A 144,179-nucleotide genomic window follows, 5' to 3' on the forward strand; every position below is an offset into this window, starting at 1 on the left:
TCTAAAAAAGCCAAGGATAGAAATAATAGTAAAACGTTATCAAAAAAGTGAAAATAAATTTTATTTTATTTCTAGACTATCGATTTTAACGAATTTGGCATTTTCAAACTAATCCGCACTCTATGGAAGATAATCTTACGTAAAAAAGTGTGTGTTTTTATAGAAACATGTCAGGTTAAACTTTCTAGTACTTGACTTATCTAGGTAAATAATACGTTTGCTTGTATCATTGAAATGTTTTCTTCTTTATCTTTCTATAAATCCTGGGAATCTGTCTATTGCGCAGCCTGTTCCTCTTGGGATGTCGACTGCCAGCTATCTCTCCTTTTCGGGGGTCTGCTCGGGGGTCTACGTCACGTAATTAATATGTGTTGCCGCATATTAATTTTCCCTAATATATTAAAATGATAACATTGCTGAATCGTCGGTCTGGTTTTTTGTTGGTCTTTCATTTTTCAACAAACTACCTTACTATTGAGGATTACTTACCGTAGTTTTTTTTTAATAATTACTCACTTTAAAAGGTTTCATTTAGTCAATTTTGTATAATTTATTCAGACATCGTTTTTTTTCAGCTTACGGATGATACATAAAATACGACAGATACTTTGCCTAAATGAAGACTCTTCATTATCATCACTAAAAATATTTAAACAGTATAGGTATCCTTGAATCCTTGAAGGGTGAAAAATCCGATGAAAATAATGCTGAAAAAAATAATGCTACATTGTTAGCAACCAAATGATAAAATTATTATGTATCTAAAATTTAAATATCGTTTTAAGCCTTCTCCCCTAAAAAAAATTATGTTAACTTATTCCGAAAAACCATAAACTACCCTATGTCTAATTGTAGAAATATATTATTAGATTAAAACCAATATTTTTAGCTTTTCCACTTTTATTTTTATTTGACCAGAGACCGGTCATCAGACTGGTCTGTTCAGACCAGTCTGATGATGTCGGTAATGACGAAATCCGGTCGCTGGTCAAATAAAAATAAAAGTGGAAAAGCTAAAAATATTGGTTTTAATCTAATAATATATTAAAATGCAATTCCATCACAAAGTGTCAGTGGATAATATAAATCTAATTGTAGAAAGCTTTATACGTACTTCACAAAATTTCAACTGATGTACCATCAGCCAAAATTCTACATTTATCCAATTTACAATAAACATAAGAAGTGAATCTTTGCACTGCGTATCTTTCAAAAAAGAATTCAATATAGATGATCAATAATGGTCATAATGGTGAACGTTACATAATTTTATAAATACATCACTTAGCAGGTCAAACATCAGGTCGTAAGCCCTGAAATGCACAGACTTTCATCTTCTTTCGTATAAAAATGATACATACTTTATATTTTGAACTTTCTCGAGGTAGATATTATTGAAATACTCACAAGAACATCCAATCATAAGTTTCTACTTCATGTATAAATGTCAGCTTTCAGGGTAATTCAAACTTCTGTATTATTTTTATTATGTATGTATAAAGAAAAAGTTATTAAGTATTTACAACATTTTGAGTGTGCCCAAATGCTTGTTCACAAAATCTGGATTATCTCCAATCCAACAGGAGTTATTTTCAAAAAATAATAGTTGTTGAGTAAAATAACGTTTCATTTTATAATTTCTCTCTGCTTGGCTTTATTGGCTTTATTTTCATCCGCCTTTGTAGTGTAATGGTCAGCACGCTCTGCTACCGTTCTGTAGGTCCCGGGTTCGATTCCCCAGGGGGGCTTAATAAATATAAGTGATTTTTTCACTCTAATATTTATTCTATATTACACTGGACTGGTACCTGAAGTGGAGGGCTGATCACCTTTCCTTCATGCGTAAACGATCAAGATAACACTGCGTTTAAATGACGCAGTGCCCTATGCACCATTGGGGTGCGGATAAGGGTTTTATTATTATTATTATTAAGTATAATAACGTTTCATTTTATAATTTCTCTCTGCTTGGCTTTATTGGCAAAAGTGATTTAGTTTATTTTTCTTCCATCTCTGGTTGTATTTTACCCAACACTGTTAGAACAACGGTTGCAACGCAGTAATACAACAAACAATTGATTGTATTACTGCGGAACATAATAAATTTTAGTGGATATAAGAAAATTTGGCAATGAGTAAAATTGGCAACGAAGCAACTGTTCCATTTATACATGGTAGTTTTATTTCTTTGTTCTATTTCATAAGATTGCTTTTATGTCCGTCAGATAAAAAAAAATAGTCTACAGAATCCATTTAATTGAAAAGATCTTTATCTTAAGTTTCAATTCAATTTTAATATATTTTCGTTGTATATTTGTTTTCTTTAATGAATTAAAAAAAACTTAATTTACCCTTTTTATGAGCTTTGTAACATCCACTGTTTTTCGGTCACATTCTTTCAGAATTGTTTTTTTTTGTGAGTTTTACACTTAGATACATCCACACTTAAAAATATATTCTAACTTTGTACCCATATCTTGATTCCAATAGTTGTGATTAGAATTTTTTTTGTCTTGTAAGGATTCACATAAATATTTTTATATGAAAGTATAATAAGTAAACAATATTTAGAAAATATAAAATACAAACCTGTTTGTTATTTTTAGTGTGTTTTATTCAAATATTGTTTTTTTTTAATAACAAAAAACATAAGTAACTTAAGTATTCTGAAATACAAAGTGTGTTTTTGATGTAAATAATAAGTTCACTGTATTCACAAGAAATTTACAGAAGCACAATAATTTTAATATTTATCTGATGTAAATAGTATTATCAATTGTTATATATTATCTGAATATTCAATATCAACAACAAAAATATATAAATAACTCCTAAGTGGACCAATATCCAGAATTTATAAAGAAAGATTCGAGCACACTAAAAATATCGTCGTAGAACTTCAATATTTGTTTAAAAGTAATTAATTTGGGTCTACGGGTGTTAAATAAAAATATTTTCTCTTTTAAGGGAATTATTAAAACACAGCTGAATTATAATTGGTATTTATTTATTGGTGTGTAAATTCACAAGTTATATTCAATGCGCAAAATGTATTGTATCATTTGTTTATTTCCAGCCTCACTTTCATGTTTACATAATATATATGTAATTTTCCAACAAAAATATCGAAAACAATTTTAAAGTCACTGCGTATCTTCAACTTTAATAAACTATCCGAGTAAATATAAAAACTTAAGTAATCGAAATATTTTAAAATGTAAAATACACAGGTGATGTAACATGAAAACCAAACTAACGTTCAAAACTAACAGTAACCTGCAATCAAATATACAAATACAAACTACAAGTCATTCATTTAAAATATAAACATAAATAATATTTTTGGCGAAAAGCTTAAAAAGATCACTTTATATTAAAAAGATGAAAGGTTATGATTTTATATCATTGTTTAAAATAACCAGATAATCAAATATTAAAGATTAAATTTAATTAAATTTTAAAGTAAAATCAATCAGCCATATTTCATTTCTGTTATCTTTTGTTTCTAGCAATTATTTTCCAGTAAAGTGTAATTAAAATCATTAAATAATAATACAATCACATTATAAGTCTAAGCCTAAAATATTGCGAAGATTTTGATACTATTTGAGATGATCAAAGAGGAAAATTTAACAATTTCAACAGGTTAAAAAAAAGTTAACGTATAGGAAATTAAATTTTTCAGTATTACTTTACCAAGATAAATTGTTTTGATTGACAAAAAACAAAAATGAAAACATGTCACATGCGGATGTTTTTATTTTATTTAATTAGCACAATTCATATGAGTGATTTTATAACAAATTATAAAAAAAAAAGTTTATGAATTTTTATAAAATATATATATATATATATATATATATATATATATATATATATATATAGATATATATATATATATATATATATATATATATATATATATATATATATATATATATATATATATATATATATATATATATATATATATACATATGTATATACATATATATATATATATATATATATATATATATATATATATATATATATATATATATATATATATATATATATATATATATATATATACATATATATATATATATATATATATATATATATAAATATATATAAATATATATATATATATATATATATATATATATATATATATATATATATATATATATATATATATATATATATATATATATATATATTTATTTACATATATATATATATATATATATATATATATATATATATATATATATATATATATATATATATATATATATATATATATATACAAAGGTACAAATTACATTTATTGTAGTATAATATTTAACTTAACAGGTAGAATAAAGAGCTAATGTCATATAATACAAACTCCATGATATAATTATTATAATATCTCCTGTTTGCTATATTTTTAATATTATTTCATAACAATACATTTGTAACTTTACTTTGTATGTGGTTATTACTATCTAATGAAAGTCAATACAATATTAAATGAACTAAGCTTATTTATTTTTATAGATAATATTGCATTTACGTAGCGAAAAAATCAATGTTTTTAGGTACGTACGAGTATGCTAGTGATTTATGTGGGAGTTTTAACATAAGGAGAATATACATGTGTATATATTATACACAAGAATATAATAAAAGTAATTACAGTGTTATATCTACAACAAAAATATGTATAAATAAAGTTCTTATAACGATATAATCGATTAAATATCATTAACAATCAAGAAACATTGGATTTTTCAATAAAATAATTATTATTTAGTTAGGGCATACTTCATTTTTTTACATATTTAAAATATTTGTTAATTGTATAATTTGATTAATCAATAATAACAATAAAATGTCGAAAAAAATAATTTATTTAAGCTATTTCGTTTGAATACAACCTCAGTTGCCTATGTATATTCTCCTTTTATTAATATTCCAACATAGAATATGTTTATATTTTCGCAGTCCGTTGATGATTATTAGTTAGTAAGACGGTAAGTAATTTCAAAATATTTTAAAATTGAGTTGGTATGGACGTAAACTTAAATTTAGTTATTTTAACACCTTTTTTAGGGGAAACTTATACATCTTACATATTATTGCTTTCGAGATATTATTCATATATACAACATCATCCTTGTATTTAATTATAGAAAAACATCTGGGCCACCGTTAATGTAACATTTTTATATTTTTTTAATAAGAACTTTTCTCCAATACACCGTAACTACTTTCGCAGTAGAAATAATAAAAATACTTGTACAAATTATTTGTAATTACATTAGGCAACGGTGACCCAAATCTATCTAATATTTTCTAGGAAGACCTTATATTCTGTTTTCATAAATCTAAAGACGACACAATTTCTTATTTTTTACACACGTATTTATATATTTACGCCTTTAAAAGGTACATACATATTATTCCACAGTCACTCTTTCAAGAACATGATGGCGGCTATTTTTTCCTTAAGCTACATTTAAATATTTATGGTACCCGGAAAAAATATGTTTGCCTAGTACTTTACACAAAATATAAAAATACTTCAAGTTCATTTATATAAAGATAATATACAAAAAGGGACTGAAGATTGCAGCGAATATAATATCGCACATTCATACAAAACTTTACATGTTAATAATAATATTGTATACAAATTTGATGTTGGCTACGAAATGGTTTAATATATTTACACGTAAACTATATGTGGCCTGTCCATAGTTTTGTGATGAGGAATAGACTCGTACCCGAACTGCTGGTACATGCTCTCCAAGGAGTCTCCATTCATTGGAGTCTTGTTCTTGGCGTGCCACGGCGGAGTGCTGTGGTAGTTGTCGGGGATGGGTGGCGCTATCATCAGGTAGCGGTTGATCTCCATCTTGTCGTCCGACGGCCTCTGGTGATTTGTGCTATACATTAGGCCATTTCCCAATTTCGGCAAGTCGCTGGTCAAGTCCGTTCCTCCTAATCCGTGTTTAGATTTTCTCTTGGAGCAGCGTTTAAGCGCACCCAAGTAATACAAGATACTTCCCGTAACACTTATTAGTATACTCAAAGACAACACGATAGTCAATATCGTTACCCAACCGATCGAGCATCGTATTGCTGACTCCGGAACGTCCAGAAGTAAGGTTTTCTGGAGGTGCTCGGGAGTATCGCAATAAATATCGGGGAAATCCACAATTAGGGTCGTGTACTCTGATGCATTTAATAGGGGAAAAGGTTGCTTCAGTTGCTCTTGCCCCAATTTCCATAACCATAAAATGGAACAATTACAGTGTATCGGATTTCCTGCCAGTTGGAGAGAAGTCAACTGATCTAGCGGGAAATGCGACTCGTGTAGAGTGAATATATTGTTGTTTTTAATGGAAATTTGCGTTAGTCTCGGATTTCCATGAAAAGTTCTCCTCGGAATAACGGTAACGAGAATGTTATCATTCATCCATATCCGTTCCAAGTTGATATTATCTACGAAAGCTCTCGCGTCTACCCTGAACAGTCTCGCTAAGCCGCTCAAGTGGAGGTGACGCAAGTGGAAAAGACTCTGAAAAGACACGGGCGGAATCGTTTCGAAGAAATTTCCGTTCAGTGAGAGATGTGTCAGGTTTGATAATTTAGATAGCGCGGCTGTTGGAACTGCCGTCAAGTTGTTATCGTTAAGGTTAAGGTACTGTAGCGCTACCAAGCCATCCAGGGCGGCGGGGTGGATAACCGATATCACATTGCCGGCTAGCTCCAATCTCTTCGTTCGTCTCAGAGACGGCGCCGACGATTCGGAAATATTTTCTATTAAATTACCAGATAGCGACAATAATTCCAAATTCACCGTGTACGCTAAGTTTTCAGTCGGAATATCGAGAAGTTGATTATTTTCTAAAAGAAGCACTCTCAGGTTACCTAAGGAGCGAAAGACACCATCCTCGAAACTTATAATTTTATTGTTAGAAAGGTTGAGTTCCTCCAAAAGTCCGAGGTCTCTGAACGCGAACACACTCACTTCGGATATTTTGTTAACGTTCAAGTTTAAGGACACTAAGGACTTGAGTCCCGTGAAGGTGTATTTATCCAAGGCCTCGACGCTGTTGTCGCTCACGTCGAGGTGGACCAAGTTGAAGTTGAACTCGAAGTTTCTGGAGCCGAGATCCACGACCGCGTTGTGGGAGATGTCCAGTGTCACGAGCTCGGTGTAGAAGGCGAAGGTGTAGTGCACGCTGTGTATCCTGTTGGCCGTGAGGTTGATGTGCTTGGCCTCCGGGTTGAGCTGAATGGGCACGACCTCCAGGCCGGCGCCCACGCAGGCCGCGGCTCGCCGGCTGTCGTCGCACTCGCAGCGCGGGGGGCAGATTCCCCGGGCCCCGGCGCGCCCCCACACCAGCAGCACTAGCCACGCGCCAAGCCACCAGCACCCCGCATCACCCATACCATCTCACAACCAGAAACACGACTCTGGAAAACAAAACAATCAAATACGTTAACTCATTATTTATAAACTTAGTGGAATGACATTTTAATATTTAAAAAAAAATAAACACTTGTATAAAACCACCTAATGAGTTATATTTCATTACACACATCTCACAGTTTCGTAAACTACAGATATTTTTATTTACATATTGGTGAAAAGTAAAAATACATTACTTTTACATTTCACCTAATGTAAAGTAGTTTTACTTTTCACCTGTAGACGAAAACATCTGTAGTTTTCGAAACTAGTCGCTTGTTATGAAATAAAACTCAAAGTGGTTCAAGGGATTCGGACCTCAAATACAAATGAAAGAGTCTCTGCTTAATAATGTCTTTTTTCATTTCACCATAGATGGCTATAGTGAAATCGCGCATACTGTGTTACGAGTTTGATCAATACATCTAGAAGTTTCAATATTTTGAGTAGTGTGGTTGTCAATTATGTAGTTGTATCACTCAAACCAGTCTCAGACGGTAGTAAGCCCTGTAAATGCCTAGACTTCCATATTCTTCTTTATTTATGTTGAAATGTCAATAGATTATGTTCATCAATTAAATTCACAAAGGTTTCATTCATTGTTTTCAAAGTATTCGTACAATGTCGGATATTATGATTACTTCCGCACATAACACACCGTTTAAATTACTGAGAATCGTCCACTCATATGGACTTCAAGAAAAATAATATACTCGTCAATAGTCGTAATGCAATTATAAAGTAAATCCTAGAACACGTTTAAGTTCTTGCATAACAGTTAGTAAAAGCATTATCCCTGGCTTAGTTGTGAATGCAATAATTACCGCAGTTAGGAAGCATTTTCAAATAAGCTAATAAATAATATATATATATATATATATATATATATATATATATATATATATATATATATATATATATATATATATATATATATATATATATATGTATTTACATATATATATATATATATATATATATATATATATATATATATATATATATATATTCATATATTTATACATGGATATATATATATATTTATGTATTTATATAAAACAGTTTATTTAATGTTTAAACGAGTATTCGTTTGATAAACGTCCAACACGTCGCGTCTAATACGATTTTCTTTTTTTTAGTTTACATTGTCTGGATATTGTTGCGTTCGTTTTTCGATGAGACAAGCATATGACAAATGCAAGCGAATACCAGACAGACATTTCTCTATTAATAATACATGTGTTTGTAAAACACTTAATTGCCACAGCATTTGTGAAGCGTCTATTTGAATCTCAAATTCTAGCCCTCAAAATTACTTTATGATAAATATTTACAACGAAACATATTCACTTTTGTATTGTTTTTTTACTTGAAATTTTTATTGGAATCTTGTAGTGTCAATACCCTTAAATTGTAATACGTACATATATCTTAAATAAAACCAGGCTACAATTCTTGATATTTTTCTATTTAAATTGAAATTGTATATTGTAAAGCGCTCTTGAGATCATTTTTTACTAAAACGGCGATATTAAAATTGGTCGTTATTTTTGTTATTATTAATTTGTTTTTGTTAAGGAGGTTGAATTTGAGATATCCGTAGTAAAAAAGAGTTTTATACAGTCTTAAATAATATTATAATATATATCAATATAATGTTCTATTCTCAATCAAATATATTTTGAAAGAATTTTTCATGTCGAGATTTGTAGTTATATTATTTATTTTTCTTGTTTTCTTCACAAATCTGGGTTTTTCCACTAAGCAGTTATTTTATTTTAACACTTCAATAAAGATAAAGAGGAACTTCCAAAATTTGAATGGGTAAAATGGTGAATGTAACACATGTATAATATGATCACTTAAACCAGCCTATGACATATCGTAAACCCTGTAAATACCGAGACTTCTATATTCATCTATACCAAGATTCCAAAATATGTTTTTTATGTAAGATATGTACCGTTACCTCTATTTTATTGCAGTTTATAAACAATGAAAATATCTGTATTAATGTTTTTTTATTTATATGTATAAAGGTCTATTCATGAGTATAAATGTTAACTATATAATTGTTTCCTAAATTAAATATAAACAAAACTCCTGGGAATATTTATAGCATGACAATGTCAATAATTTAATATTTTTCAAATACAAAAGTACTGCTAAAAGCCAACTATTTTGAACATATTTGACTTCTTAGTGTGTTATCCAATAAATAACTCATATATTCTCAGATTCTAAAAGAAAAAATATTCGAGCTACTATACTTTTTACAAAAGGAACTTTATTCTAGCAGAGATTAGAAATATGGGTCTTAGACATAAAACGAAATTACACAGTTAAATCACGACTCGTAAAACAGGATCTTATCTCTTGCAATTATTTCTCGTTGCTATCATCCCTGCTCCCCTAAGAATTTCACGATGCTGTTTGGTGGAAATAAAGTGCAGTCTTGGGTTTTCTCAGACCATGAGTTAGAATATATACATAAAAAATATATTATTTATTTTAAAAATAAATCGTTGCAATTTTTATTTGTAACACTGCGTAAAATTACTTAATTAGTCTTTTAAACTGCGATTCAATAAACTGATATCATGGTACAAAAATCAACAAAAATACAACAAAAACTTTGATAAACTTTACAAAAAAACATCTGAAGTAAATGTTACTAAACAAAATCAATCCGTTGTATTTTTTTTTAGTGCTTGAATTGTAAAAGAACTTTACTGAACATAAAGACATTGTATTTTGCGATATTGCATCTTATTCGGAATATCCAAATTATTATTTTAAATAGTATTTTAACAAAAAAATTAAGTTGTAATGATTACTCAACGTTAATTTCCTCAAATTTATTTAAAATATAACTGAGAGGGACTTTTCATTCTCAAATTGTCTTAAATTAAAGGGTGGCTCGTTATTCATTTCTTCTATCTTTAACACGGTTAGAGCTTTTAATTTATTTAAAATCTCAACCCTGTAAAAGAATAAAGAGAAGGTTTTAAAAAGCAAGTTTATGAAGGGGAGGGAGTAGTCGCTACCAGGGAGATAGGAGGTTGAAGGTGAAATTATTCATTCGAGGGGGACAACACCTGATAAGGATCGTGGACACGGAAAGAAGCACTCTACTATGAAAATTACGCCCGCCACCCTGAATCGCGTATGTAGATTCAAATGGTCAGAGTCTGTTATTAATGTCTTAATAAAGGTGATTTATTAAAATCGCTAAGATAGAAAGGCAATTTCGTTTAACATTGTTCATTCCAATTCATTTCCCCTGTTTTATAATTTACATGAACTTGATTCATGCATATTCAAGGACTCTTAATGGTTTAATTTAGGTTTATGTATGTTGACTTCTGTTAACAAAAGTCAACACAGTTTCAGTAGGTAATTTTATGAGATGAACAACTTTTTTGTTGTATGGATGTATGGATACTGAAATATGTATTTAAACTTAGTTTGTACAATACAATTCATCTTCTACTTTTATGAGAAATTAAATTTAAAGAATAAAATTCAGCAACGCTACTTCCAAACTCCAAACTAACTCCAATGTATATTTACATATTATATGCATATAATATATGAACAATAAAACTATACACTGTAATTCACAAGGGTAGAATAATGAATGCAGTACAGTGCTTAATCGAAGCAGTTCGTAAAATCCCATATTTCTTAATTCCTGTATAAATATTTTCGTGTCAAAAAATCTTTTAAAAAAATTGACTTCTGAGTACAGTATAATTATAATTTTGAAACTTCAAAACACGTATTTCATGCATGTCTGCAGGTAGGGTAGTGAGAACTGGAATGGAAGATTTAAAAAAGACGTCACAAAAAGATTTTTTTTCTCGAAATATTTTTGCAATTAGCGGTAATCGAATCCGCGACTCTAGATTCGCAGTTGAGTCAGTAAGGTTATTGTTATTTAAATGTAAACTTAAATTGTCATTGTGGATTATATGGAAATTAGTTCGCCTCCATAGTGTGATGGTTAGCCGTTTTAGCTACCGTGCGGGTGGACTTGGGTTATATTTCCAGGGAAAGTGGAAAATAATTGTTAATGATTTTTTACTACGATATTCATTTAATATTATGCAATATAACATTGCCTGCGTGTAAGAAATAACTAAGCCCTATGCACTATCGGGTGCAGATAAGGGTAAGAGTAGAATAGAAAGGTGTATACCTACTATAGCTCTAAGATAGTCATATTTAATTTTGATTTTGTTTTGTCACATTTTGCAGACAAAAGATGGTGCAAACATCTGATTTATCCTTTAAAATGTCACAATCTTTGTCTAAGCAATGTTGATATCATAAAATTTAATAATAAGAGGGTGAAGGAAGAGATTATCTATCATACACACAAAATGTTATCAAAACTAAGATTGGCAGTATTTTACGACTTGGATGGGATGTAATGTAAACAGTACTTGACTCCTGACATAAGGAAAAGCTCCCGGTAAGTAAAACAGGGAGGAGAAAGCCTTAGTTGCTGCCTCATCAAATATTAATTAGCATTTAATGAAGCCCCCACCCTGCGGTTTACAAGTCAGTGCGGACGGTTTCCTTACAAATTACGACAGAATAATCCCGATCATGAAAATTTACATTAAAATATATTCAGATAGCCGCTTTTGAACCATTCTCATTTTAATTTTTAGATCATTAAGGTTTTTTGTCCAGGAAATAGGCAATCAGCACCTGAAAAAGTCTAATTATGATGAAAAAATGTATGGGTCAAAGAAAGAAAACTCTGTACATATTTTATTAAAAATCCGTTGAAAATGTTTCATAGTACTTGATTAATAGAAGTTTATTAAATATTAAAGAAAAATAATAACTTTTGTCATCAGCATTATCGTGCAAACCTTTTGCAAACTTAAAACAATGTTGTAATTTATTGATAAACATTTATTATGAAACCCGTTTTAACTTATATCGAATTATTAAATCCAAAAAAATACGAAAAAAACATTCGTTGATAAAATCGGTCTAGAATATTGCAAATCATTAGTAAATACCGTAAAAGATTAAATTGATGGGGATATTTTAAATCTTTTTTTGAAATCATAATAAATCAGTTGTTTCGCATTTTTTTCCGGCAATGTCCTATAAAATTAATAAAATAACCTTTGTCTGGAATATAATAACTCTACGGTAGTAAAACCGATGCGATGATGATAATAGAAGATGATGATGATAATAGAAGCGATGACTTAGGGGATTAAGAAAGATTGAGAGTGTTTAAGTTATGGCATTGAAGAAAGATGGAAAAAGTGACAAACGAACAGATTTAAAGGAGAATAAAAAAATGTTAGAAACAAAAGATGCAAAAGATGCAAAAGAAGCAAAAAAAGCAAAAAATGAATGAGGAAGATGAAAGAACATATCATTGGAAATAGAAAAAAATATAATAGATTAGAGAAAGAGGAAGACCAAAATATTTGTGGAGCAGATAATAGAGAACAACCAAAAAAAATATACAAACAAATGTTTATATCTTTGATGTTTTTTTAAGTCGTCATGTAATATAATGTTAAGAAAAAGAAGAAAAAAATTATAATACTAAATAAATGTGTATAAATGATCTTTGAAATCTAGATTCAAAGCCGTATTTTTAAATCAATCAATGAATACAAAATGATTTAAAATTCAGGGACATTAATTGATAATTTGAAATATCTATATCGAATAACACAGAAAAAAGTTCAAACTAAAAAAAAGCAGATTATTTAAAACTGTATAGATAGGAATATTCAGAATATGTGCATACTTTCGCTGACTCTAAAACTATTTCAGTCCATTATCCCAAGGTTTGGTGCGAGTTTTCCCGTCGATTTTGTCGCGAGGGAGCCAACAGACAAGTTATTCACGCCATTTTGCATACATTATATTGTTATGTCTGTATTTTCCTCAAATACATACATCTGAACGAGGCCGTACAAAGCCATGTCGGTATATTCAGAGAGAGCTACTCGGCTTGTCATAAATTGAGCTAATTTCTACAATGTTGAATTTCATACCTGTAATAAATAATTTAGAATTTAGTGGAAATTCAGATTAAGAATGTCTCTACCTATCCCTAATCCGAAGTGAGAGTTTTTCGATTTGAAAACAATATTTGAGGTATGAACAATTGGGCTACAAACTGAAAGTCATTTATTTCACGCTAAAAACTTTAAGACAAGCAGTAAAATAAAGTATCAAAAAATGGAAGCTTTCAGGACAGATGAAGAAAAAGTATCATTAAAAATTCATAAATAAAATTATTCTCATTGACTAGCTTTTATTGAGATGAAAACATGGTCAGCTTAAAATATGTGTTGTTTTTAGGAATGATCTTCATTCAAGCAACATTTTTTCAATAGAATAAAACGTATTTCATTGAACAGTGATAAAACTCCTTATTTATTTATTATTTTTTGTTATTTTTATTATCATATATGTTTATCTAAGTACGTTTGTGGATGAGAGGAAATGTCACAATGGGATTTGACAAATATTAAGCCCGTTTTCTTCGAAGCTGAATAAATTTAATGATTGTCCACAAACTTCACTTTTTAACTAGCATTAACTTAACCACTAAATTTTAAGTTCCATCGCTTTAAAATACATAAAACGATGAATACCTGTGCATAGTTTCACAAAAGGGAACACTTGTCATAATAATAATATTATGATAAGATTCGAGCGTAAGAATGCTGACAGAATAAATTACCTTGAAACTTTAAATCTAATCTGTCGCAATCCAACCATAAGACTGGTCAAGTTGCGTATCTTGGTAAAGTGAAAAGTTGATTTAACGGTGGCCGCTTCTGAATTCAAACAGCCCCGAAACAGGAAGGGATGAAGTGAAATGTTCACCCCTTTTGGAATTCTCTTAGGTACTCTAAGGAGATATTATAACTTATTGCAGTAATGTTTCCTTGTTACGTGGGGTGAGTGGAGTAGCGTCGGTTCTGAACGTGAGGGCCCGCTCGAAGCGAGACTCCAACTTGTAATGCTTACTTTATTTCTGTATGCATAAGGCTACTTTACAACTGAAGCCGCAGTTATTTTTACCTGGGTTGTAATTTACTGTAAAGATACCCAGAGAATGATAAACACAGACGTTTTATCAGATTTCAGGCGTTTTGCACGAGATAGTTTATGCAAATGCATCGAATATGCCGCGAGGAAAAATGCCTTGGGTTTATCCATTTTTTTATGCTCACAATACCCATAAACTTAATTACCAACATTAGAAAACATGCACACCTCATGAGTAATGCACTCTTTATTATTTTAATCATTAATTTCATACTTAATTTTTTTCGTTCTTTTTTGGCAGGTAGGGGGACTTTAAACAAACAGGTTTTAATTTTAGACATTACGTATTCACGATAATTTTTATTTTTGTTTATTACTGAGATTCTTGGAATTTACTGTTGGGAAATTTTTGGCAAAATTCAATGGCAAAATTCAATGTCAAAATTACTCTATAGAAGCAGAGACAAAAAATATTTGAGGAATACCTTTTTTAATATATTTTTTTTTAACAAAAAATAAACAATTTACCACATAACAGACTGACATGTCTTATGCTTGTAACATTGAGAGAATTCAATTTTTAAAATGTTTTTAGGTAGTCATATACCATAAAAAATGTTTGTTAAATAACGTTTTATAATTTAAAAATTATGTGATGTGTGTATATTATATTATAAATATATATTCATATTTGTTAAAGACCCACATGCTGAACAGTCCCTTACTCAAATATGTACCTATATGTTCATTACATAATACAAGCAACGTGCAAGGAAATTTCTAAGAAGACTGACGAGCTTTGGCAATTAATACAGTCGGTGTTACGGTACAAGACAAACAGGAAGGCTTCCTGTTCTTCCAGAGGAGGCTGCAGTAACACTTTCCACCCCTTGAAACACCCCTCTCTAGCCCCTTTCATCTTTTAATTTCCTGTTCCGCCCTGCTTAGTGCACCGTAGAATTAAACGTAGCGGCCTGCTTCAGATTTCATCCCCTAGATTAGGTTCTTAAACATTGAGGATTTTCATTTAATCACCATTAATAACATTATCAATTATGTCTTTAGAAAAAATATTAAATTTGCTTACAAAAATCAAAACAATTTTCATATTGGTCTAGTACCATTATAAAATAACTAATAATAAGATCAGAGGTTGACTTACTAAGCAAGGGTACTAACCCTTGCTTTATACAAATTTTAAGAAATTTAATTATATCTCTGGATTTTTAATTAATATATATTTACAGAGTGCTTTCTCAAACCCTATGAAAAAAGAGATAAAAATATCAAAAAGTGCAAGTGAAAGTACTTCAAAAAAATTAATTACAATGTTATTGTAATTAATTTTTTTTTAATTAAATTGTAAAAAAAGACATATTTATTTTATGAAGCTAAATATTCTTACAATTTTCGTATATTCATAAGACGTTAATTATAACTTCAGTGTTGAAAATATTAATTCATATTTATAATATATGAAAAAGTGAAGTAAGCAAGTCCTTAAGTTTCTAATATTATTTGCATATTATGTAAAATAAAATCAAAAAATAATTAACTGTGTTCAGTAAACATTTAAAACAAAATTATCTCAAATTTTTTTGAGTTCTGTTTGCGAGCATTTAAATAAACAATAGTTTTAATAGTATAATTTTTTTTTAAATTATCGATTTTTAATTTTAATATGGTAGTTACACATTTCACAATATTGAGAAACGTTGGTTATCTGAATGAACTAATGGAATTCGGCGTGGAATCGTTCTTATATATTATTCACTAATAATATTCAAAAGTAATGAATATTTCTGATGTTTTGTGGAGTTCGACTTCTGAATATTTCAACTATGAAGTCATTGAAATTATAATTTGTAATAAAAAAGTATATGTATATATGTCTATGTAATTAAATATATTTCTAGATATCAATAACCGTTAATTATAAATATTATATATTCTTAGATATGTTGAAAGCTTTGTCCCTTAAGTATTCGGCTTTATATGCAAAGTTTCTAAATTCTTGACATTATTCTCTAGTTGAGATTTACTAACTTGATAGTAGTTCTTCACCCTTCTCGCCCCATTTAAATCGTTAGTTTCAAGATCTTTAATACATTCAAATGTGCTGTGAAGTTAAAAGGTTTGGGTGCTTATGAAGATTTAGTGTTCTTTTTAACAAAACGTGAATCGCTTATACGTTTATTATGAGTACGCACATTCTTAATTTACATTCTTTTCTTTCGTTGGTCACTCTAGACCAGTGATTTTTAACCTGGGTTCGATCGAACCCCAAGGGTTCGGTGAGTCAGTCTCCCGGGTTCGGTGGAAGTCAAAAAAAAACCCGACGAAATTATGAAAAATTATACGACGCACGATATACTCATTTATCCAATTGATCTAGTATATTATTTGAAAGGAATATATTAATCTAGCAATAAAAATAATAAAAATAAAACAAATAATGCACCTAACTCGGCATCGTTATTTTTTTTACTGGGATTGGATATCAAATAGGTCATAACAAATGTCATATATGTAATGTCATAACGTGTCGTCGTTGCGAAATGTGCATTACATTGTTATGGTTTTTATGTGAAACTCATGTTTTAATGGTTTTGTTCTTAGTGTTTAATGGTTTTGTTCATTTTGTGCACCTGTATATAAATATATACTTGTTTTGAGTTCGAAAAATATATATTTTATTTTTCCAATTAAGGGTTCGGTGAACGCACATATGAAACTGGTGGGGTTCGGTACCTCTAACACGGTTAAGAACCACTGCTCTAGATAAAGTATATAAAATGTATTTGCTTTCAGTTTAATATCATCTATGTCTTTTTTTTCCTACAGATGACATTTCCTTTAAATAAATTTAATTTAATTGCATCATTTACACCGTGACAATATTGATTGAAAACCTTTTTCAAATAACAAAGTCAAATGAAATTAAAGTGCAGAAGGAAAGCAAATTATCTACACTACTGTACGTATTTAACAAGTTATCTTCTAGTTGTAATTCCAGTCCTAGAGCCCTTAAAACTTTGATGGGAATTCAACCTCAAGAATGGTAGTCATATGTCGCTCACTCCTTTCAAGAACGTCATAAATCTAAATTCGTCAATTTTCAGTTGTGCATATTTTCGGAATGCCCAAAAAACGTACTATATCCCAGCAAAAGAGGCACATTTTAAGCTTAATAATTACCCGCTACAGGCAGAAAGTGTTATTTTTTGCATTTTGGAGAAAAGATATTGTTTAATTTTTTTTTAAAAATAAACTAAATATTTTTAAATGGAGAAAGAACCTTTAGGTTTTACCTAAAAAGATACGTTGCACAGTAAAAAGTTTAACAAGTGGCTTGATATTTATTTTTAATAAATTGTATTATATTTTTAAACTTTAAAAACGTTCTCCTGAAAAATCAAGTTTTTAGATTTATGACGTTCTTGAAAGGAGTGAGCGATGTGTTCGCTGGAATAAAGTAGCCATAAATATGTAGGTACACATGATATGTATATACGAGAACTACAAATTCTCGTTTACACAATTAGGAAAGGTAACTAAAAAGTTTTGTTTTAGAAACAAAAGAACAATTGTTATTCGCGAAGATAAAACAATAAAATAATAACAAGTGTTATTTCTCGGTTCACGATAAAGTATAACGATGCGTACGAAATTTTTCACATAATACACAGTTTGAAGAAAGGAGTTTAGGTATCGCGTTAAATTTTCACTGTTTTTCAGGGCAAGTTTCTTCATACAAATTCATTTAATTTCTGAATTCGCGGCGAGGTGTTGACGGGGAATAAGGTAATTAAAACGGTTATTATGTAAAGTGATGTGAATTAGGAGTCTCTTTATTGCCGAGTTTAGTTTAAGTCGCGAGTTATTTACATAAGTATCTGCGTAAATCTACATGCTTCAATATCCCAGAGCCTTGAGAATATTCATAAAGGTGTAACTAAGCGGCTGCCTTCCTCTTTGAGTACAGGCAAATTAAGCTTTCTTTAAACGGTAAAAATAAAATTACTTACTTAAGTGGATTTGGAATTAGTTCAAGATAAATGACGTTAAGTACTATATATTTTAATATCTTTAGTCAATAATTAAAGAAAACACTTCGTTTTTTACCACTTGAGTTTTATTATATACTACATGTTTCAGAAGCTAAACTTCCATCATTCAGGTCTGTATAATAACTAAAATATAAAATATAAAATTGTTCTATAAATAAGGAGAGGGGAAAGTAAGAGGAAGGGGTTAGTCAAGGAACGGAGTTTGAAAACAAAGGAAAAATTGAAAGCAATGGCGAAGAATTTTGAAACAATATTCTATAATTGTATATTGTTTTATAATATTATAAAACAATATACAATTCTTCGCCATTGCTTTCAATTTTTCCTTTGTTTTCAAACTCCGTTCCTTGACTAACCCCTTCCCCTTACTTTCCCCTCTCCTTATTTATAGGACAATTTTATATTTTATATTTTAGTTATTATACAGACCTGAATGATGGAAGTTTAGCTTCTGAAACATGTAGTATATAATAAAACTCAAGTGGTAAAAAACGAAGTGTTTTCTTTAATCATTGTAACATGTCTTACCACAAAGTTAATGCCGAAACAATAAATAAAATATCTTTAGTCATTTCAAATTGATTTCTGTGACATAGAGAGGAAAATAGTTAAAATTTGCTGAGAAATATAATATGATTCGCTTTCTTCTACATACTTCTTCTACTTCTTTAGTGTAGTGATTCTCAGTCATGCGTGGTTCCCGATTCTATTTCGAGTGGGATCAACGTTAATTTTAAATGGTTTTGGATCGTATCGTACATATTTTCGTTTCCATGAACTCTCTACTTACAACTGACATATTTAAAAAAATCTATCCATAACAATGAGCCAACAATGAGATTCCTGTGATTCAAATACAATTTAAATAAAACATACATATTAAAATCATAAACGTTATTTCAAATTTCTTTCTTTCGCGAGTTGCATTTGATTAAATTAGTTTAATAGAGTATGTACGTAAAAAATTAAATCTTGTTAACAAAAAGGTTAAGTAATGATAGTTATAACGAAAAGACGTAAAATAATAAATTTTGTTAAAAAAAGGTTTAGTAAAGATAGTTATAATGGAAAGACGTAAAATAATAAATTTTGTTAAAAAAGGTTTAGTAAAGACAGTTATAATGGAAAGTAAAATGTATGTTTTGTAAATTGTGATCTCCCTATATGCTACATGTTCTCTTCTGGATTATCGTCATGGATTAAAAATAAAGTGTCAACTTCAACGACAATGATATTATCCGTAAGAAATTGAACGTAAATTACAAGACAAGATGGCGCATTTCGCCTGATTTTTCTCAAAACAATGGTGTTTTCCATTAGCAGTTTCATTTTATGGACCCAACCGTCAACCCTAAGATTACACAAAATGTATGGAACGAGCTAAAGGGTGAAAATTACGGTTAATATTAAATGTAAATGTATCATAATCGCAAGCAAACACAAGGGTGGAAATCTTACCTTCACTTCCAAGGGCTTCGACTTGGGGAAAAGCATGAAGCTGTTGTCCCCGAGTAAAAAGTTAAATTTCCTTATATTATCCATAAACCTATCATGAAACACTTTTGTTAACGTAATTTTAGAATATTGTTATATTCCACTTACTTTATTTGAAAGTAGAAAACCAAAATTGTTTTATAACTAACTAACTAACCATCACGTTCTTCAGTACTCATTAAATGCTAGTGCATACTTTGTACTGCCTTCAGATTGAATTCGGTTTATGTGGGGCATTAGATCAAAAATCTTTGACCTAAATGAGTAAAAATATTTATTCCAACTCTATCACTATAAATTTTTTACCCTGATTCGTAACTTGACCCTTATAAGTTTACAGGATACTAAATCGGATATATGCGATGTCGATTCGATTATCAATAGCAATGCATAGCAGTGCTCAAGTTCAAATTTGTGTAACACACAAACCAATGAGAGATTTTACAAGTCCAACATGAAGCATTTCATTAATTTAAGTTATAACAGATACACGATAATTTTATGATTTGTTTGTATTTTATAAAAAAAAATTGACATCTTAACAAAGATGAAGAACAATATGGATGTCTGGACATTTACGAGGATAACTACCGTCATAGCTGGTTTAAGTGATCACTTAACACACGTGTAGCATTCATCAATTCTACCCATGATCGACAACCACACTACTCAAATTCTTGGAAGTTCCATATATATGATCGGATTTCGAAATATTGTGTTTAAATCACTAGAATTTTCACTAATGACATCTATTGTTGAGATAAAGAAGCCTTTTCATTGAGTAGTAACTCTTTTAGTAAGTCGAATCCTGGATTACAATAATATACATTAGCCAGAGCCAGAAAATATCCTCATATTGTTTTTTTTACTTTAGCTTATTATTTGACCGGATAATTCATTTACAAGATTTTGAGTGTGTACAAACACTTGTTCACAATCTGGACAAAATATTTGACGTCAAAAAAAAATAATATAAAAAATTAATCCTATAATTCGAGATAGTCCAGATTTGTGAACAGGTGTCTGGACATACTCAAAATGTTGTAAATAAATTCATTTATAAATAAAAGTTCTTTTTTTTAAACAATATTTGAACATATATAAAACAGAGTGGTCGAATGTTGGAACTCGGCAATGTGGCATGGTAAAGTTGTTCGTTGAAACAAAATGGTTACAATTTGCTTAATGGAAAACTGCGTCTCGGGATTTGCACTGCATTCAGACTGATCACCAGGCAGCTGACGGGTTAACAATACCACTGCGGAAAACCGCACACAGATGGTTTTGAAACAATGTGGCCATAGTTTCAACAATACATAGTATTACCATTGATATTAAAAATATTAGATATCTTTTTTTTTAATATTTGATGTAAAATAATTTTGTACGCCTCCATGGTGTAATGGTTAGCATATTTAGCTACCGTGCTGAGGGTCCCGGGATCGATTTCCCAGATGGGTTGAAAATAAATCACACTAATATTAATTTAACACAACCCTGGAATGGTCCTTGAAGTGCAGGACTGATCACCTTGCCTTCGTGTAAGTAACGATCGAAATAACACTGTGACAATACGATGAAGTGCCCTATGCACCATTGAGTGCGGATAAGGGTTACAAGAAATAATTTATTCAAATTAACAACATTTTGAGTGTGTCCAAATACTTGTTCACAAAATCTGGATTATCTCCAATTACAGGAGTTATTTTCATATTATTTTTTGACATCTCATCAAAGATGAAGAAGAATATGGAAGTCTGGGCATTTACGGGGCTTACGACCGTCATAGGCTGGTTTGAGTGATCACTTTACACACGTGTAACATTCACCAATTCTACCCATTATTGACAACCACACTACTCAAATTCTTGGAAGTTCTATATATATGAACCAATTTAGAAACCTTGTTCATGAATCACTAAAACTTCACTAGAGACATCTATTGGTGAGATGTTAATAAAAAGCTTCTTTACATCTCACCAATAGATGTCTCTAGTGAAGTTTTAGTGATTCATGAACAAGGTTTCTAAATTGGTTCATATATATAGAACTTCCAAGAATTTGAGTAGTGTGGTTGTCAATAATGGGTAGAATTGGTGAATGTTACACGTGTGTAAAGTGATCACTCAAACCAGCCTATGACGGTCGTAAGCCCCGTAAATGCCCAGACTTCCATATTCTTCTTCATCTTTGATGAGATGTCAAAAAATAATATTCAAATTAATATTACATGAAGATCAGAAATGAATCATAAAATATAATATTTTACTAAGATTTTTTAAACGTGATGATTTATAATTTAAAAAGTGGATTATTATTTAAGTAATTAATAAACTTACTTACATCACGCCGTTTCCTCTCAGGGGTAGGCAGAGGGAATAGGACGCCACACTAATTTGTATTTGCAAACAATTTTCTCATCTTCCTCATTCATGCATCTCCTCATACATACCCGCTGATAACTTCGACTTGTGATCTAACCATATTCAAGTATTTGAAATTTAATATCAAATCGCCAATCATTTCCACCTCCGTAGTGTGATGGTCAACACGTTTGGCTACCACGTTGAAGGTCTCGGTTTCGATTCCCAAGGGAGTAAAAACAAATTTAAGCGATTTTTTATTCTAGTATTGGTTTTATATTACCCTGGACTGATACTTGAAGCGCAATGATGGCCACCTTTCCTTCATAAGTATTAAAGATCAAGATAATATTGCTTCTATAAGATGCAGTGCCTTTTTTGTTTAAAAAAAAAAAGAAATAACTCTCCTTTAAAAGGCTTGTCTGTAGGTTGGATAGTAAGGATAGGGACGGTTAATGTAAAAATACATCACCAAACATCTAGACCAATTGAAAATAAATCGTTCTCGAATTTATTTTTATGGAATCGAACCCGAGACGCACACACATATACGCACCAACACCCCCCCACCCCCCCCATACACACACACACACACACACACACACACACACACACACACACACACACACACACACACACACACACACACACACACACACACACACACACACACACACACACACACACACACACACACACACACACACACACACACACACACACACACACACACACACACACACACACACACACACACACACACACACACACACACACACACACACACACACACACACACACACACACACACACACATACACTGAGAATCAAACCCGGGACCCCCTAGTATGATAGTCAAATGTGCTTTGGATTTAGTTATCCACCATAACTTTATTGCTCTGAAAAATATGGCTTTTTGGATAATTTATAAAATGTATTAAATAAATGTTACTTCAAAGTTCCATCAATAGAAATGCAGCAGTCACAAAAAATGATACTTTAAACATGTAATTATTTACTCATTTTGCTATACAAATGTAAAGTCGACAGACTCGAAGCAGTATCGGGAATAATATAATGTTTCTGACCCTAACGGTAAACTTTTAATGAATTTTGTTCAGTGCTTGTACAATTACACGCTGTATTAAAATTGTCGGACTTATTAAGTTATAAAGGTAAGCATTCAGTAGGGTATATTAGGCTTATCCGATTCACGAAATTTTAACGACAAGTTTCGCTTTGAAAACTCCATAACAACTTTATTAAATTGGAACGAAACTTTTTTCCCCCTCACAAACAATTGTGCACTACTTTGCAGTGATTCAAAGACTTCCAAAAAATATTAAAAAATAAGTAATTTATATATATATATATATATATATATATATATATATATATATATATATATATATATATATATATATATATATATATATATATATATATATATATATATATATATGATTTATATATATATATATATATATATATATATATATATATATATATATATATATATATATATATATATATATATATATATATATATATATATATACATATAACGTGGTAATATTTTTCTTTGTAAATTGGGTGTAAATAATATGTAAAGTGGGTGTATAATAATAAAATAAACAATGTATTGCTTTGTAATTAAAGTTTATAATTAAAGTTTATTCTTAATTTATCTTTATAATATTTTTCTATCTATCTATCCATCTGATTCTGACAGTTCAGAATACTCTATTTTTTCTATCTGACGTCTTTTGTTTTATTCAGTGCGACGCATGCGACATCTGGTGGTAGATCTGTTTTATGTAGGTACTATATGTAAGTACTGAAAAAATGTATAGGTAGGTACCTACTTATTTTATTACATTCCATTTCCAATGTATTTTAAAAGGTTTTACAAGTACATAAGAATATACGAAAAACGTTGATCTAGATAGCAGATACATAGGTCCAGTCCTGTAATAATGACCAAGATATCTGCTAGTTGAGCTGACTAAACCGCTACGTATACGCCGACAGATGTATATACGAATGAAGTGGCACTATTGGATGTTGCCTTTGTGAGATGTTATCTTTGATCGCCTGATAGCCAAAATGTTAGAGGAAGAGCAAACCAACCAGAAGTACCAGAAAATTCGCCAAATCGCACACATTGATAACAACTTGAGATAAACATTTTTTAGGGTGGCAATACTCCCAGCTGATATTAACAATTTAATTTTCGCTTTGCAAGCTCTAGATATATATAATTTCTAATATTAATGAAATGATGAATAATGTACATCATAAAATATCATTTTTGATATTTGACCAAGTTGTGTTTCTAATAAATAAAAACTCAAATACCTTAATGGTTGTGGTTTTATTATTTAAAATGTATTTTTAACCTACAAAAAAATCAAGAACATTTTGAACTAATAAGAAATTTATTTAAATTATATAATATATTTACAGTCTTTTCATGGATATGTTAATTTAAGTTCTTATTAAAACCGTATTTATTTTTTTTTATCATGACGAAAATATATTATTTAAATTTGGTAGCAAAATTTATTTAATTCAAAATATGCAAGAATTTTTTTTTCGTAGGAAGAGTTATCGTTAAAGTTCAAAATACATGTAGGTACCTATGTTTAAAATAAAAATACGTATCTTCAATAAAATTTTCATATTATTATATTGGAAACAATGTCAAGTTCTATTATTTATTCAAAAAACCGTTTTTTCTTTAATGTTTTTCGTAGATACTTTGTGGCACATTTTATAAACCTTATAAAATTAAACAACTTTGTTTTAACCACTTTTTTTTTAAAAAGTGGTTACTACAAAGTTGTTTAATTTTAAAATGTTCAAAAACAATATTGATAACTGAATATTGTTAAATTCATAAATAAAAACCTATTATGTGACAATTTTCAAAAGTTAAACATTCTGATTTTGGCAAGTTTTAGTAAAAACGAACTTAAAAAACTGTAAAAGCATTTTTATTTGCCTATATATTTATGAACTAATTATTCTGGCATAAATAAATATTAATACTTAAATGGAAGCCTCATTTGTTTTCTTACGCACGATGCCGCAAAGTCTACACGTGTAAAGTGTGTATGACAGGCTGGTAGTTATTAAAAAGAGGTAAAAACTCGATGCATACTTAATGCGCTCTTTATAAGAAATCTGATGTCCGAAGACATTTCTATGGCCCTTTTCCCTTAGGAGAGATGGTGTTGTGTATACCGTACATAGACTCTTTTTTCATCACCAAGATGAAAAAGGGTGTTACATCAGCACACGTGATTATCTTTCCTTCCATAAAGGGTAGTTTATCATTGAAGACATTCTGAGGGTAAGGGAAAGGAATTTTCCCCATTTAAGAAGTGACAGGAAGACATTCGTACGGAATCGAAGGCAATTATTGTAGACCCAACGGAAAACGAGGTATTAACAGATTGTGTAATTTATTTCAGCTTATCTAAGTCAGATTATTTTCAGCAATTTTCTATCGCACTCCCGTTTTGTAAAAATCTTTCAAATATATTATTGTATTTTAAAATTGTATTGGCTTAGGCTATTCACCATCTATCGTCAGTTGGCTTTAGTAACTATTTTTTAAACGTTTGTAACTTTCACAACATTTTGAATGTGTCCAAATACTTATCGAATCTTGATTTTCCCCATAAGTATAGGAATTATCTTATTAATAGGAGTTATTTAGTTATTTAATATTGCCTAAGCGGAAAAAAAACCCAGACTTGTAATCAAGTATTGGACACACTCAAAATGTTGCGAATAAAAATAACTAGTCAAATTGTTAGTTGTCTAAATATTAATAATCGTGTTTTCTAGCGATTTCGAGTTTGTAAAAATAATACGGGGTTCGGATTTAGCATATATCCAAATAAAAGTGTCTTTACTCAATAAAAAAATTCTCATTCCAACATAGAGATAGCTGTTGTAAACTAATATGTATTGTGTCATGAGATTGATTGTACATCTAGGAGTTCCAAAAAAGAGTTTAAAAGTGTAATTTTTTTTAATACATATTTTCTTTAATCTCATAATTACATACATCAAATATTCATTCTTTTGAGTTAATTTGATTTTTTTTGGAAACAAAAGTATGAAATCAAATAACATGATTCACTGTGTGAAAAATAATATAACCCACCCTAAAATTTCTCAAAATGAACAAACTACGCATTAGCAAACATGCAAGAAAACTTAATATTAGCAGGATGTGGAAAGCAGGTTTGTTTTTGGCACCCAATTTTTAAAATAAATCAGTCAATTGGTCAAGTTTTTATATTAGCATATATAAACAATTAATTGAACACTAGTTTTTGTTTTCAAATAACTTATTATTTATATTATTAATTATGAAAATACATAAAACGTTTAAAATTACTTGGGGATTGAATTCGAGAACGTTCTGCCATTGTAAACATATTTAAGGAACAGATAATGACAATAAAAAATAAACATCGTTTTTACTGAGGGAAAGTTAAACGATGAATTACAAGGTACTCAATCCACCCCTAAGAGTCGATGTTAAACGATCTTATAAAACTTTTAACCCCATAATAATATTTTGAAATGTTTCCCGACTAGTACCACCCATGGTTTTCCAGGAAATGTTTCCTTATATTTATTCTGTTATATTAAAAAAAATAGCAGGATTATAATACGCACAGATATTTATATATATATATATATACAAATATAATATGCATATATAAATGATACAAGGGACTCCAATGTCCAAGTGACACAGATAGTGAGGTTTGCCTGAATATATGTAATGTAATTATTAACTACATTAACATATTTTTAAACTCTCATATATACTAGTACCTAGTAATTTTTCCCATACTGTACATACATATTTTTTTAAATCTTATCTCCCCCATTTCTTTTCCTATACAGAAATATTGAAGTTTACACATTTTTATCATAGAAACCATCATTAGATGGTTTCTATAATAGTATCAAAAACGTGATATTGTATGGTTTTCGAGACACCATAGCATGATAATCCTAAGAATCGCATTAAATGTAAATCATTTTTAAAAACTATGAGTAAATAGATGAAATTTGTTACTAGCCAACTTTCTTAAAATATAAGACAAAAATATGAAAATGTTTGCTATACTTTCTTCTTAGTTCAAATTATTAATTCACCCTTACATCTGCTACGTCGAGGGTTATATCAACCCCTGTTTTCCGAAGCAAATACCGTTGTATCATCCCTGCCTCGTCTTTATAAAACTTTCCTATGTGCCAGTAATGAGTTTCGTCGCGGGACGTTTTAAAGTTCCGATGATAAATATTGCCTTTTAATTGAATTCTTTTTCTCCGCTTTCAGAAAGTTTGTTGCTTTACGCGACTTGCTTTTAAATCCAGATTCATTGGGAGGGCGTATCGAATTCGAGAGAGAAATGTTTGCTTTGACGTTTGCCTTTTATGTTATTTTAAAAAAATACCAAATTTATTCCGTTTTATTAATTCAATTGATTTTTTAAGGTCCTTTTTTCACAGAAAACGAGGATACTTTTTTGTTTCGAATATTTATATTTATAGTAGTGGTTACGTCGTAATGGCTTTATTTTTTTTAACTTTATGAAATAAAAAAAAATTCATAGATATACAAAATCTAATCTCTTTCGTATTCAATAACTATAATGTTTCCGTTAAAGCTCACTAGCTTAGTTTTTCTACATTGAGTTTCAATTTTCAATGACTTTATGGACAATGGAAACAGGAATGAATTTCAATACTAAAATATCATACAAGATACTTATTGTTCTAAATTTTGCAAAATCCTACAAAATATATTCGGAACGATAAACCGTGCATTGGCGTACTTATATGAAAGTCAATCCCTTTATTTGACATCTCAACATAGATGAAGAAAAATATGGAAGTCTGGGCATTTACGGGGCTTACGATCGTCATAAGCTGGTTTAAGTGATCACTTTACACACGTTTAGCAATATAATATGAAAAATAAATTCTATAATTGGGATAAATCCAGAGTTATGGACAAGCATTTGGACATACTCAAAATGTTAGTTAGTCAATCCCAGTTTAGCGACGGTAAAAACTTAATAGCCCCTTATACTGGAAGTCCTAAAGAGGAGAAGGTGGAAATGGTTGGGACATGTCCTTAGAATTCCACCTGAGAGCATTAACCCCTCATGTCTCTTTTTCCAACCCCGAGGATTCCGGCGCCCCGGAAGGCCGTTTACTTGACTATACTCAGCGGAACTTCTAGATGCTGGACTGACCTGGGAGGAAGCCAAGGAGATGGTGCGTGACAGAGTGACTTGGAGACGTGTCGTGTTGGCCATATGCTCCACCTAGGTAGCGAACATTGAAAGAAGAAGATTTGTCATGCTTTTCTCTCCTTTAATTTCATTTAAAAGGTACTCAAGTGACTTAATATTATTCAAGGCGACAACGTTTTGAGGAAATTACCACCCATTGTTATCCCTTTCTATTTAGTTAATACTAGAAAACGAGTTTGTAGTGTGAACGTAACGACTCGAATGTGAACAGGAGCGCGTGTGGGAAGGTGATAGATGAGGTGTCTAGGGACTGCTAGAGATGAGAGATCGCTTACTCAACGAATGGGGAGTTCTCCCAGGAAAGAATTTAAACACAGTTTTTTTGCAAAATTTTAGGCAATTCGTTGTTTTTTAAAGCAGAAAATATATTTTTGAGGATTATATATTTTAAAAAAACTTTTGAAATGCGTGCTTTGGGAATTTTGGTAGTAATTTTTTTTTGAAAATTTAATGAATACTTCATCTTCTCATGCCATAATAATATCACAGTTTTTGCATATAAATTAACACTAACGATGTCTCCATACTGAGAAATAAATACAATTTTACAGTTCATACCACCTAAAATAAAGCAGAAACAAATAATAAAATACATCCTTGGCTATAAAGGTACTGGCTTTATTCAGTTGATAATAAATATTAAATATTCAAATGGAAAAAAGCTAAATAAACATTTATCCAATATCTCAATTGATGGCGCTCTTATGCCATGCTCAGATTTCCAACTTCTTTCACATAAAGAGGAATGAAGGGTGTATCATATAAAGTTGAGATACCTTTAATATTAACAGTAGATCTATATTCGGAAGAGTTGTTTATACCAACTATTGGCTCACGTAGAATATGTTAAAAACTATATAATAATGGTACGTTTTTCTCGACCCCATATTATTTCACTGCATAATATTATTATTGAGTGATGAATACATAAATGAGAATAAATTTTGAGTATCTCCGGCATAAGCTGAATGTACTATAGCAAACAGCATATTTCCCCATCCTGGAATAAAATTTTGTTTGTCTTTCTGCGTCATGTCAAATATCAGAGTCATCTCTGGTAAATGTCCTCATTGTAAGACATTAATACAACTTCTAGTAGAGAGGGTGGTTTGTACTGAATACTGAGACAAGGGTGGACTGAAGGTATTACTAAAGTTAACTTGGAAACTCCAGACAGTAAGTGAATAGTGCATGTGGCTGAGCGCTAAACTGGAAAAGAGGGGGAAATATTTACACTGTATTTAATTCCACCACAATATGCACTTCATTTCGTTGAAAACTTACAAATATTTAGACTCTTTGAATAATATCAAGTAGATGAACGAACGTGTTTTATTACATCTCAAAATCAAATATTATGATGTTACATTTTATGACAAGATGTTACATTTTTATACTTCAAAGAGTACATAAGAGGTTCGTATCCCTTGAATGATATAAATATGTCTAATAAAATGTCTACATTGTTATACAGATAAACCTTTCTGATCGACATTTTCCTTCATAAATATTTCTTACAAAAGCGGTTTAACAGCTTTTAGGGCGGCGTTTCCCGGATACCTTCCGAATTTACGCGAAGTGAGCTTATTTTTATTGCCCTTACCCTCATTTGAACTTCATGAGGATTCCCGACCAGACTGGGGACCTAGCGCGGGGACGAAGTCACCCTTTCTGACCATGAATGAGATCCTCGCCCCGCTAATCCCAGATTTGGTCCAGGGAGATGATTTCGGGCTTAGGGAACCTGAGGAAGATAGTTCCAAGACTGGGGTCGGAGTACAAACACCTCGGACTGACTCGGTATCCGAATGTGAAATGTCCGCTCGTAATCCGAGCTTAGAATTTAAGGTATCTCAGTAGCCGCACTGAGACGATGGGGATTGTGGGATTTCTCTTTTCATCTGAGTGATAAAGTGCACTGCATCAATGGAAGGCTTTCTATGATTTATATTAAACAGCGAGGAAACTCACGTGTTGGACGCTATCAGGAAACACAGTTCCTCTCGGCAAGATACTTTATAGGAAACGTGGATTAATAGCTTTTCACGGAACGTTGCACTCTTGAATTATTATAGATATCCTCACTACATACTTATAGAAGTGATAAACCGTTGAAAGATTTACGTGCTTTCAGACCTTTCACACGTTTATAACAAAATAAAACATTGTATCGGTAAACTTGGTACTAAATTTCACGAACTCGCAAAGTGAAAAACACAGAAATATACTAATCCAAAATGAAAAAATTATTTATCAAGATTTTTTTATAGATTTTTATCTTTGTACAAAAGGAAAAATATGGAGGTATGGGCCTTATCAGGGCTTACAATATGTCGTTAGGTGACTTAAGTTATGAATTTTTACCCTGTATAACATTCGCCTCCGTGGTGTAATAGTCAGCACGCTCGGCTACCGTTCTGGAGGTCCCGGGTTCGATTCCCGGGGGGGGGAGTAAAATAAATAAAAGTGATTTTTTCACTGTAATATTTATTCCATATTACCCTGGACTGGTACCTGAAGCGGAGGGCTGATCACATTTCCTTCATGTGTAAACGATTAAGATAACCCTGCGTTTATATGACGCAGTGCCCTATGCTCTTTTGGGGTGCGGATAAGGGTTACATATATAACATTCACAATTCTACCCATGATTGACACCTACAACTACTCAAATTTCGTAAATTGTATTTACGCTTCAAATGAAATTCTAATTGCATGTCATTTCTTCAGCGACATCTACGGTTAAAATAGGTGAGTAATTTTATAAGCAAAAACCTTCATGAAATGTATAAAACGTAACATTCCTTCCTAGTTTTTTTGAGCATTCAGTGAAACCGGAATATATAATTTAAAATTATTATTAAACCTAATTTTAAATGCGTTTCTATCCACAATATTTATAGTATGCTTACATTTTTAATCACAAATTCTGAAATTTGTCCACCAAGGAATGATAAATTTTAACATTATTAACTCAGTGGAACAAATCCATAGTTTGTGAATGAATATTTGGATATATTCTAAATATTGTAAACAATAATTATTAATGAACGCCCTTCTTACGTCGAGAATTAATGGGATTAAATTATTAACGATTAAGTAAAGCGCTAAATGTTTATTTATCGAAGCGTGTGTGCAAATAATAATAATCTCCTTAGTGACAATCTCGCTTCAGGAATAATCCTAGAAATACGGTGATTACCAAAGTGTGAATCTAGCCACGCCTTGCCGTAGACCAAAGTTAAGACCCGAAGCAAAATAATCAAATAAAACCATTGTTCCAACTCCTCTCGTGCAACCAACTCAGCATAAAGGTAGCGCTTTAGTGATGTTACATATTATGTACTTGTTCATATTAAATTCGAGCATGTGTAAGGGACCGTTATATGAGTCGTCCTTGTCCAAAAGCCATATTCACTTTATATGAAAAACAAGAATATCAGAAAAAGAAAAAACTTCAATTAAATTTCTCATTTTTAGTAAACTTTATAAAAAATCATTAATTTAGCAAAAATAAAAACTGCATGATTTTTTAATCTCCTCATCTGACCTGACCACTTTCAAGTATTTAAAATACTTTTTTGCCATCTTAACGAAGATGAAGAAGAATATGGAAGTCTGGGCATTTACGGGGCTTACGACCGTCATAGGCTGGTTTAAGTGATCACTTTACACACGTTCATTTGTGAACAAGTATTTCGACACACTCAAAATGTTTGAAATACTTTATCATGCTTAGTTTTCTTCGGACTACATCTACTCCTATTTTCAATTATACTACCTACATAAATTGATTTTACTGTTCTCTCCTCACTTATTTGTTATACATGTCCAAACCATCTCAAGACACCTTACTTAAAATAACTGACAATGCTTATCTTAATTCTTATTTCTTATCCAAACCATCTTAAGACAATTTTTTTAAAATTAAAAATCGAAAAGTTTATCTCAACTTTAAATTATTTCTTTATTTCACCATTCGAGTATCTACCATTCATAGTTTTATAAACATTAAGATATAATATAAATATTTAAATTTGATTATTAAATAATGTAGAATATATTTGTTTCTAGATTGTTCAAACTAATTATATACCTACGTATAGAGTTCATATTTTAGTTATTTCAGTAAGAACTAAATTAATCCTATTACAAAATATATTATATCGAATTTCGCCTCTTTACAAAGCATTTACCCAAAGTTAAAGTCATTATTTATTAACCTCAAAGCTATAAAACGAAGTACTCAAATAATAATGTGTCGCTGGAGTAGAATTAATACTTGTATCAAAAACCTTCCCTTAGTAGCGTAACCACAAGCGTATATTATTTAATAAAGCCCTTATATTCGATTTCAGTAGCTCCTTATTCCCTACGACCAAGTTTTGATTTACATCATATGGTCTATTTGCGGTATTTGCCCTAAACCAGGTAAGGTTTGGCCTTTCCACCCCCCATATAATAAGGGACTTCACGGTAAATAATGCCACTACTTTGATAAATGGTTGAACGAAAATGTTATTAATTAACAAATTATGAATCTGAATTTTCCGACGTGGGGCGTAAATAATCCTTTTACGTTGTAATTATTACCGACTCAATTCATACCCCGTAAAAATTGTTTATAATACTTAGGTAGTTTATAATAACGTTCGTAAGACGAAACGTACCCTTGATGTATCTTTTCTACACTTAAATGTAACCATATTAGTAATTATTTAAATTATTCTTATAACAAAATTAATCGTTTTAAAAGAGCTTTAATCACAAAAAAATAACAATTTTATTTTATATAACGTAAATGGCAATATTAAATATTGTTATAGATGCATTTATAATTTCGAATGTTTAAAAATGTACTTGATTCAGACGATGTTTGATTTTCATTGGACCAATCAAATATATTATTTACTGTAAGATTTATTTTATTCTTAATTTAAAAACAAAGTTTTTTTAATCTCGTTGATTATTACAAAATATATTATTTTATTCTTTAACCTGTACATGCCTGTATATGTTGATCATACAAACCATTAGTTTTTAAAGATTTTACATAATTGATTAAACAGTAAACTTGAAATTTTTATAGTAAGTGAAATTTAGTCTTGCTTTTTTGATGAAGAAATTTCCCTTAAAAATATCATAAAACACTTTTTTTAAATTTTTATTAAAATAAATAAATGGTAAGAATTCCTTCACGTGTATATTTTCGGCATATAAATAACTATTTACCCATATTTTCTAATAACAAACAACATTAATGCAAATTTTCATGTAAGATGTATATTATCATGTAGTTATGTTGATTCTACCCTTAAAAATCTAGTACCCTGTCACCTCCGTACATCCGTCCCGCTGGCGGAATATTTCGGACCGCAACGCCGGCTCAGAGACCTTTTCTTACTGTTCTTCACACCACACTATCCCGCTGGGCTTACAAGCTTACAGAGGTCGACTAGAAGCTTTCTAGGAAGCTCTACTGGAACCGCAGCAACGCATTTGGGACATGTAAAGTCACGCTTCGTATTGTTGCCTTAATTATTTATTCTCACTCCGCATAATAAAGTTTTATGGTTGTAGGACGGCTTTTCATATTACTTAGTGGAATTTGAAATATCCTTTTAATTCGCATCTAGCAACGAACCTTCGTTAACTTAATATCATAACGTAATTATAACTTTTAAAATTGTTTTAAGCGCTGTGATGAGGTTTTAATATATTGAATCAATTGGTCAGTAGGGATGGTATTAACCATGGATGGCCATCATACATGCAAAGCTTTTGTAACAAAAACAGATGAAAAACGGGGAAAAAATACAAAAAAATATCTTAAAATTTTAATAACAGTGAAAACTCAAATTTACCATTTTGAAGCATTATAATTTTTTAGTGTTTATATTATTCACGAAATACGAAAATTAAATTTCAGGGTTCAATAAATAAATCAAGAGAGAACCGGCACGTGAAATTAAATTTTTATCAAAATATCTAAATTTGTATTCATTGCATTCACTTTTTTATAATGTGTATTATCCATTTTTTTCTTGTTAATAACCACTATTACCTAAACTGTATTGTGACACGTGTTTCGATCTATTCAGCATTATTCTCATTGTTTAAATACATTGAAACCCGTATCACAATAGATTTTAAGGTAAAGTGGCATTTGCTGAGACATTTAAACCCTCATCTTTTGATTAGGATATAAATTATTTGTAACTGTGTGGCATCGAGTTATTTATCATTTTTACAAGGGCATAAATGTGTTTATATAAGATATTTTATCAATGATCACTATGGTTTTATATATATTTACATATATTTATAAAATATATACCATGACATATATTATTTGAGCACTATGTATACATAAATCAACCACCGTTTGTTCTAGTTTGAATATGTACAATGCAAATTCATTAGATAGTTTGTCATTTGGGTTCTCTCTCTAGAACTATAGCTCAGTAGGTATCTTGTATATATTTAACTTTGAGATAAAGTAGGTACAAGCCATGTGTGTAGGTATGACAAAATATAGATGTATGTATGCAGTCGTATATTGTATATAGCAGGCATTGGCAACCTATTTCCTTAAGCTTGAACTCGACTGAGGCAACATTTGAGCTATGTAGATACCGCGTGACACAGCTTTATTGTGATGGTCGATATGGTATTTGCATCCGGCATGGCGCATAAATGTTGCGGAGAAAAATCGCCTCAAGGGAACAACATAACTAACTGTCTTAAAATATGTCTTTCTTTGTTTGATTTTTTTTAAATTACAAAGTACACACAATTATCAACATAAATGAAACCTCTCCACTATTGGCCATGTTTTCAATGATAAGAAATAAGAAACAGCTTCTACCCATTTTTCATTAGATCTATCAAAGTCCTAAGGGCACAACTCTAAAATTTTGATTATCCATGGTTCGATTGATAGGAGATTTCCAGAAATAGTGGTATTTATCAATTACAATTTGTTTTAAAAATGGATAGATATTACAATACTTTTGTCCCATATTGAGAAGCCACTTCTTTTCTTGTTTATTTAGATTGTTAAAATTTATTTTTAATTTCATATAATGTGGCGCAACATCGTTAAGTTTGGGTGCCAGGTATAATTGACTTCATATTTGGTACTTTACATTTCATTGAAAATATTCAAATGTTTACAATATATTTTGACAAAGATAGCAGCACCGGAGACAAAATTAATGGATAAACGTTTTTGGCTCGCGGGCCAATGTTTATCCATATCTGGTATACAATTTGTACGTGAACAGGGTGAAGTTATGTACCAATATTCCGTACACCAATATCGATACTCGTGTACAGGGCCGAGTACTTTCATCACCCTGCACACTCGGGGATGTCTGTGCCAAATTCGATCACTTGCAATATGTTGCCATCTTTGTTCGATTTCTGATAAAGGATATCTTAGTACGTGTACTGGTTATATAGAGCTCTTTATATAAAGATGTCCTTTTTTATTCGTTATACGCTTAGATTATTTGCTTGCTACTAAGAGAATATGAGATAATGTGAGGCATATTTAAAACTGAATTGCATAGGTTGTTCATCAAGAAAATTTTAATGATGAAATCAAATTAATAAAATCTCTGCAAAGTTTTATTTTTTAGCACTAGATGTTGCCAATGAAGTTTGTACTGATGATGTGACTGTGTATAACAACTAAAACAATCATATATTCACAAACGTACATATGAATATAAAATTTCAATTTATTACACCTTCAACTAGAAATTTGAGTAGTATGGTTGTCAATTGTGTGTATAATAGTGAATGTTATAGGTGAATAAAGCAATCAATGATCGAATCAATAACAGGTACTTAGAGAGCTCTGTAAAAAGAGACTTCGATATTTCTATTTGAATACAACGACTTTCAATTTGAATAAATTTTAATGTTTAAAAATAAATATAATAAAATTATAATGTATAAATCATGGTTTTTAAAATAACAAAAGCATTAATGGAAGTTTCGAATTATGAAGACGAATGTTTTATTTGAAATTCATGAAAATTTTATTTAATAATGTGAGAAACTGCATTAAAGGAGACCGACTCGAAAACACTGTAAATAGAGACCTCGATATTTTTATTTATCAGTTATAGCAAATAAAAACCTATCAGCGGAAGCTAAACTGGCAGTGCACAACGGAGTCCTGGTTCCAACTCTAATGTATGGAAGTGAAACATGGAGTTGGCAAAAGAAGGATGAAAGTAGACTGAATGCAGTCGAAATGCGATCTCTCAGAAGAATGTGTAACAAAACGATGTATGATAGATGTGCGAATAGTGAAATAAGGAAGGAATGCAAAGCTGAGATAAGCATTATCGATAAAATTAAGAAAGGTGTGTTGAGATGGTTTGGACATGTAGAACGAATGAGTGAGGAAAGAACGGTAAAACAAATTTATGAGGCGAATGTTAGCGGGAAAAGAAGCAGAGGAAGACCGAGAAAAACATGGCACGATCAGGTATGCCAAATACTTGAAAGTGGTCAGGTTAGGAGTCGTAACAATCGGCGGGTATGTATGAGGAGATGCATGAACGTGGAAGAGGCGAAGAATGTTTGCAAGGACAGAGTGGTGTGGCGCTCTATTCTCTCTGCCTACCCCTGCGGGGAAGCGGCGTGATGGTTAGTTAGTTTTTTGTTAGATATTTTTATTTTAAAACGAATTTAAATTTATATCAATTTTGAATTTGATAAATTTTAATACATAAATATTATAAAATCTTGATATTCAAATTAACGTTTTATTTAATTACAAAAGCATTGGTTGAAATTGCGAATTATGAATTATGAATTATTGACTTTTATATTGTTTTTACAAAAATGTAAGTAATATTAGTACGTTACCATTACGTTATTTTTTGTTTATTTTTTTTATATAATGATTTGCATTTAAGGCCGTACCTGCCATAATAATATTCTCAAATTTATAGCATGTGGTAAGTGATTTTTACTTTTATATTTTTTTACGTAAATGTTAATAATTTAAGTATATTTTACTAACATTTTTAATCTGTTATATTACAATTTTGATTTGTTAGTAATATTATAATTTGATCACCCACTGATAATCAAATTCTAGTGTAATTAACATTTTTGTAAAAAATATATATAAAAGTAAAAATGAGTAACTACAAAGTAAATGCTTAAAATATTAATATTATAAAGACATAAGCTTTATTTAAAATGTATGAAAATGTGAGAAATTGCGAATTTCTTAAATAAGTATGACAAGAAGTGGGATGAAGACGTTTTCAAGGCGTAACATTTCAGACACACTGAAACTATATGAAGCGTTGCTCAAGTCAAGCAGCGCATATTTCCGCCTATCGACCGATACAAATTGCCCGCTACTACGAAATGCATTTATCACATTTTCACCGTAAAACAGCTCTTAAAACTATTCAGCGTTACGTTCGACCTTTCAGCGGGAAGTATATTTACGCGTGTAAAGACGTCTCATATTAGGTCTCAAGTCTCGGCCGTATAAATAGCGTCCTGCGGAGGAAACGGCAGAGAAAAGGATGGAAGTCGCGAGGTGACGCGACGCCACATTCTCTCGGCATCTCGCATCCCGTTGTGTTGGACTTTAGACAGATGTTTGGGACGACCATTATGTTAACATGACAGCCGGACAGATATTTCCAGACAAACGATTTAGATAAACAAAACGATGCAAAAAAAGACAACGGCTCGGACGAGAACTACTTTAAGTGTCTCACGTGTTTACTTTTTTTAAAAGCTGACTATTTATTTCACGCTTTTGTGTAAATTCTCAACATTTTTCATAAAATATCGTCACCAATGATTTCACACCACTATTTGTGGTCATGTGTACCTTATCGTTTATATATATAATGTGTGTGTGTTTGTGTTATTCAATTTACCCGTTAACTGTATTCATAATAGCCGAGTAGTGCTAAACCCACTGCGTTTCGTCGAAACAGTATTTAATCGATATTAAACTCCAATACATTAGGGTGAGATAATCAGACTTAATCCGGGGTTCAGACTTGTTCTTCTGATAAAAAGAAATTCAGAGAAGCTCAAATGCACACAGTGATCCATGGATAGATCCATGCATGGCTTAAGCTTGAGAGATAAAATAAGAAATGAAGTAATTAGGAATAGAACCAGGGTATTGTGGAGTGGCAATGAGCGAGACATGTTGCAAGACAGGACCCCACAAGGTGGACGCCTAAAATTTTGAGATGAATACCTTGGGAGAATAAAATAGGCGTCGGAAGACTTGACAAAAGATAATTCGTCGACATAATCGCTGTGAGGGGTAGAAATCGGCTGCAAGCAGCAACAGACCGAAAAAAATGGAAGGATTCGAAAGAGGCCTATATACAGCAGTGAAGGACAGAACATTAAAAATGAAGAAGAATTCGGGGTTTTTTTATTAACTTTTTTCCAAACACAGAATTTTTAAATGCTAAACTAAATAAGAATCAAATTAACTATAAATTGTAGATACAATACAAACTTCTTACTGCTTATTTGTAAGATTATATATAAAATAAATATAATCGCAATTTCAATGGTATTGATGACGTGGCATTCTTCAAATAAGGAATCGTCAGTCTAAGTCAGAAAAAGTTCTCCCGGAAATATAATTTTTAATGTAGCTTTTCTGCTTATTTGCGTATAAATGAGAAAATTTAAGTTCACAGATAACCTCTCACGTGAATTATAACGTGATTTATGTAATTTAGCCTCTCGCTGAAATGGAGTGTAAGAAAATAAATAAAGCAACACTGAAATATGTAAAGTTATTTTGATAAATTTGCCATATAAATTTCGTAGGGCTACGCGAAATGTACGAGGCACGTTCTGTAAGTTTTAAGTATTTAAATGGTGTTTTGTTTTATTAGAAACTGTGCCGGAGCTTTACACTTTACACAATTTATAGACAGGAAATATTTTAGGACGAGAACATAAATTTAACCGAATATTTCCTGAAAAGCGAAGATTGACTTTTGACAATTTATTACAACATTATTTATGCACTTTGTAACTTAAGTACTTTAAATTTTATTTTCGAAACTCCTGCATTTATCATAAATACTATGACACCTTAAGTGATAGTTCACTGTATCTATTAAAAATCATGTTTTGAGGCATCTCCTACTATGTAAAATAATCCGGTTAGGATCTTGGATACATCAATAAAAAGGTCTCTGCCAAATAAAAGTATTCTTTATCCAACCATAGATGGCTCCAGTGATCTCACTCATAAAATTTCATGATATTTATTTTTTAAGTAGGATTTCTTAAAATTTTACTAGTGTGGTTGTCAATCGTGGGTAGATTGTAAGGTAACACGTTTGTACAGTGATCACTTAATCAGTCTTTGACAGGTATAGGTATAGGCCCTGTAAATACCAAGACTTCGACATTCTTCTTTCTGTATGTTGTGATATATAAATATCTCTAAAGTGTAGAAACCTAGATTTGTGAATAAGTGTTTTGACACACTCAAAATGTTGCGAAGCCCTGTTAAAATACCCAGACTTCCATTTTCTTCTTTATCTACATATGTTGTGATGTAAAATTAACTCCTAAATGTAACCTAGATTTGTAAACAAGTATTGACTCATTGACTAACTAACCGCAGGGGTAGGCAGAGAGAATAGAACGCCACACCACTCTGTCATTGCAAACATTCCTCGCCTCTTCCACGTTCATGCATCTCCTCATACACATCCGCCGATTGTTTCAACTCCTAACCTGATTGCTTTCAAGTATTTGGCATACCTGATCGTGCCAAGTTTTTCCTCTGCTCCTTTTTCCAATTATAAGAACAAGTATTGGCTACACTAAAAATATATTTACTTGATTGAAATAGGCTTGGTGCTTTGTTTTGTTTATAATAATATAATCTGTATTTTTTTGACATCTCATCAAAGATGAAGAAGAATATCGAAGTCTGGTCATTTACGGGGCTGACGACCGTCATAGGCTGGTTTAAGTGATCATTTTACACACATTCACCAATTCTACCCATTATTGACAACCACACTACTCAAATTCTTGGAAGTTCTGTATATATAAACCAATTTAGAAACCTTGTTCTTGAATCACTAGAACTTCACTAGAGACATCTATTGGTGAGATGTAAAGAAGCTTTTTACTAAGCAGAAAATCTTATATTAGTATGTGAGGCCCGAATCCTGGATTATAATCACACACATGAGAAACGCCAGAAAATACCATTTTCATTTTTATTATTTAAGCTTATAATTTGACCAGACAATTTATTTAAAACATTTTGAGTGTGTCCAAATACTTGTTCACAAAATCTGGATTATCTCCAATTACAGGAGTTATTTTTATATTATTTTTTGACATCTCATCAAAGACGAAGAAGAATATGGAAGTCTGGGCATTTACGGTCGTCAGCCCCGTAAATGCCCAGACTTCCATATTCTTCTTCATCTTTGATGAGATGTCGAAAAATAATATAAAAATAACTCCTGTAATTGGAGATAATCCAGATTTTGTGAACAGGTATTTGGACACACTCAAAATGTTGTTTATAATCTGTACACTCGGGCCTTGTGGGTGACCCGACCCCTACCCATAAACCTTCCTCTGCCGCAGGCCTTGTTATTCAGTATTCCGCTATAGAATGATGCGTTTCTGCAGGCTCGCTAGTAAACGGTTCGTTAAACTTGTGATACGTGCAATACGTTCCTGATGCAGAAGGTTTTACTGCCAACCGCAATAAGTTTATATTATACATATTCACTAACGAGACTAACCACTCTGTATCAACTTTCAGGGAGGGCTGAAAACAGCCGTTATTTATTTTAATATTTATTTATTTAGTAATCCTCATTCCTGTAGGATTTATATTGAGGTGAAGCGTGCAGCTCTTTAAGGATCTTATGGCAAATACATTATTTATCATAAATAAAAAAAAACATGTAAAATGTTTTATGACTATAAATATATATTTATATATATATATATATATATATATATATATATATATATATATATATATATATATATATATAAATATATGTATATATATACATATATATATGTATATATATATATATATATATATATATATATATATATATATATATATATATATATATATATATATATATATATATATATATATATATATATATATATATATATATATATATCACAAACACATACACATATATGTGCTATAGAGTTTTGTAATTGCGTTATTTAATAAATGTGTACAATATAAAATTTCGCATATACTAACCTAAATTCTCGGATCGTAATAATGTTTTTATTTGGTGTAGATAAAACCTAACCTGAACTATTGTTATATGGTTCAGATTAGCGTGGGTGAAAAATGATATAGACAAAAGATTTACGATAGTTGAAAACAAAAACACGAAACAAATTAATATTTCCTCTGATTAATAATTATTGAAAGGAAACTACTGAAAACTTGACGTCATCAAGTATTCCAAATACTTAAAAGTGGTCAAGTCAGGAGTCGAAGTAATCAGAAAATATGTAGGAGGAGATATATGAAAGTGGAAGAGGCGTTTTTTTTTTAAATTCTAAGTACTGTTGCGTTATAGTAAGTTAATTTGTTTGTTGTAATTTGTTTAAATTGAATCAATTTTACTTACTACAATTATCAATCAATTTTTTTGATAATTGCTCATTCTGATTATAAATGTCCTAAAATCGCTTTATGTTGCTTTGAACCGTTTGTCGGACAAGGTATCACATAAATAATATGATTATTTATTAAAAGTTTATAAAATATTTTGAAGGTGAAGCAATATTATATATTCCTTACTTAAAACAAAATCCTTGCCTAATATTCGCTCATTCTGATTATCAATATCTCAAAATCGCTTTATACTGCTTTGATCCGCTTTCGGGACAAGGCGTACCCTTAATGAAATCGTTATTAAAATATCGGGCAAAAAAGTAATGTATTTAGCATCAAAATGTATGCCTTTGAAACTTCCAATCCAATCAGTAAATAAATACCTCTGCTTCAAAATTCCGGCTACCTGACAGTTTACCTTAACCCTGAAGGGACGGCGGATTCCCTCGAGAGAGTTTGAACCCTCCGGGGTTGGGAAGACCCCATCTGCTTGGAATGCATCCGAAGTGTCGTGGGTTAGTAGCCACCCCTCGTGGGGGGTTGCCGGATTACTTGGTCAATATATAATAACGCTAGAATGTATAATTTATACAGTGCTTTGTTAGAGAAGAAACACGTGCTTTTAGCAGAATATCTGATAACGTAATCGCAGGTATACGTAAAAGTGGCTTAGTACATAAAATTGACGTGGCGAGCAAGAATTTTAATAATAAAAATTACATGGTGATCATTACTTCAATGTAATACATTTCATGCATTTCTTTTTCGAAGCGTTATGCGACAATCCTAAAAGGAAAACTGTGTTATGTGCGTGTTCGCGTTGATTTCAATCGCACTCCCACTTTTTTTACTAAAACAGTTTTGGTCAAACTAATTTCAAAAATCTTTGAAAGTACAATTAGCATTCGATCGTAGTAGAGAAAAGTCGCTAGTGCTAGGTAAAACGCGGGTAAATTGTGACAAATATCTTAAATATATCCTACATTAATCAAATTCATTATTATTTCTCTAATTATGTAAAAATATAAATTTAACAATATTTACCTAACACCATTCGCCGTAGCTTTTTACGAAATATGCTCTCGCTGTATCATAAATCTCTTTTTGAACCGTTTTCGATAACACCATTTCTGAAAGAAAAAGACACAATGATCAATATTTAAGAAAATATATAAAAATAATAAAAAATGTAATTTTACTTCAACCTGCAATTCGTTTATCAAAACTGAAAGAATTTAATATTAAATTGATAAAAAAGAAGCATATCTGGCAAGAGTCTACGAGATAGAATAAGGAACGCGAGGATAAGGAATATAATATATGAGATAGAAGATGTCGTTAGATGGGGAAGGCAATAAAGGAGACAATGGTATGCACATGTGAGGAGAATGGAACCATCCAGACTCCCCCGCATTGCACTGTCCAGCCAACCCCAAGGAAGACGACTCTCAGGCAGACCCCTCAGACATCGCAAGAGGCCAATCCCTTCTAAAAAACAGGCCACAAGATAGTCCGCCACTCTGGTTGATCCGATAGTCAGTAAAATTAAACAATTTTTTTCAAAGTTTATTTTTTACTGTAAACTACTTATAATTTTCATATGTTCATCTTATTATGTTGCTTATTACCAACCTTAATAACTGTTTTTTTTTGCATAATAGTATTGCAATATTTTCGATGGAAAGAAAATAGTCATTTTTAAGTTCTGAGATTGTTTATTCAACTGTAAATCCTATTTTTCCGTATTTTATAATAACCCAACCTTTTTTGCATTCCAACTGTATCTCCATTCTCGAAAGTGACGTATTAGAATGTTCTATTTTATTTCATATTAGCAACAAAAAAAATCATTTAAGTAAAGTTTGTTTAGTAAAACTTCTTCGATTAGTGAATAAATTAAACAAAACTTACGAATTTTAAAATTAAATTAAATAAAGCAAGACTTTATTTAATTTGCATACGAATTACCGCTGAGATCTTTAATTCTTTATACCATTTTTTTATTTTTTTAACTAAGAAAACTAGAGAATGAACTAGACAAAACGATTAAGGGTAAACTTCTCGAACTAATTGGAAAATGGTGGTATGTTAGGACTTAGAACCACGTCGTCATACCGCAGAGAATTTCGGTCGACAGCAAATTTTTCACACTCCTCTCATCTACTACCGAAGAAAACTTCAAAGCAAATTGCTACGGAACGTTGCAATTACAATATATATCAACTAAAAGTGTTTCGTTTATAATAGCATTTAAAAAAACATGCTCAATTATTTTATTACACGGGGAAAAATTTATTAGTCATTTCAGTAGAAGTTTTTTTACTATTTGATTTTGCACCGAATATGGTTTTTAATTACACATCTTATTATTTTTTGTAATATTTTTATCAAGATGACCTAATATAATTACCTTAGCTACAACATACTTAGATCTACACACACAAGCAAATATACATCATGTATATTTGTATATCATGTATATATCTACACACACAAGCAAATATACATCACGTAAATTGCAACGTCAGCGCTATCTACTGAATGTAACAGCAACATACGAAAAACATACAGGTTATTGAATGTATGCAGTTGAAAATATAAAAAAATGCACCGCAAAATAAGTCACTATGGAATAAATAATTAAATTATATTAAAAAAATGCATAAAAAATAAAAAGAAGGTTCGTTTGGCTAAGTATTAAGGCCACGATGAGAAATTAATCAATATTAAACGTATTGTATACGTATTGTATAAAGTTTCATTACTAAATTGTATTAAGTATAGACATTTCTTTTATTATTTCAACGTATTTAACGAAACGATCAAATAGTATTTTATTTCAGTTGAAAAATTGCGTCATGAAAATAAACAAAATGAATAAACAACGCGGCTGCTGAAATATAAACGTGTATTGTTTTATTCAGAAAGTTCGGCGATCCGCCAATCAGGAGCAGATGGTCGTAGAAAAAATTTATAGCTTGTTTTTACAGGTCAACTAATTCTAGGCCCCAGCTCCGCATTCTAGTTCCACTAAATACAATGAGTTGTGATGCCAAGCTTCGGGAAGCACATATACGTATGGTTGGCGGTACTAATATATTAGAAAAAAACTTTTATCCAAGAAAACATTTGTAGTTCGTTTGTTTCAATAAAATTGCTAAAAGGTATAAATAAATATTCGATTTCAAAGTTCAAAAGTTGAAAGAGTAATTATATAAAATAAATAATTATTTATATGGAGCCATTTTCGTGTATTTTTACTTTGAGGGCGCTCCAATTAAGCTATAGTTGCAATACATTGTTGTTTGTAATAGCTGTGATTTGTTGATGATTGTTGACAAATCCAAATTCATGGTTTTTAAAAGAGATGAATGTAGATTTTGATAAAGAATAGTAGTACTTAATAGGCTAAAAATGACGTTAAAATATTAGTGAAAATATTGAGCAAATCTTTTTGTCTATAAAAATTGATAGATTATTTAAATGTTATATAAACTAAGGGAACAAATGTAACATTAAACATTTTGTCAGTACAGTTTTGCCTTAAAGCTGACTCTAAATAATACGTCATTAATATGGATTTGTAAACATTTTTATCTCACCAATAATGCATTGACCGCCGTAGTAGCGGTAGATATAGAGCACTTATCGACAGTTGTATTGCCAATCAATCTAGTGATATAATATTTGTCCGTTTATTATAGAAGTTGGCAATGGAAGGCGATAAGGCTGCTAGGTGTGACTTATGGGTAACTGTTACTTATTTGCTTACTCGATTGGGGTTATATTCGTGACTTTTTGCGTTAAGTCAAATATATCTCTTTTTAATCTAAATTATCTTATCAAATTAGCTTAAATTGTCAAATAAAAAAAACTGAATAGTCTTACGATCAATCAAATATTTAGGAAAAAACTAAATAAAATTAAATATCAACTTTAAATTATTATTTAAAAAAAAACCGAAGTGAGTAAAGTATCGATCTTAAAGAAGTCGATATTTAATTCGACCTCCTATGTCTATAAGGTCTCTTTAAGGCCCATTTTTCAGGTCCGCTCCTGTTAAGAGCCTTGTGACATTATGTCTTGTGTTCATTATGCTTTATTTTGTATCGGTCCACAATTAGAACAACTGTAAACTTGGTTGACTTAACGAGCAAAACATCCGAAAGCTTTCTCGGTATAAGCTGTCAATCTCTATCCCCTTTTCCCGCACGTTTCCAGACGTGACGGAGTGAGATGACAAGTGGAGGTATTCAGATATATCTGGTCGCTATTGTTGGCAATAGAAACGGTGTCACATATAACACTAAACCAACGCGAGTAATCAGATGCGTGCGCCGACAGCTCGGTACAATGTTTTCATTTCAGATTTTATAGCCACCCATTCCCATGTTTTATGATGATCAGAAAATTCAACAAGTGATTCAGGTTTTGATGGTGAAATGGAAAAGGGTGTCAGATATCTACTCTAGAAATTACTTGGTATTATTAATGAAACGGCGGTGTTAGCGCGACGAAAAGAGAACACAATATTTTTAGGGAATTTATTTATTTATTTAAGCTTAATATGCCGATGGTGCAACATTCGAATTTGTTTTAACAATATTTAATTTATATTTTTTTAAATACATTTATAAGGTGTAAAAACAATAAATACAATAAAAAATTTCTCACTCTATCTTTTCTTATAACATTATATAAAAAACATTATATCTTTTATCAATTGTCATTCTATCTAGAATCAAAAAACCCTTTAAAACCGAAGACAAGTACATTTTTAATGAACCAGAGTTCACATGCAGAGCGTCTATGTAAGTTTTCTTTCTTCTTAAAATTATTTTCTTTTTACAATTATCCGAGTTTTAACCGAAATGTAACTTGACTTTTTTCTGCCGTTGCACTATATTTCGAGTATAAACAGCTTTTTTCTAAATCTTATCTTCACCTAATGGTGCAAATGGCATTACTTAGTCTGAAATAGTGTTATCGTAATCGTTAAACACGTCACCACTGCACTTCAGGTTCCTGTCCAGGGTAATATTAAAAAAGGATAAGAGTGAAAAATCACGTAAATGTCGACCCTCCAGGGAATCCAACCCGATACCTCCAACATGACAGTCAAATACAAAACAAGATTTTACACTCATAATTTAGTAAATTATTACAATTTTTACAAAATTAAGTTGTTTTGTTAAAACAAAGTTGATTTATTTTAAAAAGTTAAAAAAATGTGACAGAGTATCTGCGAAAAACATTCAACAAATTACAAGTTTATTGAAACCTGCTGTAAAGTTTCCGTTTTAATTAATATGAACTTTTATCACATATTTTATTTTATTGTGTTTTAAAAAATAAAATAAGATTTAGTAGATTAAGAAAATCAGTGTTTGAATTCGATATTAAATTAAAAAACAAAACAAATTATTGGTTCAAAACCCCTGAAATATTGTTCACATCTAGATTGGTTCAACGTATTCATTAAGTTGTATTTAGGAAATATACATGTATTACTGACAACAACACCAACTAATGAATCGAAAATGCTTAATTGAAAAAAGTTTAAATGATTTATTATTTTATTTAAGTAGTTTAATTATCTTAAAATATTTTATACTAAATTTGTTATTTTTTATCATAAAGTCTACAACACAAAATTTATTTTTTGTAAAACTGGCAATGGCTGTTAATAAAGAAAATACATAGTACAAATATCTCCTAGAATACGGATAAACATAATATACAATATTATGATTATAATCGTTGCTTTTTAGATATTTTCCAAGAAGTCTATTATGTATTTTCCTAGTATTTTCATGTCGAGACATTTATCACGATTTAAAATTTGTTTGCTTTTACTGAAAAACCAATTTGTTGTGAAATACAGTAACAATACGAAATTTCTTTTATCCTTTTGAGACATTTCTTTCATACTCAACCAGTTGTTATAATTGAAAAGACGTTTTGACAATTGAATGGATATGAAAAGTGTTATTTATAAATAAAAGTACAAACATTATTTCCCTTTCGTTTCATATTATAAGGAATTACTTACAATTTAGTGGATATAAGATAAAATATTTTACGTAAATATAAAATTTTATAAACCACGGTCGGTGTTGTGAAAAATCATCTGAAAAATATGTTTTTTACAATAAATTAAATATCGTATTCATACTTTATAGTACAAATAGTGAAAAAACATGTTTTATTTTAATGAATGAAATGTTTCCTATTTGAAACGTGTATTTTCGCTCAAATATTTAGTTATTTCAAATTGAATCAATATTGTGCCTTATTTTTATAATGTTTTAACCACTATATACGTATTTTTTTACAAATATATTAGTAATGATAGTATTTAACCATAAACTGATATTTTTGTTTACCAATCTTAAGACGTACCCGTCGCTTCGTCAGGACAATCATAAGTCCAAACCAACATGCACTAAGGATTGCTCGGGTAGACTAAAATCGCATGTGATTATTATTTTGTGTATGTGATGGTAGTAATGTGTAGTATTGTTTACATGCTGTTGTAGCGATTGTCCTGACGAAGAGACGTTACGTCTCGTACGTTACGTTTCTTGTAGAGAAAAATCATGGTGAGTGGTTGAATACTAATATTACTAACATTTTTGTAAAAAAAAGGAAAGATGACTAATCACAAAGTAAAGTATTTAACTATTAAAAATATAAATAATACTATAATAATAAAAACCCTAATCTGCACCCCAATGGTGCAAAGGGCACTGGTTCATATGAACGCAGTGTTATCTTGATCGTTTACACATGAAGGAAAGGTGATCAGCCCTCCGCTTCAGGTACCAGTCCAGGGTGATATTGAATAAATATTAGAGTGAAAAAATCACTTATATTTTTGACCCCCCCCCCCTGGGAATCGAACCCGGGACCTCCAGAACGGTAGCCGAGCGTGCTGACCATTACACTACGGAGGCGGACAAATATAGACAATAATACTATACATGTAGTTTATTTCAATATTTATCACTAAATTTTACGATTTTTTGTATATTTATAAGTCTAAAATTAAGTGCTCTTTCGTTTAACTCTTGGATAGTTATTAACTAAGTAAATAAACGTTCCACGAAGAAAGAAAAACATTACCTGAACTAGTCTGCTTATATTTAAAATTAACAAATTAAAAATCAAAGTTTGCTTAATTTCTAAAGTAAGCTAAATACGCCCTTATTTCTAAAATCGTTGTAGAAATTCTGAAATCACGCCTAGAATAATGTTTTGCCGTAACTCTGATTTACGACAAAGCTTTTCGTGTAACACAAAGGCATTTTGAAGGCATTTTCTAAATTCAGACGTCTGTTCTAAAATAACAGACTTAATAAATAGCGCATTCGTTGTATCAAGCCATTTTTATATGTATAACGCCTCAATCAATGGGACCGAAAGACAACATTTACACAAAGATAGCAAACTTCAAAGGCGGCGCTAAGAATGGTATTTATGTCACGCACAGCGCAAAATAACGAGCAACTGATTCCGCAGTAAAATTGAGACTTTAAGTAAATTCCTTGCCCTAGTATTGACTTAAGAACTCTGTTTATGGCTTAAATTCTTGAACATGATTTATATATTAATATTGTTGAAATAATTACGAGCATTATTATTAAACCATATCCGCTCCCTAAGTAGAGCAAATGGAGTCCACAAACTGTCTCCAGGCTTCCTGTCGGCTGCCAGCTCCTTTGCATCCTCCCAAGTCAGATCCGCGTCCAAGTTCTTACGAGAACTGCCCACGAATAGTCAGCAGTGGTCGTCCTGGGTTGCGCGAACCTGATACCTTCTAAAAGAGGCAATGGTCAGCATAGATGCCCTCAATTACCTTTAAATTAATATTTTGTCTGCCACCGTAGTGTCATAGTCAGCACGCTCAGCTATCGTACTGGTGGTCCCGGGTTTGAGTTCCAGAAGGGGGTCAAAGAAATGAAAGTGATTTTTCACTCGAGTATTTATTCGTATTTTACCCTGGACTGGTAAATAAAGAGTTTTTTTTAAATTCTGTAGTAAAAAACACTACAACTTAATATAGAGATTTATATTTTATTGATTCGGTATTTACTTTGTGGAATATCGATTGTTTAAAAAAAATTAAACACTTGTACAATAGCACCATGTTATAAACCATTTTAAGGCGATAATATACTAAGGATAGGTATGAAACTAAAAACTTTTATAGAAGAAATAAAAGAACAATTGTTCTCTAAATAATAAAGAACAATTGTTTTTATTACTTTGTAGTTTTAATATTTTCTAGTTTTAATATCTTTCAGAAGCCAGACTTCCGCGTATCGCCCTTCAAGGTAAGGTAACTCTGAAGGACGCAGACCCCAGGCAGACCTCCGAAAAGATGGAAAGATACCTGGGAGTCAACATCCCAAGAGCGACATGCGGAGGCACAAACAGATCCCTAGGATCTACAAAAAGAAGAAGGAGATTAATATATTTTGCATATATTTTTCAATGTATTATCAATATTAAATGGTATTTATTTATGATAAACTGGCAATTATACAAAGACGTTTATTAGGTTAATTAATTGTTAATTTTCAGATGCACGCCTGGGTGAAGCGTTGTTCTCCACAGTAGCGGCATATCCAGTGCTTTCATAACGTAAGTATTAGGTTGTATGTTTACAACCAGCCCCGGTACGGGGTCGTGAGACTTTTCTGTTACGGCACCCTCCGTACGCAATACTTGGATATTGATCTTTTGGAGTTGAAGCAGTTGATTTATTTACATATTAACAGTAACGGAAATGAAAACAAAATTACTTGGTATCATCAATATCATTGAATAAATAATATTGTAAGTTAAATGAAAACGCAAACACGGCTCTTTATCATGATTAACTGGCGACAATTCGATTTTTTCAAATTACTTCTACTATATCGTACTCTCAAATATTCAAAATTATTTTATTTTGTTTGTTCGGGAATTGTACAGCTTTACATAAAAAAAATAATATAATAAAAATAGTTTCATTAACAATTATAAACATTACATTATTATATATTAACAAAAATAGTTACGTTAAAAAAAGCCAATTAAACAATTCCACATTTATGTTATAAAACTATTCAAAAACATTCAGAGATAAAAATTATGTTGAAAATTTTAAATCTAAAAAATACAGGTTTATTTACCCGCACGTATATGAGTGAACATATTTAAAAAAAAAAAAAAACTATAAACTGGTTTATCCACACGCGATGGTTGAAAGAGCACTGCATTGGATTGTTGTAGTACTATCTTGGTGAGGTTTTCTTGGTGGTAGTCACTACCATCTCGCCGTTTTCCCGCAGGAGTAGGCAGAGAGGATGGAACGCCACACTTTTCTATCCTGACATACACTCCTCGCCTCCTTCAGATCCATACATCTAGTCATACATGCCCACCAATTACGCAGACTTTTGACACCGCCAGCTTTTAGGTTCTGATAGATCTGATCGTGCCAAGTCTTTTTCGGTCGTCCATGTTCTGTTTTCCCTCTCACATTCGCCACATATATTTTCTTAGTCATTCTCTCGCTATCCATTTTTTTTATTTATTTTTTTATTTATATAGTTAAAATTTTAGTGTTTTATTTTATTGAGGTTAACGTTCGTAGATATACATACTTGTACATAATTGATGATGGAGATCATTAAAAAAATCACTAATGTTAATGAGTTGAATTGTTTTACACTACATTCTGTACGTATATAATGACATGTGTATTTTATATTATTTTTTCGTTGAAGTTTGAATGTAGTCCCAATGTTATTTCTGCGTTCACATAAAGGGCTAAGTGAGTGACAGTAAGACTAATGAGCTACATTAGAACCGTCTGCGAGAACGCAATCTTAATTCGTTTATGTATTTTTTGTTCGCTCGTTCAAACCATTTACGCATAAAAAGTCATCTATCATCTCTTAAAGGGTTAATAAATCACATACCATATTATAACGAGAAATAAAAACTACATTACACCATCTAACACGTGTTAAATTTTTATTAATCTTGTTTTTAAATGTGAGCAATTCATTACAATATTACAAAGTACCATGTTGGTATGAATGTTTGCTACGTATTTTATGTTCACTTTAAATGTAACATAATTTTAATACAACATTTTGAGTGTCTTCAAATACTTGTTCACAAAATCTGTATTATCGGAATTATTTTCATATTATTTTTTGACATCTCATCAAAGATGAAGAAGAATATTATAGTATAATAAAATAATATTTATATTTTAATATCCGTCCGCCTCCATAGTGTAATGGTCAGCACGCTCGGCTACCGTTCTGGAGGTCCCGGGTTCGATTCCCAAGGGGGGTAAAATAAATGTTAGTGATTTTTTCACTGTAATATTTATTCAATATTACCATGGACTGGTACCTGAAGCGGAGGGCTGATCACCCTTTCTTCATATGTAAAACGATCAAGATAACACTGCGTTTATATGACACAGTGCCCTATGCACCATTGGGGTGCGGATAAGGGTTTTATTATTATTATTATATTTTAATAGAATTTTCATCTCACCAATAGATGTCTCTAGTGAAGTTCTAGTGATTCAAGAACAATGTTTCAAAATTGGTTCATATATATAGTGGTTGTCAAAAACGGGTAGAATTGGTGAATGGTGAATTGGTATTTTGGTTGACCTTTAATTATAACATGTAGTAGAATACTCGATACATCGAACCTCAATATATTTTTTTAACTCCCTTTAACTAGCCACAGCATCCAATTAAAATTATACCTTTATATAACTAATAAAGTTTGTAATCAAATCTTGATTTAACTAAAATAAGCCAAAGTCAATCATTTCATGCATTTTTCATTTCAACATGAAATAACAAATGCATGAAATGATTTTTATATGAATAATTTTTATATTTCAATTATGTACTCGTTGTTATTTTTTTTACATACTGCATAGGACATAGGAAAAAATAAAAACGTTAAGCCTACATAAGACGTTATGTTATAGAAATGGTGGTATGTCAATATTATTATAATATTATGAATAAACAATCAAAAACAACTATTTATTTAATTCAAATTTATCGTTATTACAGTTTATTTTAAACGGGGAAAGGAGAACGAAAAGATTCCTTTAAAGGTCGACCATATGAAACGTATCCAACCTTATAGAGAGAATACAAGGAATTTAACGTTTAAAATATGTACATAAATTTAAAATATCATCAATTTGAAAATTCATTCTTATACAGTAAAACCTCGATATAACGAATTAATTGGGGGGAGAGGGTATCCATTAAAGCCAAAAATCTGTTTTATAAAAATAGATGTAAAATAAATCAAAAGGTAAAATAAACAAATAAATAAACAATACAAAAAACAAATAAAATTATATTTGTCTATATTGTCTTCGGATACTCGTTGTGAAGTGACGTTGCAGTTTGATATCGACAAGCTTGCTTTTAAAAGGGAATCAAGTTTGGTTTCGAAGTCTTGAGACACAATTTGTGATTATCACGACCGCTTAAAATTGTTTACATTTAGCGTCAATTTTTGTACTAAGCATGTATAATATTTATAAGACGTTTTTCATATTTTAACGTTTGACCGTTAAATAGAGATCCGTTATATCGAGGTTTAACTGAATTTAAAATTCCGCAATTTAAATAGTGGAAAGCCTTTTTCTGACTCAAATTTAAATGTCTCACTTCAGCACAAAGCGGAATTTAAATGTATTTCAATGAGAAAAACAAGTGAGATTTCTCGTGGGACATTATTTGGTCCAGCGGAATGTATGAGACACACCCATTTAATGTAAAGTTTGTTTCTCCGTGCGTAGCAATGTCATCTCAATAGTCTGGTGATGTTGGAAACCACACCCTTTGCGAGTCAAACCCATTCTTGGGTACATGTGCATTGAATCCATTTCCGAATCACACGACTCGGCTGCTGGAACCTTCGCCGTGATACAGAGCTAACCAAACTTTGCGTTTGATAGTTTAAACATGCCAAATTTGATTTTCTACTGTTAACATTTGCAAAGCGTTAATTACTATGTATTAATATTTATATAACCTATAATTTGTGTAAAGTAATCATATAAACCAAACAGAACCTTTCCTATATAAATATTTGATGAACGAAAGGAGTTGATGTAAAAAATGTTTAAAAAATATAGAATAAGGTTTACTTGGGGAATTCCTGTATATCTTTCAATGAATACCTGTATATATAATATAGTAATACAGGTACTATAACATTATAAACCATTGTTTGAGATTTACAGTAGTTCCTTACCGAATAACCGCAGCCAACATTATTTGGTACAGTGATCATGATTTGTTTGTTACATGGACATGATCTTAGAAAACAATCATATAAAATGTAAAGTGTTTCAAATTTTTTCCATATTTTCATATTTCTGTAATTTGAAATAAATTTGAATACTTTTTTATAAATATTTATATCTCAACATACGAGTATATGACAATGAACATGGATGTCTCGGTATTACTAGGGCTTACGAAGTAAAGAAGGCTGGGGTAAGTGATTTTTACACGTGGAACATTCGCCAATCTACCCATGATTGACAACCACAATACTTAAATTTTGGAGTTGTCTTTATCCATTAATTAACGCATTCTAGGATAAATAAAATATATCTTATTTATTAAAAGCACTGTTAACTTTGTGGTATGGTTATATAACAAAAAATACAGCTATAAATTGAACTTAAATTGGAATTATATAGAATAACATCCAAAATTTTATTTGTTTGGTTAATTAATCTGGGTAGAATTGTGAATGTTATAACATAAATAAAGGGATAACTTTATCCTTGAAAAAGAGAGAAATAGAATTTTATTCAAATGTACAGACGCCAAAGATTGCACATCTCTATAGTAGACAGAACTGCGGTTTTTCTGCAAACCGGTTAGAGAAGTGACGTGCGGAAAACCATTTTCTTTTATTTCACAAATGTGCAGACTTGATCTGAACTACTGCAGCCATTGCACGAAATTGGATATCACTCTTAAGGTTTGCCAAAATTACACATATCGTTTCATTATTTTGCAAACAAGATACACATATGTACCTGTAAATACCACAAATATATTTTTATCGTTCTAAAATATTTTTGTTATTTATTGTATAATTTCATTAATTGATTTGGCAGTCACTTTGTGGTAAAATCTATTCATTTTAATTTAAGTTTTACTAAGTAAGACTTATATTTAAAATTATTGTATTATTATAAATTTTTATTAATATACGCTTGCTCCTTTAAAAAATACAATACTTTTCGTACGTTAATAAACAATAATTTCTGCATACACAGTGTAATGATTAGTGCGTAAGCTAAGCCTGAGTGAGATTCTTAGATGGAGTTAAAATAATTTTTTTTTTACTCTGAACCGCAGTATTTACTACTTTGGCTACATGTAAGTAAACATAAATATATACATTGTGTCAATACAATGCAGTGCCATGTGCACCATTTGGTGCAGATAAAGGTAACAAAAAGAAATTTATATTAATTTACGCATTTAATTATTTATACACGAATATTGATGTTGAATATGTTATTAGGTACTACAATGTGTTGTATTTAGGCTTAAAATCAGGTTTAATCATAACATACATACAGTCAAGTAGTAAAAAATACCCTTTTGTAATACACAATATATCAATAATTTAAAATATATCCATACAGCCCTACAAAAAAACAAAATTTTAACCACAAAATAAGATTGCTTTAACCAATGTTACAATACATTTATGAAATATATAACAGCAAAAAATAACAAATAAATAATGAACGTGCTATACAGATTCAATGAAAATTTTATATTTTAAAAAATATGTGATTAACTAGCCTAATATTTTGGATAAAGGCCTACAATTTGAACGTCACTCTTCTTGGTACGAATTCTTTACGAGCGTCCATTCAGTTTGAAATTCTTCCGAATTCTAATATGTCAATAAGATCCCCAGCAAATGGTGTATCTCGAGAAATATGGTAACTTTTTATCCAAAATCCTTCATCTAATTCAACTACCTGGGAAATATTCCCATAAAAAGTAGTAAAACTTACCAACATCCCGAAAAGAAAAAAAAACTTCAATTTTAAGATACTGAATAAAAATAAGGGGGAAAGATTCCTTAAAAATGTTATTCAGGGTTTTTTTAATTCAAATAAAACTTTATAAAGGATATCCTTGGCCATCTTGAAAAATTAGATTTTTTGTTTCAATAAAATATTTTACCTTTAAGTTTAAAAAAAACATCTTAAATTAAACCCTCGTTACATTTTAACTCTGGTTATTTTTCTTGAGATTTTTTATCTCGCTTAATAAATAATAAAGCTAAAATAATAGAATACATTTACACGGGATATTTGATACTCCATCACATTACCTTTAGCCTTCCCACTAAATAATTCAAATTGTTTATTAATAATCACAACATGAAGCCTATAAATGAATACTGGAATAACGTAGACAATGAAATGGAATTTAGAAAGTTTATACATCAGAATAAATGTAATGGGTGCAGTGTTTTTATCTTGTAAATAATATTCAAAATAAATAAACAATAATGTCGCTATCATAAGAAAGAAATCTTATACATTGATTTAAAGATGTGCCGAATTGAATTTAGTGGGTAACCCTTATATCAGACTATTGTAGAAACATCTTTCTAGAAACTTATAATTTTTCATTATCTTTTCTCGTAAAAAATAAAAATATATTATTATTAAATACCACCACGGTGAAGTGGTTAGCGCGCATGATTAATGGGCTAGGGTCTTCGGTTAGATTTCCAGAAGTTTCAATAAGAATTTAGTTAAATTCAAGACATTTTTCGACGTTGTGTTTATACGTCAGCAAGCTTATTCATTACAACATTTTGAGTGTGTCCAAAAAAAGTGTGGCGTTTCTCATGTGTGTGATTATAATCCAGGATTCGGACCTCACATACCAATATAAGAGTTTCTGCTTAGTGAAAAGCTTCTTTACATCTCACCAATAGATGTCTCTAGTGAAGTATAGTGATTCAAGAACAAGGTTTCTAAATTGGTTCATATATATAGAACTTCCAAGAATTTTAGTAGTGTGGTTGTTAATAATGGGTAGAATTGGTGAATGTTACACGTGTGTAAAGTGATCACTTAAAAACCAGCCTATGACGGTCGTCAGCCCCGTAAATGCCCAGACTTTCATATTATTCTTCATCTTTGATGATATGTCAAAAAATTAGCTTATTCATTCATTAATAAAACCAAAAAATATAACAATTTAAAATTGGCAATTCATATAATACGCAATATTATCATCATAAAGCGGCTTGTGGAGCACAGATGGGGGCTGGACATGTGGCGGCACTAGAGCACAGTGTTGCGTTTGCCAACGAGCTAATGTTCATCTACATCTCTCCAAATTCTTTTCTTTCACTGTATTATTTGTTTATTATTTTTAATTTCATTGAATAAAAAAATGTTGTAAAACATAAATGGCTGACTAAGTATTGCACCCACCACTTAGTCAAGCTGGAATAAAGAGTTATTATTATTATTATTATTATTATAAATATGTAAGACTTTAATTATCAAAATAAAAAAAATTATATGAATAATGATTATAAGTAGGTACAGCATCAGATATGAAATAAAGCATATCGAAAATTTCTTGTAAACTACCAAAATACCGCAATATGTTGTTTTTACACTTTTATTCTACGACAACTATTATATGAAGGTTTTTTTCATTTATAAACTTACAGGTAATGTGCAGTTCTTCTACGAGTAGTTTGTAGGGAGCAGTAAAAATTCCATTACCTGGAAAGAGAGAAAAAATGTTGATCAATTAAATTTTCAATGCATATGAATAAAATCAATGTGTAAGGAGATGCGTAAATATGGAAGAGGCGAACATCGTTTGCAAAGATGGATTGGTGTAACGATTTATTATTTTTGCCTTCCCCTGCGATGAAGCGGCGTGATGGTTGGTTTATTATTTTTTTATGTATATAAACTTAATTATCTTCATGTTTTAGCTAAAAGTAATCTATTCATTTTTAATTTAAGTTTACTAAATAAATAAAAAGTAAAGTTGTCGGGTTTTGGTCCCGTGGTTAGCGTCGCAGACTCTTAAATCAGAGTTTCTCGGTTCAAACCCACTCTACCATAATTTGATACCTATTTCTAATAATGAGCCGCTTAGGCTCACATAAATAGTGTGAAGTGGAAATATTTGTGTAAATAAAAAAAATATATATTTATCTTTTTCTTTAAAAAAAATACCACTTTTTCTTCAAATCTATGGTGACACGTGTTTCGATGCGTTCCGCATCATTTGCAAACACCGTATACGGTATTTGAAAATGATGTGGAATGCATGGAAACACATGACACAATAGATTTTAAGACATAGTGGCATTTACCAAGTAAAACTTATATAAAAAATAGATAAAGTTTACCACAAAGCGACTGGTGAATAAATCAATGAAAGGAAAGAACTGTTTTTAGAGAATAAGTAAAATGATTTTCGCTAGAAGAGGGTAAACTTAAATAGTAAACGCAAAGAGTACTTTTCACAATGCCTAGGAATTAATGTAAACCCAGTGCTCAAACTACTGAGAGAGGAAATAAGGATTTATAAAGTTTGAATGTTTACTAAGCATCGTTGTTAATTTTATACGTAGCGACGTCACACTCTAGGATTATATATTACCAACAAAATAAAGGTGTCGAGTAAAACAGAGCAACTACGCAGAGAGTTGTTAAGTACCTTTTGGTTTGAGCATTATGGTAACTTAGTAAAGTAAACCCCTTTGTTTAAGGGTTTTTTAAACTTCACTCAAAAGTAGTAAATCATTTGTAAGAAATGACATTGTTTGTACACAGCCGTATTCGTATTATTTACTGACATAATTAATAATTACGCATTTAATTACTTCAAAGAAAATTTAAAGAAAACGTGTTTTTAAAAAAATCTCTTGAATTTAATAGCAAAATATGCACATACTAGATCAAATATTTCTCATGGGAGATAACGTGCCTCTTAACAGCGACTGTCATTTTAAAATTATTTCGATAACATTCTTGTATCTTGATTGTAATGAGCATGGTTGTAAAAACATATGTTTATTGCCTCGCAAGTATTGTAAAATTATGCACGGTAAAAATGTGTGCTTTCTGTTTTATTTATTTTCCATTCAACCAGACTGTGTCTGAGTACCGATTGGTTGTGATAGTAAAATAAGTGATAACTTTTTAACTAAAAAATATGTTTTTAATATAAAGCTTTAGTGTAAAAGTATTACATCTATTAAGTATTTAATTACAACATTTTGAGTGTGTCCAAATACTTGTTCACAAAATCTGGATTATCAAAAAATAAGTATTTAATTTAGTTAATTATTTGTAAGTTATTTAAAGCACACTGAACGTGTGTGTGGAATATTAAAATAGAACACAGGGTTGAACTATAGATTGTTGAAAAGATTAAGAAAAGTTTATTAAGGTGGTATGGACATGTGGAGTAAATCGATAACGAGATAAAGACTAAGAAAGTATATTGGCGAATGTAAACGAAAGAATAAAACTATTTGATCTTAATTGAAACCTGAAATCTGGTAGTGTCAAAAGTCTACGATATCGAAGTGCATTTTTATGACCAGATGTATGGATGTGAAGGAGGCTAGTAGCGTATGTCAGGACAAAGAAGTGTTGCATTCCATCCTCGTTGCCTACCCCTGCAGAAAAATGGCGCTACGGAAGTAGCAGTGGTAGTAGTAGTAATTTTGTGATATATGATGAAATATTTTAAGTAAGTAAACATATGCAGTTTTAGAAGTCGTTCTAATTACAAGTCGTTCCAAGAAACCTTTGACGATTAACAGCAACTCGTAAAGCGTATCGCGTACGTTGATTACACCCTGGCTGCTCTGCGAAATGTGATAAATCCTCAGTAAAGACACGACGTACTTCTCCGTTACCCGTTTTCAAATTCGAGCCGCGCGCTAGAAAATTTAACAGCTGAGATAACAAGGAACTAGATGCAAGGAATTACAAAACGCCTTTTTCTCTTAGACTTTGTGCTCGAGCTAATAAACACTTGTAGAAAGCACGCCAGAGCGCGAACGAAGACGAAGGGTGTGATTTGTCAATTCGAAGTGTCGCTCTATTCCGTCCTGCTCGGACGAATCACATAATGCCAAACGAGAAACGTCTCTTCAGATTAAAACAGACAACGGCTTTATTTATTAAATAGCTGACAACGGGGACGTTCCTCTTTTGTTCTCTGGAAATGTGTGAATACTTCTTTTATTAAGTCTGCGCTGATTTAAAAATATTTTACTCTGTTGCAATATTTTAAACAGGCTTCGTTTTAAAAATAGACGCAGCAACAATAAATAAAAATCATTAATGAATTATTTAATTAACTTATACCTATGTAAACATTTTGTAAACCGATTACATATCTAGCATATGGTAGTCAAAGGACGTTTGAGTTTTATTGCAAGAACAAAAAAATACTCCAAAACTAAAATCTAAACTATTTTATTTTGATACATACAAATATTTTCACTCTCCTTATCATTCATCGTTCACTTTGTGTAATACAGCTTTAATTAAAGTGGTATTCCACCAAGTGAACGATGAATGATAAGGTCATTGTTATATTACCATACCATAAAGTTAACAATGCTTTAAATATAATAAAATACAAATATTTTCATTTGTTTTAATGTTTTGAAGCAATCTTTAACAAGTGGTTTACAAAAATAGGATTCAGGTTATAGTAGAATTGAACCAAGGACATTTAACTCCAAATTAATTATATTTCCACTATATTAAACGTAACTCAAAATTGTACCACGTAATTTTGTAATATAGTACTTAATTATCGTAAGCACAAATAAAAACTACCTCATTCATATGAATTCAGAGAGATAAGTAGCATTTTCATAGATTTCTGATGGGAAAAAATTTACTCAAAAATTTAACATAATATTTTTGATTCGATTAACCTCCAGATCATTATGTAAAAGTATATTTTAACGATAAAATTTCTGTTGGCAAAGCTTAAAGCTCAAATTCTTTTTTGTCAATTATGATAAAGATGTTTTGGTACAAATCATTATGGGTGCATAATGAAAGAAAAGACGAAAATATAAATCTTAACGACAAAAATTTTAAATAATCGTAATCACTGTACAGTCATTGTAATCAGAAGAGGAAAATAGTTTCGAAAACTCTAACAATAAAAAAACACAACATCGCATTCGTGCAGCTCCAAGTTTGCATAATGACTTATTAAAAGCTCATAAGTGTAAAGCTCTTACAAGTCATAATACAGCGGCAATTCTGAGAATCAACACGGAAGTTTTTCTGGTATAAAAATCCTAACAGAAGTAATTTGCATATGAAATGAAGAAACCTTCGCCGACTGGGAAATGGAATGGACGAAAGCATAGCGCGCCTTAATAAAGCTAGCGCGCTATAAACGACATTTACGAAATTAAGGTAGGAAAAATAAAGGATTTGAACTCACTTGCCTTTCTTAATATTTTCTCGCAATTAATCTTTCTAATTGCTGCTTTCCTTAAGTCGAACCAGACGGAGTAAAACAACAAGTCTACTGTTAAATTTATTGACTAAATAATTGTTTGAGTAGACAGTTTTCAAAGTTATTTTAAATAATGTTTTAAGAGAAATGTCCAATATGATTTTTCCACAAAAGCCAATCTATAATTATATTATAACATATATATATATATATATATATATATATATATATATATATATATATATATATATATATATATATATATATATATATATATATATATATATATATATATATATATATATGTATAAATATATATTTATAAATATATATATGTTTCCAATATTAACAAAAACAGCTTAAATTAAGATAATGAAATTTCACCTGAAATAACTTTTGCCTTACATATAGCAATTATCATATGTCTGTTTTTCTATTCAGAAATCTCTCGAGAAGCGGTTAGAATTAAAAGGGTTTTAATTCAAAGGATTTCATCACATAATCCCTGGAATAAATCCTCTACGGGAGGCAGACGCCTACAGAAGGGTAGCAGGGGTAGGATAGCGCAGGTAAGCGTTAACTTGTTTGTTAGTCATAAAAAGACACCAAAACCTCACAATAAACCTTTTAGGCCTTCAAATTGGAGCGAAAATTTTACATGAGCTTTCACGCTTCAGATACGAGTATGGTATCCCATTTTTCATACTGGAGCATTGTTAGCCATAATACAATGAAAAACATTCCAAACAAACCAAACCAAATATTATTTTAAGATTATGCTCACGCATATATAAAAAAAAATCGACTATCGTTAGGCATGTTAGTTATTAAATTCATAGTTTTTTTCCGAGTAGAACACCAAAGAGATAGATTGACAGCTAAGAATTGTCATCGCAGGAGGCTAATCCCCTTTTAAAACAGACCACAAGGCCTACACCAAAAAGAAGAAAAAGAAATTTGAAAATAGGATTAATTTCTATCCGCCTATGTAGTGCGTAGTGTCAGCGCATTTGGCCACTATGCTGGATGTCCCGATTTCGTTTCCCGTGAAACATAAGTGATTTTTCACTCTGATAATTCTTTGCGATGTGATGTCTTTCACTCCATCTCTCTACTCTTTATGATTCCCTGCTGGCCTCTTCATATCACTGTAGCTGTCATAGTGCATGTCAACTATCCCCTGGTCCATGTAGAAATCTCTTGGGAGGCCTCTATGGTTGCCGCCCTAGATCATTATCTCTGCGACGGTGATCAGCAGTTTAGCAATTATTTTATTGAGCTGTCTTATTTCTCCGGCTCTACTCAATATTTATTAATTTTTTTCCTAGAAAGGTTCCTGAAGCGCTGGGCTGATCACTTTTTTTCATGTATTTATTGATCTAGGTATCACTATACACGATGCAGTGCCCTTTGCACTATTCGATTCAGATAAGGGTCAATACTTTGCTACTTTTAGATTAAAATACCATTTATTTCTAAACCATTATTATATTAAGTTTTCATAAACATTTTAGTTAAACAAACATGAATCGATTTCGGTTATGTACCTTCTTTCCCGAGAAATTCTCGTGTTTCCACATTGAAAAGTGTTTGTGGTTTGCTATGACTCTCTAAGGGAAAATTCGATAACAATGCTCAAAGGCCTACCGCACACTTCTCAGTGATAAGTATGTAGGACGTTTAAAAAAGCATAAAACGAAAGAGGAAAACCATTCACAATCTTATAATCCTCCTAGGCTTACATGGGTTAAAACTTTTTACTTATTCAAACATACTCTTTCCGGTTTTTTAGAAGTAGCGATAACTTTCCGGGAACCGTTTATGGTTCGAGCCCCAAAAGGCCACTTTATCTCGGGAGACGTCCATTTACCCTTCTAATTCAATTGAAAACGTTTTTTTTCTAAACATTCAAATTGGAAAATCGCGCTACCAGTTTTGCTGTAGAGAGTGAGACATTCTAGCGAGGATTTTCCAAATTTAAGAATAACTTTCTAAAGCTCCGTAATTGGAATATCTCCATTCTATAAGTTGGTAAACACGAAACAGCTCTTGGTTTGAGGGTAGGTCGAGTAGAGAGTGCGTGCGTGCGGATACTTAATATACTCGTATGTGAGAGTGTTCGAACTTCAGATTATTCGTTTGGAATATGAGGTATTATTAGGGTAGGTAATCTGAAGAGTTCTTCCGAAATATAATCCGTAAAAATAAATTAACTTTACATCACGAAATATTATACACTTCTTTTTTAAATAAAAAAAACTTTCATTTGTATCTAGAATGTAATGTTTTTAAAGATAACTGTAATTCATTTTTAAGTGGATACAAAGTATATAATTATTATTCTTTATAGGGGAGTTTTTGTACGCTAGTAGTTTGAGATAATTGATATCAGTTTTGGATATGACGTAAGACTAGACATCCATCGCTTTATTACAATAATGCAGACATAAGTATAGCTAGACATCTCGCGCTTCAGTCGGCTGTAACTGTTATAGGTAAACAGATCAGCGAGCGTGCCTTTGCTGTTGTGGAACTGATGGCGTGCAATACTCTTCCACCAGAAGTTAGAAATAGTGAGAGAGATGATCATTAGATAATAACTAAAAACGCATTTGTTTGACAAATCTTTTCCATTATCACCTTTACCCCAGTTTGATCAATGTAAAGTTCCTTTGAGGTAGTATTTTTCGAAAATTATAATTATTATTACGAAAAAAAGAAGATAAATAATTTAAAAATTAATATCTTTAAGCAAAGTGTGTTTATTTGATTTGTGTGTACGTTCGGATACATATTTAAAAAGTAGTATCTCTCCTTTGAAATAGCGATAAAAGTAATGTTATAGAATCTTAAAATTATCGAAATCGGTCATATTTATGTTAAATTTAATTTTTTAACGAATATTTCTTGTTTTTGTTTGCGTCTTCTTTTTTACAGTTTTGTAAAGATTCCATTGTATGTATGATGTTCAATTTTTTAAATTGCTTCATCGCCAACGAAATTAGTGGCATAGAAAAAGTATTCCTGGTTTTTAAATTTTATTTTTATTTTTGCAGTACGGGCAGATGAATGTTTCATATTTTATCTATCACCGACGATGGAGGTGTAAAAGGGTGGGGACTAAAGGAAGAGGGAGATTATATAAATCTTCAGTAATTAATATGGGTGTAAGGGATTCAACATATCCTCTATCCTTACTTCCTCCCCCGACAATAAGGTCGGATGGCTTTTTGAACGTCGGGATTATTTTGACTGCTTTTTGCTTTTAGGGAAGCGCTAATTTGAAAAATATATGACTTCCAACGCATTTGGCACCCAGTTGAACAAACTTATAATACATACGCCTGTTCAATTAAGTTACCACACCTTTGATTAATGCGAAAAACATAATATCATAAATTTGTGTTATAGCGGTCATGACTATTTTATTATTTTTGGCGACTCAACATTGATGAAGAATATGGAAGTCTGCGCATTTACGGCGCTTACGACCGTCATACGCTCACTTTACACACGTGTAACATTCACCAATTCTACCCATGATTGACAACCACACTACTCAAATTCTTGAAAGATACTAAACGTTGTACAAGAATCATTAGGATTTTCACTAGTGACATCTATGGTGAGACAAAGAACTAGGGATGATCCAGATTTGAAAAAAAGTATTAGTAAAGACACACTCAAAATGTTGATCATGACTCCTTCTTCATTTAATTTATGGTCTAATTTTTGTTACAAAATAATCTTGAAGGTACTATTTTTTTAAATTAACACAGGATTAAGGTCCATCATGGATTGTCATCATGACATCTTAACGTGTTTCGATGCATTACGCATACGGTGTTTGAAATTGATACGGAAATCATCGAAACACGTGTCACAGTAGATTTTATGAAATAGTGGTATTTACTAAGTAAAACATTAAATAAAAAATACATAATATGGAAGTCTGAATAATTAAAGTTTGGAGTAATATGGCTGTTAATAAAAATGACGGTACTTCATATCACACATTGATTTAAGTTATCATTTGAAAAATTTATCAAAACCCATAAATTTATTGATAAAACATTTCTGATTTTTTATTTAAACATAATACTATGTATTAATTTTCAAACATTTCTTTCAACATCTTTCAAAAATTATCTTTTAGTACTCTACAATTCATTATTTTGCTGGTTTCAGTAATTTAAGAATAATTAACTATTGAACTTTGAAAAAGGTTTGTAGAAGGTAACGAAGTAGGCTTTGATGTGGAGAACTGTAAAAGGATTTACAAGGAAAATAATAATGAAAAAGAATAAGGAATCAATGGAAAGGCTGTAATATTTTAGACGTTGCCCTAATATTGTTAAGGGCGCTGAATACTTAGTAATTTGGCTGTTTATTTTTGCTTACAAATAAAATAGTATTTTCCAAATTACCACACCGCAATTTTTTATGATTTTTATTATGGTTATAATGTCTTTACATGATATTTTGAATTTTTCCTCAAATGTCATGTAGGCCTTAAATCTCTGATACATACATAGAAATCAATTAGTGCCAGAGTAGGACTCCAACCTAAATCCTCTGAATCAAACTCCGCAATACTAACCATTGGATCGCAGCCCGACTCGATACAATAAAAAATGGAATATATTAAAAAATAAAATAAAATACTGATATACTTTTTTAATACAGTCGAAGAGGTGTAGGAAGAAGGCAAATATCCTGACTCAATAATATACACGAGGGGACAGGAGTACGAAACATCGAGGAGCTGTTTTGAACTGCCCTAATTAGGGACACTTTCTTATAAGAAAGTGTCCCTATTTTGGGCAGACACATGTTGACTATCACTTATAAGTGATAGTCAACATGTGTCGGGTCGTGGTCCTGTGGTTAGTTTCGCGGACTCTTGAGTCAGAGTTTCTGGGTTCGAACCCACTTTACCACAATTTGATACCTTATTTTAATAATGAACCGCGTAGGCTCACAGAAAAAGTATGAAGTTAAAGTATTTTTGTAAATGTGTAATAAAAACACTTCTTATTCTGCTGGGTGTAGGCCTTGTGGCCTGTTTTTAAGTGTGATTAGCCTCCTGCAAAGTCAATTCCTAGATGTAAATCCATCTCTTTGGTCATCTACCTTGGGGTTGGCCGTACAGTGCAATGTGGGGGCGTACAGTGCAATAAAAACACAAATATTTTAATTTAAAAAAAAATGCAAAAATAAAATAAAAACACAAATATTTTAATTTAAAAAAAAATGCAAAAATAAAATAAAAACATCGGGGGACCCGACATGACACGTTAAGAAGAAGAAGAACTTTATTTTCAATTGGTCTACGTATTTGTGATATATTTTTCACATTTACCATCCCTATCTTACCTGCAAACAAGCCTTTAAAATAAAGGGGTTTTGCGGGTTTAAACATAAAAAAACTACTCTCGTATTCTCATACTTGCTAAAATGTACTTGTTCATATTAATTGTGTGCAAAGCAAAGGTTAATTGTCAAGTTGGGTTAAGGGAATATGGTTGACAATTAAGAGTTTCTCATTAATAAGGGCGATTTTCTAATTACTCTGCTCAGTTATCTTGTGACCACCCATCAGTTCCATGGCCTGTGGAACACCGCAAAGTAAGCATCCGTGGTTTTTGTTTACATTTTGTCCGTTTCTCATGGGGTGCCGACAAATTAATTTCGCGCACTTCTTTGTTATCCTCCAGCGTCCCTGGAGGGTGCTATTATTCAACCATGTATGGTTTGCCTTTTGGTTAAAAAAGGATAGAGTTAGATTGATGGACATTGCACCCTAAATAAATTAACTTTTTTTCGTTTTAACGTAAAACACTTTACTCCCTCCGTACTTTGAAAAATATTTTAGTTGTCAGTATTACCGAGAATTTTTTTTTTATTTTTGAATTTATTTTTAATTTATTAATTTTATTATAAAAGATGTCTTTTTATCCTATCCATACATAATATGGCATTAAATACTGCCACTTATCGTCGACATGATATTAAGTTGATCGCTTCTGCTTTCAATGTGAAAATGAAATATTTAAGAAAGAAAAAAAAATAACACTTGTATAATACCACTTATTGAGTTTTATTTAATTTTACACGACTAGTTTCGAAAACTAGAGATGTTTTCATCGACAGGTGATTACAAAGTTTTCACCAGCCATATCTTACGCAGGCTAGCACATAGGGTATGAAGCCTCGAGTAACTCGGTCATTTTTTAAACACCACAGTATTTTCTATTTTCTTTAACATTTTCTATTATTATTTTTCCTAACATCATACTTTGGCAAAAGGATATAAGTCCGTCACTCTGAGCTACTTTACTTAAGTCAATATACAAGAATCTAGAGAATAGGACTGGTCACCTAGTTTAAGTCTAATCAACGATTAAGCTACTTTAAAGCCCTATGCACCATTGGGTGTTAGTAAGTGTCAGAAGCAGAAGATAATTTAATAATAATAAAAATAAAGTAAATGAAACGACATACTAAAAACATATTTTGTATTCAGTGAGTTTATGCAGTTGATTAATGGCTCAAAGACGAATACGCTGTGTTTAAAAAAAAAAAAATATGTCTTTGCTTAGTCGTCTTGATGATAGTTGACACGTGACAATTTGTAAGGAGGCATCTTCTTACGAAGAAAACATATTATTAAACACACAATCGCACGTATCTCGCATCATTTTTCACAATGTCTCTGAACTCAACGGAATGGTACTAGCCGTCACCAGAAGACAACCGAAATAGCTCGTGGACGATAACGGGCGAGCGTGTTTCGTTCCTGGCCCCTTGTTACTGAAAAGTCAGTGTTAATTAATGAATGTGCGATGCGATCATTAATATTATGTGGGCAGCGCATCACTCAAGCTGCGGGTTAACATCACATCTGAAGTTCCGTCCTACGCAGGACAAAAACCTGCAACAGCAGTCGGAGACTTCGTGAAAAGAAACAATCGTGCGTTTGTTTGAATCTAATTTATCCATTGACAATATACACTTTTTGAAATATTACCTTTAAACACACATTTTTATATTTACACAGTTTTATTCCGCTAACTACTCTTCATACTACAATCTATGCAATGAATCGAAGACTACAAATCGCTCACTCCTTTCAAGAACGTCATAAATCAAAAATCGACAATTTTTAGTTGTGCATGTTTTCGGAATGCCCAGAAAATGTACTATATCTCAGTAAAAGCGGCGAATTTTCAGCTTAAAATTTACGCGCTACGGGGCAGAAAAGGTTGTTTTTGAATTTGAAGAAAACGTATTGTTTAATATTGTTTTTTAAATAATCTAAATATTTTTCAAATGGCGAAAAAACCTTCAGGTTATACCTAAAAAGATATGTTGCACAGTAAAAAGTTCAATAAGTGGCTTGATATTTATTTTTAATACACTGTGTTCTATTTTTAAACTTTAAAAACGTTCTCCTGAAAAATCAATTTTTTTTTATTTATGACGTTCTTGAAAGGAGTGAGCGAAATGTGACAGTCATGAACTAATTTAAACACAAACAACCCGTTAATATTTAACTTTTTTTTAAGTATTGAAATCATAATCACAGTATAAAGTTTGACGAAAAAAGAAACAATCGTTTGTATACATTAATGTTTCAATATTTCAAGGATAAAATAGCTCGCGTTAAAAAACATGTTTGAATTTTTTTTAAATTTATTTATTGCCCAAAAATAACCATTAACACTCGTGATATATTAATAAAAATAATACAACATAATATTTAATTATTTAATCTCCATCCAAAGTGTAGTGGTTAGTGCGTATATTTAAAAAAAAAAAATTGAAACATATTTGTTTCGTTTAAAACCGCCTTTTCGTCAATGGCTTTTACAAAAAAGAGGTCTTAGATACATTTTAATTATTTTTATTTCTTTACAACATTTTGAGTGTGTCCAAATACTTGTTCACAAAATCTGGATTATCTCCAATTACAGGAGTTATTTTCATATTATTTCTGACATCTCATCAAAGATGAAGAAGAATATGGAAGTCTGGGCATTTACGGGGCTTACGACCGTCATAGGCTGGTTTAAGTGATCACTTTACACACGTGTAACATTCACCAATTCTACCCATTATTGACAACCACACTACTCAAATTCTTGGAAGTTCTATATATATGAACTAATTTAGAAACCTTGTTCATGAATCACTAGAACTTCACTAGAGACATCTATAGGTGAGATGTAAAGAAGCTTTTTATTAAGCAGAAACTCTTATATTAGTATGTGAGATCCGAATCCTTGATTATAATCACACACATGAGAAACGCCAGAAAATACCATTTTCATTTTTATTATTAAGCTTATAATTTGACCAGATAATTTATTTACATCTCACCAATAGATGTCTCTAGTGAAGTTCTAGTGATTCATGAACAAGGTTTCTAAATTGGTTCATATATATAGAACTTCCAAGAATTTGAGTAGTGTGGTTGTCAATAATGGGTAGAATTGGTGAATGTTACACGTGTGTAAAGTGATCACTTAAAACAGCCTATGACGGTCGTAAGCCCCGTAAATGCCCAGACTTCCATATTCTTCTTCATCTTTGATGAGATGTCAAAAATAATAATTTTTATTTCTTTGCTTACCTATTAATTTTTTTCCAAACGCATAAAAATAAAGATTAAAAATGAAATGAAAGTAATAACAATTTATTTATTTTGTTTTGTTAACCTTTATTTTCGTCTACTATGCATGAGATTACAGAATCTATTTCCTGGGGGGATGTTGAAACACGAATGCTTCTGATTATATTATCATTACATTGAACTTGTGCCTAATATGTTACATAACTGATCACCTCGCCATTATATTATATAATTAACGATAAGGTTGGGGCTGCGTTGATTTAATGCATTGCCCTTAACACAACACATAAGGGTGAAAAGAGGTATAGAGATATTATTTTTTGACATCTCATCAAAGAAGAAGAAGAATATGGAAGTCTAGGCATTTACAGGGCTGATGACCGTCGTAGGCTGGTTTAAGTGATCACTTTACACACGTGTAACATTCACCAATTCTACCCATTATTGACAACCACACTAATCAAATTCTTGGAAGTTCTATATATATATGAACCAATTTTTGAAACATGAATCATCAATCACTAGAACTTCACTAGAGACATCTATTGGTGAGATGAAAAGAAGCTTTAATTGGTGAATGTTACACGTGTGTAAATTGAACACTTTAACCAGCCTATGACGGTCGTCAGCCCCGTAAATGCCCAGACTTCCATATTCTTCTTCATCTTTGATGAGATGTCAAAAAATAAAATGAAAATAACTCCTGTAATTGAGGATAATCCATATTTTGTGAATAAGTATTTGGACACACTCAAAATATTGTACGTATGGAGATGTTTAATTTTTTTTATTTATCTTGTATTTATTAAATATTGGGATAGTTAGAGTTTCTAGATGCCTTAATCTATCTTCCATACGTGAATACACTAGTGTGAAAATAATGCGGATTCGTTATTCAGATTCAAATAAAAAACGGGAGTAATTTTTCACCGTTTTCAGTTCGATCAGAATTTATTGCGCCAGGAAATGGTGGCATATCCGGAAATGGCACGCAGTGTTCTAAATTTGAAATTGATTTATTGTTTATTAAAATAGGGTAACAAATTAAATGCGCCTCGGGGGAACAATGCGGTACCCCGTTTTTACAATAATGTGAAATCATGAATCAAGCATTTAATTAATGTTTAATCAAAATATTATATTCTATCGATCGTAAGACATATAACCATTAAGCACATATTAATAATGAACGGTGTAATTTAGGAATCCAATTTAATTCAATCAGTTAATACGAATAATATGTTTTGTAGAAGTATAATTTTAAAGAAATATATTTTTTCCATAGAAATATCTCAGTATAGATGAAGAATAAAAGGGAAATTTATAAAACAATACAATATTGTTTTTGGTATATTTTTTTTCCAACCAGTTACGACAAAACCCTTGTCATCGTCAGGGTTAAATATATACATGTTTAATACTGATGATGACAACGTTCTTGTGGAAACCGGTTGGAGAAAAAAAATTAGCAGTAAAAAGTGGTTAAAAACAAAGATTATTATTTTATTTTATCAAATGTACAAAATGTCCCACAAAGTCTCTGCAAAAAACATTCAAGAAAAAATAAAAGGAAAGTTTGGGCATTTACCCAAAAACCTAGATTTATTAACTAACAATTTGACACTCTTAAAATAATAATAATAAATATAAATAAAAAAACATTCATGACAAAATATATTCAAAATGGACGATGGTTGCCCAATAAGGAAGAAAAATTATACCGGAACTTCAAATGACTATATCCGGAATAGATTTTGAATTAAAGGGTGAAATTATTCACACTGACCTAAAATTCAAGTCAGATCGATCAGAAAACTTAATATCCAAATATAGTTTTTAGGTGACTTGAAAGACTTATTATATTTTAATATTTTAACTATAAAAACGTTAAAAAAGCTAAATGTATGTAAATATTTCTGAAAGTATTATTATTTCAAATTGATAATAATAGTGGATAAAATACATTCAGCCATGATTTTTAACACAAAGCTGTTATACCGTTGTTCCGAATTCTATTGAAAATTTAATAATAGACAATAACCTTTATGAGGATTTCCCAAAGTGTTGCCAGTCAATACTGAATACATTACAATAGAAAACGGCACAACACCGTTTTAGTTAGGGTATTTTTGACTAAGCACTTATGAAATATAGAAGTGATATCGAAAATATACAACACAAAATTTATATACATATATGGATTACATAAATAAACAATAATTTCAAATAAATATAAGTGATTTTCTTCACTGTGATTAATTATTCAACATATCATCTTTCCTTCATGTGTTTACGATCAAGATAACACTGCGTTTATATGATGCAGTGCCCTATGCACCATTGGGATGCGGATAAGGGTTTGAATGAATGAAAATGAAACAATAATTTTAAAACAAAAATCTAGTATTTTTTTCAAGATTTACACAACACATTATCTTGATAGATTGGTAGACTAAAAAAAATATTCATAGAGGGAGAAGTTACATTACGCGATACAATTTTGTATCGCCTAATGTAACTTTCCCTCAAGCGAAAACGGAAAACCTCAGAGACAAAACCATTATGTCGGAACACAGAAGGGCGGCGAGAGTCCCGTTTGAACTGTGCTAGTCTGGAAGTTGGAAGTTGGCCACCCACAATGACGAGGAGCTCAACAAGCTGCCCTCCAGCGTGACGACCATCGCTCAAGAAGGCGTCCTGCCCAACACCTTGGCCATTCTCCAGCCCATGGGATCAAGAGAAAGGCGTTTTAATTTGTCGGCTCATCTTTTCCCCGCTCCAGACTCGACGGCCCAAGACCGATTGACGACGTTTTAATCCATTTAATTTTTGTTTATCATTACAATCATCATTCTATTATTATTATTATCAATGTCTTTATAAACGCCCTTGAGGTAGTATTTTACAAATTATCCAAATTAGCATTATTATTATCACCTAATGTATCTTCCTTTGACTATATTTTTTTAAACTTCAGAGGTCAAAAGATGAAAGGTAACAATTAATGTTAAGAAATCTCTGGTCTAAACTATTTAAATTTAAATATCAAGTAGTAATTGCTGTTAATGATATGGTCACGCAAACGGCGCATTAGACCTATGGCATAGCACATAAATAAAACATTAAATTTCGATTTCGAATCTCATTCATTCAGAAAATTTACATATATGTAACTTAAGTATTTTATTGTAATTTTGAAATCTAATAGGAAACCTAAGGAGTTATATTCCGAAAATTCCCAAAGAATTAAAACGGAGAACAGAAACACATATCACATTTACAAATATGATATCAATTTACTCAAAAGCTTTTGCCAAAAAATCAGTCAAATATGCATATTTTAGATAAAGATATGAAAAACTCTTGTTAAAAATAATAAGATTCCTTTATTTACACATATTTAAAGAGTAAACATTATGAAGTTGATAGAAAGTTTTGTAATAATGTAAGATATAAGTGATAATCTGAATTATATATGCATATTTTAGATAAAGATATGAAAAACTCTTGTTAAAAATAATAAGATTCCTTTATTTACACATATTTAAAGAGTAAACATTATAAAGATGATAGAAAGTTTTGTAATAATGTAAGATATAAGTGATAATCTGAATTTATTGTAACTGCAGACAGTTGGTTGAATTCCATTTTGAATTGTTGGGTAATACATCAAAAATTAAACATTGGATTGAATTCTACTTTTATTTACAAATATACATGGTAATATGTGACGCCCTTTGTCTTATTAAGACATAACGTTTCTCAAAAAGACGCTTCTCAATAGGTCTTTAAGATAAAACGCGTCACATTTTATCATCTATGTGTAAATAAAAATAGAATTCAATCCAATAACCGTGTTTAAATTTAGATATATTACCCAACAATTCAGTGATAATATGTATTCTTTTGTAAAAATGGCATTCATATTTACTTTGTTTTTGTTTAAATTGGTTGTTCAAAGTGAAAGTCTTATGGTGGTAAATCGTTAATGCTACATAAATTACATAAAGTGTTATTTTCACTTTATTAAGTACGTATTTTCATAGATTAAATGTGATTATTTTGAAAACTCGCAGATCGGTTTAGATATTCAGATGTTATAGTTAAGTAAGGATTTTAACACCGAGCAATTAGTCTGAATAATTAAGTAATAATTATCATTGCGCTTAGGAACCGTGACCAGATCTAATTAGGGTTAATTGAAGGGTAACACGCTATATCAAGGCGTCCATAACGTTCATTAATTCAGGTGATTCTTTCAATTGTCCCAGCACTCTAATTAGAATACTTTGAAAACAATTGTACACTGTTATCATTAGCTAATAAAACTGAAGTAAAATTCACAGTTTATTTTTTAATTACATGTATCAAAAAATAAAGAGTCAGTTTGAGTTATTAAAAATAATTTAAGTTTTCCTAATTTAATAAGTTAATTTCAGGGAACCTCTCATAACGAGTAATTCACATTAAGAGCAAAAAAATGTGGTGAAGTAATAATAATAATAATAAATTTGGATAACTTATATAGCGCCATTTTCGTAAAAAAAATACCTCAAGGGCGCTAAGTACTCCCATAACGAGTGACGTTTCCCATAACGAGTTACAGAGAAAGGTCAAGTCCCTTTTTCTCGCCATTAAACTGTGAGCAGGGACTTGCGCGCAAGTCTAAACAAAAAAAAATGTTACGCTAAGATTCTGGAATGAATTATGCTCGTTATGAGAGGTTTCACTGCAGTAAAATTATTTCATAAAGAATTATATTAATTTAAAAAATATACATGTATATATATATATATATATATATATATATATATATATATATATATATATATATATATATATATATATATATATATATATATATATATAAACATTTTAATAAATAGATTGATATTTTTTTAATTTGAAATGAAAAAACTTATAAAAAAATAAATATTTTACGTATTTATGAAATTTATGAAATAATGCTATTGAAATTGTGTGTAGCCTGAATTGAAGGCCTTTTATTAAAATATAATTCATAATTTTAGGGAATAATATATTAAATACACATCTTCCGTAACTAGTTATTGCTCTTATTTTCCTTTCTCTAACGTCCATCACTCTCTCCTTCGCTTACCAATCATAAAATATTATTTATATAATCTAACGCGATGCGTCATTTGGATATAGAAAGAAATCACAAAAAGAATTACGCATGTATTATTATGTATATATTAACAATGAATAGCTCTGGTGATATTGTACGATGAAAATCATAATTTTTTATTTAAAATCCTTTTAAACGTTCAATTTTAATGAAATAATTTCAAATACTTACCAAAATATATCATCAAATTTATATTTATTCAATAAATCAATAAATAATTATTTTTGAAAGGAATAGGTTTGGAATAAATTATTTAATTAATATTCAATTAATCCAATAACTTCTTTTTTTAAGAGAAATACTTGAAAGCGGTCAGGTTAGGTAGGGATCGATATATATGAGGAGATGCATGAACGTGGAAGAGGCGAATAATGTTTGCAAATCAGAGTGGTGTGGCGTTCTATTCTCTTTACCTACCCTTGCGGAGAAGCGATGTGATGATGAATTTGTTAGTTAGATTAAATAGTGAAAAGAACTACTTATTTGTACCATTTCATATATTGAGCATTAATGGGAACCAATTTAAAAACTGTATTTGTAAGTCCTTAAGTACAATGTTGATTAATGTATTTCTACAATGTGGTTGTCTAGTTTGTAGAACCGCGTAATTTATCAAAATAATACGAAAACAGTGGCATCATTACAATAAATTAATCATAAATTTTATCCGACACTCTTTAGTATAAAACAAAAAAAAAATTTTCATTAACATTGAAGTTCGTGACTAGTAGCATACATTTTGATTTAAAAGGTTCAGCTTTGCTTTATGAAGAGATGGGATTTAAATTCTCTACAGCGCGTGTGATTGGACAGGAATTGTTTTGATTTATGTGAAACGTGAATTACAACTGGACATTTATAGTAAAGCCATTTCCATAGCCGATACTGCAAAATATTTATTTATTTATTTCTCGAGGCGCATAATAAAACCCTGAACTTTTGACTAATATACCCAATTAAAAGCTTTTTAAATTTCGTCGTTAATATAATAAACAGCCCTGTTTTAACATTTTTACGCTGCGATTACATTTTGTATTAATTGCAGCCACGTTATTTTGAGAAATAAACTTTTTATGTGGTACTTCAAATGCAAATTTTAATACGAAAGCTTAAACGTACAGTTATAGAAAGTAATTTAAAGAAAATTGTATAATTTATGAAAGGATACATACTACAAACACAAGTAATATGCTTTCTCTTTCCGAGTTTGTATAGTAGCTATTTCGACCCTGATATATTCTTCATCAATATATATTTTTTGATAATGTGACAATAACAATGTAATTTAATAAAACTTCAACTAAAGCGCCCTTAAGGTAATAGGTAATAGTATAATTAATAAAAGATAACAATGCTAATGTCTAAATAGATTTTAAAGAAAAAAAAATCCCATGTTTTGAATGATATTTTTTCATTTATAATTAATTACCAAATTGCAAAATAAACTAGTTTTATTGATTTTTCAAATATTTTTAAACCTTAGTTTAAACAAATGTGTTACTCTGAAGATAGACTATGTTTATGAATAAAATCAAATTGTATCATAATATTGTTGTTTAATTAGTCGTTCTACGAACTTACTAAGTGGTGTGTTATATTATATATTTATAAAATTAACTAAGCGGAATTCATTAAAGACGTTATTGAAAATAAATCTCAGATTGATGTTTCAATATCTATCTATTTATAACAAATAAGTAACTACATACAGTGAAAATATTACTGGAATATTATTACTGGAGTGTTGAATCTAAAATCTGGCGGTGTCAAAAGTCTGCTTAATCGGAGGGCATGTATGACTAGATGTATGGATGTGAAGGGGGCGAGGAGTGTATGTCAGGACAGAAGAGTGTGGCGTTCCATCCTTTCTGCCTACCCCTTTGGGGAAACGGCGTGATGGTGGTAGTAGTAGTAGTTGTAGTAGAAGTAGAAGTGGTATCTTCACGCTGAGTTATGTTGTAAATAAACAGATTATCAATATTTATACTCATGACGACTCATGCCAATGATATTTATATTTGTATAAATGAATAAATATTAGGTGTGTCTAATATGTATAAAAGATTAACAATAGAAGTATTTTTTAATGCTTTTAATGTCGTGACGTCGAGAAAGTTAGTAAATCATCACCCTTTATATTTCAGACGTCATAAACAATGTTAAAGCTGTCCCATGACAGATCAGTATACACGAGAATAACTCTGAATTATTTAAACATCAAGCTTCCATAGAAAACCTCAGTACGCACCACCCACATATAAATATTATACTGTCATTCTCCTACGTTCTTCTTGCGAGAAACAATGGGTGGTCTTGTATAGATAACCGAAGAAATAAAATATGCGATTGAATTTTATAATCCTGTTCATAAATTCATCCGAAAATTAACATAGACGGATTCATAAATAAACAGGTAGAGTTTTGTTTGAAAAGGTTCGATTTGTATGACAAATAAATTGAAGGCTTCTCCCGACTTGAATAGAAAACAAATTTCCCAACATAAACATGTCAAATGAATCGAATTTGTAAGGAGAAATAAATTAGTTTCTCGAGAAAAATATTAGTGTAATGTACGTAGGAACATACACAAAATGACTTCTTTACGATAGAAACGTTTGTCAGAAAGCTGTTGTATTTTGAATTAATTTTTATTTTTATTCTGGTCACAATAGCAACTTTGTACTTTTATGAATAAGCATATGTGGTTATATGAGTAAATAAACATACAAACATATTTGTAGGTTTACAAATGAAATATCCAAATAAACGTTCTTGTACAATATTTTGTATTATGTTTCCGCATTATTTGTAACAATAACGAACAAATAATGTTTTGGTGTATTCAGGGTGTATGAAAAACTTTTTAAAGGTATAATTGAAATTTCGACTCCGAAATTTCATGTTTTTACAGCTTAGTTTTCAGATTTGAGTATTTTTTATAGATGCGTATTTTAAAAACTCACCCCAGATGGAATTTATTTTTAATTAAATCAGTCCCAAGAGGCCATGACAGATTCGTTTAACATCCACGCGTTGTTATAATTTATGTCCTGTTTTATTGCTGAGAATTGCTCCTCACGTGATGTTCCCAGCCTAGGAGGGATTAGTAAAGGCAGCACCATACGCCACTAACTGTATATTATACAGTCTTGTACATTATATACAAAATATACACATCCCCCACTGAAGGAGCAATCTCGTTAAGGACTATTTGTGCCCCAAAGAATGTCTTAAAATCGCGAATAGGGGAATTCAAAGGATACGTCACTGTTTCGACAGAAGTATATTCGAGAACAAAAAGAACAAAGGACCTTAATAAATCTCGTTCAGAAGAATAATGTGTTTTTTTCCTAACGGGGCATTTTTAATTTTCTTTTTTCAAAACAATAAAGGAAAAAAACTGTCTCAAATTAAAACGCTATTGTACTTAAACAAACATCAAAAAACAATAGTAAATGTATTTTTTCATAAATATTGAAACGGTTGGACATTACAGTAAGTATTAAACATTATAAATGTATTTATTGATTTGGCGTTTAATTTGTAGAACTCCATTTTAATTTATGTATTAATTTTAAATCAAACACAGATTTTTTGAGTCTACTAAGTGGACTCAAAAAATCTGTGTTTGATTTAAAATTAATACATAAATATAAATGTATATTTTGAAAACTCGAGGATTCGGAGACATACAAAATATTGGTAATATGAATGTTCTTATTTTTAAAAAGGCAATTATCTAGTATGATAAGCTTGTATAATAAGTGCATAAAAATTAAAACAATAATTTCTTGAATGTTTTTCTTAGATACTTTGTGGCACATTTTATAAACTTTATAAAATAAAACAACTTAACCACTTTTTATTGGCACACTTTATCACACCGGCTTCGACAAGAACCTTGTCATGATCAGGGTTTATGTACTAAGTTCTAAAACATTGAAATACTCATAGTTAGGTTATTTAATTACCAATATTTTTTCATTGATTACATCAATTTTAATAAAAGTTTAAAATTAAATACATTTGTATTTTAGAACAGTTTTTACTTATGTTCACATATTATTATATAAAAATATGTGTTAAATCACCGAGTCTTTATATTAATATTATGGTTTATTATTGAATATCCCCAGCATACAACTAATTATTTTAATCCTTCGATAGTGTATACTTTTGATATACATATCATAAGTGTGTACTAAACTTAACTGTGTATATTATAATAAACACTTTTTTTTAGTAAAAATGGAAATATTTGTGTTGTTTCATTGAGCGATTACATTAGTAAATGATATTTTATTTTAATCTGGTCAAAATTATAAGCTTAAATAATAAAAATGACAATGATATTTTCTGGCGTTTCTCATGTGTGTGATTATAATCCAGGATTCGGACCTCACATACTAATAAAAGAGTTTCTGCTCAATAAAAAGCTTCTTTTCATCTCACCAATAGAAGTCTCTAGTGAAGTTCTAGTAATTCAAGAACAATGTTTCAAAATTGGTTCATATATTTAGAACTTCCAAGAATTTGAGTAGTGTGGTTGTCAATAATGGGTAGAATTGGTGAAAGTTACACGTGTGTAAAGTGATAACTTAAAACAGCCTATGACGGTCGTCAGCCCCGTAAATGCCCAGACTTCCATATTCTTCTTCATCTTTGAGGAGATGTCAAAAAAAACGAAAAAAAAAGCAACAAAAAAATGATAATTTGTTTCATCAGTCAATGATTTCCTGTATGGGAGTAATCTCATTTCAAGTCGAACCCCTAGATTCCAAACCAAAGTGATGTTGAGTGTTATAATGATCGCTACGTGTCTACCCCTGATATCCTTCACAAGAAAAAAACTACCGAAAATACACACATGGCAGGCGTGACAAATTCCTTACAAATAGTGCAGAACGAGATAAAAACATGTGTTCCACCTCATCTCGTGCATCAACCATTCAAACGAGACGTGAACATTTATTTTTACAGCTTACTCGGTATTATTTCAGAAATACGAGATTTCCTAGCACAAAATGCTCAGGATTAAAACCCGATGTAGCTCTCACGCCGGAAATGTTGCTATGACTTGAGGATAATTGAACGCTGGATAGTAATAATTGAATCTACAATTGGTATGTCCGCTAACGAGTTATTTATAATGACATCTCCACATAGATGAAAAAAATGGAAGTCTGTATCAGAGGCTGGTTTAAGTGTTCACTTTATAACTAACTAACCATCACGCCGCTTTGTCACACCACTGTGTCTTTGCAATCATTCTTCGCCTCTTCTACATTCATGCATCCCCTCATACATACCCGACGATTATAACGACTCCTGACTCGAGCGCTTTCAAGTATTTGACATATCTGATTTTGCCTAGTTTTTCTCGGTCTTCCTCTGCTTCTTTTTCCAACTACATTCGCCTCATAAATTTGCTTAACCGTTCTTTCTTCGTTCCACATGTCCAAACCATCTCAAAACACCTTTTTTTTAATTTTATCGATAATGCTTATCTCAGCCTTACATTATTTCCTTATTTCATCATTCGAACATCTATCAAACATCGTTTTGCCACACATTCGTCTGAGGGATCGCATTTCGACTGCACTCAGTCTGCTTTCATCCTTCTTTTGCCAACTCCATGCTTCGCTTCCATACATAAGGGTTTGAACCAGAACTCCGTTGTGTACTGCCAGTTTAGCTTTCGATGATAGATTTTTATTTGCCAAAACTTATTTTAGTGCACCATTCATTCTGTTCCCAGCATGTTCACTTTATACACGTGTAACATTCACCATTCTACCTATGATTGACAGCCACACTACTCAAATTTCTGAAATTTACCTCTTCGGCGTGTGAATTCTTGGCACCATCTACGGTTGAGTCGAGTAAGGTTTTTTTTATTACCTTTACGACACAAATCTGGGTTTGTCCACTTCGGAGTTTTATATTATAATATTGATATCTCAAGAAAATGTGATAAAGTAACAGGTCAAAGGTTAAGTTTAATAATAATTGAAAATCATGTTTTCATGCGTCTCCTGCTGTGTAAAATAATTCGGAAAGAATCTTATATGCATTTCATGAAGATCTTTGCTAAATAATAAAACATCTGAAAATTTTGCTCGACTTAACTATAGATGGTTTAAGATCTCGTACATTTAAGAATGTGCCAATTAAAGAAAAAATGCTAAGCTCAAAATTTTAATGAATTTGAAGGTCAATATACACATGTATAAAGTGAATTTGCTTAATTTAGAATCGAAATTTGACTTGTTTTTTTTAAAGAAACACATTTCATTGATATCCATATTTTTTGTTAAATTTAAATAAAAGATTATAAGCATTCATTATATTTTATTTCATATCATGAACAAAACCTTTAGACATCCACTGTCCGCTACTGGCAGTACTATACCACATATTAGAGTGTACAGTCTTTATACAGCAAGCTGATTCTGGTGTGTTTCTACGTAGTAGCCGTGATACTAAATCCTTTTGAATAGTTTCGAGTTACTCTGGCACTTTATAGAAAATGTGTTTTTTTTTTAATGCGGGAACTGTGTTCAGCTATACAAACAAGTTAATCTTTTTGGTATTTGTTTTAAGTAAAGAAACAGTGACTAGACTATCCTGATAAGTAATACTACTTTTCTAGCACCATTTTCATAGATTACTTCGCCAATGATGCTTTGATTAAATTTAAATAAAAACCTACTATAAAATCAAGGGGTAGGGAAATTTTAAATCTCTTATTTTTTTATTATTTTTTTTTTTAAATCTCTAAACATTCTCACTTTCAGCTTCTTACTGCAACGGAAGAGAATTTCATCCTTTTTACCAAGCAAAAGATAAAGACACTCATAAAATAAAATGCGTTTGTTGTAATTCTTTTAGCTGCTAAATCAATCATGAGACTCTATCGATCAACTAATTTGTCAGAAAAACACAGCCTTATTTTTAAACATACAAATAAAACGTTAACGATAATGGTGCATTTGGGATGCATAAAATAATGCGAAATCTCATTTACAAGCACATGATACCGTTTAAATGGCCAATTAAAAAACGTAACATGAATTTTTAATGGAGATCATAATGAAAACATATATTTTAAGTTAGGGGGTAACGCATCGTAGTTTTTCATTTACAATAAACGTTTAACGTGCGAGTGATAAATTTATCATTAAAAAAATTCAGCTAACATTCAACGTATTTTTTTCTTCTTAAAACACCATTTTTATATTGAAAACATAAGTTTTTCTTGTGAATAAATAAAGGGTTTTGGAAAAAAAGAGTAACTGAGCACCTCTGTAGCAGAGAAATACAATTTTAAAATTTTGGACATATAGGATACAATATAAATAACGTATAACATCGTGGAAACACGCGTGGTAATAAAAGCATGACACTTCTGTAAAATACGTTCATTTTGTACATGTCAGGTACTAACTTGAGTACTTACACTAAAATACCTCAATTATATGATCGTACATAGATTTAAAATGTATGTGACGATCTTTTAGATATAAGAAATGTTTGGTCAAATATAATTTTTGTCACCAACACACAAAAATCATCCCTTATGTAAGTTTTAAAGTAATTTTGGTGCTAGGTAATCATTTAGAAATGAAATCAATTGGAAAATGTGAAATTTACCCATTATCAGGTAGGTTATTCAATCAACTATCATGCATGATAAACAACATATTTGATAAATGACAAATATTTTTAAATAGATTTTTTTTAAAGTAGATAGGTCCCTACAACTTTTTTAAAGGTGCTAATATTAGTCCAATATATTCTACTGTTTATTTACGCAAACAATAAAAATGCCACATAAAATGTGTTTTATTGATATTTAGACATAGATAAAGAAGTTTTAAATATTAAAATATTGAATTCTGGGTGTTTACAGAACCTACGACTTGTCATGACTTGTTTATACACTGCGTAACATTTACTATCTACCCTACCATATTACTCAAATTTGGAAAGTTGTGAATACATTTCAGAAAGGAGAAAAGTTTATTAATTTCAATGCAAACTTTAGTGCTGCAAGATATGGTTGAAAATTTAAATTTAGGTAATTTTGTTCCCCTCTATAGTATACTAGTCAGCGGTTTGGTTACTGTCCCGGGTTCAATTCCCATGGGAGTGATTTTTAACTAAATATTTCTTTAATATCACCCTGTACCTATTTAGTACCTGTATTTATTTCATATTACCTGGAGTTTATAACTGATCAGTTTGTCATCATACAAATAACGATCTATAATCTATATAACACTTATTACATGAAATATAATGCCCTTTGCACCATTGGGTCAGAAGGTAAGTTAAAAATTATTTTTTTGCCCAAGAAATTATTATTCTGATTTATTTTACACACAAAGAAAGGCTTAAGTCAAATACTTGAAAACGGTGAGAGTCAAAATAATAGTCAGGTATGTATGAGAGGATGCATGAATGTGGAAGAAGCGAATAATATTTAAATATTTGCAAAGACAGAGTGCAATGGCGTTCTATTATCTCTGCCTACTCCGTGACAGTTAGTCAGTTAGTTTAGAAACACTTTAATAAATCATGTTTTTATTATGAAGATTTTATTAACAATTGATTTGAGTGGGTTCAAATTTGTGTACGCAAATGCTAGATTTCACCCACAGAGGGTGCTAAACATGCTGAGACCCTATTATCTTAGTATGTGTTGCCAACATTATACGACATAATAAGTTTCGCCTTTATACTCGTGATATTCAAGTTTGTCGGTTGGTGGGCATGCTTTGGGTATTATGCGAGTAGGTACATGTTGAGTACCTACCATTTACCGTCCAAATGTTTGGTCGGTAAAAGGTACTATACATACTACACACTATACTCGTACCCTGTCGGGTACGGGTAATGCAAGTGGTAAGCCGGAAATGAACACGTCAGCTTTACAAATGGAATGGTGATCGCGTCATTATAGATGCTCTGTGTGATTGATACATTCCACATATTCTGGATAAAAATATCATAGAAAAAATCCTCTGAAATTCATGGATTAATATAAATGTACACATTATTTATTATGCAAAAAAATATATCATAGTTTCACTAATCGCTCACTCTCTTCAAGAACGTCAATTTTCAGTTGTGCATGTTTTCGGAATGCCCAGAAAATGTACTTTATCCCAGCAGCATATTTTAAACATAATATTTACCCGCTACAGGGCAAAAAGTGTTGTTTTTTGCATTTTGAAAAAAGGGTACTGTTTAATTATTTTTTTACTTTACAATTTTTTTTTAAATGGTGTAAAAACCTTATCGTTTTACCTAAAAAGATCTGTTGCACAGTAAAAAGTTAATTAAGCGGCTTGATCTTTATTTTTAATACATTGTATTATATTTTTAAACTTTTAAAACGTTCTCCTGAAAAATCAAGTTTTTATTTATTTATGACGTTGTTGAAAGGAGTGAGCGTAATGTGGTGCATAGGAGCGGTGCTTGTCGATTTTTAATGAAAACTTTTAGAGGAATAAATTTTATAAATATATGGAATCAAAAAACCAATATCATGGAAGGTTTATGAAACCTTTTTAGTAATCATTTTGGATAATTTACATAGCGCAATTTTAAATATATATATATATATATATATATATATATATATATATATATATATATATATATATATATATATATATATATATATATATATATATATATATATATATATATATATATATATATAAGTATATATTTACTGAGTCTGAAGGGGGGCAAATGGAGCCGCCGTATTGTTGCACCTTCTCGGTCTTCTTGGGTTGGAGTATGGCCAAGATGTTGGGCAGGACGCCTCCCTGAGCAATGGTAATGCAGGAGAGCATCTTGTTGGGCTCCCGTAATTGTTGTTCCAAAAATTAAATAATTTCTTTGGGTGTTTAGATTCATAGGTTCATTTTATGACTTACCTACATAATGCTAGTTATAAGAAATCGGTTATATATTGCAATGATAATCATGTACACATACTTAAAAAAATATTTAAAAAGTTAATGAAATACAGTATTTGTATAGTTTGTAATATACTTATTAAAATAAACTATAATTTTCATTATGAATGAAGTTTTCACCATACTAATAATGAGGATTTCCGATAATATGTATAATAAGTTACTTTATGTACAAAATCGGTTAAAGTTCGTTATTCAATTAGCTTTTATAATCCATACAAAATGTTTTTAAATTGATGATACGAATCTAAATGTAGATCAATATCTAAATTTATTTTCATATTTATGTTGTATTAAATCATTTATGTTTTTGTCTCTAAACCCCAGATTTTTTTAACGCACGGTCATGTCGATTTGTGTATTGTGATTTTAAATTATATTGTATTTATATAATCGTATTCTAGTATGTATAATAATATGTAACATGTATAAAATAATTGAACTTTGACCTTTTTTTATATTTTTGGATCTAATTACTTTCCCATTATACTTTCATAATAAAATAAAACTAATTTAGTATATCTTTAAATAATATTATTCATATCCATTTTTCTGCTTTGTATTCATATTATACAATTTAAATTAACATTTTAGTATTTATATTACTGTGTTGATGATTCCCATTATCCATGATTGAAGATCTTTCTGAATCAAATATCCTTCATACGACTCAACGTCACAGTCAGGAAGGAAATTGTCTAGACAATAGCGTGTTTCATATACATATGTATTCCTTGCATCTAGTAGGAAATTTTAACTAAAAGTAACAATAGATTAGTGTGAAATGTTATTACTATATTGTTATTACTAAATTCTACACTACATGTAATATGAAATAAATATTTCAATGAAAAATCAACGTATTTGACCCCCAAGAATCGAACCCGGGGCCTCCAACACGATAAACAAACCTTATGACCACTACGCTATAGATGCGGAATAATTTATCCAATAATAATTTTTTAAAAAATTTTTAGTTAGTAATATATAATAATTAGTTATATCAAATATTTTATATATTTTTTTATTAATTATTCGCTGAACCTATACTTTAAGAAGCTTGTCAGCAGGTAGGAAAATAAGGATTGGGAAGGTAAATGTGAAAAATGCACCACAAACACCCAGACCAATTGAAAATAAATCTTTCTTGAATTTATTTTGCACGGCGCCTGCCAATTGATAACATTAATTTGCTGCGACAATCTTTAAAATAGCTCAAAATCCCGAGAATGACAAAAACAGTCAAAAATGCCGAAAAGCACGCTACGGAGGTGGCCAAAAAAATCCGGACGGTAAGGTAAAATATTTTGGTTTTTCAACGAGGGAATGCCGCTACTCGTATTTCGTCGGCCGGGCAGGGGAGCGGGCTGGGGAGCGGGCGGGGGAGCGGGCAGGGGGCGGGCGGGGGTGGCTAATGTCGATAGCTTTAGGCGAGGAGCGGGCATAATAAATCGGTAAACTGCGTTCCAATACGTATATTGAGGCGATAAAAGCATTGTTCGGAAGGCGGTGAACGATAGATTAACTAGACGTCATGTCATATATCGGAAACCGTGTATAAGTACCCATTTCATGAACAATAAATTGTCGTAATCTGTAAATACCAAACCACTAATAACAATTTATTTCTGGAACACGAGTTATAACGATAATATGTTTTTTTAAAGCTCAATACATAATATTAATCTTCAGATTTTTTGAGTCTACTAAGTTGTATTTTTAACAAAAACGCATAAAAAATTATACTGTGACAATTGTTTCGCCTTGTTAGGGCATTATCAAACGAATGTGAAGATCAAATGGAGTACAGTCCTTACGTAGCTATACAATTCTAAGTGACAGTTTTAACACGTGCAGCAATAATTTATGGGAGACAACAGTAGCTAATGGGGGATGTAGGTATGTACCCTTATATTTATTTTCTGGGAAAGGAAGAATTTATTGACATGGCCATATTTTGGAGAATTAATATTTTAAAGCTTAATACAATTGTTGGTAATATTATTTTTAAGAATTTATATATGTAGATGTATGTAATTATTAGTTTATCAATAACGCATCATGCAAGCGTTTACATAGAGAGAGATGATGTACAGTAATAGTCTATTTAAATATGTTTAGCAGTAGTGAAGACATAAGGTTGGTTTTGTCATTAGGTAGTGGGGGATGTAGGTATGTACCCTTATATTTATTTTCATTATTGACACTTTTTTATCAGTTAACAAAAAACATTATATCGCAACAAAAAAACATGAATTTTGAAAAAAAAAAATTTTTATTATTTATTGATTCGGCATTACCTTCGGTGAATGATGTGAAGATTATTTAAAAAAAATTAAACACTTCTATAATACCACTTAATATGTTTTATTTAATTGTACATGTCTAGTTTCGAAAACTACTGATGTTTTCATCTACAGGTGTATAGTAAAACATTACTTCATTATTTTTACTATTCACCTGTAGATGAAAACATTTGTAGTTTTCAAAACGAATCGTGTGTAATGAAATAAAACTCATTAAGTGGTATAATGCAGGAGTTTGTTTTTTTTATAATAATCATCATGTCATTCCAAAAAATGAATACCGAATCAATAAATAATTAAATTGTAAAAGAAAAACACTTTATATTTACATTCGAATATGGAAGCATACCTTTCGAAACTATTCGTTTTAATAAAATAAACTCAAGTGGTAAAAATCAAGTGCTTTTCTTATGAAATTTCATCATGTCTTACCACAAAGTTAATGCCGAAAAAATAAATAAAATAATTAATGAAAAAAAATGCATTGAAACGGCGTGATGCTACCACCATCACGCCGTTTCGCCGGTAGGCAGAAAGGATGGAACGCCACACTCTTCTGTCCAGACATACACTCCTCGCCTCCTTCACATCCATACATCTATGTAGTCACACATGCCCTCCGATTACGCAGACTTTTGACACCGCCAGATTTTAAGTTCTGAATATATTTTCTAAATTCATATATTATATTGTTTACTTCCAAAAATACAACAGAGTAAAATGTTACTGAACTTAAAATATATATCATAATAATTAAGTATGAAAATACGACATAGTAAAGAGGTGTGCTGGCCTCCAAGTACAAGGTATTACGTTACTAAATTAGACCCCAGAGAAGTCATAATTTTACTATGCAAAGTATGGAAAGTGCGCCAAAACAAACCCTCACTCTCCAAGTGAGAGCCGATAGAATGGGAAATGTTGAATGGAGGCAAGGACTACCATTGTTTTACGGCCGAACGTAATTTTAATTACTTCCCAAATTAATCAATTCACTGTTCACGCGGCGGGCATTTGCCTCGTCATTACCAGTAATTAGAAATTAATAAAACTGTGTTTGCCGCTTATTTGTGAATCGAGTAATTATTAAAATTTACGCATTCGATTAAACTCCGTAATTAGGTTACCGTAGACATGGGCAATTGAATTAAAAAACCGAATCGAATACATCAAACAAAATTCGGTTTTATGATTCGATCTTTTCAAGCTATCACGCCTATCAGTGCACGACTTTTGTTGGATATCGTATATTTCTAGCTCCAAATATATTTGAAAGGTTTTTTGAGATGATTTTAGTGTGGGAATCAAACGAGTGACGAAAGAATAATAAACAAGTTTGTGAGGAGAATATGGTGGGTAGGTAATACATGCAGAAGAAAACCGATGATAACTTGGTATGTTTAATTATTTCAAATACTTCGGAATAATTGGGGGGTATGAGTAGATGCATAAATGTGAAAGAGACGAAAATTGTTTGCAAAGAAAGATTGGTGTGGCGAAAGATTCACGGAGCCTACCCCTGCTGGGAAGCGGCGTGTTGGTTTGTTAGTTTAAAAAAAGGTTTTTTACCAAAAATGGCAGCGCCATCTATTGATCGTAATAACAACACACAAGAGACATAATATTGCTCATGGTAGACGGTATACTTTGACAACTGATGCCCCTAACTATTTTCAATGTTTTTTATTGTATTGTTGGATCATATAATGGATTTCTAATATTTTCACTGCTTCAGATGCAATATTAATTGAATATATTCGTAATGGGTATTCTATATTTTTTTCTTTACCACAGTTGCAGACTGAATAATTGCAATTCGGTACAGCTGGTATATTATTAAAAATGATTTCGCATTTATTGAAACGTATTCTTTGTTTTTAAAAATATGCGAGTAAATATTCTACCTTTTATTCTAATGTAAACATACTAAGGATTTGATTAATTATCTTCTCTTACCTACTTACAACTTTATTAATGTTTGCTTCACGGAAAAACCGTTTGTAATAAATTAATGGACCACCCAAGGATACAGAAACCGGAATGTCTCGCAATCAAGCATTTCTAGTTAGTAGTTAGAAGTGTTCATTATATAACTCTATCACGTTCTTTTAGTGGTTGAATCCGCATAAATCTAAGCAACCTACCCATCACGTCATCTTATCTTCCATGCCTTCTCTCATTGTTGATTCTGTAGTATGCTTAACAACGCATACATGTGCACATATGTGAGCGGATACACGAAGCGTGAGGTAATGCAAATTTATTCATTCTTAGAAGATGTCGTCTCAGTTTTTCTAAATCATTTTAGATGGCATTGCAAAGGAAGTGAGTTTAACAGTTGCACGTCATCATCGCAATTGTACGATCAAAATAATAAAATAAAATAAACTGTGTTTCGCTCATTCTTTTACTATTTTTCTAACCGATAAAAATAAATTTTATTAGTTGATTTAGTCAAAACGATGGATCAGTTTTGTTTCCATACTTTGCATACTAAAATTATGATTTCTCTAGGGCCTAATTCCGTAACAGCAAAATTTGTACTTTGAAGTTATCACATTTATTTATTATGTCGTATACTCATGTTACTTCTGATATATAATTCACCTTCAGTAACATTTTACTTTCAATTATAAATTATAACTTTCAAAGTCACTTTGTGGTAATCCATGCATTTTTAATTAAAATTTCTCTCAGTAAACAACACTATTTCTACAAATCAATTTTGACATATCACTTACTCCTTTCAACAACGTCATATATAAAAAAAACTTGATTTTTCAGAAGATCGTTTTTAAAGTTTAAAAATATAATACAATTTGTTAAAAATAAATATCAAGTCACTTCTCAAACTTTTTACTGTGAAACGGATCTTTTTAGGTAAAACCTGAATGTTTTTTCTCCATTTAAAAAATATTTGGTCTATTAAAAAAAATAATTAAAAAATACATTTTCTTCAAAATGCAAAAATAACACTTTCTGCCCTGTTAATATTAAGATAAAAATGCCGTTTTTGCTGGGATATAGTACATTTTCTGGACATTCCGAAAACATGCACAACTGAAAATTTACGATTTTTGATATATAACATTGTTGAAAGGAGTGAACGATATGTTTTGATGTATTCAGAATCGTAATCAAATACTGTATACGTATTTGGTAATGATGCCAAATAAATCTGAACACGTGTAGTGATAAAATTTTATTCACCGTTAAATTGAATTTAAAAAAATAACTTTTTAGTTATAATACGAGTAGCATCAGATACTAAATATAATTATCACTATTTGTACAAATAAAACACTCAAATTATCAAGACAACGTTAGAGCTTTTGATTAAAATGCCTTATTAGTTAACCAACCGTTGCAAATCTCTGAAGAGCTGTTTAAATTAGATTAGGATAGCATTTTATATTTTCCAAACGGTAGGAAAAGTGGTTTGAAGTAACGGTCTACTGATTTCATTTGGTTACTCATCAAAATTCAACCGTAATAAGGTAATAAGAATTATATTTATTTAACCGGCAAGGGGTTTCCCTAGTCTACAGACTAAATAAAATGGGTGCCTACTTCTCAAGTTGTTTTATTACCCTTTTCTACATCTATTAATGAATTAAATGGGTATGTTATTTTATTAAAATGTGGTGTATTTTACGAAAATAATATTTGCTCTTCCGAGCTTTTAAAATGCGCAAATTTTGGTTGTTTATTTACTTATTAATTAGAACACGCTGAAGATCGAAGCGAAATACCAAACTCACGCCTTGAACATGTATGAGAAAAGCTTTATCTTAGATAAAGCCGTTACTGCGTAAGCACAGGAATTACATGAATACTAGTATTATACAGTTTATATCAATAGTAAAAAATCTCACTTTGCTACATTGTATGCGTCTTATTTTCTCGCCCAGCCTTCGCGTAAATCTTTTATTTATATTTTATATTGAATTTAAAATATTTAACGGAACACTCTATATTACATATTATTTCATTAACATTTCATAATATCATCTCCACACTGTATTCTTTACCGTAGAGATGTCAGATTTCAACCCAATACTTTGTATTTAGGTACTTACTATCATAATTGCCTACGATTTTACAAAAGCTGCGATATAATATGAATATTTTTGAGGATTTTAATAAAATATTCACGAATGCGGCAGATGTAACGTCGATTCACAAAAAAATAAGCGATCAGAGGAACATTTACGTTTTATTCGACATCATCATGCGTAGGGTGTACCGTTTTCTACCTCCACCCTTGCAAAACTAGTGGAGAGGGGTTTTATCCTCCCCTCTCCTAATACCAGAACCTCCCCTTATTCACCTTCCACATATTCCACAAATGCAGGTTTATTGGTTGGTCTAATAAATGAGGTAATACGTTCTAATTGGTGACAGAATAGAGCTTTTGATGTACTGTGTCATTTAGAAAAAAAAAAAAAATTATATATATATATATATATATATATATATGTATATATATATATATATATATATATATATATATATATATATATATATATATATATATATATATATAAATATATATATATATATATATATATATATATATATATATATATATATATATATATATATATATATATATATATATATAATATATATATATATATATATATATATATATATATATATATATATATATATATATATATATATAATATATATATATATATATATATATATATATATATATATATATATATATATATTTATATATATATATATATATATATATATATATATATATATATATATATGTATATATATATATATATATATATATATATATATATATATATATATATATATATATATATATATATATATATATATTTATATATATATATATATAAATATATATATATATATATATAAATATATATATATATATATATATATATATATATATATATATATATATATATATATATATATATATATATATATATATATATATATATATATATATATATATATATATGTATATATATATATAATGAAATATGTTTTTCTTCATTTATTTAAATAATAATTATATGAGTATAGTGAATATGTAATTCAATCTAGATTTTAAAATACCTTAAAATATTGATTTCAAAACTGAATTTAAGAAATAAAATTCTATTTTAATGCTGTTACAAGTTGCAAACAATGTTTGATTAGTTTTGAAAAGAAACAACAAATGAAATATAAAAATTAAGTCCAAGTATCTAATATAAAGTAAATCTGTCCGCCTCCGTAGTGTAATGGTCAGCACGCTCGGCTACCGTTCTGGAGGTCCCGGGTTCGATTCCTAGGGATGTCAAATAAATATAAGTGATTTTTTCACTCTTATATTTATTCAATATTACCCTGGACTGGCACCTAAAGCGGAGGGCTGATCACCTTTCCTCCGTGTGTTAACGATCAAGATAACACTGTGTTTATATAATTCAGTGCCCTATGCACCAATGGGGGTGAGGATAAGGGTTTGAATTTAATGTAATAAAGTTAAAATATTATTTTAAAATGGCGAAATAATTTTTAAATGTAAAGGGAATAAAAATTATAAAATAAAACAGAGCTCTTTTATTTATTGTTTCAGCATTCGCTTTGTGGTAAGACATTATAAAATTATAAAAAAAACAAGTCGTTAAAATAAAAAAATAAATATTACTGAAGTGGTAAAAAATAAGTGTTTTTCTTTTATAAAACACAGTTCAAAGTATAACGTATCAATCTGTTTAAAAAAATGTTATTTTATATGTTTTTTTCATTGTAATTTTATTCAAGGCTGCTAAATTACAATAAATATTGAGGAATGGCCTTCAGTTTGATTAAATTTAATATTGAAGGTATTATAATGTTATTCTTGAAGATCGCAGAATCATTTCCATAACTCTCCTGTACTCTCCAGCTATAACATCGGAGGGTAGCTCGGGATGCCACCTGAATATGTTAAGCCTCCACCCGGATATGGCGTATTCAAAGTCAACCGAGTTCTAAATATTTCGATGGCCCATAAAAGGACCCACCTATCAAATAAATTTCTCTTTAAATAGAATTTTAAATAATTGAACAGCCCCAAGAAAGACCGAACGTATTTTAGGATTATCCATGTTAATACAATTAGACGGGTCAGTGTCGCTGCAAAGGAGAATGAATGCTCGAATTACAGTGGAACCTCTCATAACGAGCACCTCTCACAACGAGCGCCTCTCATAACAAGCTAAAAAATCTGAAAAAGTGCTCCCTTAACGAGAAATATTTCGCATAACGAATAACAAAGAAAGAGCAAATCCCTTTTTCACGACATTTGTGAGCCGGAACTTCCGCGCCGACACTTGAGGTGAATATCAACAATATTGAAGAGCTTCTGAAAGAGCACAGAGCTTGTGTTTCACAGCAAGAAATTATGAAAGAGAGCTTGTAAATAGAGGAGGAGGAAGTAGCAGAGCAACAATCTTCGAGCGCAATAAGAGAAATGCTGAAAGTATGGAAAACTGTTGCATCGCACATTGAGAAACATCACCCTTATAAGGAGGTGGCTATTCGTGCCACAAATTTATTCAATAATAATATTTTAATAAACGTTAAAAAAAAATCATACGAAATTGAGTATTCTTTCGGTATGGAACGCATTATCGTATTTTACATTAATTTCCATGGAAAAATATGTTTTGCATAACGAGTAAGATACTGCAACACATTATGCTCGTTATAAGAGGTTCCACTCTATATGTATGTACATAGATTCTGTTTAGTCGTGCAGGGGTCGGTTGGACCCCTACATCAATAATCCAAAGGCTTTGAATTTCGAGGTACGTCCGCATCCCCTGAGGGGTGAACCCACCTTTGTTTTAGAATGCAGAATGAATGTGGAATCGATCACTTTTTCAGTGTTACTTACGGCCACTGGGTACATTGTATAAATTTAGTCCCATCTCGGAGGCACTTGAACTCAGATCATCTGATAACCAAACCCTTGAATAAAATATCGAAAAATATCTCAAATAGAATTTATTATACCTGTCCGTTTGAATAATATCGCTTTCAACTGGTGGCACATTTGAATTAGGCTGGTACGCTTTTTAAAGTAAAGAGAACGAACCCTCATTTTCCAAGGTCAGATGTATTTTTTTCCCTCATTTCAGAAAGGGTTTTAAATTTACCTCATTTTTCATATACGATTTATTTGGCCACACTTGGTATTCTCCGTTTACCTGGATCGGTGAAAAATGACTGGATATTTTTTTGGGTTAAAATTTAAGTAATTTGATATTTATTTTCTTTTATATTTCTGTCTCATCAATTTAAAACATAGATATTTTATAATTTATCGAAAAAGGTATTGTTTTATTTGTAAAACTGTTGGAAAAACAAATTAATTTACTAATTTAAATTTTGCATTCAATTTTGAATGATTCGAATTGTATTGTGATTTTTTTTAAGTAAAGCATATGTCCAGGGTAATGCTGTTTAGTTAAAAGACGCTTTTATTTCGGATTTATAATAATAATTTAAATAAATGTTTTAAGGAATTGAACCCGGGATCACCTGTGCTGACCACTACACTATGTCGGCAAATGAAAATAACTCCTATGTGGATCACATCCAGGATTTGTAAAACAAAAATTTGGACACAATTAAAAATAAAGTGAGGTTAATAATATATTGCAAATAATTAATATGTGATTTTAACCGTCCGCCTCCTTAGTGTAATGGTCAGCACGCTGGGCTACCATACTGGAGGTCTCGGGTTCAATTCGCAAATAATTATAAGTGATTTTTTCACTCTAATATTTATTCAATATTACCCTGGACTGGTACCTGAAGCGGAGGGCTGATCACCTTTCCTTCATGTGACAACGATCAAGATAACGCTACATTTATATGATGCAGTGCCCTGTGAACCATCAAGTGGGTATAAGGGTTTAATTGTTATTAATAAATCACATGAATACATTTTCTTTAAAAATAAAAAAAGAATATTGTATGTCCCCGACTATTGAAAGTTTAATATACTGTATGGGTATAGCATTTCACAAAGAGAAAAGGGAACAAAAAAATCTGACATATCTACGATCAGGCATAGAACTCAGCACCTTTTGTTTCAAACCCTTTCGTATATAATCACGTAACGTGTAAAAATGAAACAATGGGTCTCTGTCGCATAACAGCGCCTATTTAAAAATGAGACAACAAAAGAACGCGTGCAGCGGATCGTTTGAAGGAGAAAAGATATTAAAATTTAAATTCAAATACGGTTCCTATTCGATGTGATCGCTGTTGGTCGAGGTCTGTAGCAGGAAGCCAGACTATCCTCGGAGTAGGTAGCTGCGGTTGTGGCTCGTTTTGTCGGGACTCGACTGGCTGGCAGGGCCGGTGCGGGGATATCCGGTCGTCGAGGTTTAACTATAACCGGATCAGTCATCCCTTCTTCCGCTCCACAAAGACAAAAGGAATATTGAATCGAATCAGTTTATGACTGCACTTCGGAAATTGAAGCAGTTTACTATATAATAGATTTTGCATGATGAATTAATTTTTTAATTTGTGATATTTGATTCATTTTGCACTTCGTTTTTATAACTACAAAAACACTGCTATTACTTATTTCTAATCGTTTTCAGAATCTCCGCTCCGTCATCAGGTCAATAAGAGCGTTTAATTTATATCTTGACGTTATTTTGACAATTCACGCCATGCTAAATATTTCATAACAAATAATAATGATAATAATGACAAGGTTTTTTTCTTCTTTTACAACTTTTGTTTGCATCCAATGGTACATAAGACACTGTATGATATAGAAGCAGTGTTATATTGATCGTTATATACATGAAGAAAATGTGATTATTTTACATTTGTGTCGGGTTGTGGTCCCGTGGTTAGTGTCGCGAACTCTTAAGTCAGAGTTTCTCGGTTCGAACCCACTCTACCACAATTTGATGACTATTTCTAATAATGAACCGCTTAGGCTCACAGAAATAGTATGAAAGTAAAAGATTTGTGTAAATAATAATTACACAAATATTTCACTTTTCTCAAAAAAAAATATTAAAAATAATGGCGTGAAAAAATAACGTAATTGTTTTGGGTCCCCTGAGAATATGGAATTTGAAATAAATGTTTTCATAATAAAATTATTTATTGAAATTAAATATTGAAAGCAATGCATGAAATTCTGATTATTTGACTGCAATGATATTGCCAAAATTTTTAACGAATACAATACAGTGGGCATATAAATATTTTTGAGTTATGTTATGAGGAATGTTATTCGAATATCCCCATACTCGTAGAATGATGTTTATGGTTTCCGAGTGATCCAGCCCTTTATAGTTCCACAAAACGTGATTCGGCTGTGGTAGTGAAGTCGTTAACATAACCATAATACGCTGTGAACAATAAACTGAGAGGGGCTAATTTATTAATGGCCTATTCGTTTTGGTACTTGTTTTTATCCGACCGCTGCCTCCGTGACGCACGAATCAAAATGCGTGCCGCATAGCATCTCCATAATGCAAACAAAATATCCAATACAAAATTAGTCTCTTACTTGCATTTGATTATACAGTATAACTGACCTCGATATAACTGACTAATTGAATTTATGTATTAATTTTAAATCAAACACAGATTTTTTGAGTCTACTAAGTTGTATTTTAGTAACAAAAACACAAAAAAATTGTATTGTGACAATTGTTTCGCCTTGTTATGGCATTATCAGACGAATGTGAAGATCAAATAGACTACGGTTCTTATGTAGCTATACAATTCTAAGTGACAGTTTTAACACGTGCAGCAATAATTTATGGGAGACAACAGTAGTTAATGGGGGATGTAGGTATGTACCCTTATATTTATTTTCCGGGAAAAGAAGAATTTATTGACATAACAATTTTTTGGAGAATTAATTGAATTGAATAATTAATTGAGAATTAATTGACTAATTGAAGGCCGGAGGTGTCCGTTAAAACCGAAATCCCACTATACAAAAAAGGTTTAAAATAAATAAATAAAATTTTTTCATAAAATATGAACACTGTATTTATGTAGATATAAATAAACAATACAAAATACAAAGATATTTATATTTCTTATCTTAGGACACTCGTCGTGAAGTGACGTCGTTATTTGATATTGACGCCCTTGCTTTCGGTAATCCTGTGTTGAAGAAGAAATCAATTTTTCTTTACAATATTGAGTTTTGTTGTTTTTTTATAATCAACTCTCAAAAATACATGGAATATAGTTGAACTTCATTATCTGATGAATACTCAATATACGTTATTAGATCGTCGAGATGTGATCTTATCACCGATAACTTCATTTTTGGAAGTAATGTTGTTGCTCCGGCTAGGTGTAATCTACAAGCACTACGGCATTATGTCTCAAATTCTAGTGCTAGACGTATGACGTGATTATCATGGCCGCTAAAAATTATTTACATTCGGCATTTAAAAAAATATATTTGTTCGGATTTTTTGTCCGTTATATCCGAAGTCCGTTAAATAGAGGTCCATTATATCGAGGTTTTACTGTTTCGTATAAATGCACCTTTCTACGAATTCAAACGCTTTCGTTTTCATTTCCTCGGTTCAAGAGGACAGAAAGCGTGCAGGTCCTTGTTTGATGGCGTTTGATCACGCCTTAAGGACGTGTGTGCGTCGGTTTTTGTTTGTATATTGGTGTCTATCGAATTTGACGACATTGTTTGGTGCTTGATGAGAAGTTCACTAATTTTGTTAGCTGATTAGAGCTACTAGAGTGTTCAATCAATGTGTGATTCTGAAAATCATTTCACATTCGATTAATTCTTATCATAGGCGACAACTAAAGGTTCATTGGAGATAAAATCAATCAACTACGATTTATGGAATATTCAACGAATTCGAACATACTAATGAGATATCTTTTTTTTAAATTACGATTTAAAAAAATAGATTTTAAGATTAAGTTAAAAACCAGCTATATTTTAATTAAGCAATTATGCTTAGTTGTTTTCCTTTAATCGCCAATGTACGAGTACCACAAATAAAAATTTACGTTTTAAAATAAAACTTATTTATTTGTTATTAATCTAGTCACGAGGTTTTAAGCGTACGTTTTTGTCGGCCTCGGTGGTGTACTGGTTAGCGTGTTTAGCTACCGTGTTGGGAGGTTCCGAGTTCGATTCTCAGGGGGTGATAATAAATACTAGTGATTTTACACTCATTTATTTAAAATTACCCTGGATTTGTCTCTGAAGCGCAGGAGTGATCAACTTACCTTCATGTAAGTAACGATCAAGATAACACTGCGTCCATACGATGCAGTGCCCCATGCACCATCGGGTGCGGATAAGGTTTAGAAGAATTAAACAAAGGTTTTTGAAAAATATAAAAAAAATTAGGATTAAGTTATTTTTTAAATAGCATATGACCGAACACCATATCGGCTCTCCAATTTTAAAACACAGTGAGGGACATTTTTTTGTAGTGCGTTTTTTTTTGCATTTTTGGACTAAGTAGAATCTGCTTAGTCCAAAAATGCAAAAAAAAAACATCTACAAAAAAATTGTCCCTTACTGTGTTTGAGTTTGGACAGCCGATATACGAGTAAACCCATGTTCTAAGCTTCAATCCTGGAGGCGGCAATTTTTTTTCTTTAAAATAAAAATTATTACCATCGTTCACAGAAAGTAATAAATTCTACTTATGTTGTTATGAAATTGTGAGTAATTTACACTATCGTATATTTGTATATTATTTAATAAATATAGTTATGGAATAAATTCCCATAATACGATGTGAAAGGAAATAATAAACATATTTTGAGTATAGTTAAAGATGAGTTATAACGGAATCAACGGAGATCATAAATATTAAATACATTATTTACGATTTGTATCCCCTATGAATTGAGTACCGTTCAAAATAAATAAGATAATAATCTCGGCGGGCGGAGATGTGCATGTGATGTTTCTCTCGCCTGTTATTTTAAACCATATTCTTCCCATAAGTGTTGGCTTCATAACTAGAATATTTTAGTAAGATTAAAATAAATACGGAAGAGATAGACGACATTAATCACACCGTATTTATGGAGGGGGTTTACACTTTTAATACCTCGCATGCCATGTGAAAGTACCGCCGTGAAAGGGGATATTCGATTTGACATCTTCTCGTAAAACTTTGTTTATTTAAAATCTAACGAGTCGGCTTTTTATGGGCAGTGAAACGTACTTTCGAAATATTTACGGTGTTTATAAATAAAGATACCAACGTAAGGGCGTAATGGTTCCCATAATTAATCTATACATTGTATCCATATTCACAGCATAAGAAGAATAGCGGGAGTGACCTGGATGCGGAAGGCAAAGGATCGAAGAGGATGGAGACTCATGCGGGAGGCCTACGTTCAACAGTGGACGGACACAGGCTGATGATGATGATGATGATGATGATGACTTATTCACAGCAAATATTTTCACATGATTATTTCATAGTAGATTTTTGGTTTAGTAAATAATATGTTTGTTAATAAAAGTACAATTCAATCCAATACACTTGTTTAATTTTGGATTTATTACCAAAAAAAATATCTATTTATTGATTTGGCGTTTAATTTTTAGAACTTCATTTCAATTAATGTATTAATTTTAAATCAAACACAGATTTTTTGAGTCCACTAAGTTGTATTTTAACAAAAACACATAAAAAATTATATTGTGACAATAATTGTTTCACTTTGTTGGGGGAATTATCAAACGAACGACATTCGTTTGATAATGCCCTAACAAGGCGAAACAATTGTCACAGTATTTTTTTTATGTGTTTTTGTAAGTAAAATACAACTTAGTAGGCTCAAAAAATCTGTGTTTGATTTAAAATTAATACATAAATTGAAATGGAGTTCTAAAAATTAAACGCCAAATCAATAAATATTTTTTTTGGTAATAAATCCAAAATTATACAAGTTTTTAGGGTTGAATTGTACTTTTATTTCCAAAATATTATATTATGTGACGCGTTTCGTCTTATTAAGACATTATCAAACAAATAAGTCTTAATAAGACGAAACGCGTCACATATTATCATACATAAATATATATGTAAATAAAAGTAGGACTCAATCCAATAACCTTGTTTAATTTTGGATATATTACCCAAATTTTTTTAATGGAATTCTACCAATTGTCTGCAGCTAAAAGAAATAATAATTTTGAGTATTTTCCTACTTGGAAGTCGAAAACCTTATTTCATGAAGTGAAGAAAAAGGGATTAAAATTGCATCAATTAAAAACAAGGGGAATTTTTGTATTTTTAATTATATTCCGTACAAATTAAAAATATGCAAAAAAAGCTTCGTTTTAATAATCTTTTTGTTCAGTCAACCGTTTTTATTGACTACCATCTGTTGCCCGCTGGTGATTCATTAACATTTCACGAAAAGAAATCAAAGGCACATAACGAGAGGAAATAAACACACTAAATGGGATTTAATAAAAATGTAGCTTAGCTGAAATTTCATTTCTCTCGTTCCGACGAAATCTGGCTGTATAAAGTCTCTTTATTTAGTAGACAAAAAGGCGCGCCGCCATATTTCTTTCGCCTGTCAAACTGAATGTTAGTAATTAATAACTCAAAAGCGCCAGGGGTCACGGAGCGCTGTAAATACAGCCGCTTTAATTAAACATGCCCGAGTGTTAAACGGCCAAGGAGAGGGTATACTCGTATGCTATTTGTGCATTTTCACAGGCCGACAATTTAAAAAATGCCATTGCATTAATCAATTTACTAGCGAAGGCACGCAACACGACGGCGAACCGTTAAATCACATTTAGGCCTACGCACGCGTTTCGGCCATTTTGTATTTAAAACAATTTGAAACAATATGTTACTAGATTCTAGGAGATAATAATAAAAATAAACTTTTCGTTTAAGAGTCGTATGAATTTTTCCATCGTGCACATTCCATTTTATACCATACCCTTACCCTTTTACTCGTACCATCTTTTCCCTTTTTTCTGTCTTAATATACGACGATATTCATAACTTTTAAGTGGAATTATTTTTTTTAAATGTACATTAAAAGCCTTGTTATCTTTGTGGTATGGTAAAACAAACATATTTTTTTGTATTACACAAAGTGAACGATGAATTATGAGTGAGTGTTTAATTATTTAATTAGTTTTTATCATTGTAAATCTAACTATTTTATTTAATATTTTTATGTACTAGCTGTATAATTCCCAAACAAACAAAATTAATAAATCTATGAATAAAATATTATACTAAATGGTTATTTGGACTAATAAATGTTTAAACAAATAAAAGTAACGAAATAAAACTGTATTAAATGTGATATTAGTAAAGAGTTTAGATAATTACTTTTTTGTTGTTGTGTATTTCTTGAATTACTCTTTTATATTATGTACAACATTTTGAGTTTGTCCAAATACTTGTTAACAAATCTGGATTATCTCCAATTATATAAGTTATTTTTCATGTATTTTTTTTAATCTCACCAATAGATGTCTCTAGTGAAGTTCTATTGATTCAAGAACAATGTTTCTGAATTGGTTCATATACATATAAAGAACTACCAAGAATTTGAGTAGTGTGGTTGTCAATAATGGGTACAATTGGTCAATGTTACACGTGTGTAAAGTGATCACTTAAACCATCCTATGACGGTTGTCAGCCCCGTAAATGCCCAGACTTCCATATTTTTCTGCACCTTTGATGAGATGTCAAAAAATAATATGTCTCAACTCTCGTTTTTACGAAACGTATAAATTTTTATAGTGAAATATGTAGTAAAAATAAATAAAACGATTTATTATTTAGATGCTGTGTTTTTAATCACACAAAATATATTGGTGTAAAATTTTTGATATCGTTGCATTTTTTCCGTGGTAATCCATATTCTTCTTGGACTTCCATATTCTTCTTCACCTTTGATGAAATGTCAAAAAATAATATGAAAAATAACTCTTTTACATGTTGACCTGAATTCAAAGGGTTGAAAGAATATTCTTTTAGTTCTCTTTTACGTATTCTAACCGCTGTCATGGAATAGTAAATGCAAATTATTGACTCTGTATGTGTTCCCGCCCAGTTCGACTGTCACATAAGCGGGATATATTTATCCACATAAGCGGAATATATTTATCCGAGTATCCTCTCGGTTGGCCGCCCCTGCCCGTGCGTGTCCCGGCCGGGGTAATGGGGTAATTCGACCCCGAGAATGTCTTTATTCCGCAGTATAAATAAAGGCGAACGAGTTTTTGTGACTGTGACTAAATTGGTTATTTGTTTTTAATGGCGCGGGCAGCCGAACACACGCCGCCACTGATGTTTGACAAACAGAATCGCCCGATTGAAGTCCCAAGTGCGGTCGTGGTTTATTACACCTTTTATTACAAATTTGTTTCTCGTTGTCACTACGGACAATAGGATCAACTTGGGGTGGATACATACTCGCATTTATATGATAAATTAACTTTACGATGCTATTTTCTTTCTATGATTTTATATATCTTAATTACTTATCTTAATTAATATACAATACAGTTGTCACTTTCTACTCATTACGAATATTTTTTTTTCTTACTTCCATTATTTAATTCCGCCTACATGGTGTAATGTTCTGGAGGTCTCGGGTTCGATTCTCAGAGAGAGTTAAATAAATATAAGTGATTTTTTCACTTTAATATTTATTCAATATTACCCTGGACTGGTGCCTGAAGCGGAGGGCTGATCACCTTTCCTTCGTGTTAACGATCAAGATAACACTGGGTTTATATAATGCAGTGCCCTATGCTCCATTGGGGTGCGGAGAAGGGTTTGAATTGAATTGAATCGAATTATTTAATTAAACTAGAATCAACAGTCTCAATTAATCCTCAAGCAACTCTTGTTTCCTTTTGCAATCGTTCGTCGACAGTTTTTTTTTTGTATTTTTAATTCAAATTTATGTTTTATTCGGTAAATACCACTTATATCAACAATTAATTTACCAGTAATCTTTGTTGAGATGTCAATACGCGCAGTGGTTAAACAAGTAGTTAAAATATTTAGTAGAATTAACGAGTAATCAATGAAAACGGATAACCGCTCCGAGAGCCTCTGGAGTTACAAAGCTCCATAGGACAATAAAATAGCTCCGGTAACTTCAGTACAGCAATAAAGGAGACTTTTCTCTTGGGTCGATTCCAAGCGCTCGGCTCGAAGCCCGCAGCTGCCGCGTTTCACATTGAATGCAACTGTAAAAGTCCTCACATCATCGAGTAAGTGCGTTTGTGCACTACCCGTAATTTTACCGTCCGGCAGTCCGGTTTTGAAAAATGAAAGCGACTACGACTGTTTAGCGTGATCGAATTTACGCGCAACGTGTTCACGCACCGATTAAGAGCACCGATCCGAAGAAAGACGCACAAGCCAATTATCCTTTTTTTTTCTTGCTAACTGGACTGCCGGACAATAAAATCCGTGTAGTGCATAAGCGTTCTAAGGGTGTTTGTGCACTACCCGGAATGTTACCGTCCGGGAGTCCAGTTTTGAAAAATGAAAGCGATGACGACAGTTTATTTTTATAGGATCGAATTTCCGCGCAACGTGTTCACGTACAGATCAAGAGCACCGATCCGAAGAAAGATGGACAAAAGCACAAGTCAATCATCGTTTTGAAAGGCTAACTGACGTGCCGGACGGTTAAATTCCATGTAATTTCATGTAGTGCACAAACAGGCGTTTGTGCACGACACGGAATATTACTGTCTGACAGTCCGGTTATTTTCAAATAAAAGCGACGATGACAGTTTAGCATGACCGAAGCGAGCGATCGAGCGTACCAATCCGAATAAAGACGGACAAGTGCAATTATCCATTTTTTCGTGCTAACCGGACTGCCGGACAGTAAAATTCCGTGTAGTGCACAAGCGCTCTAAGGGTTTAGGTAACTCCCCTTTGCCGAGTCCAGCTTTCAGCGTTCCGGGGTTCCTTCTCAATTTGTGTCAGAAAATATATTTGCGGAATTTCTTGTAAAGGAGAAATGCCGGGCATTACAGAGCTGAAATCATGCCATTTGGACATTCTTTGACCGTTTCTGTATTTCAAACAATTCTTGAGTTCCCTTTATTAAGGTGTCAAAATCACACTGGAGCATGGGAGAATAAACACGATCGGAGAAAATACATATTTCTTCACAGTAATCGTACATTATACCAAATATATTAGTAAATATATAATACATGCTCTGTGAATTTCATTGGTTTTATTTTTTTGTAAACCCTTTTCACAAACGATGTATTTTTATTTATCTTTTAGAACAATATTTAAAACATATTATGCCAAGTATCTTCATCATGTATGTGAAAATATAAATTTATTTTATAAAATAACTTAAAAAATAATTCATTTTTCCAGTAATCACTAAAAATAAATGATAAAATATAAGTTTGTTCATTCTAAACAAATAAACATAAAAACATATTATACCAAAAACTTGTAAATACTTTTTCATGTACGTCGATATATAATAATGTAACTTCCAAATAAGGACTAAAAATAAATGATAATATGTATTTTATCATTCCTAACAAAAAGTCCTTTTTTCATCTATAAAATGTGTATAACATACGTTTTTTTGGGCAAAGTATAAATGTACACCATACTTATACACTTTTCATTTTCTTATAGATGTAAGAATATCTCAGTTCAGCACAAACGTACACCATACATCAATATCTTGGATCTTAAAGTGTATATTTCACATTCAGATCTGCATTCTTCTCTTTCAAAAACCATAATCTTGGATTTGCTAACATTCATCAATAAATCACTTTCCTTACACACATTATACACTTTTGTCACCAACGCCTGCAGGTCCAACTCTAATGTATGGAAGTGAAACATATTGGCGAAAAATTTTTGCAAGGACAGAGTGGTGTGGCACTCTATTCTCTCTGCATACCCCTGTCCCCCATCACGCCGCTTCCCCAAGCGGCGTGATGGTTAGTTAGTTAGTTAGTTAAAGTGTATATTTGTACTTTGCCCAAAAAAATTAACATTTCTTGAAGGTTTTTCGTAGATACTTTGTGGCACATTTTATAAACTTTATAAAATAAAACCACTTTGTTTTAACCACTTTTTATTGGTACACTTTTTCTAACCGGTTTCAACAAGAACCTTGTCATTATCAGGGTTTATGTACTATTTCTAAAACATTGAAATACTCATAGTTAGGTTATACATAATAACCCTTCCCTTACAATAGCAAAAACCTAACTATGAGTATTTCAATGTTTTATAATTAGTACATAAACCCTGATGATGACAAGGTTTTTGTTGAAACTGGTTGGAAAAAGTGTATCAATAAAAGTGGTTAAAACAATGTTGTTTTATTTTATAAAGGTCAAAAACTAAAAAAAAAACGGGAAAATTACTTATAAATGTACACCATACTTTTACACCTCGTTTATTCGTTTATACGTAAGAAAATCCAAGGAAAGCATAAATGTATACCATTGTCAAATATCTCGGAATTTAGACGTACATATAATATACATTCTGGAACAAATTAAACGACAGCTAGTTTACCTTGTTGGGATAACTTCCCGAGAGTACAGTAATCTGCCAATCGGGAACTACCGATCACTACCAGAGTGTATTCATGTCAGAGATTAGCAGAAAATGAGAGTGAGGAAGCCCATCATAGATTGTCTGTGGGTATAACCTTGTTTATCTCAATTCCACCAATCATCGATATTAAGGTGTCTATCCAAAATATAATATTCCGTCTTATAAAAAAACTTATTTTTGTCTACCTGTTGGTCAGCCCGCTAGGCTTCCGTGATGAAGGTTGAAGATTCGATTCCCAGGGAGGTGGTCATAATAAATATAAATGATTTTTCATTTTAATCTGTATTTAATATTACCCTGGACTTGTACCTGAAACGCAGGATTGATCACATTTCCTTCATCTGTTTAACGATCTATATAACACTGATTATAAACGATGCAGTACCTTATGCACGATTGTTTGCTAATAACAGTATGAGAGAAGAAAAATAAAAAGATAAATGAATGTATTTTTATTTAAAATTTGTACTGACATTTTACAAATTGATTTTGAATGCATTGAAACATGTGTTTGAATAGAAAATAAGAAAAAAATGTATTTACCAAATTCAAATTGAATTTCAAACGAAATGCGGCATTTGAAAATGATGTTGAATGCGTCGAAATACGTTAGCATCAGATATTAAAAAAAGTGGTTTAATTTATTGTTTAGGCGTTCACTTTGTGGTAAGACATGATGAAATTGTAAAAGAAAAACACTCGTTTTATACCACTTGAGATTTTTTTCTCAAGTGGGAAAAGCCAGTACTTTTCTTGTAAAAGAAATAGTGGTATTTACCAATTAAAACATAATCAAAACGAATATTTATTTTGAATTAAAGTTTTACTTCGTAATACCACCATTTATCAAAATCTACTGTGACACGTATTTCAATGCTTTCCGCATCATTTTCAAACACCGTATTACCACAAAGTGACTGCTGAATCAATTAACTACTAGTTATTATTAACATTTTATTATTTCCACTAATTTATGTTTTAACTTATCTTGTTTACGGTGAAATGATGATGGCAAATGGGATAATATTTGTTGAACAGTAATTTGGACAATAATTAAGATATTCGCCTGTAGTAAATTTCTTTAAATGTAACGTATTAATGTTTAAACCGTGATGATGGTTTCATAATGAAAACCACCGCTCTTGCCAAGGATAAAGGTGAGGTAGACAGTGAGGGCGGCTATCCTCATAACGGCCGCCAGAATTGCGGATAGGAACATTAGTCCCCCCACCCCGTCACCTGCCCCCACCACCGGCCCCTCTCCGCTGACTGCGCCGGCCACCTACTATAAAAGCAGCAACCCCCCCGACCATCGCATCATTCCGCAGTTTGGAAGATTTATAAGAAGCGAGTGCACCGCGGAGCTTCAGATCGCCCATAAGAAAAGTATGGTGCCAAAGCGATGTATTATGCTTAATTTAAAGTTCTACTTCTCGTCTTTAAGTAATTTATGTAGATTTTCACCAACTCTATACCACCTTCCTAATAAATGGGTTTGTGTCGGGTTTGAGTTTCTGGGTTCGAACCCACTTTACCACAATTTGATACCTATTTCTAATAATGAGCCGCTTAGGCTCACATAAATAGTGTGAAATTGAAGTATTTTTGTAAATAATAAATGAAAAAACTCAAATATTTCTCATAGATAATTTTTAAATATTTAAAACAATTTAGTATGTTTTCGTTTTATATATTATTTTATATTTTGAAACCATATTGGTTCATGAAGCCCAATTAGTCCTCCACCTCCGTAGTGTAGTGGTTAGCGTATTTAGCTGCCGTACTGGAGGTCCCGGGCCCTATTCCCAGGGAGGGGGTGAAATAATTTTTTTTTGATTTTACACTCTTATATTTATTTAAAATTACACTGGACTGGTCTTTAATGTGCAGGAGTGCAAATCTGTATGGCTTCCAATTTGGTTTGTAAAACGTCCAATTTGAAGTGAAAACCCTGTTTATAGAGTGCTCCTTAAAAATATTTAATTACTCAAAAACCTTTTACTTGAATCCCATACTTACTCTGAATATGACGTGTTGAATCAGTTCATTTAAATTTAGCGTAGTAACGGGAACAAGTCCTTGGCAGTTACATAATAAATATTATTGATATTCTCAGTCAATATTCATCAGAATGTTTGATTACGTACTCGTATAATTAGTTAGACTTGATGAGACGCCAGCCTTGGAGAATTCGTGAAATGGAAATGAAATGGTATTATTGTTACACGCGTAACCAAAATATTGAATTTCCCTCAAAATCAACTAGAAGCATTCCGATCACGTTAATTACTTATTTGGTTTAATCAATAGAGCCATTTTATACTTAATTAAAAAAAAGCACAAAAATCGATTTGCTAAAATAGATGTTCTGACGTGATGCATAGGGTACTGCATCGTATATAAGAATTATTATACATGTATGAATTGTTGACTACGTAAAGGAAATGTGATTACAGGTACCTATTAGGGTGAAAAATCACTCATATTTATTAACTTCCTGTGAATCGAACCTGAGGCTTCCGAACGCTAGCCATTCGCGATGACCAATACATTAAGGAGGTGGAAAAATAAATATAAGACTAATATATACTTTGAATATGTTATACAAACACATCATTAAAAAAATCTTTTTTTTGCGGATTCATTTTTTTAAACTTTAATAAATTAAAGACGATTGAAGTAAATACAGTCATATAAAACTGTAGATACGAGTATATCTAGATAAAATAAATATTTTATGTAAATTATTTAGTTATTTTAACACACCGCACACCGTATTTAAGGAATTACGGTCCCACATATATAAATATTGTGATGTTTGACAAATGAGAAAACCTTTCCATTTTATGACTGGATACCTGAAGCCTTTTCCATTTTTAACTTATTTATTTATGAAACTCTTGTAGAAAATACATTGGCTAGCTAACTAAGAAGCAGTATCTTCCAACCAACCAGATACACTTATGATATAGGTCAAAGTTAGAACCTTATACAGCCGTTCGAAATTAGGACAGGTAATACTTGTATATAATTAAAAACAAAAAAAAATACTCTTGTAATTATTTATTATAATTATTATTATTGAACAAAAAATGATACCATTAAATCTACAGTAGATCTACACTAAATATTTTGTACTTATCTTAATGTTTCTTTGGATAACTATAATTGGCTTGTTTAATGTATATCTTTTAATTGTTTTGTTTTACATATGTTGCTGTTGTTAACCCAAAAAAAAATAATTTTACTGTAAAAAGATGTAAACAAGGAAGGCAAAGGATGTAGAGTTAGGTAAAATGTTAAAGGGAAGAGCTCGAGGAACTAAAAAACCTTTTCTGATATCAAAAATAAAATGTGAATATTAAATCAGATGAAATTTTGCGTTAATAGCAACTGCCGAAAATTTTTAAATTTGATTATTTCAAATCTAGGGAAGGTGTGCAAAATACTAATTAAAAGAAGTCCTCAGTGCGATATTATAATAATGATTTAACAGAATCGGTTTTTGTTCTTCTACCTAAATTTAAAAGAGTGATTTCAATTTCGCACTCAATTTAACTACAAAGAACTTTTTACCAAAGACCGATTTAGTTTTCCAAGTAAATCACTTGATTATCAAAGCGTCCAGATAGAATTTCAATTTGGAAACTTACACAATTCTTCTTGATTCCTCCCATTTTTCTCGGAAAGTATCATTGTTTATCTTATGGCTGGTGTCTCTCGATCCGTTACGGAGACCATCTGGGACCTGCCGGGGGGTGGGGTGGTGAGGATGGCCGAGGGGAGGGTGGGTGAAGAAAACGGAAAACTAAGGGCCCTTTGTGCCCTGCAGACGGAACAGCTGTTACCCGTATAAATAAATAAGCCCAATATACATTTTCACTCCGGATCCATGAAAAATAAAATGGGTCCTTCTTATAAAACACTTCGGATCGGCTTTAAACGATTTACGAGTATAAGTTTTTATATCTGTTTTACTCCGTGACCTTTTTTTATTTCATTTAATATTAATTATAAGTGGTCTTTTGTTTTTCAGATAAGTACTAAGAGTCTACGAAGTAGCAAAACAAATTTCAAATATTATACAGATGTTACAAATGATTTTTTTTTTAATTGAGAAGACATTGAGAGACAGATCACATTTCAAAAACAACATTACAAAATTTGCAAAAAAAATCCATTAATTCAATATTTACACTCCCATTGATTGGTGCGTTAATTGGTAATACTGATATTAATGGTTTGTGATAACTAAAAATGAGATACATATCCGTACATATTCGATATTTTCGCGATAACGAAAACATAAAAATATATAAATTGTTTTTCCGGATTTCTATTCATTAGTTTGACAAAAAACAATGATAAATATTTTTACACAACGCGTGGTACCTCACTGTTCATATAAAGCGTCTGACGTGTACCTCTATAACGTTCGCATGCGCAAAACTATGTATATCATTCGCTTTGTATCGTTGTGTTAATATCGCTCTCTTTTGCTATATTTCCATGCCGTCGGAAGCATATAGCTCTCTCTCTTTCTGTCTCTCTAATTATCTAATTCTTATCTCTCATGTAACGAAATATGCTTTGAAATTTCAATGTCCACTTTCGTCCAATTATCGATTATCAAATCAATACCTAAAAAAATAACCTTAAAAATAAATAGGTTTTTTTAATTTTTACCAAAAGATGAAAACATTTGTAAGTTTTCGAAACGAGTCGTTTATAAAAATAAAAATCATTAAGTGGTATTTTCAAATGTTTAATTAAAAAAATAAAATAAATAAAAAAAGCTCCTCTCTGTATTTTTCTTTTATTCAAATATACCAAATAATAAACCATATATCAAATAAAATCGAGGTTACTGCGAGGCGAATCTATGCAATGCTCGGGGTCTGAGAGACTTCCACATGAATAGTAAAGGATATTAAAGAGATTTGAGAAATTTTATCATTGTTATTCTAAGTATGTAATAAAAAAACACATATCAATAATCATCAATAAAGCTAGAAATAAACCCCGATTCTCCTTATCTTTTGGCGAGTCAATAATATTGAACATATTATTTCATTCCCATTAATAAGAATCCAATTGTTTGGGGTTGCTCCGTTTATATCGTTTACTAATCAGGACAATAGGCAGTTAATAACACTTAATTGCTATTATTATGATTATTATTGTCTTTGAATAATCAAACAATGGATATGCTTGGTCTTAAATGAACTTAGAAGCTTGGCAATTTGCTGTTAATAAGAAAAGGCTAGTTTATTGCAATAATAATTGTGTGAGCAATAAAGATTTATTTTATACTTTACCATAATTTTTTTCTGATGTAAACGAAAGTTCTTTTAAAAACAAAAACAAAAAACAAAAAAACGAACAAATTTTCGATAAATATATATATATATATATATATATATATATATATATATATATATATATATATATATATATATATATATATATATATATATATATATATATATATATATATATATATATATATATATATATATATATATATATATTATATATATATATATATATATATATATATATATATATATATATATATTATATATATATATATATATATATATATATATATATATATATATATATATATATTTATATATATATAAATATATATATATATATATATATATATTTATATATATATATATATATATATATATATATATATATATATATATATATATATATATATATATATATATATATATATATATATATATATATATATATATATATATATATATATATATATATATATGAAATTATTAAACCTTAATACAAAATATTGGAATCTCATTGGATATTAAGCATTTTGACAAAACAAAATGTCAACTATTAGCTGCTCGGCTAAGTTTTTGATAGTCATTAAATCATAATACCACACTGTTAATTACGTGAGATTAAACGGGGACTAATGGTGGTGATTTTGATAAATCTGTTTATTACTTTTAATAATTTATGGTTAGTTTATTTTTACTATCGCACTCCAAAGTTATTACAGTCACAAAACTAAATAACTAAATTATTCAGTACTTAACATAAGATTCGTTTCCACATAATTGAAATTCGCGTGTCAAACCATCCCCACAAAACAGGTTAAATATAATTAAATGTATTTTCTAATTAATGATTTGGAAAGCATATTCCCATCCATTTTCAAATAGTATCGTGTTTTAGACGCATAAACAAAAAATGTTATATTTATTGCTTACATTACCTGTCTAGAAATAGAATTATTAATAGTAATAATTATTTCAAGTGAATATTTGTTTTCTTTTTTAATATATGTACAAACAAATATTTGAATTTCTTACAATTTTTTTAAGGCTAAGTAAAATAAAAGGAATCAAGTTATGGTAGAGTGGGTTCGAGCTCAGAAACTCTAAGGGTGGTGACTGACCGGAGCATTTTGTCGTAACGTAACGTCGTAGCATTGCTCGCGGCGAGCATCAACGAGCATCCGAAACTATGGATGGAGCGATCGGCTCGCTGTACTGACTATACGAATGCTCGCATCGTAACGTGTTACGTTACGACGAAATGGCTCCGGTCAGTTACCACCCTAAGACTTAGAAGCTTTCTGAGAATACTCGTATAGCGGTAATAACAAGGGTTCTTCAGATCGGATAATTTAATTTCATTCATTGATTCTGCAGTCGTTTTGTACTAATAAATATCCATTTTGAATTTATGATTTACTTGGTAAATACCACTTTTAATACAAATTTATTGTGACACGTGTTTCAATGCATTCCTCATTCTATACATTTTGCATCAAACGGTGTTTGCATCGAAATAGTAGTATTAACAAACTAAGACTTAAATTAAAAATGGATAATTTACCTCCCACAAGAATCTGATACTGTGTTTAAGCAAAACTTTGAGGTTAAACCTTTTACAGTTATTGAAGTCATTTGGAAAGTATTCATATTTATAATCTTGCATTGCTTTTATGGCTATTAGTACGTTGTTTTGAGCTTTAGCAGTGAGTCGGTCGATATTCAAAATACGCGGAGATCTGTTAGTGTTCGATCGAGAGTCGAGACTAATGAAATGGAAACATTTGCCAACATTTGTGGAGTCCGATAGGAAATGTAGAGAACCGAGTATCGAGTTTGGTGTATTCGATACCAAAATCACAAAACAAAGTTGAGCACAGTGATGGAAAATGGAAATCAATACATTGAAAAAATTTCTGTTATTTCCATAAAACGACAGAAACGTAAAAATGGTAATAATATTAACGCGTGTTTATTTTTCTTATCATTTTTAAAATAGTAGATATGAATCAGGAAATTTTGGAAAAGATAAATGATTTCGTAGATTTGGGAGGTGTATTTTCTAGAGATGGAAATATTGATAATAATATAGAAAGGAGAGGAAATAAAGTGAATGGTGCCCTGAATTCAGTTATAGCAAATAAAGATCTATCAGCGGAATCTAAACTAGCAGTACACATTGAAGTCCTAGTTCCAAGCCTAGTGTATGCATGTAAAGCATGGAGTTGGAAAAATAAAGAAATATAATTCAATAAGTGGTATAAAACAAGTGTTAAATTTTTATTATTTTTTGACATATCATTAAAGATGAAGAAGAAAATGGAAGTCTGGGCATAACTCTACGAAAATAACTCCTGAAAAATAACTATGAAAATAACTCCTGTAATTGGAGATAAGATTTTGTGAATAAGTATTTGGACACACTCAAAATATTGTAGTTAATTTTTTTTTATTTTATATTAATAAGATTGAAAAATTAATGTTGATTTCGAAAAGCACCAGCTTCTATCTTATTCTCATTTGAATAAACAAATGCTAGCATAATAAAAATAATTTCTATTTTATATTTACAGGCGAATATTGTATTCCGTTCAGTCCTTGTCCCTTTGTTTATTCTCGAAAATGGGTCGACTCAGAGTGAGTACTGGAATTCGAATGAAGATGGAATGAAAGGTACCTTTACTTAACTAAACAATAAGGGTAAACTTTGATAAAAATGAATCCCGTATTCCTGTATTCGAGGGCCGCGGGCTGGAGCGTAAAAACCTCATACAAAACAGTCAAAACAACCCTGGGGGAGTCTGCCAAATGCGTGTACTATTTCAAACCATCGATAAACAAATTTTAAATATTTTTTCCCTCTTTACGTTGTTTTTTTAATATTTTTTCAAATAATACACCTAAATCAGCCAAATTTAATTATTTTTACTTGTTTACTGTAAAACATAGTGTAGGAATTGACTTTTTGATGGATATTTATTGTCAACATTTCGAGTGTGTCCAAATAAATAATAACATGAAAAGGATATTTTCTGGAGTTTCTCATGTATGTGATTTTAAACCACAACCTCACATACAAATATAAGTAAAATTAGACATATTACCAACATTTTGAGTGTGTCTAAATACATGATCAAAAATCTGGATTATCTTCAAATATAAATTAAATAGTTTTTGCTCAATTAAAAAGCTTCTTCATCTCACCAATAGATGTCACTAGTGAAAGTTCTAGTGATTCTTGTGCAATGTTTCAGAGTTGGATCATATATAGAACTTCCAATAATTTTAGTAGTGTGTTTGTCAATCATGGGTAGAATGGGTGAATCATACACGTGTGTAAAGTGATCACTTAAACCTGCTTATGAAGGTCGTAAGCCCCGTAAATGTCCAAACTTCCATATTCTTCTTCATCTACGTTGAGATGACAAAATATAATATGAATATTTATTGTAATAACTGTCTTTCTCCATTTCATGTCTGGCAAAATCACGATGAACAACTATGTATATCTAATGATTACCTAACAATTATAAAATCGACTCATTCTTGAAAAAAACACCGTAATTGATAGACTAATTTGATTTCCTTTATTGAATCTTAAATAATTTTATGCGTGATCTGACTAAAATGTAAAGAGCTTAATTACTTGTATATTTTTTCATCCATCTTCATCCAATTTACAATACAATACAGAGAAACATTACTTAAAGAAAGAAGTATTACATTAAACAATACTTTATACAAGTATAAAAAGAAACTAAAATTCTTTAGTTCTGGCATAATGTAGATATGCTAGCTATAATTATAAATAATTTCGGATATTTTATAAAGGCGATTTTCGTAAAGTTTTTTCATTTTCCATTTGACAGAATTTTAAATTATTTATATTAATTTTTTTTTTTAAATTGTCCAGCTCTATTATATAGTGGTTAGTGCGCAAGGCTACTATGCTGGAAGTTCTGGATTCAATTTCCAAGAGGATCAAAATGAATATAAGTGATATTTCAGTCTAAAATTTATTTAATATAACCCCGACCGGTGCCTGAAGTGGAAGGCTGATCACCTTTCCTTCGTGTATTTAACGATCAAGATAACACTGTTTCTGTACGATGCAGTGCCCTATGCAATATTGAGTGTGAATAAGGGTTAGAAAAAGATTTAAAAATAAATAACTGGTTGATATTGTAAAAAATACCTTTTTGTTTTAAATATTCAAAAGTGTTGCTATGAAGGTATTTATATTGTCATACAATACAAAATAATACCGAACATGTTGAGATTTTCTTGTTTTATATTCCGAAAAATGTATGTAAACTATAAACAATAATATTCATAAAACCTGTAGCCATTAGATACTACTCGGTATATTTTCCCTTAACACGTGAGACGTGAAATGTAGGCGAATTTTCTTTTAAGGTACTCCAATAAAAAATAAGCATAACATTATCGTTTCCAAAGTCGTCCTGGGATCATCAAATCGCGATTCATATTCATCATATCTCGTTTCCCATCGAGTGGCCCATTGAAAGTTTGTAGACATACAAAGTTATCGAATACGCACGCTAAGGCAACTAGGAAATTTGCCGATTTAAAAGTTTTCCGCTGGCTGGCGGCGCGTTTAGCGCTCACGTTCACCTATGAGGTTGGGGCAATACCGAGCATAACTGCTGCTAAGCGTAGCAGAAAAGTGCTTTTCAAGGAAATGGGAGTAATGTAAACCCAAATAAATCTCGAGATTTGCATACGGTACGCTAACAATATACCTCATAAAGGATCGGGACTCTACTTTATGGGAGTATTAATACGGCGAGGCTTCTCATCTTTCGTGGGTTTGGCTTCAACGTATTTTATACATCTCTTGTTAAGCCGATCGCTGAAGCTTGTTGACTTCTTAATACTTCGTATATTTTTAACAATGTTTGATAACATGTTTTGAATATTTTTTACAATTCAAATTACTGTTTATTTCGTAACTTTTCCATCTTATTTCGAGGATTACAAACAGTTATGATGAAATATATACTTCAATATAATATATATTATATGTATCTTAACTGAGACGAAATATCTTTAATTTTTATACGTAATATGATGCAAGTGTGAGCATTCTAAGACCAGATACTTGACTGGCTCGTGTAACGTTTACCAATTCTACCCATAGGTTAGAATTGATGAATGTTTCACGAATGTAAAGTGATTACTTAAATCAGCCTATGACGGCCGTAAGCCCCGTAAATGCCTAGACTTCTTTATTCTTCTTCATCTTTGTTAAGATGACAAAAAATAATATTGATAAAAAATGACTGATTACAAAGGAATAAGGGTAAAAATGATAACGAAGTATCAGGGCGACATAGACGGCGTAAGGACATAAATAATATCAGCAGGTGGCGTCCGCGGTAATCCCCGTTTATCCATATCTCACTCTTTGTCAGTCTACCCTGTCATAATGTCGGTCCACTGATACAGCCTGGCGTTGCTTTGATCTAATTATGAGTGGCAGTTCTTTTGATATGACACGGAGATTATGGGGCGACCGAAGCGCGGGGCGTGACACAGTTACCGACAGTTACCTATTATGTTATTATGTTACTGCCTACTTTTATCAGCCCTCAGCCAAACCACCCTTCATTGTATCAGGCTAAGCTGTTATCAGCTACCTCGTAGAATCATTATCGCGAATCTTAGAGCCTTTTAAAGAAAAACAAAGACACATTGTGTGACAATAATGTTGAGTGTGCCCAAATATTTGTACAGAATTTAACCGTTCAATAAGTTATGTTTTTATTTGAAATAATATCTCTGTGTGGTTCTGTTCTTGTAAAAAAAGATTTGGTAACTTTCATTTTTTTAATTGGTCATCACGTACAAAAATTCCAACTTCAAATTGGCAGCATTGAAAAAAAATTGTTATCGTTATATTTTTAAGTCGAAAAAATAAATTAAAACGTCTGTTCGGTTATTTCGATTCATGATTCAAAATTAAAATTGTGATTTGACAAATTCTCGATTTAATCTGTTAAAAACCTAATTTTAAATTATTTTGCGTAAATGTCATACCGTTTCATTAAAATTCTAATTGTGTTTATCTTGATTAAATTCCATATTAAAAATTAGGTGTGGCGTGTTCGGGGGAATGAAAAACGACGCACACTTGTTCAAATTCGTTAGTTCACAAAACCGATGCGATAATCAGCGGAAATCCAGTTTTTCCTACAAAAATGGAAACATCCTAAATGATGGAGTTTTCCATTTTTCTCACATGCAAGCCATTATTTTTTTCCGTGTCATTTTCCGTCGGCCATCTCGTCACGCGAACTTATCTACAGAAACTTGTTATTCTGTTTGGCATTGTGCTGTGCTTTAATACTACCTTTTGTTGCCTGAAGTCTGTATTTCCGAATCGTACTAACTCGAAGCAAACATTACTTACTCACTAAAAGGATCTCATTAACGATCTAAAAAATAAATCACTTGAACAGCTATGTTTGAAAAATAATCATTAACTTGTGTTTTTAAATTTATATTATCCTTCTCTGAATTAGATAATAGTTTTTTTTTTAAATACATTTTTTATTTAAATCATTAAAATATGTTAAAGATATTCATTAGATGACATTATTGTAATTACATACTTGTATTGTTATTTAACTTACCCAGTATATTTTATCAAAATGATCGGTTATATTTAATAAAAATAACTTATTGTAATACTTGTACATTAATGTTGACTGATTTAAGAGAGATAGATAAAAACAACCCTTAGATCATTTTGTGAAATTAATTGATTCATTAATTTAATAAATTTATATTACTTCTGACCCAATGAATTATCTGCACCCAATGGTACAAAAGGCACTGTATCAAATAAATGCAACGTGAATTTGATCATATATTAAAGGCGAGGTGATCTGTCGTGCGCTTCATGTATTAGTCAGGGGTTATATTAAATACATATTGTGAAAAAATCAAATCAATATTTATGAACCCCCCTGGGAATCGAACCCGGGATCTACAGGGTGTAATTCAAACGTGCTAACCATTAACTATAAAGATGGACAAATATCATGATTTTAACTAATATCCTATTTTTTGACATTTAATGTAGATAACATATACTACCATTTTTCGGATGATTTCATGAGTAAAATTAATTGATATTTATATTTTAAGCCGTTTTGGAGAAGCATGTTTCAAATTGGTGAATTAATTGTATTGGTATACTATTGCTTACGGACTGCAAAATTTTTACTCAGCATAAACTTGTTTATCAATAATAACTCAAGCCGAAAATCAAATAATCTTTCCAGTATTATAAGAAATTTCTGATATCATGTTTATTTTTTCCCCTTAAACAACTGAGATTAGCACAATCAGGGATCAATCTCTAACTTACAATATAAACCTAACTTGGGGCGAAAAAAATGCTTACAACGTAAGATGTCATTGATTCAATTATGCTGAAACTTATCCACTCTAAATTATTTTCCTTAATTTAGATCGGATTTTAGTCCTGGGTATTGTATGGAATAACTTGAATTCCAAATGTTTCCTTGCCTTTAAAGTACAAAATAAACTTTTGTAAAGGTTTAAAAAATATACTCTAAGAACAAGCATGTTTGTGCGTAGTACGAGTATATTACCTTTTACTGGAAACTTTTATAACATATTCTAATCCCTAAGAACGAGATAATCTTAAAATGTCACGTGTATTATTAAATGTAATAGGTAAAAAAGTTTTGCTCTTTTTTGTTGTTGCAAAAACAAATATTCATACCATTTAAATCCGATGCTATCTCTGCGAGAAAATATAATTTTGTTTTTGTTTTAGTTCGTTATTTTCTTTCTTAAGAATGTATTAATACTATATTGTATAAATGAATATATAAAGTAACAAAACAAACTGTTCTTACTATTCAATCAATTACAAAATACTAGGACAAAAACGTGATTTATTAGCGACATACATATTATATGTCAAACATTGAATTATATATTTTTTTAACGTTCGTACTATTCATGTAAACAAAAATCATTATCATTTTATGTGATCTTAAATTCGAAAATAACTCGTAACATTTATAAGTAAAAAATACCTTTCTGTATACACCGATTCTTTAATAAGAAATTCGCCATAAAAAATCTTTTCCGATTCACATGATAATATACGAAATAGAATATTTTTTTAAATGCATTATTAAATATTATATTTTTTATTAAAGAATTTATTGAACTTAAAATATTTCCATTGTCAATACTTGAACACATTTTAATTATAAATTAAGTATTTAATATTGCATGATATTTGGGAAACTTCGAAAAATTCACTAATAAAACTTTGTCCTTAAAACTACCAATTAGTTATAGAGTTAAAACTTTCCCTTAGTACCAACTAGAAATTAGTAATAATATTCAATCGCTTACATATCCAAACGTTTAGCGGTATCACAAAATAGCAGGTTTCATGTGCTGACAGTCACCTTTCACTACTAATTGATGGGGATTGAGTGTGCTTTATAGGATGCCGATAAAATGCAAGTCAAGCGCTTTTAAAATTCCCAGTTGATTGATGTCAAAACCCGCCGAGCTTGATTTCATTTTTATTATTAAATACCCTTTTAATTTCCAGCGAGTAAGAAATAAATAAAATATTTACCATTTATATCTGCAAAGAAAAGGAGTTAAATATGTAAAGCTTTGAATTCATTACCTTCAATGACGCCGGAGAATGAGGAAGTCGGTCACTTTGCTGAATAAGTCAGAAGGCAAGGTAGAACTCAGCCTGACAGAACTGAATTATTAATCCAAGAACCAACAGTTTTTCCCGTATTTGCACAATCGATCTTAATTTTCCAACCAAACACTGAATCACGAAAATAAAGGGTTTATTTGCGACACCAGTCAAAGTAAAGATATATTTTTTAATTCGCGTATCTTTCGAGAAAAAAGTAAACAGAATCAAAAAATTGTTTTTGATGGATTTGTAAGAACAGCGATCGTACGCTACTCGTGGCGGAGAAGCGATAGCACCCCGACCGTCCTTACAGCTCGGCGGGCGAGCTTGCACTGGCTATCGCTCCGCGCAAGATTTCCTAAATATACCTACGACTCTCCTAAATCGCAATCCGTAGACGTCTCTACGGTTTCAGCCGATCTCCTCCACAGTATAGGGGAGTATAATGACAGGCGCGTAACTTAACTTACTTTGCTCCGGTTTTGAAGTCTCGCTCTTCGTTAGCCTTCGTTTCCTTTTTAGTGCGGGTATGATTTATTATATCTCTGTAGACTGGAATCATAAGGCGAAATGACAATTTCTATAAGCAAACAGACGCACTGACACTACGTGGTAAATAATAGGCCCTTATTTTACTTTTATTTTATGGTAATACTTTTTTATGGTAATCATTTTCACAACCTTATATATACTTATGGGTGATAAAGCTTTTTTCCATCAATGTTTTAAGCACTAATTTAGTAATTTTCATTAATTGATTCGGCAGTCACTTTGGGGTAAAATCAATCCATTTTTAACTAATGTTTTGCTTTGCAAATACCACTATTTCTTAAAATCCACTGTGACACGTTTTTCGATGCATTCCGAGTCATTTTTAAACACCGCGTTGTTTAAAAATGACGCGTGGTGTTTCAAATACGCGGTGCACCGTAACGGTGTTTGAAAATGATGCGGAATGTGTCGAATCACGTGTCACAGTAGATTTTAAGAAATAGTGGTATTTACTAAGTAAAACATTCATTAAAAATAAGAAGTTTTCCATTATGATTAGAAAAAAATGCTTGCCTTCCTTCAGATAAAGAAGACTCCTTAAAAGTTGAGTTTTATACTCGAATCAGGAATAAAATACAAGAAAATAAATAAATGGTATTTATTCAGCTTAAGCTATTTTTATTTTATCACTTTTTAATTTACCTAAAACGTTATATAATCATCGCGAAGAATACTAATAGTCTTCATTTTTCATTTTAGGGTTGCATTTTTATTACGAATTACTAAGACAGCTCACCGAATTTTATAAAAGTTTGCGCTTAAAGAATGGTAACTAAATTACATCGAGTCTATGCGAATTTTTAGTGTCGGAGCATTATTCCCTCGCGATAGTTTTGAGCGAGGCATGTTTATGCAAATTCACGAATGAAAGTTATAATCCAATTTATACCGCTTCTTCATACCGAGGGACGGTGGAACTTCCCGCTTAAAAAAATAATAAAAGCTTTTCATGGAGCCAACTTGTACAACAATTTCGTGTGACATTTTTTTTAACAAACCTTCCATAAAAGCATATAAAAGATTAGTAGAATAACGGTATACTGGTAGTGCCTTAAATATGAATGTAGATTTTTCGTTATTAACTTTTGACAACAGAATACACATTTTTTACAAAACGTTAGTAATTTTCAACTTTTTTTTAAGTTACAACTAACAAAATATTTATCACATGCGATTTTGGTTTACCCGAGGACTAACATGCACTAAGTTAGTGCATAAAATATTAACAACATTAGATTAATATTTTGTATATTTGGGGGTGTGTGAATAGTGTCATGGAAGTGATGTGTAGTATTGCTTGTGTGTTTGTGTAGAGATTGTCCTAACGAAGAGACGAAAATGTAGCTGATTGGTTATATACTAACATGACTAACATTTTGTACAAAAACTAACCACAAAGTAAATGCTATGATCATTTAAAATATTCATATAACTCTTTATTTTGCTTATCTTTATAAAATCAATGTTTCGAATTCTCTCTAAGAACTATCTCCAAGGCCTCTGTATTATTTTGGATTGAGTTTTATATCGCATAGCAACATGTGTCATTTTAATCCTCACAGTTTTTAATCTTCTTCTTCTTCTTCTTCATCTTGGTGTAGGCCTTGTGGCCTGTTTTTAAGAGGGATTAGCCTCCGGCGACGTCGATTCTCAGCTATCGACCCATCTCTTTGGTGGTCAGCCCGGGAGTCATCTACCATGGGGTTGGTCGTACAATGCGATGTGGGGGAGTCTTGATGGTTCCATTCTCCTCACATGCGCATACCATTGTCTCCTTCGTTGGCTTCCCACCTAACGACATCTTCGATCTCGCATATTTCCTTTATCCTGGCGTTTCTTATTCTATCTCGACGACTCTTGCCTGATATGCTTCTTAGAGTCTTCATTTCTGACACTCTCAGCGCGTTTTTTTTTTTAAATATTCGAAAGTAATCATGACAAACTTTTTTTGCGTTCATATATTGTAATAAGTAAAAAAATATGTAAAATTAAACAAAAATAATTAAAAATATTTATTCACAAATCATCTAAAACTGAAATTTCAATCCATAAAATATCAGGGAGTAAATGTTTATTAATTTTAATTTGTAGGCAATATTTGCAATTTTGGTTGAGCATTTTTTAGTTGAAATTCTAAATTTAATTTGGTGTTTAAAATGTACGCTAGGCACCAGTCCATTTATTTCAAAGATTCATTTTGCTAACGCCAAAAAATTAACTACTTGATATCTGTCAAATGGTTACAGATGCTGGGATGGGACTCATTCAGCATATGGCCCCTTAGATTTTTTTATAAAACAGAAACAAACTAAAAAAAATACGCAAAAACGTCACTTATGACAGTTAGCCAGGAGAGCGACGATATAAGCAGATAATTAAAGTCATAATAAAAATATATAAACATATATTATAATATACGATCCATATAAATTGTAGAAACTTTGCACAATTTACCTTAAGATTTGGAATCAAGAAAAATAAATGAATTGCCACCAGAAATAACGCAATCGCCATACATTCACCCTTTTAAATTTTAAAAATATACAGGTCCTTTGAAAATCACTTTTATTTGTTTCATTTTAAATTGAGTAAATACAAGCTGTTATAATGGCGAGAACACGAAAAATTTTATAAAAATTATCAGTGTGAAATTGATGAAATATCACAAAACACATTTTCCATCCGTATTTATTCATTTGTCATCACAGATTTTTACTTGACCATGAAAAGTCCGGGTACAACATTTAATATTTTCGTTTCCGGATTTTTTTAGTTTTCGGAAATAACCTTCTGTTAATTTTTGAGAGCATATGCCGCGATGTAATGAATGAATACATATAAAAATATGAAATAATATACATGGTAATATGGCCCTAGAGGGAAACAGATAACGAAATTCTTGACACTGCTAACACCACTGCTGAGTTACGGAATAAATGTTTATTTTGCTCTTAGCAGACGTGTTTATATTTTGGGACTCGGAATTCTTCCGCCGTTTTCAGCAGGATAAATTACATTTCAAACAAAAATGTATTTAAGGTCAGAGCAATAAATCCAACGGCCGGGAACAGTTGAAACGAATAATTACTTCAGCTCGGTACCTCTACCCCGGTCTTGCTTACTTTGCCAGTACTTTCGGATCTCTTCCGTTTTTAATTAGTTACATCATTGCGAACTCTTCCTTCATGATTCAAGCAATTCTTTTTTTGTTTAATTTTGCCTCTGGGCCGAGCGGGGAAGGGGGAGGGGCTGAGGGGCCCGCTAAGGGTGGCTCCGAAATCTCAAACAGTCCTCCGAGGAATATGTTTTTGCTCTTTGAAAAGTTTTTATTCCTAATTTTCTAAGCAAATTCCAAAAATATATTGAAAGTTAAATAATTAGATTATGTTTGCATTCAGCGCTATTTATACCTTGATTCATTTGCGAATCTCGAGTAAACTGTTATTCTATTATAAAGATGTCGTTATTTTTTTGCAGTTTTACTTATTATTTTGAATGGAGTTTATTGATCCAACTTAAGGCCGCATAAGTATTATATAAATATATATATACAATGTTTAAATTTAAATTTAATGCAACACGTAATCGAATACATCATTAGAAGCAATGGAAGAAAAAGCGAAGTGATATTTATTTAAATTTAAATTGATTAGTTACATTAACTACATATTTTTTTTAAATATTGAAATCAATCATTGATTTTGAGAGTCAACTAAATTTTATTTTATCATTGAAAACACTTAAAAATTAAATTTATGACAATTGTTTCGCCTTGCTTTGGCATTATCAAACTACTTACTAAATTTAAAATATGAATTTAAATGGAGTTCTACGAATTTAACGCTAAATCTTGAAATAACAAATTCTTCTTACTTTTTTCTATTTCAATCCCAAATCAGCTCTTCTCGTCCTCAGGTCGTAGGTCCTATCATGGGTAACATCACCTAGGCTTGCCAATTTCAGACCTTTTCCTTAGATGAACTTGTTTCCTCTGCTTCACTTTGCTTGCCCCTAAATAAATAAACAAATAAAAACTTTGTAAAATTAAACAACTTTGTTTTAACCACTTTTTTTAAATTGTGCACTTTAACCTGCCGGTTTCGACAAGAACCTTGTCATCGTCAGGGTTTATTAAATTCTAAAACATTAAAAACACTAAAATACTCATAAGTTTTTGGTAAGGTAATGTAATAAATTATGAGTATCATAATGTTTTAGAATTTAATAAACCTTGATGATGACAAGGTTCTTGCCGAAACCGGTAGGTTAAAGTGTACTTATAATAAAAAGTGGTTAAAACAAAGTTATATATTATCCACTGACACTTCGTGATGGAATTGCATTTTTAATTTATTATTAGATTAAAACCAATATTTTTAGCTTTTCCACTTTTTTATTTGACCAGCGACCGGGTTTCGTCGTTACCGACATCACCAGTCTGATGATGTCGGTAACGACGAAACCCGGTCGCTGGTCAAATAAAAAAGTGGAAAAGCTAAAAATATTGGTTTTAATCTAATAATAAATTAAAACAAAGTTGTTTAATTTTATAAAGCTTATAAAATATGCCACAAATTATATGCAAAAAAACATTAAAGAAATAAATAAAAAATTTAATATAACACTTGTGAGAGGTAAAAATACATGAAACAAGAAGAAATAGACGATAAAATCGCGATGAGTGAGAGTATCTAATTAATTTGGTCTATTTAACCCTTATACGTAAATATCGAATAAATTCCTGATGTTACCTACGTTATTGGATCGAATTGTATGTTGAACCCGTTCAGGCAGCCCGTCATAAACAAACCTCGGAGAGAAGTAACATTCTGATCTGTAGAGATTATAGCGAGATGTGAATAGGACACGATAACACCTGCTTGCCGAGGTATAATTACTATAAACCTTTTAAGACCCCCGCATTGTTCTGCCGCACTAATGAGTTTTCGCTGTTGGTTTGGACCGGCGAAATTCCAGAGAATAATTCATGTCCGCCACTCCCCGATGTGTTGCTTCCTTGCTCCAAGGGAGAGATACATTTAGTGACGCGAGTAACCGGCAACAGTTAACTAATAAATTACTTAATTGTTTTTATAACCGAATTCTTTATTGTTGGGTAATATATCCAAAGTAAAACAAGGTTTGTTGGATTGAATTCTACGTTTATTTATGTATATATTTATACGTGACGCGCTTCGTCTTCTTATGATATTATCAAACACAACCTAAAAAGACGAAACGCATCATGTATTAACATATACATAAATAAATGTAGAATTAAATCCAACAAATCTTAATTTATTTTAATACCCAACAATCCAATCTGGAATTATACCAACTGTCTGCAGTTACAATAAATACGAATACTTTATTACAATTGTTAATTTCTTCATACCAAGTTTTACTTTGTATGTAGCCTCTTTAAGCAGCGTAATGTAGAATTCAATCCAAGAAACCTTGTTTTATTTTGGATGTATTACCCAACAATTCAATTTGGGATTTTACCAACTCTCTGCAGTTACAATAAATATGAACTCTTTATTATTATTGTTAATTTCCATTTCCAGTTCTTCATACCAAGTTTTACTTTGTATGTAGCCTCTTTAAACAGCGTATAAGTGATGCAGTTATTAGGCTTGGATATACACCTTCTTCCTTTGCTACGTTTCACTTTGCTTTGTCCTAAAATACGCATAACATCGTATTTTTTTCCCCTCATTAAAAAAAAGTACTCTAGATTTCGTTTCTTTATAATATTTACAACTTCTCTCTTTTTTCCCATACGTCTTAAATCACGTTTCATATTTTCAACTCCCTCAATCCATTATACTTTGAGTATTCTTCTATTTCATCAAATTTTGAATGGTTCAATCTTCTCTATAAGAGCTTGGGTAAGTCTAGCTTTTGACGGCATAAAAAAGCACTGAAAAGATAAAACTTCTTAAAAAAATTCACGGGAATTGTAAGCAATATGTATTGTTTAAGCTTTTCTTAAAATAGAATTTCTTGTGGAATTATTATTTTTTATTTTAAAAACATTTATACTTCAATGAAAAAAAATAGGAGAAATGGTATAAATTGGTCCTCGCTGCCAGTTATAGAGGGAAACTATGGTAGAGTTCAAATGTATGGTAGAGCGATTATAGACACTATGAAAATCACAAGAGCTCAATAGTATCTTATTTGATCTATTCCACTGTTCAAAAAGAATTTTAAAAAAATATTTCCACTAAACGGTTTTGCTAATAACGTGGATTTTTAATTAAACGAACAAAATTTTGCATTAAAAAAATTATTCAGGTCACGATGATATATGTTTTTAGGAATTTATTATTATATTTTCATATGTTACGCTTTGTAATTCGAATAATAAATTGCGACAATTGAAATTATCGGTCATTAAATATGATTGATTAACGCTTTGGTATTGTCACTACAATCATTTTATCACTGTTTTTTTTCTTATTTTTCATCATAACAGTGGCATAAACTCATTTTTTTTAATTATTAATGATAGTAATTTTCAGACGTCGATTCAATCTAGAAATGTTGGAAATTAATTTAAATTAGTGCCATAAGTAATTTAAATATTCGTTTCTCATTTCTCATAATGTTTTTTTTTCGCTATCATATATATAAATATTTAACCACAAACTATATTTTAAATTTTAACATAAATGTAATATTTAAATGTATTAAGAATAAATAATTAGTACGCAGATATAAAATTTGTATGGAGAATAAAAATGTCTTTTCGATCATTTTTATGTTAATTTTTTTTTCACCAATGATATTATCAAAATATGATTTTTACAAATAAGTACTTTTTTTCATTATCACAAGTTTAAATAATTTATTGTACCTAGAAATAAAATTTCGAATATTTACGTCAGTTGTTTATGCCCATCACTACACTTTGTATTTAACTGACGTCAGTTTTTCGAATACGAAGTTGTATATGTTTTTTTGTTGCAATTGTTGCATTTGTACGTGTCTTGTGTGCTGTTGGAAATATAAGTAGACTTTGTACAGTTATAATCTGATTTGAGGACACAAACGTATTTTACGTAAAACACACAAAACAAATGCAATAAACCCCTTTATGCGCTACAGTAGGGTTTAAAAACAAATTTTTAAAAAATCTAAATTTATACCTCTCTTTGGTTTAATATTCTACCTTTTGTCGGTTTAATATATTATTATTTCTGAAAGTATTTTTTGTTTTTTTGTTAATATTTCCTTGGACAAAAATCACGTGTTATACCCGATTATTGTATTTCAAGGGTAAAAGCAAAATTAAATAAAAATATATACTTTCAGCAAAAAAAATGGATTTGTCTGGAAAGTTGCGGTGCATATCAAACTTAAATTGGAGCATTTGGGATATTTTGTTATAAAACTCGAAGTAAATGAGAATTTAAATAAATAATCTAAAAAGATTCTTTCCATGGATAAAATAGTAATATTTGATCAGATTTTCTTTTAACTCAGAAAAGGACTCGCCGAAAGCCTTCGAACCTCTTTAGACTACCCCTGATGTCCTTGAAAGGTGAATGTGAATAACTCACCCAAAACACAAACTTTCTGCGATGTCAAGTATGTCAACATGAATGCTGAAATAATTTAGCCATTTCATACGCTTAAGGCCGCGTTGGCGATATTAAGGTACGCATTTTCTCCCAGTAATCCCGCAACACGCCCTTAATGCTCTCGCAATTTCACGTGATATACACAAGGAAATCTTCAGTGAGCGAAAGCGCTTTTCCCGTATCAAGCATTACATAAACATAAAGGTCTCTTCGTGTTTTAAAAGATCAGGTGCTGTTTTTACAGGTTAAGTGTGATATCTGTGCCCTCATTTTCATATACCATGCACATATATATATATATATATATATATATATATATATATATATATATATATATATATATATATATATATATATATATATATATATATATATATATATATATATATATATATATATATATATATATATATATATATATATATATATATATATATATATATATATATATATATATATATAAACTTTGTACAGTAAATATAAATGTCTGATTATTAATAAAAGAAATAATAATTCTGTACGATGTGAATAAATCACATCGTACAGAAATGTACAAAAACAATAAAAAAAACACAAAAATAATTATAAATTATGTTATTTTTGTGTGGCTAAGTGGCTCATTATTATTAATAAAATATAACAGTAAACAATCCATGTGCATGAAACCAGGAAAACAAATACCAGACAATTATATTCGTAAAACAGAAGAAAATGTTAAAATTAAAAAGCAAGAACGAAATTGGTTTCAATAAATAATAATAGAGAGAGATAAAATAAATAAAGCTAAGTAAATATTAGCTAAGATAAAGGCAGGATCAACAAAACCTTTCCCTTTTCACTATTTTTTGTTTTCTTTCACGTTATTCCGATTCAGTTACGTGACACACGTTATTAATTAGTTTACTGAAACAAGAAATGCAATCACTCTAGCAGATAGTAGATAGTGGATAACGAAAGGGGCAATTTAACTGTTACGGGAAAAGAAAATCCCTTTCATGTTTGTTTTTTTGGCCAAAATTATTTAGCTCTAAACAATTCTGAAAATGTTTTGGTTTTGGGATATTTATTTAAAATACTAACTACAAAAACTTTTTATCAATCCAGTTATTGTTCAAAAATACTTGGTTTGCGAATGACGAAGTTTAATATAAATGTTTACAATTCTGAAAACGGATTAAAATATATTAAACAACATTGAATAAATACATTAAATTGAAAAAATATATGTTTAAAATGTACTGTTAATATTTCTTTATTTGAATATTGTTCCAATGAAATAAAAGGAGTCTAACATGTTACTACGAAAATATCATTTGAAGAAAAAAGTATAAAAAAATATATAAATAATAAAAATAATCCCTGGTTAAAAAAAAACAAACGTCATCGGAATCATTTTGTATCTATAGTTTATTTTAAATTATAATGAAATCAAGCAGTCTCAATCAAATACATAATCATACAATTTCGGGACAAAATGTTATCTCTGAAAGGTTTACTATTAAAAATGCGTGAAAAGCGTTTTCAAATTGCTTTTGATAATACTTTTCATGATTTGAAATTCTACACGTTTATCTAAAATCTTATATTTCGCGAAAATGCCAGACACAAATGAAAATGGCCGAAAGCCTTATTATTTGGGAGCAATCGACCTTTGCAACTGTTCCTGATTCCTTCTGCGGGAAACGCTGGCTTTGCGAATTTCGCCTCTTTTTTGTCGCCAATTCTGAGCAAAACAATCGTGTTCGCATATCTTCGCCCAATCTTATTTACCACTGATAGGACTGAAAAGGGGTTTCGTTTTAAAGAGAGCAGAGGGATGGGAAAAGAAGCTAAAATCATTCGTAGCGGAAGGTCTTGCAACACTTTCTCTTCTGTCTTCCTCTCCCTGCAGTCTCATGCATTATTTAAAGAGAGGGGAAGGATAACGTTCACTTTTGTTTTATTTTAAGACGATTCCAGCCATTTCTCTTTATCTCATTCTTGTGGCTCATTTTGGCCCTGATTTAACATTCCCTAGTAAACGGAAACGCACCATTCTAATGTAAATAAGAATTTATGGCTTCATCGGTATCGTCACGTACTACGCAATACATTATTTATTTTAATCACGTGAACGTTATGTTTACAACTTGAAAATGTGCTTTCGGCTTATAAATTACAATTAATAAGTGCTATATAAGAATATAGCAAGAAAGGTAAGAACCCCTTGTATGACATTATTTCCATGGTTTATTTCAACGTTACTTCTTTTATTTCACACATTACGTGGGTTACTCTTTTTTTTCAAAGCATCAGTGAAGTTATTTGGCTATAAAAAATAACGACATTAGTATCAATATAATGACGTTGAATAATTTACATAACAGATTTATTTACTTCAGAGGAATCTTAAAAGATTGCCCCAATAACTCTATTGTAAATATATGTTTATTGTCTAGAATATAATAATGAAATAAAAATCAACTTAACAGCTTTTCATAAATCGTTTTTTTGTTTATCGGGGTTCAAATCGAGAATTTTTTTAATTTCTAAATATTTTTTTGATCTGAACCTTAACAAAGATCTTTATAATTAAAATTTCTTTAATTATTAATCAACATTTTTATTCTCAAATAAGAAAAATCTTTAAGCACCGAAAAACCACAAAGTTCAAAAAACGGGAAAAGATTCCAGCTCATCAGTTGTTTTGCTTTGTTGAAATTAATTTTATAAAATTTGTGTATTGGAAGAATACGATGCCGTTCATGGCACAAAGGAAATTTCGTTCTGGAATTCTCAAGTTCATTGAAGTTCTTTAATAATACCTGTATTAAGTTGAATTATTATTATATGAACAAAGGCGCCGTAGGAGTCGAAACTCGCGTGAAATAACCCAATTATTCTGAGCTGAGAAAATCCGCGAGTTGCTTTAGTCGTAAGTGCGACAATCAAATGTTTATCTTCCGTTAAGAGGTAAGTAGGTGTATTATACGTTCCTGTGTTGGCTGTATGTAGCGAGCCTCGAGGGCTCGTATTAGGAACAAAACTTTATGGGCTTATTTATTATCAAAGGTGGCGAAAGGAAAACAAAACATTTGAGTAATTTGAAATTCACGAGGAATAACATATTTCTTTTTTTTATTTGAATCAAACATGTAACATTTGGTTTCCAATAATTAAGAAACACCTATGTAATATTTTAATTATTTTTCTTCTTCTTCCCCTCATATACCCCCAATGGTTCTTATTATGATCGTTAATTATTTAAATGTTAGTATTAGAGGGGAGGGGTTAAGTTACTGGACTTTTTGTAAAATGAAACATAGATAATAATGGTGACGTATTTTTAAAAAACATTTTATAATGACAATACGTCACCATTATAATCTATCTTCCATTTATCAAAAAGCCCCTTTCCTTATATTTACCAGAATTAATTTTATGGTCGTTAGTTTAACTAATTATATGTCGATGTAAACAACTGTTTTTTAATTTTATTTTATGAAATAAAACTCAATAAGTTGTTAAGTACAAGTTTTTATAAGTAGTTTCATACAAGTTAATAACGAATCCATATATAGTAATATGAAATGTATTCTCTATTGGTACCAATAATAATCCATTTAAGTAATACCATCGTTATCTCGCAGTCATCTATATTCGTTTATTTAAATATTTTAATTTTGCAAGTCGTGGCATACAGTTTTGTTACTGTTAAGCAATTACTCTCATTCCAGAACCTAACAGGAGTATTCTTCTTTTCATTCTATTTGTCAGTAATATATTTGTTTGTACAAGAGAGAATGAAAATTAGTTTCCGACCGACAGCTGGTCTGTTGAGCGCGTCCATTCTATACAATAACGTATCTATCGCAGCTTCTTGAATCCGCAAAGCATCCCTCTGACCACTGTTGATGAGTGAAATAGCTTTCTTGGACGAACCGCCAGCCCTTCGCTCAGTTTTTGCACATGTCTCAACCCTTACAGGCAGTAATGCTGACCGGTGTAAAAAATTGAAGAAGATTAATTACGTGTGGAAATGTAAGTCTGACTGGAATTTAGTCCTGTTTTTGAAGTAATGCGCCTTAATGGAAATATAAAAAGAATATAAGGGTTAAAAATTTCGACCCTTCTCCGAAATTAGACCAAAAAGAAATTATGCTCGAGTTTTAGTATAAAAAACGTAAAACTTACTTTCTAAAATGAATTTTTCTCAAAATTGTTATGATATGGAAATTCCGGATCAGCTTCATTATAAACAATTTTATTCATAGAGTTATAATTGAGATCTTACTTTTCCATCAGTAATTTTAGAGGTAAAAATTTTCTCGATCTTTTAATTTATTAATGAGCTATCTAAGCTTTTTAATATATATATATATATATATATATATATATATATATATATATATATATATATATATATATATATATATATATATATATATATATATATATATATATATATATATATATATATATATATATATGTATATATATATATATATATTTATATATATATATATATATATATATATATATATAAATATATACATATATATATATATATATATATATATATATATATATTTATATATATATATTTATATATATATATATATATATATATATATATATATATATATATATATATATATACATATACATATATATATATATATATATATATATATATATATATATATATATATATATATATATATATATATATACATATATATATATATATTTAAAGCAACTTTAATTCAAATGAACATAAAATTCAAGAATCTTTAAAAAGTTGAATCGAACGATGAGATCAATCAAAATTACGTTATTGAGTTTTCTTTTCATCAAATTGATTATCCCAAATTTGAAAGTAAATATTTAATTAAAGATCCAAGTTTGAAATTAGTAGTCGATTATCATCATTAGTCAATAGTTATCAAAATAAAATCTTAAAGCCGATGGCCTTTTCTTAAAGGCAAATTTAATACTTATCGGGGAAGTTCCTTATTTATTTTCGATTTGCTTGAAAAACGAAAAAGTTATTTAAATAATACTGTTATATTACTTACCATTCAATACTTTAAATAAATCGGTTATTAATAATTGAAATAACATTATACACAAATTCATGAAATTTGTTTTATTCGAAACACGGTCAAACTAATTAAATGAAAATTGTATAAATTACTCATTTTATAAATTGGTAATTTATATCTTTTGTTTTTAAACGACAATATTGTGGAAATACAAACGAAGTTTTGATACTTCAATTATATTTTATTTATCCTTTATTGAATCACATACGTAATTGTTATTCAGCTCCGCTTTATTTGCTTCAAAGCAATTATTTGAGTTAATAACAGTTATAAACAAATAAATTATAATTCAACAGATTTTTCAGAAAAATTGTCAACACTCTGTCTCCGTAGTGTTCTGGTAAGTTCATTTGGCTATCGTGCAGAAGGCCTCGGGTTTAATTCCCAGGGTAATCAAAATAAATATAAGTATTTATTCACTTTTTGACATCTTAACATAGAAGATGAAGAATATGGAATCAAAGTTCTTACGGGGCTTATGACCTTTTATTGGCTGGTTAAGTGATCACTTCATGTTGTTCATTAAGTACACCCTTCATTGACAACCTTACTACTAAAATTTTTCGAACACCTAAATATAGAGTTAAAAATCATAATAAATTTGAAAACTTTATACAGTGCCATTTTCGTAAAATACTACCTAAAAGGAGTTCACAACAGCCACCATTGTAGGATTGAGGAAGGAAACTCTAATATCTATTTAATAGCACTCAAAACTGGAACTTGAGGCGCAGAGCTTATCAAATTGCCGTCATTTAGTTAACGATCAAAATAACATTGCTTCAATACCATGCAGTGTCCTATGCACCATTTTGCGCAAATAAAGGTGAAAAAAGTAAACTCTAGAAGATTGATTCCACCATTTTGTAAATACAGGAATAAAATGATAGAAAATAAAGTAAAAAAACAACTGAATAAAAAATATTTTCCATCCACAGGATAAACTTTTTGTTCAGCTTTGTTCTTAGTTGATTACGGTTTTCCTTTTGTTATATGCCGCTTTTTAAAAATGATGGATGATTTAAAACTCGCAAAATTTTCCTACGAAAACTTTGATAAAAACAATTACATAGCAAAAAAGTTATTGCCCGTTTACTCCGTTTGTGGGGTAGCGTCAATCTATTAACGTCTTCCCGGGTGAAAAATTACGTTAAAGATTTGACATAATGGTGTCATTAACAGAGAAGAAAGATGTAATTAAACGGTGAGCGTTCGTAATTCTAAGGTGAGTTAGCCATTATCTTACGTTCATTATTATTCATCAGCTGTAAAAATCTCATACGCTTTAAAATGTCGTGAAGGATTGTTGAAAATGTAATTTCAATATAAGGCAGAACAAGATTTTAGGCATTTTCTTGAAAACAATTATTTTGGCTAACTAACTAACCATCACCATCAGGGGTAGGCAAAGAGAATAGAGCGCCACACCACTCTGTCCTTGCAAACATTCTTCGCCTCTTCCACGTTCATGCATTTCCTCATCCATACCCGCCGATTCCTAACCTGACCACTTTCAAGTATTTGGCATATCTGATCGTGCCATGTTTTTCTCGGTCTTCCTCTGCTTCTTTTCCCGCTAACATTCGCCTCATAAATTTGTTTTACCGTTCTTTCCTCACTCATTCGTTCAACATCTCCAAACCATCTCAATACACCTTTCTTAATTTTATCGATAATGCTTATCTCAGCTTTGCATTCCTTCCTTATTTCACTATTCGTACATCTATCATACATCGTTTTGTCGCACATTCTTCTGAGAGATCGCATTTCGACTGCATTCAGTCTACTTTCATCCTTCTTTTGCCAACTCCATGTTTCACTTCCATACATCAGAGTTGGAACCAGGACTCCGTTGTGCACTACCAGTTTCAGTTTCAGTGCAAATATTTTGGTAGTTCTAATAAACATGTTTTTAAGTATGTTGGATGCTTACTTGTTTATGTACATATTTACCCTTCCCTCCCTGTGATGCGTTACTAGTACACACTGTTTCTTTAAACTTCAGTATGTCTATAAATAATAAAAAAATACTGTTGAAATATTTTTACGTGTATCCTAACCCTTATTATTTATTATAAATCTAGGTGTCTCTGCGTATTTAGAGTGTTATTTTTAATAATTTCATAATTTGATTGGCCAGACACTCTGTGATAATATCTATCTATTTCAATTTTAAGTTTTACTTTAAGTTTTTACTTGGAATCAATTGAAAAATATATGATATTTTTTTATAAATGCAGTTACTTAGTAGAATTCCATTTTTTATTTTTGGTAACGTATCCAAAATAAAACAAAATTATTAGATCCAATTTTTACTTTTATTTAAATGCACATAATAAAATGATAATGTTTAATGTAACGTAATTCATCTTATTGAGACATTATCAAACTCTGGGTTCGAAACGCATCACATTATATATCAATATATAACATTTTTTTTTAAAAATATTTGGATATATAAGCCAAAATATAAATGTTCCAAAATTTAAGTAGTGTGGTTGTTTATCATGGATAGAATGATGAATGATATACGTGTGTAAAGTTATCACTTAACAAGTCCTTGTAGAGAAATCAACATGTTAAAATAAATACCGTACTCAGATGCTAAATATTCCTCTATAATATATTTACGAATTGAATGAAAAAAAATTATAATGTTTTTCGCAGATACTTTGTGGTACATTTTATAATATCTTAATAAAATTAACTAAATTTATTTTCACCACTCTTTTATTATAAATACAATTCAACCTCTCGGTTTCAACAATACATTGTCGTCATCAGGGTTTATTTTAAATCAAAAACATTAAAATGCTTTCACCAAAAACTTAAAACCATAAAAATCCTAAATGTTATTTTTTAAACAAAAAATAACTGATTTTAATAGATTTATATTATCCACTGACACTTCGTGATGGAATTGCATTTTTAATTTATTATTAGATTAAAACCAATAAGTCTCCAATAAATCCAGTCTCAATAAATCCAGTCTGATGATGTCGGTAACGACGAAACCCGGTCGCTGGTCAAATAAAAAAGTGGAAAAGCTAAAAATATTGGTTTTAATCTAATAATAAATTATAACTGATTTTTATGGAGTGTGTGGAAGTTTTTGGTGAAAGTATTTTAATGTTTTAAATGTTTTTGATTAAAAATAAACCCTGATTTTTACAATGTATTGTTGAAACCGATAGGTTAAATAATTATCGGTTTCAACTATACATTGTATTGTTGAAGTATTAATTAAAAAAGTGGTAAAACAAAGTTAATTAATTTTATAAAGATATGAATGAAAACAAATTATCATAATCATTTATCTGGCACATCAGATAAATTTTGTAAGAATCTCTATGATCTTTCTTCCCACAATCGTTCCACGTATTTGTTCCATCTTGAAAAACTAAAATCATTAAAATCTACCCTCTAAGTATTGCGGTATTTCGATCGAAAAATGTTCATCAGGCATTTCCACTTTTCTATTAGTATTCCTGTTGCGTTTTATTGGGTATCTAAAATACTTCGTCGCTTTACACGAGTCCAAGTACTAGTCGAGTTTAATTAATCAGATGCAAGCATTTCTCGTTCTCTTCTACGTGACGCATACTTTGTCCGTACTTCGGGAAGCTCCCTCACAGGGCTTTGTTCGTCACGGAGAATAAAATAACTGCCGGTAACCAAGCAAAGTGTGGGAACACGTATTTTGTTTTGAAAGTATACATTGTAACATAAACATATAAAAATATGCAACGAATTAATTTACTAAAATTTATCTTGCAACATATCCCGTAACTCATAACAAAATATTTCAAATGAAAAACTTTTGAAGTCGAATTCAAAAATGGTTTGAGTAATTAGATTATCCTGAAACAAAAACTATAAAAGTATTGTAACTTTGAATTATTCATATTACAAATAAATTTTAAAAACTCAAAGATGAGAATAATAAGAGATGAATCTTACATATATTTTGTCGCTGCTAATTAAAAAAATACTAAACGCAAACATAAGTGCCGAAGAAAATGCAAGAATGTGTCAATTGAAGCAAATGTATTTACAAATGTACATATGTGAGTTCCAAAATTTTAGTTTTGTGGTTATCAATCACGAGTAGAATGATGAATGTTACACGTATATAAAGTGATCACTTAAACCAGCCTTCGATAGGCTCTAAACTTCTACGTTCTAGGTTATTGGGATATCAATAAAAATAAAGGTATTTTAAGTACGATAATGAAATTGAAATTACGGAAATCATTCGTAACTACAGAATTTATGGTTAGCGAAAAATGTTGAAATATATTTACATATGTTGGTATTCTTTTAACGAACAAATTTTTTTTAAAACTTTGTATGAATGTAACACAAAGATGATATGAAAAAACATAAAAAAATAACGGGAATTCATAGCGGGATGAAATTTATACTACAAACAATTAACGTATTGAGATTTTTTAGTATCTGTGATTAACAAAACCACTATTTTCAACTAATTAAAAAAAATCGTACATTGCTTACTAAGAATTTCAATTTCATTTCGTCGCTTATCGTGTTAAGTAGATGTATTGATAAAAAAAATATTAACTATTTTACTATTCTTTTTTTTAATAACACCATCATATTTATTCTACTGTGGCCTTTTTTTGGAAAAACACTTAGTTCTCCCAGTCTATTTATTTAATCACCTAGATTCCTCACATTCCAAATATGTTTAAAGTAAAAACAATTTTAATTAATGAATTCAGTGGTCAATAAAACTTATTTTGTCAGAATGATTTAAAAATAATTAAAATGTATTTTTATTTATACTTTAAAATCTATGAAAATATGATGTCATTATCTCTGCTAAAAAAGTTATATGTATATTCTGTATTTTCAAGTTTCTTTAAAATTCTTATCCATAGTGAAGTATTAATTCGATGGGTCAAACTTTTAACTTTGTAAAAAATGTTGCTTTAAAGATAATTTGCGGATTTATAACTGAATGTTCTTTCCTTTATTGCGTCCTACAATTCTTTATTCTAGTGAAATTGCAGTGCCGCCTCGAGAGAATATACGAGCAAATTACTTATTCTTATAATGTATTTTATTAAATATGCATTTACGGTTGGTAGTATTTCCAAAAAGACTGTACAAATATTAAAATTACAGATGAAATAACCAGGAATGAAAATGTTTATACTGCAATTTTATCAAAACTGGTAGTACACAATGGATTCCTAGTTACAAACCTACTGTATTGAAGTGAAGCATGGAGTTCAATGAGGATGGGACATTGCTGTACGAGAGAGCACCTTGCGAAGATTGATGTCTTTGACTCCCCCGTTTGCGAATGTCGTTTTGAAGGAGACCTTAAACATATATTCATTGTTTGTCCAATAAATGACAAGTGCCAACATTTTGAAAAATAAGCATTATCGATAAAATGAAGAAAGGTGTGCTAAGATGGTTTGGTCCACCATGGAGTTATTCATGCAGTTCAATGCGGGGGAGTCTGTATGGTTCTATTCTCCTCACATACGCATACCATTGTCTTCTTCGTTGCCATCCCCATCTAACGACATCTTCCATCTATTTAGCATATTTCACTTCCTAACCACTTTTGAGTTTTCGAAATACTTGATCAGTTATCCACGTTTTTTCTCCACTTCTATTACCAACCATATTTTCCATGGGCGTTTATTTAATTATATTATTTATTTACAACATTTTGAGTGTGCCCAAATACTATTATAAGAGTTATTTTTCGTATTCTTTTTTGATATCTCAACACAGGTGAAGAAGAATATGGAAGTCTGGTCATTTAGATTTATTTTTAGTCATAAAATAATTATGAAGTGTTGCACTGTTCACGTCGACACCATTCATCATAATTCTAAGTATTTACGTCTTCTATATATCTTGGTTTGTTGAAGCCGAAAATTTTAATTGATAAATTCCTTTTATCAGTCAAATTACGATAACTTAACTGTTTTATTGAATTTTTTTAATGGTTATCATTTATATATGAATTTTTGACTTCTCAACATGGATCATCTCTCGATATGATATTTCAACATAGATGAAGAAGAATATGGAAGTCTGGTCATTTATATTTATTTTTAGTCATGAAGTAATTATGAAGTGTTACACTGTTAACGTTGACACCATTCATCATAATTCGAAGTATTTACGTGTTCTATATATCTTGATACGTTGAAGGCGAAACATTTCATTTATAACTTCCTTTTATCAGTCAAATTACGATGAACTTTTTTATTTAATTTTTTAATGTTTTTTATTTATGATTTTTTTGACCTCTCAGCATGGAACATCTCCCAATATGACATCCCAACATAGATGAAGAAGAATTTGGAAGTCTGGGCATTCACAGGGCTTACGACTGTCAAAGGACGATCGTTAGCCCTGTAAATACCCCGGCTTCCATATTCTTCTTCATCAATGTTGAGATGTCAAAAAATAATAACAAAAAATATTAATATACCTTTTTTTATAAAGCAACGAGCCGTCGTTGGACGTTATCCAGTGGCATCTCTGGGGGCTTCCTTAAAAATGGTTTTCGCAGGCCGTTTCTGGGGGCACAACGGCCGGCCAATTTCGTTTCATCTTATCTTTCTTTCCATCCCCCCACTCGATCCTTAGATTCGCCATTGTTGTTTCCCGCCTTAGTTCGCGGCCGGGGACGCCGCCCGCGGCAGTTACTGAAATTAACTCTATTTGATGGTCACGGACAACCCGCTATCCGCCTTCGAGCTTAGGCTGTATATATAACATATATAAACACACATTTACCCAATTATTATTTTTCTCAGCGTATGTAAGGGTGTAAGGAGATAATTGAGTAGGTAAAAATATTTTGATTACTAATCTATACTCAAATCAACCAGCTGCCTGACATATATAAAATAGAACCCATTCAGGGATCCAAAATAAATGACCTGAAAAAAATATTTATGGAAAGATATTTATGTAGTGATTAGTCATATTTTCTTAATTTGTTTTTACCATTTTTTTTATATTTTCTCATTTGTTTATTTTAAATATGCTTCTCACCTTATGTTTTTCTCATTTATTTATTTTAAATATGCTTCTTATGCCTATTTATTATTTCAGTTTATTGTTTTTATATTTTGCCATGTATTAGTATTGGTTATTTAAAAAAATCTTTTTTGTAACTATATTATTTGTGTTCAAGTCTTGTTAACCTTAATACCATGTCCCAAAATGAGAAATATTTATACTCATCGGGAATATTATTTATATGGCTTATGTATAAAAGTATTGTTAGCATTGTGGTATGGTAATATAACTCTCCTCATCATTCATTGTTCACTTTGTGTAATACTACTTTAATACGCACTAACTCGTGACTACCGGTTTCAAAATAATCATTTCATCATCAGGTCACTAAATTGAAATTATTATTAAAAATATTCTCGTTGTGATCCATTTCTCTCATTCAAAATTTAATTTTTGTATAAATGTTAGATTGTCATAATTTTATTTAAATAACTTGATGATGGAATCATTTCGATTATTCCTGTACCATGATTATTCCGAAACCAGTATTCGCAAATTAGTGCTTAAAGAGGTATTACATAAAGTGAACGATGAATGATCAGGAGAGTGTTACTAAGAATAATATTGGAGTAAATATTAAATAATTTCATTAATTGATTCCGCAGTCACTTTGTGGTAAAATCTATCCATTATTTATTTAAGTTTTACATAGTAAATACCACTATTTCTTAAAATCTATCGTGATACTTTTGATGCGTCCCGCATAAATTTTTAAACACCATTCATAAATACGGTGTTTGAAAATCATGTCACAATAGATTTCAAGAAATATAATATATATATAAATATATATATATATATATATATATATATATATATATATATATATATATATACATATATATATATATATATATATATATATATATATGTATATATATATATATATATATATATATATATATATATATATATATATATATATATATATTTATATATATATATATATATAAATATATATATATATATATATATATATATATTTATATATATATATATATATATATATATATATATATATATATATATATATATATATATATATATATATATATATATATATATATATATATATATATATATATATATATATATATATATATATATATATATATATATATATATATATATATATATATATATATTTTTATATATATATATAAATATATATATATATATATATATATATATATATATATATATATATATATATATATATATATATATATATATATATATATATATATATATGTATATATATATATATATATATATATATATATATATATATATATATATATATATATATATATATATATATATATATAAATATATACATATATAAATATATTTATATATTAATATATATATATATATATACATATATGTATACTTTTTACATTTGAGATATAATATGCGGTCATTTTAAAAGTTCTAAGTTTAGTAAAAAAATTCGATTTGCGGGATATGCACTAAATGGAAGTTCGTTTTATGGAAGTTCACCTATATATTTTTACATTTAATAAGCTTCATAAAATATCTAAATTCCCCGTTTAACACGGTGTATACGTAAAAAATCAAGCGTTAAACAAAACCGCGTAAGAGAGTTTACCTTTACATGTTATTACTTATAATTTGACACGGAATCAATGATATCAAATATGCGGTAAGACTGCGTGCGCGAGTAAAAGTATCAAAAGAGTCGTGCGCGATATCAGAGAATTCCGATACTGAAAACGATTTCTTCACCGAAAGAGCGTTGAGCGAGTTTTTTTATGTATTTGCAATAACCCAAAAAAGTAAGGATTAAAAAAACGCATTTCCAATTCTCTATCAAACTAACTATAACGTATGCATATCGAATGTGAGTTTAGTGGATATCTTTGTTAGTAATCAATACCTCTTCATCGGCACACATTTCCTACCGGTCCGATAAACTGTATGAAGGCAGGCGGATAAATGATGTTGGGTTTAAATGGAGGGGCTGGATGGAGGCGAATAACTTAATATTCACAGTTGTTTGGTAGAGAGACCCCTCGGTGATTTGGCGTTCACTACAAAATAAAAATCAAAGGATAAATAATAATTTTTAAAACATTAAAAAACGTGTTTCTTACTTACTCTGCTAATGCATGTTATATTTCCGCGCTGTAATAATAGATTCGAATAAAAATACAGATCTGGAAGTCTTGATTAAAATTGCCTCAAATCCGTTTTTTGATAACTTAATTTCACAGTGCATTACAATATGATCGTAAAACTAATATAACCTCATCAAGATTTAAGTCTGCCTGTTCCTGGATGTACCCATCTTTTCATCAGGATCACTATACGAGCATCCAAATTACACTACGCGTCACTACCATAGCATACATTATTCATACACTTACAACTACAAAAAATATTAATAATATGCGATTTCTGTCTAACATGCACTATTAAAACATATGTGACTTCGATCTTAAGTACATATTGGTCTGCGGTTCTTAGTGCATGTGAGCTGCAGTTCAACCAAAAACGCATTTATTGAATATTTTTTTATTTGTTTTAATGCTTTGGCAGTGACGTGTAGTGTTTTTGGATACTGGTGTAGTGATTTTTCTAACTAAGAGACGAGTAAAAGAAAATTCTGGATATTTTGATTTTTTTTTTTAAAAAAGAGCAATCATATTGGATTCTATAGTAACACATAGCCGCACCCATATAAAATTTAATAAAAGTTAATTTATCATAAATTTAAAGACTTATCAAATTTGTCGTAGATCGACATGTAAAAAACCGTTAAAACGATAAATTGTGTTATTTAATAAAACAATTTATCGTTCTTTGACCGATAAAAAGGTAGTAAGTAATCATTTTTTTAAAAATTGACTTCAACATGTCAAGATAAATTACACATGCTATTAAGAGGAACATTACGTAAGATCCTTCAAAAATGTAAAGGCGTAAATACTTGAAATTATGATTAATGGTGTCAGCATTAAGAATCTAATACTTCATAATTACTTTTTGACTAAATAAACTTTGTTTAAAGTCCTACTCTCATGAAACTAACCGTGTGAATTTCAAAGAAATGAAAAACTAT

General features: G+C 30.5%; 1 protein-coding gene across 2 annotated transcripts; it reads right to left on the reverse strand.

Moving 5' to 3' along the window:
• Window positions 1–4,306: 4,306 nt before the first annotated feature.
• Fili (Fish-lips) lies at window positions 4,307–121,168 on the reverse strand. 2 transcript variants are annotated; one of them, XM_088270800.1, is made up of 3 exons: window positions 120,769–121,168; window positions 43,482–43,567; window positions 4,307–7,455 (listed from the first exon to the last, which is right to left on the reverse strand). In XM_088270800.1, exon 3 carries the CDS (start codon window positions 7,427–7,429, stop codon window positions 5,699–5,701), a length of 1,731 nt encoding a protein of 576 aa, XP_088126926.1. In that variant the 5' UTR covers window positions 7,430–7,455; window positions 43,482–43,567; window positions 120,769–121,168; the 3' UTR covers window positions 4,307–5,698. The 2 variants fall into 2 exon arrangements, with proteins under 2 accessions (XP_088126926.1, XP_088126927.1); XM_088270801.1 differs by lacking the exon at window positions 43,482–43,567 and having other exon boundaries at window positions 120,769–121,138.
• Between the last annotated feature and the right edge of the window lie 23,011 nt (window positions 121,169–144,179).

Source organism: Brachycentrus maculatus, unplaced genomic scaffold (genome assembly GCF_059751285.1).
Source record: "Brachycentrus maculatus isolate JH-2025_06_01 unplaced genomic scaffold, ASM5975128v1 h1tg000396l, whole genome shotgun sequence".
Lineage (NCBI taxonomy): Eukaryota > Metazoa > Arthropoda > Insecta > Trichoptera > Brachycentridae > Brachycentrus > Brachycentrus maculatus.

What these genes read in the sequence shown, in the direction of transcription:
- Fili (XM_088270800.1), bottom strand. Translation starts at nt 7,429, where the DNA reads ATGGGTGATGCGGGGTGCTGGTGGCTTGGCGCGTGGCTAGTGCTGCTG.